Here is a 144,179-nt window from a genome sequence, read left to right as displayed (position 1 = left end):
TTTGACTTTGGACTGTAGGTGTTTGATGTGGGTGGAGAAAGAGAGGGACGAGTCCAACCAGAGGCCAAGGTATTTGTAGGTGGATACGAACTCTAGTTCAGAGCCGTCAGCGCAGAACAATTTAGGAACAGTGGTGGGAGTGTGTTTCCGGACAAAGACAATGCATTTTGTTTTTTTGGTGTTGAGGCGGAGCTGGAGACTGTGGAAGTGCTGTTCAACGGAAGTGAGGCTGTGTTGTAGTGTGGCTGCAGCGGACTGGAGGGACGGGCCCTCAGAGTAAAGGATGGTGTCATCGGCATATAGATGGATTCTTGAGTTGCCGGCAAACCTGGTTATGTCATTGATGTAGATGGAGAATAGTGTTGGGCCTAGAATGGAACCCTGAGGAACCCCTTTGGTGATGGTGAGAGGGGCTGATATGAAATTTTCGGATTTGACTTGCTGGACTCTGTGGTGTAGATAGCTGGAGAACCAGTTACAGGAGTGGGGTGAAAGACCAATGTTGGAGAGCCTCTGCAGGAGTATGGGGTGGGTGACGGAGTCAAAGGCCTTGGAGAGATCAATGAAGGCAGCGATGCAGGTCTGCTTGGAGTCCAGAGAGGAGACAATGTCATCCAGGACCTTCAGTGTAGCAGTGGTGCATCCATGACCTGGCCTAAATCCAGACTGTGAGGAGGACAAGATGTTGTTGGAGGTTAGGAAGTCGCTGAGTTGTTTGTGAACCAGTTTCTCGAAGACCTTGGCCAGGCACGGCAGAATGGAGATAGGCCTATAGCAGTTGGGGTCAGAGCTGGAGCCCCCTTTGAAGAGGGGGAAAACGAGAGCAGATTTCCAATCTATGGGAAAGGTGGACTGATCCAGAGACATGTTGAAGAGCCGTGTGATGGGAACCGTAATGGCAGGAGCAGCTGCTTTTAAGAATCTGAGGTCGAGCCCATCAGAACCAGCTGACTTATTGGAGTCTAGCTTGGAGAGATTCTCTAAGACTTCAGAAGTCAAGATGGGTCTGAAGGAGAAAGTGCCAGAGCTGGTGGATGTGGGTGAGGGTGGAGGAGGAGGAGAGTGAGCAGCAGTGGAGGGTTTAGTAGATAAAACATGAGCTGAATTAACAAAGTGCTGATTGAAGAGGGAAGCCATAAGAGACTTGTCAGTAACAACAGTGTTGTCAAAGGTCAAAGCATTAGGAAGGTGGGGAGAAGTGAGCTTATTTTCCATGGATTTAACCGTTTTCCAAAACTTCTTGGCATCAGAGCCACAGGATGCAAATTTATCTATAAAATGAGTGACTTTGGCTTTTCTGACGGCCTGAGTGCATTTATTTCTGCATTGCCGAAAGGCGAGCCAATCGGCTGGAGACTGGGAAGAGCGGGCATTTCGCCATAAAGTGTTCTTCTGGCGGATTAAGGCAGCAAGATCACGGGAAAACCAGGGGCTGAAACGATTCTTAATCCGTAATTTTATAAGAGGGGCGTGTTTATTAACAATCTGACTGAATGTTGATTTGAAAGAGGACCAGGCCATCTCAACAGTAGGGAGAGAATTCATTTTATCCCAGCTCACTGCAGCAGAGTCATGGAGAAAGGCTTCTGGGTCGAAGTTCTTCAGGGAACGTTTGGATACGATCACCGGTGGGCGTTTGACTGAGGAACTGGAGCGTGTGCAGGCAATAGCACAGTGGTCACTCAGGTCTTGACTGAAGACACCAGATTTATAATTAGAGGGGGTGTTCGTGAGGATAACATCAATCAGCGTAGCAGATGAGGGAGATTTTAGATTGAATCTGGTGGGCTCAGAAATAATTTGGTAGAGGTTTAGGGCGTCAAACTGCTGAACGACCAGATCTGGGGGGTTTGTCATGTCCCAGTTCAGGTCCCCTAGTAAAATGAACTCAGAAGAGATGTGAGGGGCCAAAAGTTCACTAAGAACAGTTAGAGAACAAAGTGGGGCAGAGGGTGGTCTGTAGCAGACAGCAACTGAGAGAGAGACGTTATTGCACAATTTGATCTTCAATACTAACAGTTCAAGTAGCTTAGGAACAGATTTTGACAGAGAAACAGTGCATTGCAGATGATCTTTAACATAGAGAGCGACCCCACCTCCTTTAGTAGCTCGGTCCTGGCGAAAAATAATATAACCTGGTATTAAAATGTCAGAATTAGCTATGTTTTTCTTAAGCCAAGACTCAGAGATAGCAAGAACATCAGGTGTAACCGTGTGAACCCAGGTTTTCAACAGATCGAGTTTGGGTAGCAGGCTGCGAATGTTAATATGCATGAAGCCCATACATGTGCGATCACAGAAATCATTAAAGGTCAGGATAGGGACAGCATGCATAGTACTAACTGGGCCCGGGTTGGGGTGTATATTCCCTGAGATAAATAACATGAGAATGATTATGATGCGCCTAAGAACAGAGCGAGAGCATGTTTTTCGCAGAGTGATGTTTTGTTCCAAAGAGGAATTGACATGTTGTGGGAGGCAGGAGGCAGAGAGAGTAAATTGATGCAGTAGTATGAAAGAGTACAGTGGAGAGCATGACACAGTCAGACTAGGAAGTCCAGTATTTAAAGAGATCCAGAATGTATAAGCGTCTCTAGGCAACGGCCTGAAGTCCAGCGTGCCACCACCATAGATGGTTGTTGCTGGCCTGTCCGAAAGTGTACTTGCAGCTCCAGAGGACTGGGCCACAGCAAGAAGACAAATGATGGACAGTACGAGCCAGGGGGTCGTAAGGGATCTAGTGTAAAGGTGCATGTTGTTACGAACCAGAAGGACGGAGACGCTGAGGAAAAGGTGACCACCTTTTTGGGCCGGCGCCGCGGCCACCTCGGAGTCCTGACCGTTGTTGTGGGTCCTCGATCAGCTGGGCTGTCGCCGAGCGTACCCGGCGTGAGAGAGTCCGGCTGATGGTGAGCTGAGGGACGCCGCCAGAGACCAGGCCAGGTCACGGCGAAGTCCCGGTTACGAAGAGATCCGTGTCTAGGCAGATGGAGTGGAACAGTCCAGGTGGAGGAGAAACGGGGCGAGAGGAGGTCCAACCGAAGCTAGCCAAGTAGCTGGAATGCTACCAAGCGAGCTGGCTGGCGTAGCCTGCCTGCAAGCCAGCGCCGGCAGTTACAACTTACCCAAATCTGGATAATGTGGTGAGTGAACTCACGGTGGCGGAGAAAGCTGGGGAAAGAAACAAATATGGCCAGTAAAAGTGTAAAGGTAAAATTATGCGGGCTCTTAAGAGCCGGTGTAGGTGGATAGCGGTGCTGTATGTAAACGTACCGGCGAGGGCTACACTAGGTAGCCCGCCGCGTTAAGAAGACTTGAAGCAGTTAAAGGAGGGATCACAGTGATAAAAGGTCCTGGTTTAGGACGACACTTACAGGCACGGGCCCAGCGAATTGGGCCCACTGCGTTTAATCGGCGCTGGTTTGTAGTCTGTTGCCCAGAGATCCTGGAGGTGAGTAGAATTAGCCTCCTGGCTAACAGCTGTCAAACTGACAAACAGTGTTGGTGGTTTCCTGCTGCAGCTGACAGCAGAGCAGTGGCGTGAACAGCTGACAGCAGAGCAGTGGCGTGAACAGCTGACCATTCTGTCATTTCAGGCCCATCTCCAAGTTGCCCTTTATCTCTAAAATCTTAGAGAAAATTGTTTCTGCTCAACACCCGGGATGGTGCTGCTCTTGGCTCTAGTAATTTGGCCTGTTTCATTAGACCCTCTCCCTGACATCGCAGGGTCCAGGCCAGGATGCAGAGCTGTAGTTTAACACACTTCTCTGCTGCTTCTCGAGGACCAACGCCTGCCAACAAAACTATAAGATTACATGATGTAACTGGTAACTCTAACCAGGTGCCTAGCAAAATAGAAGTAGTTGCAGTTCCCCGCCCTCCACTAGTTCACCAGGTGCGGCGTTATAGAGGCGTTAACCAAAATAATCTTGTAAAAATTAAAACCAATGCACATTTGGTACCAATAAGAGACCGAAAAATTAGATGCGGACTACTAAATATACGATCATTAAGCTCCAAGTCTCTGTTAGTAAATGGTATAATTACAGAGAGTAGGAGTGATATTTTCTGCTTAACAGAAACAAGGTTACAGGATGAAGAGTATGTTAGTTTGAATGAATCAACTCCGCCCGGCTACTTTAATCATCACATTCCTAGAAACACGGGCCGGGGCGGAGGAGTCGCAGCAATTTATAACTCCAGTCTCCAAACAAAAATTGAACCTAAGTGCAATCATAATACGTTTGAAAGCCTCACGCTTAGTCTGAAATTTCCGAGCTGGAAATCAGAGAAGCCAGTTGTGTTAGTGGTAGTGTATCGGCCCCCTGCTGGCGCTTATCTAGAGTTTTGGTCTGAATTTTCAGATTTCCTTTCTGGATTATTGATCAGTACAGATAAATTCATCATAGTGGGTGATTTTAATATTCATATGGATGTTGAAAGCGATAATCTTAAATTAGCTTTCAATTCTCTTCTAGAATCAATGGGTATCTCACAAAAAGTGGACGGGCCGACGCATTGTTTTGGTCATACTCTCGATCTCGTTCTCACCTACGGTGTTGAAACTGATGGTCTGTTGGTGTCACCTGTTAACTCCCTTTTATCCGACCGTTATTTAATAACGTTGGAATTGAATGTTGTTGATGTTGAAGTGCAGGGCAGGAGGTACTATTTTAGCAGATGTTTGTCTGATGAAGCTATTGCTAAATTTAAGGAGACCATTGCTCGTCTTGCGACAGTGGAAAATAGTGAAGCCTCTACTGAAGCAATAGAGGCCAGTGACCTGGGTTCTACCTCTGATGTTGATGTTGATTTTCTTGTTAGTAACACTGCTGATCTGTTGCACTCAGCTTTAGATGAAGTTGCTCCTTTGAAAAGGAGGGTTTCTAGCCACAGGAGCTTAACTCCCTGGTACAATTCAGATATTCGCATGTTGAAACAAAGAGTGCGTAAAATAGAAAGGAAGTGGCACTCTTGTAAGTCTGTAGACTCTTATCGTGAATGGAAAGATATTCTAATAGTATCTAAAAAAGCCATTCGCAAAGCAAGAACAGCTTATTATTCAACGTTGATAGAGGATAACAAAAGTAACCCACGTTTTCTGTTCAGCACTGTAGCCAGGCTGACAAAGAGTCACAGCTCTGTGGAGCCGTGTATTCCTGCAGCTCTCAGTAGTGAGGACTTTATGAGCTTCTTTAACAGTAAAATCACGAGAATTAGAGAAGAAATCAACCAGCCGGTTGTGGGCGTTTCTTCAGCTTTAGCGACTTCCCTAGGCTCTGACTTGACTCTAGACTGTTTTGATCCTATAGACCTCCCTGAGCTGACTTCACTCGTTAATAGAGCTAAGTCAACCACATGTATGTTAGACCCCATCCCGACTCCACTATTCAAAAATGTTTTTTCTCTTATTGGTACGACAATACTGGACCAAATCAACCTATCCCTAAGCTTAGGATATGTACCACAGGTTTTCAAAGTGGCAGTAATTAAACCTTTACTTAAAAAACCTTCCCTTGACCCAGACACCTTAGCTAATTATAGGCCAATTTCTAACCTTCCATTTGTATCTAAAATTCTGGAAAAGGCAGTTTCAAGCCAGTTATGTGACTATTTGTATAGAAATGATCTGTTTGAAGTCTTTCAGTCAGGGTTCAGAATGCATCATAGCACAGAGACAGCACTGGTTCGAGTTACGAATGACCTTCTTATGGCCTCAGATAAGGGACTAGTGTCCATACTGGTTTTACTGGACCTCAGATAAGGGATTAGTGTCCATACTGGTTCTACTGGACCTCAGTGCTGCTTTTGACACTGTAGATCAGCATTTTACTGCACAGGTTAGAGCATGTTGTTGGGATTAAAGGGACAGCTCTACGTTGGTTTAAATCATACCTATCTGACAGGTTCCAGTTTGTTCATGTACATGAGGTTTCTTCAGAACAGTCAAGGGTCTGTTATGGTGTTCCGCAGGGTTCAGTGCTAGGGCCAATCTTGTTTAGTTTATACATGCAGCCCTTGGGAAGTATAATCCAGAATCACGGCATACACTTTCATTGTTATGCTGATGATACGCAGCTCTACTTGTCTATGAAGCCGGATGAAACAGAACCGTTAGTTAAACTTCAGGCATGTCTTAGGGACATCAAGGACTGGATGTCCAGAAATTTCTTGCTTCTAAATTCAGATAAAACAGAGGTTATCATTCTTGGTCCAGAGCATCTTAGGAAGGGATTAGATGGTGTTGCGATGGCTTCCAGTGCAACTGTGAGAAACCTTGGTGTTGTTTTCGATCAGGATTTGTCGTTTAAACCATATGTTAATCAGGTTTGTAAAATAGCGTTTTTCCATCTCCGTAATATTGCAAAGATGAGGAAAATCCTCTCGCAGAGTGATGCAGAAAAACTAGTTCATGCGTTTGTATCTTCTAGACTGGATTACTGTAATGTGTTGTTAGCAGGATGTCCAAGTAATTTGCTGAATAGGCTCCAGCTGATCCAGAATGCAGCAGCACGAGTACTGACAGGAATTAGCAGGAGAGACCACATCTCTCCAGTGTTAGCGTCGCTCCATTGGCTACCTGTAAAATTCAGAATTCAATTTAAAATTTTATTACTTGCATATAAAGCCCAAAACGGCTTAGCTCCGCAGTATTTACAAGATTTGATAATGCCTTATGTTCCTGGCCGAGCTCTCCGCTCCCAGGGTGCAGGTTTACTCGTAGTTCCTAGAGTATCTAAATGTAGATTTGGAGGGCGGGCGTTCTGCTATCAGGCACCATTACTTTGGAACCAACTTCCAATCTGGGTTAAGGAGGCTGACACCACCTCCACCTTTAAAACTAAACTTAAAACCTTTCTGTTTAGTAAAGCTTATAGTTAGTGTTTAGTAAACCTCTAGCTGGTGTTGGTAAATCTCTAGGTAGTGTAAACTCTAGTGTGTTAGAGTCAGTAGTCATAGTTGCAGCTATAGAACAAGACTATAATAGTTAGTCTCAAATATAGCTTGGTGGTAGATATGCTGCTATAGGCTTATGCTGCAGGGGGCACCGACATGATCCGCTGGGCGGTGCCTCTCACCCTTCTTCTCCTCTCCTTTTCCCTGCCTCTCTTCTCCATTACCATTTTTATTTATTATAAATATCTCATAGCTATCATATTTGTCCATCGTTCCTGTAGTTTCTTGTGCCGGCCCCCCTTTTTTCTCTTTTGTGTATGTTTGCAGGCCGGAGCCTCAGGAGCTGCGTTCTGGCCTGTGTTCCCGGCCCTCCCCCCCTTTGGTCATCCCATTGCTTCTTCCACCTGCCTACGTGGATGTCTGCTGTTGCTGCTTCCGCCTGCCTGCAACCCCCCCCCTCTGGTCATCCCGCTACTCCTTCCACATGACTGTTGTGTGCTGCTGACGCCCCCCCCCCCCCTCTGGTCATCCCGCTGCTGCTTCCACATGACTGTTGTGTGCTGCTGACGCCCCCCCCCCCCACCTCTGGTCATCCCGCTGCTGCTTCCACCTGCCTGCTGTGCTGTCGACGTCCCTGACTCCCCCAGTCTGGCCTTCGGCAGGAGGGTCCCCCCTTATGATCCAGGTCCTGGTCCAGGTTTCTTCCTCCTAAAGGGGAGTTTTTCCTTGCCACTGTTTGGCTTAAGGCTTTTCTCCCACTAAGGGAGTTTTTACCTGCCATTGTTTATATAATAATTGCTCGGGGGTTTATGTTTATGTTTATGTTCATGTTCTGGATCTCTGGAAAGCGTCTAGAGACAACATCTGTTGTATTAGACGCTATATAAATAAAATTGAATTGAATTGAATTGAATTAAAAACTTTCCTTGAAGAACACAGTGTTATGGAGGTTTTTCAGACTGGTTTTAAAACGTTGCACAGCACGGAAACTGCCCTTTTAAAAGTTTTTAATGACATTTTAATGGTAAATGACAGTGGCAACTACGCAGTACTTGTTCTGCTTGACTTGACCGCTGCCTTCGACACTGTAGACCACAAGATTCTGCTGAATCGTCTACAGCAGCTAGTGGGTGTTGATGGCAGCGCCTTGGACTGGTTTAGGTCTTATCTAACTGAAAGGTCTATGTGTGTCAGTCTTGGGGTCTTTGAATCCGCCCCTGCTCCGCTCTTATACGGGGTCCCACAGGGCTCAATTTTAGGACCCCTGCTTTTTTCTTTATACATGCTTCCTCTAGGATCTATTTTCAGAAAGCATGGTATTGACTTTCACTGCTATGCCGATGACTGCCAGATATATGTCCCCCTTAGGAAGAGTGATGCCTTCTCCCTCAAACCCCTGCTGGCATGTCTTGATGACATCACAGCCTGGATGGCCCTAAACTTTTTAAATTTTAATGAAAGGAAAACAGAGGTGATTGTGTTTAGCCCTAGCAGCTTCTGCTCTTCCTCCTCTGTCGACCCGGGTCCTTTGGCAGTTCATGCAAAGTCTTCTGTGACTAACTTAAAATTGACAGTGATTTTAAACTGGAGAGCCAAGTTAGCGCGGTAGTTAGGTCAGGTTTCTTCCACCTTAGGCGGCTGGCTAAGGTGAAGCCTTTTTTATCACAAAAGCACTTTGAAACAGTAATCCATGCCTTCATCACGTCTCGGCTGGATTACTGTAACTCTCTGGATTACTGTAACTCTCTGGATTACTGTAACTCTGGATTACTGTAACTCTGGATTACTGTAACTCTCTGGATTACTGTAACTCTCTGGATTACTGTAACTCTCTGTATCTAGGAGTCAGCCAGTCATCTCTTGCGCGTCTCCAGTTAGTTCAGAACGCTGCCGCTCGTCTGCTAACTGGAACGCGTAAGAGAGAACACATTACGCCCATACTGGCCTCCCTCCACTGGCTGCCTTTGCGTTTTAGAATCCATTTTAAGATTCTTTTATTTGTTTTTAAATGTTTAAATGGTCTTGCTCCTCCCTACCTCTCGGAGCTTCTTCACCCCCACGCCCCCGCCCGGTGCCTCAGGTCAGCTGACCAGCTGCTCCTCGGGGTACCGAGGTCCAAACGAATGCTCAGAGGGGATCGAGCCTTCTCTGTTGCTGCCCCCTAGTGGTGGAACATTTTACCTCTCCACATCAGACAGGTCTGCTTTTAAAACTAACCTCAAAACCCATTTTTACTCATTGGCTTTTAACCCCGTATGAGACCTCGCTCTGTTTTTAGTGGTTTTATGTAATTTTATTTGTTTATTTAATTGTTTTTATTGCCTTTTATCGTTGATTGTGTGTCCTCTCATGTACAGCACTTTGTTTCAGCTGTGGTTGTTTTAAAGCGCTTTATAAATAAAGTTGAGTTGAGATGAGCACCGTCCATCACAAGGCACTTTTTACTCTCTTGTTCACCATCAGCACAAATCTGACTTTTATTTCATAAGAGAGATCATTTCACACTGTCTTTATTTTATTTATTGTAATACTGACATAGATTACACTCTCATTTTACCACAAACTGCACAGAATACTTGAATATGCATCAGATATGAAGAAAGAACCCAAAAAGTTTAAGCCAACATAGAAGAACTGAATTGAATTAAAACACATCAACACAAATGTTCAACACTTGTTGATCAATAGTTGAAATGGACTCTGATCTTTTATTTTAGCATTTAAAATTTGAGGATTTCTATGTTTTTCAGGGTTCTTGTTGACGGAGGAATGGGGCGGGGGCTGTTTGAATGGATTGTCAATTTGAATGAGGAGCCGTTTCCTGAGTGGTCTGTGGCGGTTACGACATCCGAAACGCCTGTCAGCATTGTCTGGTTCCCTCTGCGGAGCCACGAAGACGGTTCTGATGTATTTGAACCCAGGTAACCCCGCCTGAGCTGTTGCATCAAGAATGGTCTCTGGAACCTGTGAGACAGCGTAGATAGTGGGGGTACATTTCCAAGTGCGATATATCTGAGATGTGTCTGTACCAAGTGGAAAGAGATCAAAAGATGGTGGTGGGACTTAGTCTGGGAGGCTGAGCTGCGACGACTGGGATGTGTTGGAACTGGTCATCCCACGTTCCTCTGCAGAGGTCCAGCCTTCGGCTGTGGAAGAAGAGGAAAAGGTAGATCTGGATGCCAACGGTCCTCCACCCGTTAAACGCACAACCAGGGATTCGGAGGTTCAGAGACGCCCTCTGAATCCACGGGAAATAGATGTAGTGAAGACAAAATAAATGTAACCCGTAAAGAGAATCTAACAACCCGTGCTGCTCCATGAAGTTGAAAAGACTAAATTAAATGACACGACTGGATTCCAGCCACCATCTCTCCGTCCTTTGGTCCTGCTCTGACCTGCCAGGAATAATGCTGTGTCTTTTTCAACATCAAACCAGCAGCAGCAGGGATTTCAGAACATGATCACATCTGACCCTGGAGGGAAGTCCAGACACTGCTACTGCTCCTCTGTGAGCCTGACATCTGCCCACTTCCTCATGTGGATCTACAATCTCGCTGTGAGCATTTTGCTCTTCTGGACTGTCCTGTCCTCCCTGATAAATCCAGCATCAACCTTGATCCAATACATGTCTGCGGAGATCCACCAACTCCGTCTCCCACCGGGACTGCACCTCTTCCCGGACTTTGCTCGCCTTCTATAGAGCAGATAGAGAAGTCTGTCACTAGGTGGTGGTGTAGAGCAGATAGAGAAGTCTGTCACTAGGTGGTATAGAGCAGATAGAGAAGTCTGCCACTAGGTGGTGGTATAGAGCAGATAGAGGAGTCGCCACTAGGTGGTGTAGAGCAGATAGAGAAGTCTGCCACTAGGTGGTGGTATAGAGCAGATAGAGAAGTCTGCCACTAGGTGGTGTAGAGCAGATAGAGAAGTCTGCCACTAGGTGGTGGTATAGAGCAGATAGAGAAGTCTGCCACTAGGTGGTATAGAGCAGATAGAGAAGTCTGCCACTAGGTGGTATAGAGCAGATAGAGGAGTCTGCCACTAGGTGGTGGTGTAGAGCAGATAGAGAAGTCTGCCACTAGGTGGTATAGAGCAGATAGAGAAGTCTGCCACTAGGTGGTATAGAGCAGATAAAGAAGTCTGCCACTAGGTGGTGGTATAGAGCAGATAGAGAAGTCTGCCACTAGGTGGTGTAGAGCAGATAGAGAAGTCTGCCACTAGGTGGTGGTATAGAGCAGATAGAGAAGTCTGCCACTAGGTGGTGTAGAGCAGATAGAGAAGTCTGCCACTAGGTGGTGGTATAGAGCAGATAGAGAAGTCTGCCACTAGGTGGTGGTGTAGAGCAGATAGAGAAGTCTGCCACTAGGTGGTGGTATAGAGCAGATAGAGAAGTCTGCCACTAGGTGGTGTAGAGCAGATAGAGGAGTCTGCCACTAGGTGGTGGTATAGAGCAGATAGAGAAGTCTGCCACTAGGTGGTGGTATAGAGCAGATAGAGAAGTCTGCCACTAGGTGGTGGTATAGAGCAGATAGAGGAGTCTGCCACTAGGTGGTGGTATAGAGCAGATAGAGAAGTCTGCCACTAGGTGGTGGTGTAGAGCAGATAGAGAAGTCTGCCAATAGGTGGTATAGAGCAGATAGAGGAGTCTGCCACTAGGTGGTGTAGAGCAGATAGAGGAGTCTGCCACTAGGTGGTGGTGTAGAGCAGATAGAGAAGTCTGTCACTAGGTGGTGGTATAGAGCAGATAGAGAAGTCTGCCACTAGGTGGTGGTATAGAGCAGATAGAGAAGTCTGCCACTAGGTGGTATAGAGCAGATAGAGAAGTCTGCCACTAGGTGGTGGTGTAGAGCAGATAGAGAAGTCTGCCACTAGGTGGTGGTATAGAGCAGATAGAGAAGTCTGCCACTAGGTGGTGGTATAGAGCAGATAGAGGAGTCTGCCACTAGGTGGTGTAGAGCAGATAGAGAAGTCTGCCACTAGGTGGTGTAGAGCAGATAGAGAAGTCTGCCACTAGGTGGTGGTATAGAGCAGATAGAGATGTCTGCCACTAGGTGGTGGTATAGAGCAGATAGAGAAGTCTGCCACTAGGTGGTGGTATAGAGCAGATAGAGAAGTCTGCCACTAGGTGGTGTAGAGCAGATAGAGAAGTCTGCCACTAGGTGGTGGTGTAGAGCAGATAGAGAAGTCTGCCACTAGGTGGTGGTATAGAGCAGATAGAGAAGTCTGCCACTAGGTGGTGGTGTAGAGCAGATAGAGGAGTCTGCCACTAGGTGGTGGTATAGAGCAGATAGAGAAGTCTGCCACTAGGTGGTGGTATAGAGCAGATAGAGGAGTCTGCCACTAGGTGGTGTAGAGCAGATAGAGAAGTCTGCCACTAGGTGGTGTAGAGCAGATAGAGAAGTCTGCCACTAGGTGGTGGTATAGAGCAGATAGAGAAGTCTGCCACTAGGTGGTGGTATAGAGCAGATAGATAAGTCTGCCACTAGGTGGTGTAGAGCAGATAGAGAAGTCTGCCACTAGGTGGTGTAGAGCAGATAGAGAAGTCTGCCACTAGGTGGTGGTATAGAGCAGATAGAGAAGTCTGCCACTAGGTGGTGTAGAGCAGATAGAGAAGTCTGCCACTAGGTGGTATAGAGCAGATAGAGAAGTCTGCCACTAGGTGGTGGTGTAGAGCAGATAGAGAAGTCTGCCACTAGGTGGTATAGAGCAGATAGAGAAGTCTGCCACTAGGTGGTATAGAGCAGATAGAGAAGTCTGCCACTAGGTGGTGGTATAGAGCAGATAGAGAAGTCTGCCACTAGGTGGTGGTATAGAGCAGATAGATAAGTCTGCCACTAGGTGGTGTAGAGCAGATAGAGAAGTCTGCCACTAGGTGGTGTAGAGCAGATAGAGAAGTCTGCCACTAGGTGGTGGTGTAGAGCAGATAGAGAAGTCTGCCACTAGGTGGTATAGAGCAGATAGAGAAGTCTGCCACTAGGTGGTATAGAGCAGATAGAGGAGTCTGCCACTAGGTGGTGTAGAGCAGATAGAGATGTCTGCCACTAGGTGGTGTAGAGCAGATAGAGAAGTCTGCCACTAGGTGGTATAGAGCAGATAGAGAAGTCTGCCACTAGGTGGTGGTGTAGAGCAGATAGAGAAGTCTGCCACTAGGTGGTATAGAGCAGATAGAGAAGTCTGCCACTAGGTGGTATAGAGCAGATAGAGGAGTCTGCCACTAGGTGGTGGTGTAGAGCAGATAGAGAAGTCTGCCACTAGGTGGTATAGAGCAGATAGAGGAGTCTGCCACTAGGTGGTATAGAGCAGATAGAGAAGTCTGCCACTAGGTGGTGTAGAGCAGATAGAGAAGTCTGCCACTAGGTGGTATAGAGCAGATAGAGAAGTCTGCCACTAGGTGGTATAGAGCAGATAGAGAAGTCTGCCACTAGGTGGTGTAGAGCAGATAGAGAAGTCTGCCACTAGGTGGTGGTGTAGAGCAGATAGAGAAGTCTGCCACTAGGTGGTGGTGTAGAGCAGATAGAGAAGTCTGCCACTAGGTGGTGTAGAGCAGATAGAGATGTCTGCCACTAGGTGGTGGTATAGAGCAGATAGAGGAGTCTGCCACTAGGTGGTGGTGTAGAGCAGATAGAGATGTCTGCCACTAGGTGGTGTAGAGCAGATAGAGAAGTCTGCCACTAGGTGGTATAGAGCAGATAGAGAAGTCTGCCACTAGGTGGTGGTGTAGAGCAGATAGAGAAGTCTGCCACTAGGTGGTATAGAGCAGATAGAGAAGTCTGCCACTAGGTGGTGGTATAGAGCAGATAGAGAAGTCTGCCACTAGGTGGTGGTGTAGAGCAGATAGAGAAGTCTGCCACTAGGTGGTGTAGAGCAGATAGAGAAGTCTGCCACTAGGTGGTGGTGTATAGCAGATAGAGAAGTCTGCCACTAGGTGGTGGTATAGAGCAGATAGAGAAGTCTGCCACTAGGTGGTGGTATAGAGCAGATAGAGAAGTCTGCCACTAGGTGGTGTAGAGCAGATAGAGGAGTCTGCCACTAGGTGGTGGTGTAGAGCAGATAGAGAAGTCTGCCACTAGGTGGTGGTATAGAGCAGATAGAGAAGTCTGCCACTAGGTGGTGGTATAGAGCAGATAGAGAAGTCTGCCACTAGGTGGTGTAGAGCAGATAGAGAAGTCTGCCACTAGGTGGTGGTATAGAGCAGATAGAGAAGTCTGCCACTAGGTGGTGTAGAGCAGATAGAGAAGTCTGCCACTAGGTGGTGGTATAGAGCAGATAGAGAAGTCTGCCACTAGGTGGTGGTATAGAGCAGATAGAGAAGTCTGCCACTAGGTGGTGTAGAGCAGATAGAGGAGTCTGCCACTAGGTGGTGGTATAGAGCAGATAGAGAAGTCTGCCACTAGGTGGTGTAGAGCAGATAGAGAAGTCTGCCACTAGGTGGTGTAGAGCAGATAGAGAAGTCTGCAACTAGGTGGTGGTGTAGAGCAGATAGAGAAGTCTGCCACTAGGTGGTGTAGAGCAGATAGAGAAGTCTGCCACTAGGTGGTGGTATAGAGCAGATAGAGAAGTCTGCCACTAGGTGGTGTAGAGCAGATAGAGGAGTCTGCCACTAGGTGGTGGTATAGAGCAGATAGAGAAGTCTGCCACTAGGTGGTGGTATAGAGCAGATAGAGAAGTCTGCCACTAGGTGGTATAGAGCAGATAGAGAAGTCTGCCACTAGGTGGTGGTATAGAGCAGATAGAGAAGTCTGCCACTAGGTGGTGGTATAGAGCAGATAGAGAAGTCTGCCACTAGGTGGTATAGAGCAGATAGAGAAGTCTGCCACTAGGTGGTGGTATAGAGCAGATAGAGAAGTCTGCCACTAGGTGGTGGTATAGAGCAGATAGAGAAGTCTGCCACTAGGTGGTGGTATAGAGCAGATAGAGAAGTCTGCCACTAGGTGGTATAGAGCAGATAGAGAAGTCTGCCACTAGGTGGTATAGAGCAGATAGAGAAGTCTGCCACTAGGTGGTGGTATAGAGCAGATAGAGAAGTCTGCCACTAGGTGGTATAGAGCAGATAGAGGAGTCTGCCACTAGGTGGTGGTGTAGAGCAGATAGAGAAGTCTGCCACTAGGTGGTGGTATAGAGCAGATAGAGGAGTCTGCCACTAGGTGGTGGTGTAGAAAAGATAGAGAAGTCTGCCACTAGGTGGTATAGAGCAGATAGAGAAGTCTGCCACTAGGTGGTGGTGTAGAGCAGATAGAGAAGTCTGCCACTAGGTGGTGTAGAGCAGATAGAGAAGTCTGCCACTAGGTGGTGGTATAGAGCAGATAGAGAAGTCTGCCACTAGGTGGTATAGAGCAGATAGAGGAGTCTGCCACTAGGTGGTGGTATAGAGCAGATAGAGGAATCTGCCACTAGGTGGTGGTGTAGAGCAGATAGAGGAATTTGCCACTAGGTGGTGTAGAGCAGATAGAGAAGTCTGCCACTAGGTGGTGTAGAGCAGATAGAGGAGTCTGCCACTAGGTGGTGTAGAGCAGATAGAGGAGTCTGCCACTAGGTGGTATAGAGCAGATAGAGAAGTCTGCCACTAGGTGGTGTAGAGCAGATAGAGAAGTCTGCCACTAGGTGGTGGTATAGAGCAGATAGAGAAGTCTGCCACTAGGTGGTATAGAGCAGATAGAGGAGTCTGCCACTAGGTGGTGGTGTAGAGCAGATAGAGAAGTCTGCCACTAGGTGGTGGTATAGAGCAGATAGAGGAGTCTGCCACTAGGTGGTGTAGAGCAGATAGAGAAGTCTGCCACTAGGTGGTGGTATAGAGCAGATAGAAAAGTCTGCCACTAGGTGGTGGTGTAGAGCAGATAGAGGAGTCTGCCACTAGGTGGTGGTATAGAGCAGATAGAGAAGTCTGCCACTAGGTGGTGGTGTAGAACAGATAGAGAAGTCTGCCACTAGGTGGTGGTGTAGAGCAGATAGAGAAGTCTGCCACTAGGTGGTGGTATAGAGCAGATAGAGAAGTCTGCCACTAGGTGGTGTAGAGCAGATAGAGAAGTCTGCCACTAGGTGGTATAGAGCAGATAGAGAAGTCTGCCACTAGGTGGTATAGAGCAGATAGAGAAGTCTGCCACTAGGTGGTATAGAGCAGATAGAGAAGTCTGCCACTAGGTGGTGGTATAGAGCAGATAGAGAAGTCTGCCACTAGGTGGTGTAGAGCAGATAGAGAAGTCTGCCACTAGGTGGTGGTATAGAGCAGATAGAGAAGTCTGCCACTAGGTGGTATAGAGCAGATAGAGAAGTCTGCCACTAGGTGGTGGTATAGAGCAGATAGAGAAGTCTGCCACTAGGTGGTGGTATAGAGCAGATAGAGAAGTCTGCCACTATTCAATTCAATTCAATTTTATTTATATAGCGTCTAATACAACAGAGTTGTCTCTAGACGCTTTACAGAGACCCATACCCAGAACATGACCCCCGAGCAGTTATTACATAAACAATGGCAGGTAAAAACTCCCCTAGTGGGAGAAAAACCTTAAGCCAAACAGTGGCAAGGAAAAACTCCCCTTTAGGAGGGAAGAAACCTTGAGCAGGACCAGGCTCATCAGGGGGGACCCTCCTGCCGAGGGCCAGACTGGTGGGTCAGGGACGGCAACAGCACAGCAGGCAGGTGGAAGCAGCAACGGGATGACCGGGGGTGGGGACCGCAGGCCAGCACACAGCTCCCGAAGCTCCGGCCCAATCAGCAAGTCCCAGGTTGGGGTGCAGGGTCAGGAAAAGACTTGTGCTCCGTAATGCAAGCTACAAGCCACCCACGGCCACCTGCAGGACAAAAGAGAGAAAAGGGAGGAGAAGGGGGGGCCAGCAACGGGATGACCAGGGGTGGGGACCGCAGGCCAGCACGCAGCTCCCGAAGCTCCGGCCCAATCATCAAGTCCCAGGTTGGGGTGCAGGGTCGGGGAAAGGTTGAGAAGGGGCAGGGCCAGGGAGAGGAGTCTTGAGGGACGAACATTCTCCCCCGCCCAAAAGGGGCCGTTACCCTGCCCCCCTCACTCCCACACTGCAGGTTCCGGTGTCCGGCAAAGGATGCTGCAACATGGACAAAAGAGAGAAAAGGGAGGAGAAGGGGGGGCCAGCACAAGAAACCACAGGAGCGACTCTGACACACTAAAGTTTACACTACCTAGAGATTTACCAACACCAGCTAGAGGTTTACTAAACACTAACTATAGGCTTTACTAAACAGAAATGTTTTAAGTTTAGTTTTAAAGGTGGAGGTGGTGTCAGCCCCCTTAACCCAGATTGGAAGTTGGTTCCATAGTAGTGGCGCCTGATAGCAGAACGCCCGCCCTCCAAATCTACATTTAGATACTCTAGGAACTACGAGTAAACCTGCACTCTGAGAACGGAGAGCTCTGACAGGAACATAAGGCACTATCAGGTCTTGCAAATAATGCGGAGCTAAGCCGTTTTGGGCTTTATACGCAAGTAATAAAATTTTAAATTGGATTCTGAATTTTACGGGTAACCAATGGAGCGACGCTAACACTGGAGAGACGTGGTCTCTCCTGCTAATTCCTGTCAGTACTCGTGCTGCTGCATTTTGGATCAGCTGGAGCCTATTCAGCAAATTACTTGGACATCCTGCTAACAACACATTACAGTAATCTAGTCTAGAAGATACAAACGCATGAACTAGTTTTTCTGCATCACTCTGTGAGAGGATTTTCCTAATCTTTGCAATATTACGGAGATGGAAAAAGGCTATTTTACAAACCTGATTGACATATGGTTTAAACGACAAATCCTGATCGAAAATAACACCAAGATTTCTCACAGTTGCACTGGAAGCCATCGCAACACCATCTAATCCCTTCCTAAGATGCTCTGGACCAAGAATGATAACCTCTGTTTTATCTGAATTTAGAAGCAGGAAATTTCTGGACATCCAGTCCTTGATGTCCCTAAGACATGCCTGAAGTTTAACTAACGGTTCTGTTTCATCCGGCTTCATAGACAAATAGAGCTGCGTATCATCAGCATAACAATGAAATTGTATGCCGTGATTCTGGATTATACTTCCCAACGGCTGCATGTATAAACTGAACAAGATTGGCCCTAGCACTGAACCCTGCGGAACACCATAACAGACCCTTGACTGTTCTGAAGAAACCTCATGTACATGAACAAACTGGAACCTGTCAGATAGGTATGATTTAAACCAACATAGAGCTGTCCCTTTAATCCCAACAACATGCTCTAACCTGTGCAGTAAAATGCCATGATCTATAGTGTCAAAAGCAGCACTGAGGTCCAGTAGAACCAGTATGGAAACTAATCCCTTATCTGAGGCCATAAGGAGGTCATTCGTGACTCGAACAAGTGCTGTCTCTGTGCTATGATGCATTCTGAACCCTGACTGAAAGACTTCAAACAGATCATTTCTATACAAATAGTCACATAACTGGCTTGAAACTGCCTTTTCCAGAATTTTAGACACAAATGGAAGGTTGGAAATTGGTCTATAATTAGCTAAGGTGTCTGGGTCAAGAGAAGGTTTTTTAAGTAAAGGTTTAATTACTGCCACTTTGAAAACCTGTGGTACATATCCTAAACTTAGGGATAAGTTAATTTGGTCCAGTATTGTCGTACCAATAAGAGAAAAAATATGTTTGAATAGTCGAGTCGGGATGGGGTCTAACATACATGTGGTTGACTTAGCTCTATTAACGAGTGAAGTCAGCTCAGGGAGGTCTATAGGATCAAAACAGTCTAGAGACAAGTCAGAGCCTAGGGAAGTCGCTAAAGCTGAAGAAACACCTACAACCGGCTGGTTGATTTCTTCTCTAATTCTCGCGATTTTACTGTTGAAGAAGCCCATAAAGTCCTCACTACTGAGAGCTGCAGGAATGCACGGCTCAACAGAGTTGTGACTCTTTGTCAGCCTGGCTACAGTGCTGAACAGAAAACGTGGGTTACTTTTGTTATCCTCTATCAACGTTGAATAATAAGCTGTTCTGGCTTTGCGAATGGCTTTTTTATATACTATTAGAATATCTTTCCATTCACGATGAGAGTCTACAGACCTACAAGAGTACCACTTCCTTTCCATTTTACGCACGTTTTGTTTCAACATGCGGATATCTGAATTATACCAGGGAGTTAAGCTCCTGTGGCTAGAAACCCTCCTTTTCAAAGGAGCAACTTCATCTAAAGCTGAATGCAACAAATCAGCAGTGTTACTAGCAAGGAAATCAACATCTGCAGAGGTAGAACCCAGGTCACTGGCCTCGACTACATCACTATTTCGCACTGTCGTAAGATAAGCAATGGCCTCCCTAAATTTAACAATAACTTCATCAGACAAACATCTGCTAAAATAATACCTCCTATTTTGCACTTCAACATCAACAAAATTAAATTCAAACGTTATTAAGTAATGGTCGGATAAAAGGGAGTTTACAGGTGACACCAACAGACCATCAGTTTCAACACCGTAGGTGAGAACGAGATCGAGAGTATGATTAAAACAGTGCGTCGGTTTATCCACTTTTTGTGAGATACCCATTGATTCTAGAAGAGAATCGAAGGCTAATTTAAGATTATCGCTTTCAACATCCATATGAATGTTAAAATCACCCACTATGATGAATTTATCTGTGCTGATCAATAATCCAGAAAGGAAATCTGAAAATTCAGACAAAAACTCCAGATACGCACCAGCAGGGGGCCGGTACACTACCACTAACACAACTGGCTTCTCTGATTTCCGGCTCGGAAATTTCAGACCAAGCATGAGGCTTTCAAATGTATTATAGTTGCACTTAGGTTCAATTTTTGTTTGGAGACTGGAGTTATAAATTGCTGCGACTCCTCCGCCTCGGCCCGTGCTTCTAGGAATGTGATGATTAAAGTAGCCGGGCGGAGTTGATTCATTCAAACTAACATACTCTTCCTCCTGTAACCATGTTTCTGTTAAGCAGAAAATATCACTCCTGCTCTCTGTAATTATATCATTTACTAACAGAGACTTAGAGCTTAATGATCGTATATTTAGTAGTCCGCATCTAATTTTTCGGTCTGTAATTGGTACCAAATGTGCATTGGTTTTAATTTTTACAAGGTTATCTTGGTTAACGCCTCTATAACGCTGCACCTGGTGAACTTTTGGAGGGCGGGGAACTGCAACCACTTCTATTTTGCTAGGCACCTGGCCAGAGTCGCCAATATCATGTAATCCTACAGTTTTAGAGTCGCTAATTACATAATGCAATCCTACAGTTTTGTTGGCAGGCGTTGGTCCTTGAGAAGCAACAGATGTGTCGCTGAGTGGGGAAAAACGGTTAGACACATGAAGCGGGTGGTGGTGTTCTGTGAGCCCTTTAAGACTACCCTTCCTCCGAACCGTCACCCAGCTGCCCTGCCTGGCTGGCTGCCGGGGAGCTGCAGGGGAGCGGTTACGCTCAGCTGCTACGGGCCGGTCCGCAGAGGATTCTATCGGACTATGGTCTAGTTGGCCAAACCGGACCTCTAACTGACTAAGCCTCGCCTCCAGCCCTGTTAAACTACAGCTCTGCATCCTGGCCTGGACCCTGCATTGTCAGGGGGAGTGTCTAACAACATTGGCCAGATTTCTAGACATAAGAGCTGCACCATCCCGGGTGGGATGAATGCCGTCCCTTCTAATCAGACCGGGCTTTCCCCAGAATGTCTCCCAGTTGTCAATAAAGTCCACGTCGTTTTCTGAACACCACTGAGACAACCAGCGGCGGAGCGAGAGCATGCGACTAAACATGTCATCGCTGGTCAGATTGGGGAGGGGGCCAGAAAAACCTACAGAGTCCGACATGGTCTTGGCGAAGTTACACACCGAGACAATATTCATTCTGGTTACTTCCGATTGGCGAAGACGGGAGTCATTAGCTCCGACATTGATGATAACTTTACCATATTTACGATTACCCTTTGCCAGTAGCTTCAAATTTGCTTCTATGTCGCCCGCTCTGGCCCCCGGGATACACCTAACTAAGGTCTCTGGAGTCGGCTTCACATGTCTCACAATAGAGTCTCCAATCACCAGGGTCTGTTTCTCAACAGATGTGTCGCTGAGTGGGGAAAAACGGTTAGACAAATGAAGCGGGTGGTGGTGTTCTGTGAGCCCTTTAAGACTAGTCTTCCTCCGAACCGTCACCCAGCTGCCCTGCCTGGCCGGCTGCTCGGGAGCTGCAGGGGAGCGGTTACGCTCAGCTGCTACGGGCCGGTCCGCCGCTAGCTTAGCCTGGTTAGCTGAGGAGGCTCTCGGACTATGGTTTAGTTGGCCGAACCGGACCTCTAACTGACTGAGCCTCGCCTCCAGCCCTGCAAATAAGCTACACTTTAAGCACTTACCGTCTTCACTAAAGGAGGCAGAGGAATAACTAAACATTTCACACACTGAGCAGGAAAGAGGTGAAGCGGTGGGAGCCGGAGCGGCCATGCTAAGATGCTAACGGAGGCTAACGGACAGAAAATGTATCGGTGATTGGTGACAGTGAAGGTTACGGAAGAGAAAATGAGCGAGTGTTGAAATAAAGACAGTAATGTACCAGATATAGTGCTATTTTACCAGAAAACAGTCTAAGTTTTAGATAAAAAGTCGGGAGAGATCTGAGCCTGCAAACGCCGTAAGACGGCAGCAGCACAGACCGCAACACCAGGAAGTGACGCGATGCGTGACGCAATACGTTACCCAATCAGCAAGCCATTGGTCACTAGGTGGTGTAGAGCAGATAGAGGAGTCTGCCACTAGGTGGTGATATAGAGCAGATAGATAAGTCTGCCACTAGGTGGTGTAGAGCAGATAGAGAAGTCTGCCACTAGGTGGTGGTATAGAGCAGATAGAGAAGTCTGCCACTAGGTGGTGGTATAGAGCAGATAGAGGAGTCTGCCACTAGGTGGTGGTATAGAGCAGATAGAGGAGTCTGCCACTAGGTGGTGGTGTAGAGCAGATAGAGGAGTCTGCCACTAGGTGGTGGTATAGAGCAGATAGAGAAGTCTGCCACTAGGTGGTGTAGAGCAGATAGAGAAGTCTGCCACTAGGTGGTGGTATAGAGCAGATAGAGAAGTCTGCCACTAGGTGGTGGTATAGAGCAGATAGAGAAGTCTGCCACTAGGTGGTGGTATAGAGCAGATAGAGAAGTCTGCCACTAGGTGGTGTAGAGCAGATAGAGAAGTCTGCCACTAGGTGGTGGTATAGAGCAGATAGAGAAGTCTGCCACTAGGTGGTGGTGTAGAGCAGATAGAGAAGTCTGCCACTAGGTGGTATAGAGCAGATAGAGAAGTCTGCCACTAGGTGGTGGTATAGAGCAGATAGAGAAGTCTGCCACTAGGTGGTGGTATAGAGCAGATAGAGGAGTCTGCCACTAGGTGGTGGTATAGAGCAGATAGAGGAGTCTGCCACTAGGTGGTGGTGTAGAGCAGATAGAGGAGTCTGCCACTAGGTGGTGGTATAGAGCAGATAGAGAAGTCTGCCACTAGGTGGTGTAGAGCAGATAGAGAAGTCTGCCACTAGGTGGTGGTATAGAGCAGATAGAGAAGTCTGCCACTAGGTGGTGGTGTAGAGCAGATAGAGAAGTCTGCCACTAGGTGGTGTAGAGCAGATAGAGAAGTCTGCCACTAGGTGGTGGTATAGAGCAGATAGAGAAGTCTGCCACTAGGTGGTATAGAGCAGATAGAGAAGTCTGCCACTAGGTGGTGTAGAGCAGATAGAGAACTCTGCCACTAGGTGGTGGTATAGAGCAGATAGAGAAGTCTGCCACTAGGTGGTGGTATAGAGCAGATAGAGAAGTCTGCCACTAGGTGGTGGTATAGAGCAGATAGAGAAGTCTGTCACTAGGTGGTGTAGAGCAGATAGAGGAGTCTGCCACTAGGTGGTGGTATAGAGCAGATAGAGAAGTCTGCCACTAGGTGGTGTAGAGCAGATAGAGAAGTCTGCCACTAGGTGGTGGTGTAGAGCAGATAGAGAAGTCTGCCACTAGGTGGTGGTGTAGAGCAGATAGAGAAGTCTGCCACTAGGTGGTGTAGAGCAGATAGAGAAGTCTGCCACTAGGTGGGGGTATAGAGCAGATAGAGAAGTCTGCCACTAGGTGGTGGTATAGAGCAGATAGAGAAGTCTGCCACTTGGTGGTATAGAGCAGATAGAGAAGTCTGCCACTAGGTGGTGGTATAGAGCAGATAGAGGAGTCTGCCACTAGGTGGTGGTGTAGAGCAGATAGAGGAGTCTGCCACTAGGTGGTGGTATAGAGCAGATAGAGAAGTCTGCCACTAGGTGGTGTAGAGCAGATAGAGAAGTCTGCCACTAGGTGGTGGTATAGAGCAGATAGAGAAGTCTGCCACTAGGTGGTGTAGAGCAGATAGAGAAGTCTGCCACTAGGTGGTATAGAGCAGATAGAGAAGTCTGCCACTAGGTGGTGGTATAGAGCAGATAGAGGAGTCTGCCACTAGGTGGTGGTATAGAGCAGATAGAGAAGTCTGCCACTAGGTGGTGGTATAGAGCAGATAGAAAAGTCTGCCACTAGGTGGTGTAGAGCAGATAGAGGTGTCTGCCACTAGGTGGTGGTATAGAGCAGATAGAGAAGTCTGTCACTAGGTGGTGTATAGCAGATAGAGAAGTCTGCCACTAGGTGGTGGTATAGAGCAGATAGAGAAGTCTGCCACTAGGTGGTGGTATAGAGCAGATATAGAAGTCTGCCACTAGGTGGTGGTATAGAGCAGATAGAGAAGTCTGCCACTAGGTGGTGGTGTAGAGCAGATAGAGGAGTCTGCCACTAGGTGGTGGTGTAGAGCAGATAGAGAAGTCTGCCACTAGGTGGTGGTATAGACCAGATAGAGGAGTCTGCCACTAGGTGGTGGTATAGAGCAGATAGAGAAGTCTGCCACTAGGTGGTGGTATAGAGCAGATAGAGAAGTCTGCCACTAGGTGGTGTAGAGCAGATAGAAGAGTCTGCCACTAGGTGGTGGTGTAGAGCAGATAGAGAAGTCTGCCACTAGGTGGTGGTATAGAGCAGATAGAGAAGTCTGCCACTAGGTGGTGTAGAGCAGATAGAGAAGTCTGCCACTAGGTGGTGGTGTAGAGCAGATAGAGAAGTCTGCCACTAGGTGGTGGTATAGAGCAGATAGAGAAGTCTGCCACTAGGTGGTGGTGTAGAGCAGATAGAGAAGTCTGCCACTAGGTGGTGGTGTAGAGCAGATAGAGAAGTCTGCCACTAGGTGGTGTAGAGCAGATAGAGAAGTCTGCCACTAGGTGGTGGTATAGAGCAGATAGAGGAGTCTGCCACTAGGTGGTGGTATAGAGCAGATAGAGAAGTCTGCCACTAGGTGGTGGTGTAGAGCAGATAGAGAAGTCTGCCACTAGGTGGTGGTATAGAGCAGATAGAGGAGTCTGCCACTAGGTGGTGGTATAGAGCAGATAGAGAAGTCTGCCACTAGGTGGTGGTGTAGAGCAGATAGAGGAGTCTGCCACTAGGTGGTATAGAGCAGATAGAGGAGTCTGCCACTAGGTGGTGGTATAGAGCAGATAGAGAAGTCTGCCACTAGGTGGTATAGAGCAGATAGAGGAGTCTGCCACTAGGTGGTGGTATAGAGCAGATAAAGAAGTCTGCCACTAGGTGGTATAGAGCAGATAGAGGAGTCTGCCACTAGGTGGTGGTATAGAGCAGATAGAGGAGTCTGCCACTAGGTGGTGGTATAGAGCAGATAGAGAAGTCTGCCACTAGGTGGTATAGAGCAGATAGAGGAGTCTGCCACTAGGTGGTGGTATAGAGCAGATAGAGAAGTCTGCCACTAGGTGGTATAGAGCAGATAGAGAAGTCTGCCACTAGGTGGTATAGAGCAGATAGAGAAGTCTGCCACTAGGTGGTGGTATAGAGCAGATAGAGGAGTCTGCCACTAGGTGGTGGTATAGAGCAGATAGAGAAGTCTGCCACTAGGTGGTGGTGTAGAGCAGATAGAGAAGTCTGCCACTAGGTGGTGGTATAGAGCAGATAGAGGAGTCTGCCACTAGGTGGTGTAGAGCAGATAGAGGAGTCTGCCACTAGGTGGTGTAGAGCAGATAGAGAAGTCTGCCACTAGGTGGTGTAGAGCAGATAGAGAAGTCTGCCACTAGGTGGTGGTATAGAGCAGATAGAGAAGTCTGCCACTAGGTGGTGGTATAGAGCAGATAGAGAAGTCTGCCACTAGGTGGTATAGAGCAGATAGAGAAGTCTGCCACTAGGTGGTGGTATAGAGCAGATAGAGAAGTCTGCCACTAGGTGGTGGTGTAGAGCAGATAGAGAAGTCTGCCACTAGGTGGTATAGAGCAGATAGAGAAGTCTGCCACTAGGTGGTGGTGTAGAGCAGATAGAGAAGTCTGTCACTAGGTGGTGTAGAGCAGATAGAGAAGTATGCCACTAGGTGGTGGTGTAGAGCAGATAGAGGAGTCTGCCACTAGGTGGTGGTATAGAGCAGATAGAGGAGTCTGCCACTAGGTGGTGGTGTAGAGCAGATAGAGAAGTCTGCCACTAGGTGGTGGTGTAGAGCAGATAGAGGAGTCTGCCACTAGGTGGTGGTATAGAGCAGATAGAGAAGTCTGCCACTAGGTGGTATAGAGCAGATAGAGAAGTCTGCCACTAGGTGGTGGTATAGAGCAGATAGAGAAGTCTGCCACTAGGTGGTATAGAGCAGATAGAGAAGTCTGCCACTAGGTGGTGGTATAGAGCAGATAGAGAAGTCTGCCACTAGGTGGTGTAGAGCAGATAGAGAAGTCTGCCACTAGGTGGTGGTGTAGAGCAGATAGAGAAGTCTGCCACTAGGTGGTGTAGAGCAGATAGAGAAGTCTGCCACTAGGTGGTGGTATAGAGCAGATAGAGAAGTCTGCCACTAGGTGGTGGTATAGAGCAGATAGAGAAGTCTGCCACTAGGTGGTGTAGAGCAGATAGAGAAGTCTGCCACTAGGTGGTATAGAGCAGATAGAGAAGTCTGCCACTAGGTGGTGGTATAGAGCAGATAGAGAAGTCTGCCACTAGGTGGTGTTGAGCAGATAGAGGAGTCTGCCACTAGGTGGTATAGAGCAGATAGAGAAGTCTGCCACTAGGTGGTGGTATAGAGCAGATAGAGAAGTCTGCCACTAGGTGGTGTAGAGCAGATAGAGAAGTCTGCCACTAGGTGGTGTAGAGCAGATAGAGAAGTCTGCCACTAGGTGGTGGTATAGAGCAGATAGAGAAGTCTGCCACTAGGTGGTGGTATAGAGCAGATAGAGAAGTCTGCCACTAGGTGGTGTAGAGCAGATAGAGGAGTCTGCCACTAGGTGGTGTAGAGCAGATAGAGAAGTCTGCCACTAGGTGGTGGTGTAGAGCAGATAGAGAAGTCTGCCACTAGGTGGTGTAGAGCAGATAGAGGAGTCTGCCACTAGGTGGTGGTATAGAGCAGATAGAGAAGTCTGCCACTAGGTGGTGGTGTAGAGCAGATAGAGGAGTCTGCCACTAGGTGGTGGTGTAGAGCAGATAGAGAAGTCTGCCACTAGGTGGTGTAGAGCAGATAGAGAAGTCTGCCACTAGGTGGTGGTGTAGAGCAGATAGAGGAGTCTGCCACTAGGTGGTGGTATAGAGCAGATAGAGGAGTCTGCCACTAGGTGGTGTAGAGCAGATAGAGAAGTCTGCCACTAGGTGGTGGTATAGAGCAGATAGAGAAGTCTGCCACTAGGTGGTATAGAGCAGATAGAGAAGTCTGCCACTAGGTGGTGGTATAGAGCAGATATAGAAGTCTGCCACTAGGTGGTGTAGAGCAGATAGAGAAGTCTGCCACTAGGTGGTGGTATAGAGCAGATAGAGGAGTCTGCCACTAGGTGGTGTAGAGCAGATAGAGAAGTCTGCCACTAGGTGGTGGTATAGAGCAGATAGAGAAGTCTGCCACTAGGTGGTGGTATAGAGCAGATAGAGAAGTCTGCCACTAGGTGGTGGTATAGAGCAGATAGAGAAGTCTGCCACTAGGTGGTGGTGTAGAGCAGATAGAGAAGTCTGCCACTAGGTGGTATAGAGCAGATAGAGAAGTCTGCCACTAGGTGGTGTTGAGCAGATATAGAAGTCTGCCACTAGGTGGTGGTATAGAGCAGATAGAGGAGTCTGCCACTAGGTGGTGGTGTAGAGCAGATAGAGGAGTCTGCCACTAGGTGGTGGTATAGAGCAGATAGAGAAGTCTGCCACTAGGTGGTGGTGTAGAGCAGATAGAGAAGTCTGCCACTACGTGGTGGTGTAGAGCAGATAGAGAAGTCTGCCACTAGGTGGTGGTGTAGAGCAGATAGAGAAGTCTACCACTAGGTGGTGGTGTAGAGCAGATAGAGAAGTCTGCCACTAGGTGGTGGTATAGAGCAGATAGAGAAGTCTGCCACTAGGTGGTGGTATAGAGCAGATAGAGAAGTCTGCCACTAGGTGGTGGTGTAGAGCAGATAGAGAAGTCTGCCACTAGGTGGTGGTATAGAGCAGATAGAGAAGTCTGCCACTAGGTGGTGGTGTAGAGCAGATAGAGAAGTCTGCCACTAGGTGGTGGTATAGAGCAGATATAGAAGTCTGCCACTAGGTGGTGGTATAGAGCAGATATAGAAGTCTGCCACTAGGTGGTGTAGAGCAGATAGAGAAGTCTGCCACTAGGTGGTGGTGTAGAGCAGATAGAGGAGTCTGCCACTAGGTGGTGGTGTAGAGCAGATAGAGAAGTCTGCCACTAGGTGGTGTAGAGCAGATAGAGGAGTCTGCCACTAGGTGGTGGTATAGAGCAGATAGAGAAGTCTGCCACTAGGTGGTGGTGTAGAGCAGATAGAGAAGTCTGCCACTAGGTGGTGTAGAGCAGATAGAGAAGTCTGCCACTAGGTGGTGGTATAGAGCAGATAGAGAAGTCTGCCACTAGGTGGTGGTGTAGAGCAGATAGAGAAGTCTGCCACTAGGTGGTGGTATAGAGCAGATAGAGAAGTCTGCCACTAGGTGGTGGTGTAGAGCAGATAGAGAAGTCTGCCACTAGGTGGTGTAGAGCAGATAGAGAAGTCTGCCACTAGGTGGTATAGAGCAGATAGAGAAGTCTGCCACTAGGTGGTATAGAGCAGATAGAGAAGTCTGCCACTAGGTGGTGGTGTAGAGCAGATAGAGAAGTCTGCCACTAGGTGGTGGTGTAGAGCAGATAGAGAAGTCTGCCACTAGGTGGTGGTATAGAGCAGATAGAGAAGTCTGCCACTAGGTGGTATAGAGCAGATAGAGAAGTCTGCCACTAGGTGGTATAGAGCAGATAGAGAAGTCTGCCACTAGGTGGTGGTGTAGAGCAGATAGAGAAGTCTGCCACTAGGTGGTGGTGTAGAGCAGATAGAGAAGTCTGCCACTAGGTGGTGGTATAGAGCAGATAGAGAAGTCTGCCACTAGGTGGTAAAGAGCAGATAGAGGGAGGTCCTGGAACCTTTCATTCAGGCAGAGATTCCAACCTGATCTCACAAAAATCCGTGAAATGCCCACGACCTCTTACCACTATTTTCCGTGGTCCCAACACGGAAAGTGGTATAATTCCGTGTGTGCACCACGAATATTGTACCATGCAAAGTCAATGGGATCCCTGGTCGTGATATATACACGGATTATGACATTATTATTATTTATATATTATTCTTTGTTATAGTGGCTAAATTATGCATTTTTGTCGCGCAAGGTACTGTTTGTTACTGTCAGTTTGTAAAAACACGTTTTTAACGCTGTTTTAGCAGTGTTTTATTGAGGTTTTAATGGGAGCACCACGGATATAGTACTATGCAAAGTCAATGGGATGCGTGGTCGTGACATATACACGGATTATGACATTATTATTATTTATATATTATTCTTTGTTATAGTGGCTAAAGTATGCGTTTTTGTCGCGCAAGTTACTGTTTTTTACTGTCAGTTTGTAAAAGCACGTTTTTAAGCTGTTTTAAGAAGAAACAGGCGATATTTAAAGTTTCTCCCATTTGTCAACCACAGGGGATTCCCTGGGCGTCCCCTCTACGTCATAGAGTGACGAGGGGGGATCCTGATCACGTGACAGATGCCCCCAAATTCATTTTTATGGCTAATAATTCAGTCTGAATACTAGCGCTCCAACGTCATCTGTTTTGAATGGATATTTTTGGTTGCGCGAGCATAATAATTATACTACTACTACAACTAATAATAATAATAATGATAATAGTAATAATAATAATGATAATAATAATAATGATAATAGTAAGAAGAAAAAGAAGAAGAAGAAGAAGAAGAAGAAGAAGAAGAAGAAGAAGAAGAAGAAGAAGAAGAAGAAGAAGAAGAAGAAGAAGAAGAAGAAGAAGAAGAAGAAGAAGAAGTCTGAAAGATCTGTTTTGAAACGTTGCTTAATACGTTACGCCACTGAACGCAACTCTTTCTGTCGGCGAAATAGAGCAGCAGGACAAAACGTTAATACTGCGGGTATACTGAACTAAATGCTCTTGTTTGGAAGTCACACCATATTAAAACAAATTATAAACCACATTAACACTTCATAGAAACAAAATAGATCGAGGGATGAGGTATGAAAGATCTGTTTTGAAACATTGCTTAATACGTTACGGCATTGAACACAACCCTTCCTGTCGGCGAGATAGGCAGCAGGACAAAACGTTAAAATAGCACTAATAAATGCATATATTGATCTTTTCCATCACATACATCTACTCACAATATAAATATACATTTTATGGTCACACTTTGTCTGTTGAAAAATGAGCGGATATATGATTTCTGAACCCTAATGTCAACATCTTAACCCAAAACCGGAAGGAGGTTACAGAACTACAATTTGTGCCAAGTTACAATACACAGCATTGTGCTACGTCATAGCTTTTGTAGTTCCAATGAATTAGCGCTTATAAAACTGATCACGAACTTTGCAAGCTTATTATATGTTTTTAAGGGTGGGGAGCACGCCTGTCTGGTCTGATTTTGACTTTTGTATTGGTAAGAGGGTGAAATCATGTTTTTTAAAGGTTTTGACCCTATTCAGTGGCGCCCCCTATTGGACTACTGTCGGGCATGATAGTAGAGGTGCAGAGCTTTCCAAAACTGTTCACCTCATGTCTCTAGCATATTTTTTTGTTGAACTACAGGCCTTCAAAAGTGTCACAGGTACAAGGTTCAAAGGGCACACCTGGGAGCAGGAATTGCCCACAAATCTCATATTGACATATGTTGCTCCTGAGGTCAAGACCTTTCCAACGATGTCTTCACTGTTGTCCTACGACAAAGTTTGATTTTCTTGTTGGTACACATCATGGATGTTTGACTTGTATATTCAGAGACCTCTTTAAGGGCCAAGCTGGAAACAATCAGTCAAAATCTTTTAACGAGTATTTTGTGGCCAGATTTCTTTAAGATATTGATGATAGTATTATACACAGTCATACTATTCAATTTGGACCAGTTCTGAGTTTATTTTCCCCTTTAAATACTGATTGTTTCACCTTTTTAAAATTTCCCATTAACTTAACATGGCTATTTATAGACCCTTTAACCGCTTCCCCAGTCTGAGAGGATGATCCTGGATGATCAAATTTATAATATATCATAGTGCTAATACATTTCTGTGTGTTTAAGTTATGCAAACATATCTTAAAAAATTTAAAAAAAAAAAAAAAAAAAAAAAGTTAAAAAAGTTCTGGTAACCTCCTTCCGGTTTAGGGTTAAGATGGCATCATCACCATCATCATCATCATCATCATCATCATCATCATCATCATCATCTTCTTCTTCTTCTTCTTCTTCTTCTTCTTCTTCTTTTTCTTTTTCTTTTTCTTCTTCTTCTTCTTCTTCTTCTTCTTCTTCTTCTTCTTCTTCTTCTTCTTCTTCTTCTTCTTCTTCTTCTTCTTCTTCTTCTTCTTCTTCTTCTTCTTCTTCTTCTTCTTCTTACTATTATCATTATTATTATTATTATTATTATTATTATTATTATTATTATTATTATTAGTTGTAGTAGTAGTAGTATAATTATTATGCTCGGGCAACCAAAAATATCCATTCAAAACAGATGACGTTGGAGCACTAGTATTCAGACTTGAATTATTAGCCATAAAAATTTTTAAAAAAAATGAATTCGGGGGCATCTGTCACGTGATCAGGATCCCCCCTCGTCACAAACTGACAGTAAAAAACAGTACCTTGCGCGACAAAAACGCATAATTTAGCCACTATAACAAAGAATAATATATAAATAATAATAATGTCATAATCCCTGTATATATCACGACCACGCATCCCATTGAATTTGCATAGTACTATATCCGTGGTGCTCCCATTAAAACCTCAATAAAACACTGCTAAAACAGCGTTAAAAACATGCTTTTACAAACTGACAGTAAAAAACAGTACCTTGCGCGACAAAAGCGCATACTTTAGCCACTATAACAAAGAATAATATATAAATAATAATAATGTCATAATCCGTGTATATATCACGACCACGGATCCCATTGAATTTGCATAGTACTATATCCGCGGTGCTCCCATTAAAACCTCAATAAAACACTGCTAAAACAGCGTTAAAAACATGTTTTTACAAACTGACAGTAACAAACAGTACCTTGCGCGACAAAACCGCATAATTTAGCCACTATAACAAAGAATAATATATAAATAATAATAATGTCATAATCCGTGTATATATCACGACCACGGATCCCATTGACTTGGCATGGTACAATATCCGTGGTGCACACACGGAATTATACCACTTTCCGTGTTGGGACCACGGAAAATAGTGGTAAGAGGTCGTGGGCATTTCACGGATTTTTGTGAGATCAGGTTGAGAGATTCACAGCAGGACTCAGAGATATTAGATAACAAATAGTACAGCAGATTAGTGAAACAATACTTCACTTTGGTAAAGAAGCATAACATTTGGCACAGATTCTCTCCAAGGTCTAACTCTTTAGGACAAAGCTGCTTGCCACTCAAAATTCCAAGATGGCGGCCCCTAAAATCTAAGATGTCCATCAGAAAACATGTTTTTTCCTTTATAACTCGAATTGCCTTGGTTTTAAGCCCCATAAATATATTAAGGTTTAATATAAAGTTGGGTATTGTGGACATATTGGTACCAAGTACATGTATGTATCCAATACAGTTCTTGATATACAGCATATAGAAACTTGTATATAACCGATTTTTAGGAATTAATATGAGAATCGATTTAGAATCGTAAAACGTCGACCTCCATTCAGCTTCATCAGCTCTTACATTAGTCATTTTAAAGTACACTGAAGAACGGATTTAACTCTTTTAATACTAAATACAAGAGACTCTTAACGAACACAAGCAAACTAAACATATTATTTAGATTTTATTATAAGTTTACAGATTAGTGTTTTGTCAGAAATTCTCCCGAGTACAAAGTTCAGTAAATATAAACTCTGAGTGTGACGGTAATAATCACATTGGTGAGAAAAAAGCAACAAAATACACATTTTAAATCTCGGAAAAAATTAAATTCACAAAAAAAACTTTATAAAATTTTTATTTTGGGACATTTCGGTGGATTAAAGACACATTTAAAGACAGAAAAAAGAACGAAAAAAGGAAACTGACCTAAAGCTATTGAAATATAATAAAACATTAAAATTAGACATAAATAACAACAAACCCTCTGTTACATCCAAGGTTCTACGTTGGAACGGGGGTTAAACTAATACCTGATACGAGCGTTTTAGCTTCAAAACAAACACAAACCCAAACAGGGTGAGGGTTACCATGGTAACAGGGTTAGGGCCCGATGAAGCTAACGCAGAAAAACTAGTACGAAAACATGAAAAAATACATTTGAATTATTGAAATGACTTTCTAAGAAAGACAAAACTATTTCAATAACATGAAAACAAAACCGGAAACAAACTGAGCCAATAAAACTGTTAGCATGTGGCTAACTGTTAGCATGTGGCTAATTGACTGTTACCATGTGATCAACTGACTGTTAGCATGTGATTAACTGACTATTAACATGTTGCTAGCCAACTTTTAGCATGTGAATAACTGACTATTCTTAGCAACTGCTAGCTTGGGGCTAATGATTAATCAACCATTAGCCCCAAGCTAACAACGGCCGTGTCTTAGCTTGTATGCTAGTGGCTTTATTAGATTAAGCTAACTGTTGATGAGCAGCAGACGGCCGGGTTAGCTTTGGGGTTTTAGCATTAGCTTTGAGGTTTTAGCATTAGCTTTGGGGTTATAGCATTAGCTTTGGGGTTTTAGCATTAGCTTTGGGGTTTTAGCTGAAACGACTGTCTCAGATCATGTAGGAGCTAAAGTCCGTTAGCTGAAGCTAAGCTAGTGCCAGATACCAAGCTAAGCTAGTGGAAGTCTTGATGTGGATATTGATCAGCTTGTTCCTCAGATGGTTGTTGATATTGATTGATATTGAGCAGCTGAAGAGCCGATCAGCCGATCAGAGAGACATCAAGCAGCAGCTTTGGTCTCCCATTCCTGCCGAGACAGAAACACCGTTAACACAACCAGGAACTACGATACCCAGAATGCAACACACAACCAGGAACTACGATACCCAGAATGCAACACACAACCAGGAACTACGATACCCAGAATGACACAACCAGGAACTACAGTACCCAGAATGCAACACACAACCAGGAACTACGATACCCAGAATGCAACACACAACCAGGAACTACGATACCCAGAATGCAACACACAACCAGGAACTACGATGCCCAGAATGCAACACACGACCAGGAACTAGTATACCCAGAATGCAACACACAACCAGGAACTAGGATACCCAGAATGCAGCAGGGTGAAACGGGGAGGAGCTCGTACCTTCTTCCTCTGGAACACCTTTCCCTGCTCGATGAAAAGCGCTGACGGAGCTCGTCTCAGAGACGTCTTAGCGGACGCCGTTCTTCGTAGAAGAGGGTTCAGGAACCCCACCTGGAGGTCAGAGGTCACACAGAGGTCAGAGGTCAGAGGTCACACAGAGGTCTAGAGGTCAACTAGAGCCATTGTCATTGTTACCATGGTAACAGCAGCACTTCCTGCCGTTGGGAGGGGAGTTGTTACCACGGTAACAGCAGCACCTCCTGCCGTTGGGAGGGGGAGTTGTTACCATGGTAACAGCAGCACTTCCTGCCGTTGGGAGGGGGAGTTTTTACCATGGTAACAGCAGCACTTCCTGCCGTTGGGAGGGGGAGTTGTTACCATGGTAACAGCAGCACCTCCTGCCGTTGGGAGGGGAGTTGTTACCATGGTAACAGCAGTACTTCCTGCCGTTGGGAGGGGAGTTGTTACCATGGTAACAGCAGTACTTCCTGCCGTTGGGAGTGGGAGTTGTTACCATGGTAACAGCAGCACTTCCTGCCGTTGGGAGGGGGAGTTGTTACCATGGTAACAGCAGCACCTCCTGCCGTTGGGAGGGGGAGTTGTTACCATGGTAACAGCAGTACTTCCTGCCGTTGGGAGTGGGAGTTGTTACCATGGTAACAGCAGCACTTCCTGCCGTTGGGAGGGGAGTTGTTACCATGGTAACAGCAGCTCTTCCTGCCGTTGGGAGGGGGAGTCGTTACCACGGTAACAGCAGCAGTAGCAGCACCGCTCGGCTCTTTCCCGTTTATCCTGGCTGAAACAAGATGACATTTCTCCTGCGCAATAACATTAGCAATAACAATAAACAATAACAATAAATTAGCACGAGCTATCATTGGCTTCCTGTAGCTAGCTCACTCGTAAATTCACTAATACATCGACCCGCACAGCAATGTAATAAATGCTGAATCATCTGGTTAATACCTGATGGAAACCAAAGTGAAATCGCAGCTAATTCCTCTCACCTGAATTGTAGCGTGATGGTGGTGGTACTTGCTACCGCTAACGTTAGCCTCCAGTTTTGTTGGTTGCTAAGTATCAGCGCAGGACTTAGCAACCAAACACTGCTGCATTGCATTGTGGGAAGTTTCTGCTCGGCTAGTGTCCATCAATCCACACTAATACATTTCTCCAGTATGGATAGTACATACTATTGAGTACCTACTAATGTTTCAGACGCACTAAAACGGTTTTTGCTACTCGTTAGGTGGAAGGATGGAATTTTGGACGCCAGTAACACCGAGACCAGGCTGGTCCCCCAGGGGGCGGAGCCTCACCTGAGCGCGCTCAGTGCAGATGGCCAGCGACTGCCTGAAGGAGCTGCGTTTGTTTTGCCTCCCGGCCGACGCCAGGTTGGTCTCTGACCCCGTCCTCAGGTTGACCTCTGACCCCGTCCTGCGCTGCAGCGTCTGCTTCCCGGCCAGCTCCAGCTTCTGGACGCCGCGCTGCACCCCAGGGTGCTTCCTGTCTGGAACAGAGTCATGTGATCAGAACCAGAACCAGAACCAGGAACCAAAGAAACCAAAACCAGAACCAGAACCAGGACTACAGAACTACAGAACTACAGAAACTGGAACAATCACTACCGTCCCATAAGAACCTGGTAGTTTTTACCACCTGAGGGTCTGACTAATACCTGGAACAATCACTACCAATCACTGGCCAATGTTATTAGACACTCCCCCTGACAATACAGGGTCCAGGCCAGGATGCAGAGCTGTAGTTTAACAGGGCTGGAGGCGAGGCTTAGTCAGTTAGAGGTCCGGTTTGGCCAACTAGACCATAGTCCGATAGAATCCTCTGCGGACCGGCCCGTAGCAGCTGAGCGTAACCGCTCCCCTGCAGCTCCCCGGCAGCCGGCCAGGCAGGGCAGCTGGGTGACGGTTCGGAGGAAGGGTAGTCTTAAAGGGCTCAGCGACACATCTGTTGCTTCTCAAGGACCAACGCCTGCCAACAAAACTGTAGGATTGCATTATGTAATTAGCGACTCTAAAACTGTAGGATTACATGATATTGGCGACTCTGGCCAGGTGCCTAGCAAAATAGAAGTGGTTGCAGTTCCCCGCCCTCCAAAAGTTCACCAGGTGCAGCGTTATAGAGGCGTTAACCAAGATAACCTTGTAAAAATTAAAACCAATGCACATTTGGTACCAATTACAGACCGAAAAATTAGATGCGGACTACTAAATATACGATCATTAAGCTCTAAGTCTCTGTTAGTAAATGATATAATTACAGAGAGCAGGAGTGATATTTTCTGCTTAACAGAAACATGGTTACAGGAGGAAGAGTATGTTAGTTTGAATGAATCAACTCCGCCCGGCTACTTTAATCATCACATTCCTAGAAGCACGGGCCGAGGCGGAGGAGTCGCAGCAATTTATAACTCCGGTCTCCAAACAAAAATTGAACCCAAGTGCAACTATAATACATTTGAAAGCCTCATGCTTGGTCTGAAATTTCCGAGCCGGAAATCAGAGAAGCCAGTTGTGTTAGTGGTAGTGTACCGGCCCCCTGCTGGTGCGTATCTGGAGTTTTTGTCTGAATTTTCAGATTTCCTTTCTGGATTATTGATCAGCACAGATAAATTCATCATAGTGGGTGATTTTAACATTCATATGGATGTTGAAAGCGATAATCTTAAATTAGCCTTCGATTCTCTTCTAGAATCAATGGGTATCTCACAAAAAGTGGATAAACCGACGCACTGTTTTAATCATACTCTCGATCTCGTTCTCACCTACGGTGTTGAAACTGATGGTCTGTTGGTGTCACCTGTAAACTCCCTTTTATCCGACCATTACTTAATAACGTTTGAATTTAATTTTGTTGATGTTGAAGTGCAAAATAGGAGGTATTATTTTAGCAGATGTTTGTCTGATGAAGTTATTGTTAAATTTAGGGAGGCCATTGCTTATCTTACGACAGTGCGAAATAGTGATGTAGTCGAGGCCAGTGACCTGGGTTCTACCTCTGCAGATGTTGATTTCCTTGCTAGTAACACTGCTGATTTGTTGCATTCAGCTTTAGATGAAGTTGCTCCTTTGAAAAGGAGGGTTTCTAGCCACAGGAGCTTAACTCCCTGGTACAATTCAGATATCCGCATGTTGAAACAAAACGTGCGTAAAATGGAAAGGAAGTGGTACTCTTGTAGGTCTGTAGACTCTCATCGTGAATGGAAAGATATTCTAATAGTATATAAAAAAGCCATTCGCAAAGCCAGAACAGCTTATTATTCAACGCTGATAGAGGATAACAAAAGTAACCCACGTTTTCTGTTCAGCACTGTAGCCAGGCTGACAAAGAGTCACAACTCTGTTGAGCCGTGCATTCCTGCAGCTCTCAGTAGTGAGGACTTTATGGGCTTCTTCAACAGTAAAATCGCGAGAATTAGAGAAGAAATCAACCAGCCGGTTGTAGGTGTTTCTTCAGCTTTAGCGACTTCCCTAGGCTCTGACTTGTCTCTAGACTGTTTTGATCCTATAGACCTCCCTGAGCTGACTTCACTCGTTAATAGAGCTAAGTCAACCACATGTATGTTAGACCCCATCCCGACTCGTCTATTCAAACATGTTTTTTCTCTTATTGGTACGACAATACTGGACCAAATTAACCTATCCCTAAGTTTAGGATATGTACCACAGGTTTTCAAAGTCGCAGTAATTAAACCTTTACTTAAAAAACCTTCTCTTGACCCAGACACCTTAGCTAATTATAGACCAATTTCCAACCTTCCATTTGTGTCTAAAATTCTGGAAAAGGCAGTTTCAAGCCAGTTATGTGACTATTTGTATAGAAATGATCTGTTTGAAGTCTTTCAGTCAGGGTTCAGAATGCATCATAGCACAGAGACAGCACTTGTTCGAGTCACGAATGACCTCCTTATGGCCTCAGATAAGGGATTAGTGTCCATACTGGTTCTACTGGACCTCAGTGCTGCTTTTGACACTATAGATCATGGCATTTTACTGCACAGGTTAGAGCATGTTGTTGGGATTAAAGGGACAGCTCTATGTTGGTTTAAATCATATCTATCTGACAGGTTCCAGTTTGTTCATGTACATGAGGTTTCTTCAGAACAGTCAAGGGTCTGTTATGGTGTTCCGCAGGGTTCAGTGCTAGGGCCAATCTTGTTCAGTTTATACATGCAGCCGTTGGGAAGTATAATCCAGAATCACGGCATACACTTTCATTGTTATGCTGATGATACGCAGCTCTATTTGTCTATGAAGCCGGATGAAACAGAACCGTTAGTTAAACTTCAGGCATGTCTTAGGGACATCAAGGACTGGATGTCCAGAAATTTCCTGCTTCTAAATTCAGATAAAACAGAGGTTATCATTCTTGGTCCAGAGCATCTTAGGAAGGGATTAGATGGTGTTGCGATGGCTTCCAGTGCAACTGTGAGAAATCTTGGTGTTATTTTCGATCAGGATTTGTCGTTTAAACCATATGTCAATCAGGTTTGTAAAATAGCCTTTTTCCATCTCCGTAATATTGCAAAGATTAGGAAAATCCTCTCACAGAGTGATGCAGAAAAACTAGTTCATGCGTTTGTATCTTCTAGACTAGATTACTGTAATGTGTTGTTAGCAGGATGTCCAAGTAATTTGCTGAATAGGCTCCAGCTGATCCAAAATGCAGCAGCACGAGTACTGACAGGAATTAGCAGGAGAGACCACGTCTCTCCAGTGTTAGCGTCGCTCCATTGGTTACCCGTAAAATTCAGAATCCAATTTAAAATTTTATTACTTGCGTATAAAGCCCAAAACGGCTTAGCTCCGCATTATTTGCAAGACCTGATAGTGCCTTATGTTCCTGTCAGAGCTCTCCGTTCTCAGAGTGCAGGTTTACTCGTAGTTCCTAGAGTATCTAAATGTAGATTTGGAGGGCGGGCGTTCTGCTATCAGGCACCATTACTTTGGAACCAACTTCCAATCTGGGTTAAGGAGGCTGACTCCACCTCCACCTTTAAAACTAAACTTAAAACCTTTCTGTTTAGTAAAGCCTATAGTTAGTGTTTAGTAAACCTCTAGCTGGTGTTGGTAAATCTCTAGGTAGTGTAAACTTTAGTGTGTCAGAGTCGCTCCTGTAGTTTCTTGTGCTGGCCCCCCCTTCTCCTCCCTTTTCTCTCTTTTGTCCATGTTGCAGCATCCTTTGCCGGACACCGGAACCTGCAGGTGGTCGTGGGTGGCTTGTAGCTTGCATTACGGAGCACAAGTCTTTCCCTGACCCTGCACCCCAACCTGGGACTTGCTGATTGGGCCGGAGCTTCGGGAGCTGTGTGCTGGCCTGCGGTCCCCACCCCTGGTCATCCCGTTGCTGCCCCCCCCCTTCTCCTCCCTTTTCTCTCTTTTGTCCTGCAGGTGGCCATGGGTGGCTTGTAGCTTGCATTACGGAGCACAAGTCTTTTCCTGACCCTGCACCCCAACCTGGGACTTGCTGATTGGGCCGGAGCTTCGGGAGCTGTGTGCTGGCCTGCGGTCCCCACCCCCGGTCATCCCGTTGCTGCTTCCACCTGCCTGCTGTGCTGTTGCCGTCCCTGACCCACCAGTCTGGCCCTCGGCAGGAGGGTCCCCCCTGATGAGCCTGGTCCTGCTCAAGGTTTCTTCCCTCCTAAAGGGGAGTTTTTCCTTGCCACTGTTTGGCTTAAGGTTTTTCTCCCACTAGGGGAGTTTTTTACCTGCCATTGTTTATGTAATATCTGCTCGGGGGTCATGTTCTGGGTATGGGTCTCTGTAAAGCGTCTAGAGACAACTCTGTTGTATTAGACGCTATATAAATAAAATTGAATTGAATTGAAAACTACCGTCCCATAAGAACCTGGTAGTTTTTAACACCTGAGGGTCTGACTAATACCTGGAACAATCACTACCGTCCCATAAGAACCTGGTAGTTTTTACCACCTGAGGGTCTGACTAATACCTGGAACAATCACTACCGTCCCATAAGAACCTGGTAGTTTTTACCACCTGAGGGTCTGACTAATACCTGGAACAATCACTACCTGAGGGTCTGACTAATACCTGGAACAATCACTACCGTCCCATAAGAACCTGGTAGTTTTTTAACACCTGAGGGTCTGACTAATACCTGGAACAATCACTACCTGAGGGTCTGACTAATACCTGGAACAATCACTACCTGAGGGTCTGACTAATACCTGGAACAATCACTACCGTCCCATAAGAACCTGGTAGTTTTTACCACCTGAGGGTCTGACTAATACCTGGAACAATCACTACCTGAGGGTCTGACTAATACCTGGAACAATCACTACCGTCCCATAAGCTCCTTAATGGACACAGTGTTGATTCTCCAGTAACTAGGACGGACCTGAGATACGACTTAGCAACGGAGGATATTCTAGTCCGCTCAGCTCCGCTCGGCTATGCTACAGTAACAAACAGGAAATATATTTGTTTCAAAGAATCAAAGTCCACAGATAGTTTCCTAAACCGTTTTATTAAGCTACATATATATATATATATATATATATATATATATATATATATATATATATATATATATATATATATATATATATATATATATATATATATATATCCTCCCTGCAGCTGTGAGACTACACAACCAGCACTGCTCACAGTAGACCACAAGCATAACAACCTGACAATAAATATACATACTGGAAAATAATGTGCAATATCATTCTCTGCCACGTGCAATTATGTAAATAACATCTGTAAATATCCATCTGTTATTTTTATATACTAGTATTTCTTATTATTTATTTTTTCTTCTCCTTCTTATTATTATTATTGTATATACTGTTTATAGTGTTTTATCATTACTGTGTGATAACTATTTTTATTGATGCCTCTTGTTTTTGCACTATCCCCTTTGCTGCTGTAATCTGCAAATTTCCCCTCTGTGGGACTATTAAAGGATTTCTTTTCTTATCTTATCTTTTATATATATATATATATATATATATATATATATATATATATATATATATATATATATATATATATATATATATATATATATATATACAATATCAATATTGTGGCAGGGTGGAGGAGCAGCCACTCAGCTGATTGGGCACAGGTGAGCCCAATCAGCTGAGTGGCTGCTCCTCCACCCTGCCTGCCTTCATAAAGAGCGGCTGCACTAGCAAGGTCTGCTGGGATGAAGCTGCTGAAGGTGCTGGCACGTGTGTCTGGGTGAAAGAGGAGTAAATAAACCGTTTCCTGCACGAAACCCTGTGTCCTCTGTCCTGCCGGGTGACCCCTGTAGCACTAGCCTTGCTGCAAATATATACATACATGCACACACACACACATTTGGAACCTATAGAACCATCTACCATCCATCCAACCGTTAGGTTAGGGTTAGGGTTGGGGTTAGGGTGTTGAGGGTTAGGGTTAGGGTTAGAGTTAGGATAGGGTTAGGGTTAGGGTTAGGGTGTTGAGGGTTAGGGTTAGGGTTAGGGTAGGGTTAGGGCTAGGGTTAGGGTTAGGGTTAGGGTGTTGAGGGTTAGGGTTAGGGTTAGGGTTAGAGTTAGGATAGGGTTAGGGTTAGGGTTAGGGTGTTGAGGGTTAGGGTTAGGGTTAGGGTTAGGATAGGGTTAGGGTTAGGGTGTTGAGGACTCACTGTGGTTGCTGAACACCGTGTTGCTGTAAGTCACCGAGTCTCTGGACGACAGGGAACCGCGGTGAACCGAGTCCTGGGAACCGTGAAGCTGAAACGAGACATTATTTGTTATTATAGAAGTTGAAACATTATGGCTTTACAGTTACTGCACTGAAATCGATGGAGAGCTACCTAATAAACTGGAAATAAATATTTTAATGGCAGTGCATCTAAAATGAGAGATATCACATGTGGAGTTCCACAGGGGAGCTGTTTAGGACCATTATTATTCTCTATATTTATTAATGAATTGCCCTTTATTTTAAAGAAATCTAACATTGTTAGATACGCGGATGACACTAGTTTGGATCAGCAACGCTGTTCTGTACATTTACATAACATTATAAGAGTTCATGTATGTCATAAATGTATAAGCTAGGTTTTAGGAAACACGTCAGTAAACCTTGAATATTAACTATGTAAAACTTTGTTAAAATTTACTAGATATCCATCAAAATTTTGTAGGTAAATATCAGATGAATCTTCATCTAACTAGTATGGTAAGACGCACTAAGTGCCTATTTGTGAGTGAGGAGCCTCGACCAATGGCGTGCGTCGCTGGCCTATTTAAGGGGAGGTGATGGTGAACCCGGAAACAAAGTGCGACTCTTCGCCCCCGCCCACTGCGGGTCCCGGTCGGTTTCCTGTCTCGTTCCTCTCATCCACCTGTGGCTTTGGCCGGCTCATGTCAGAAGCGGATCTTGCAGCAAGATTCCATGCTTAATTGCAACTGGTACGTAGTCTGTTTGTTTCAGCATGCTGTGCTGGCACTTTGTTTTCTACTTTTAATTCACTGCCGACCTGCACCTGATCGCTTTTCCAGCACGTTCCGGCGTCTAGTTTCCTTCCAGTCTGCATTCTGTGAGTTTTTGGGGCTCGCTCCGAGCGTCTGTTAATCAGGCGACTTGTGGAATTCGGCGAGCTTCACTAGGATTAATTAAGACGCCTGGCATCACCTGGTATGTGCTTTTCTAACGAATCTTACTTTCAGCATCACATCACATGCGTGATGTCACTGGTTGTGGTTGTTGTTGCTGATGTGGTCGTGGATGTTGCCCGTTTTGTGTATTGTGTGTTGCTGCTATGGACAGGCCGACTGTATAAATGAATTGCCCTTTGGGATTAATAAAGTACTCTGATTCTGATTCTGATTCTGATTCTATTTGTAGCATCAATTAAGTGTTTGTATGTATTTTAGGGGTTGCCGGATTTGGTCCCGCTGCTATTCTTGTCAACCTGAAATTACCGAGCAGTGTCCTGGTTGGACTGACGCTGTTGCCCGTGTGAGGAGTCTGCAAAGACCACCAAGCATCAAAGCATTTTAATAGGCTTACCTTTTAGTAACTGTGCGCGTGTGAGAGAGAGTGTGTGTGCGAGCAAGTGTTTGTTAGACTAGTTAGTGTGTGTGTGTGTGTGTGTGTGTGTGTGTGTGTGTGTGTGTGTGTGTGTGTGTGTGTGTGTGTGTGTGTGTGTGTGTGTGTGTGTGTGTGGTGTGGGGGATGCTCCTCTTTTGGGTTAACTTGGGTCTGGCTACTCTTGTTACCTTGTTGATATATTGTGCGTGGTCAGCAACCACATTGGTCAATCTCTGTTTTTGTCCCCTCCCATTACTTTTGAGCTGTTTATATTTGGTTTTGTATGTTTGTGTAGGCTACTTGTTTTGTTTGCCTCCTTAAACCCCATTTTGTTTGTTGGTGGCTTGCCCCCCCTGCTGGTGGGCCTCAGCCCTGTCAAGTGCGAAAATCCCTTCATCCCTGCTGCCCTTTATTGAAACCAAACTAATAAAATTATGTTTTCATAACAGTCAGTCCCTGGTGTATTAGTCAATCGAAATTTCACGTGCACCCTTAACAAAAAGTGTTGATCGGGCCGCACTAGGGACTATTTGGCAGATGGAACCCAATGTGTTTATACAGATGGTCATAAGTCACAAGGTTCTATTCTAGCCCCGTCTTATTTTCTATTTTATAAATAACATTGGGAAGGACGTGCTCACAACTAAAGTGCATCTTTATGCAGATGATACAATAATCTTCTCTGAGTCGGGCTGTTGATGAGCTCCAGACTAAATGTTTTATTGTTAAAAACTAAATGAAATCCTGAGCTCCGGTTTTCCACGTCTGTCTGCTGAGGTGTAGTGTAGTTGCTGCTCGCTGCCTTCGGGGGCAGCATTGAGCTGGAGGTAAATACCAGACTGTTCATGCAAATAAAAGAGAGTTTTCCAGAACACAGATGTTCAGTTTCAACAGTCTGATTCTGATTAGTGGTGGGGAAAAAAATCGATATTGCAATATATTGTTGCGCTATAATAAATAAATAATCGATAAACTGATGGCAAATATGGATATTCTATTACAACACACATAATGGATTTACGCGGTTTTCACTGCACTATTGTCCATGCACTTTAATGTGTCCAGCTGTCCAGAGTTTACATTTACAAGCCTAGCAGGCAGTGAGGAAATATACAAATGCACTTTCTTTGTACATTGTAGGACGTTTTGGCATTGAATAAATGCATAACAACAGACGTTTCCCTTTTTATGGGTATTTTTTCTTTTTCAGTCACATATATCGTGATATATATCGTTGATGAAATTTCTTACAATATATTGAATATCATAGATATCTTGTGTTGTGATATTATCGTTATCGTGGGCCGCATATCGCCACAGTATTGAGTCCTGAGTTACCGTATCGTCTCACAGCTAATTCTGATGTTACGAACATTTCCAGTCTACGACATCGTTGTGCCCGGGTACATGGAAAGGCATGGGGGTGTGTGTTCATGGTGGCATGGGGGGGTGTGTTCATGGTGGCATGGGGGTGTGTGTTCATGGGGGTGTGTGTTCATGGTGGCATGGGGGGGTGTGTTCATGGTGGCATGGGGGTGTGTGTTCATGGTGGGGGCGGCGGTTCCTACCATGGTCTCCAGGACGGAGGTGTTGGAGTAGACGGGCTGGTCGGTTCCCGTCAGGCTGAACGGGTCGTCCAGGTAGGTGTTGGAGGTGGGAAACCTGCGGACCTGCAGCCCGCTGAGAAACACAACCGTCACAAACACAACCATCACAAACACAACCATCACAACCATCACAAACACAACCATCACAAACACAAACATCACAAACACAACCATCACAAACACAACCATCACAAACACAACCATCACAACCATCACAAACACAACCATCACAAACACAACCATCACAAACACAACCATCACAACCACAACCATCACAAACACAACCATCACAAACACAAACATCACAAACACAACCATCACAACCATCACAAACACAACCATCACAAACACAACCATCACAACCACAACCATCACAAACACAACCGTCACAACCATCACAAACATAACCATCACAAACACAACCATCACAAACACAACCATCACAAACACAACCATCACAAACACAAACATCACAAACACAACCATCACAACCATCACAAACACAACGATCACAAACACAAACATCACAAACACAACCATCACAAACACAACCATCACAAACATCACAAACACAACCGTCACAACCATCACAAACATAACCATCACAAACACAACCATCACAAACACAAACATCACAAACACAAACATCACAAACACAAACATCACAAACACAAACATCACAAACACAACCGTCACAACCATCACAAACACAACTATCACAACCATCACAAACACAACCGTCACAACCATCACAAACATAACCATCACAAACACAACCATCACAAACACAAACATCACAAACACAAACATCACAAACATCACAAACACAACCATCACAACCATCACAAACACAACCGTCACAACCATCACAAACACAACCATCACAACCATCACAAACACAACCGTCACAACCATCACAAACACAACCATCACAAACACAACCATCACAAACACAACCATCACAAACACAACCATCACAAACACAACCATCACAAACACAAACATCACAAACACAACCATCACAAACACAACCATCACAAACACAACCATCACAAACACAAACATCACAAACACAACCGTCACAACCATCACAAACACAACCATCACAAACACAACCATCACAAACACAACCATCACAAACACAACCATCACAAACACAACCATCACAAACACAAACATCACAAACACAACCGTCACAACCATCACAAACACAACCATCACAAACACAACCATCACAAACACAACCATCACAAACACAACCATCACAAACACAACCATCACAACCATCACAACCATCACAAACACAACCATCACAACCATCACAACCATCACAAACACAACCATCACAACCACAACCATCACAAACACAACCATCACAAACACAACCATCACAACCATCACAAACACAACCATCACAAACACACCTCCACCTGGTGGTGGACCAGCGTCCAGGTTTTCTCAGTTAACCCATTAGCTCATTTTTTTACAGTTTTTGCCCGTTGCTTGAACACATTTTGCAAAGTTTCGCTCATTGTGCCCAAACTCTACACACAAGTAAGCATGACACAACACTGGGAAATATACCATTCGCATCTGTGTCAAATTGAAACTCCACTATCACTGCCTAAACTCTGCTATCAAAACCTAAAAATACTTGGTCAAAATGTAACTCTGATGACAAAATGACACACACTTGTATCATATGCATACACTTTCAGATCAGGGAGAACACACTAGTCTACTTTATATAAAACACTGCAGTCTTTGATTTTGTTTTTTTATTCTTGTTTATTCAGCAGGCACATTTTCAAGCAACCAAAAAAACCAAACCAAATAGGCCTACTCAATGCTGTACATAGTAACGTGAACTAAAAAAAAAAAAAATAGAAAAAACACTATACTGTAAACACATAATTGTGCATACTGCACGTTGGCTCATGTTGTGTGCTGTTGTGTGAACAGGCGTTGGCATCCTCCCCCAGAAGGTTTTCTAGTCATTCTAGAGAAATACAAACACAAATTGTCATCAGTTTGATTCTTTTTCTTACAGTACATCACTGTATATACTGTATCATCCACTGTACTGAACCCTGCAATACCCTGTACATGTGATGTGGTAATGTGATATACTGTAGAGTGCTGTAAATACCATCTGAGTAGAAGGTAGAGAGGGGAAGACATACCTGTTTTCCAGTCTGAATGTTCTTACTGTATTATAGATGCCACTGTGAAGCGGGTGAGGTGCGGGTGGACTCTCTGCCCAGCTTCCCTCATTGTCAGGCCATGATCTATAACATGATCCACCAGAGTTGCCCTTATATCGTCAGATATGGAGGTCCGTGCATTGCCTCTTCGACCTTGTCCTTGCCCTCCTTGTCGTCCTCTTCCTCGTCCTCTTGCTCTCCCTCCATCCATGCTTGCAAAGTTCTTGAAATGGCTAAACTGAGGCCTTTTTGTAGCTGGCTGATTGGTGTTACGTTTAGCAAGCTAGTGCCTTCAGGTGTGTATTTGAGTGGTTGCAATTAACCGATGCGTTTTGTATTTTGGAAACATGTGTTTTCCAAATGGCACCCTAAGATTTCATTTGTGAACGAAGTGTCTTATGTATGAAATAGAGTCTAGTATGCAGGACCAAGTGTGTTGCATAAAGGACTATGTGTGTTGCAGAATTGCAACTAGAGTGCAAAGCAGCGCTTTGGTTTAAGGTATGGGTACATGTGTTTGAGGTATGGTAACAAAAGTTTCAAGTTGTGTTACTTTAGTTTAAGCATGGGTCTATAGTGTTCAAGCAACGGGCAAAAACTGTAATTAACCAGGGTTCAATTCCTACCAACATGGCACCATGATGTCACAGGGGGCGTGGCTAGGTCTAGGTTATCTGCTCTGTTCCCTCAGGAGGAAACATCTCCTCCAGGAGCTCCTCCCGTCAGCTCAGAGAGCCCGTTGCCGTGGTAACTGTGATTGACATCTCACCTGAGAGCTCCTCCCGTCAGCTCAGAGAGCCCGTTGCCGTGGTAACTGTGATTGACATCTCACCTGAGAGCTCCTCCCGTGAGCTCAGAGAGCCCGTTGCCGTGGTAACTGTGATTGACATCTCACCTGAGAGCTCCTCCCGTGAGCTCAGAGAGCCCGTTGCCGTGGCGACTGTGATTGACATCTCACCTGAGAGCTCCTCCCGTCAGCTCAGAGAGCCCGTTGCCGTGGCGACTGTGATGGTTAGCTCCGTCCTGCAGCAGCTTCAGCCAGCTCTTCTTCTCCTCTGAAGACGTGACCTGCAGGAACACGGCGAGGCCGAGCAGACGTGTTTACGGGGAAGGATCTGGAACTAACTCCACCCGACGGCTAGCTCACCTCCAGCACGGCCAGCGGGTCACCGAGCATGCTCAGTGTGATCCTGCAGGAGTGGTCGGTGTCGGGCCCGGGTTTGACCTCGACGCCTCGGAGCTGGATGGTGAACTGGGGGGAGGACGGTTCCCTCTGCACCTCTTCCTCCTCATCCTCCTCTTCCTCCACCTCGTCTTCTCCAAACATGTTCAAGACTCCGCCCTCCACCTGACACCGCAGGCTCTGCCACTGGCAGTTCATCAGCACGCTCAGGAACCCTGAGAAAGCAGATAAAACCAGATAAAACCAGTTCATCAGCACGCTCAGGAACCCTGGACCAGATAGAACCAGATAAAACCAGATAAAACCAGTTCATCAGCACACTCAGGAATCCTGGACCAGATAGAACCAGATAAAACCAGATAAAACCAGTTCATCAGCACACTCAGGAACCCTGGACCAGATAGAACCAGTTCATCAGCACGCTCAGGAACCCTGTTAGAACCAGATAGAACCAGTTCATCAGCACGCTCAGGAACCCTGAGAAAACCAGATAAAACCAGATAAAACCAGTTCATCAGGACGCTCAGGAACCCTGATAAGACCAGATAAAACCAGATAAATCCAGTTTATCAGGACACTCAGTGTGTGTGTGTGTGTGTGTGTGTGTGCGTGCATGCGTGCGTGCGTGCGTGTGTGTGTGTGTGTGTTTACCTGTTGCTTTCTAAATATTGTATCTATGACATGTCTTTGTTTTTACTGTAATTTGTTGTTTTTATTATATTTTGTATTTTATTATACTACGCCTTGTGTTCCTTCTGCCAGCGGGATTAGCCAATAGAAATTAGCCCTTTGGCTACAATCGGGTGCATTTACATTTTTAAAATGTTCATTAATGCACATTGTCCCTCTATAACAAATACATGATAAATGAAAATTACATTAAATAACAGTACTATCAGTATTAGCAGTACTATCAGTACTAGCAGTACTAGCAGTGTTAGCAGTACTATCAGTACTAGCAGTACTAGCAGTATTAGCAGTACTATCAGTACTATCAGTACTAGCAGTATTAGCAGTACTAGCAGTACTAGCAGTACTAGCAGTGTTAGCAGTATTAGCAGTATTAGCAGTATTAGTACTATCAGTACTAGCAGTACTAGCAGTACTATCAGTACTAGCAGTACTAGCAGTACTATCAGTACTAGCAGTACTAGCAGTACTATCAGTACTAGCAGTACTAGCAGTATTATCAGTACTAGCAGTACTATCAGTACTAGCAGTATTAGCAGTACTAGCAGTACTAGCAGTGTTAGCAGTATTAGCAGTACTATCAGTACTAGCAGTATTAGCAGTACTATCAGTACTAGCAGTATTAGCAGTATTAGCAGTATTAGCAGTACTATCAGTACTAGCAGTATTAGCAGTACTAGCAGTACTAGCAGTATTAGCAGTGTTAGCAGTACTATCAGTATTAGCAGTATTAGCAGTATTAGCAGTACTATCAGTACTATCAGTACTATCAGTACTAGCAGTATTAGCAGTGTTAGCAGTACTATCAGTACTAGCAGTACTAGCAGTATTAGCAGTACTATCAGTACTAGCAGTATTAGCAGTATTAGCAGTATTAGCAGTACTATCAGTACTAGCAGTATTAGTAGTGTTAGCAGTATTAGCAGTACTATCAGTACTAGCAGTATTAGCAGTACTATCAGTACTATCAGTACTAGCAGTACTAGCAGTATTAGCAGTACTATCAGTACTAGCAGTACTAGCAGTATTAGCAGCGTTAGCAGTATTAGCAGTACTATCAGTACTAGCAGTATTAGCAGCATTAGCAGTATTAGCAGTACTATCAGTACTAGCAGTATTAGCAGCTAGCTGTGGAGCTAGCAGAATTAGCAGCTAGCAGTGCTAGCAGTGCTAGAGTTCCAGTTTCCGGGGTTTCACCTCTTTCCCTGCCGGAGCTGCAGTCGTCTGCAGGATTCTCCTCGTCAGACTCCGTCTGGACCGTACTGGACTGAAAACACAAAACATTTCACTCATTTATCTTTTCCGTTTTAGTCGAACAAACCTGAAGTCTTATTTGTATTTTCTGTGTGTGTGTGTGTGTGTGTGTGTGTGTGTGTGTGTGTGTGTGTGTGTGTGTGTGTGTGTGTGTGTGTGTGTGTGTGTGTGTGTGTGTGTGTGTGTGTGTGTGTGTGTGTGTGTGTGTTTTACCCTGCAGGACAGCTGGAGTTCTGATTTATTCAGAGATGAGAAGCTCTGAGTCTCGACTTCCGCTCCGAAACTCAGCTCCTCGATCACCTGCTCACAGTTTAAACACAGTTACAACACGGTTACAACACAGTTACAACACAGTTACGACACGGTTAGAACATGGTTAAATACAGTTACAATACGGTTACAACATGGTTACAACACGGTTACGACACGGTTACAACATGGTTACAACACGGTTATTACTTATTTCTGTGTATTTCTGGGTGTGTTAAATATAAAACTGAAGGAACGTGGAGGTTGTGGTGTACTGCCCGTCAGGTGGGTGTCAGGTGGGCGTGGTTTAGTTGTGAGGTGGACGTGGTTTGGTGTGATGTGGGCGTGGTTTCGGTGGGTGTGAGGTGGTTAGTGCCAGGTGGGCGTGGTTTCGGGGTGAGGTGGGCGTGGTTTCGGGGTGAGGTGGGCGTGGTTTCAGTGTCAGGTGGGCGTGGTTTCAGTGCCAGGTGGGCGTGGTTTCGGTGTGAGGTGGGCGTGGTTTCGGTGGGTGTGAGGTGGTTAGTGCCAGGTGGGCGTGGTTTCGGGGTGAGGTGGACGTGGTTTTGGTGTGAGGTGGGCGTGGTTTCGGTGTGAGGTGGGCGTGGTTTCAGTGCCAGGTGGGCGTGGTTTCGGTGTGAGGTGGGCGTGGTTTGGATGTGATGTGGGCGTGGTTAGTGCCCGGTGGGCGTGTTTTGGGTGGGCGTGTTCGTACCTGTCTCCACTCGTCGGCCTGCTGGAAGCTGCTGTATCCCAGAACCAGAACATCAGACCCGACTGGAACCAGTTTGAGCTGGTGCTGGATCTTAGCGTTAGCCTTGCACTTGTAGACGACCTGACAGCCGCGCAGGTTCAACTCCAGGTGAGGCAGCAGGTCCCGGGCGCATTTGTAGCACTGAGGAACACAAACCAGGAAGTAAACACACTGAGAAACACAAACCAGGAAGTAAACAAACTGAGAAACACAAACCAGGAAGTGAACAAACCTGCAGTTCAACTGTATCTGTCATTAATGTCCATCTCTATGTTGATGATACTCAGCTGTATCTGTCATTAATGTCTCTATGCTGATGATACTCAGCTGTATCTGTCATTAATGTCCATCTCTATGTTGATGATACTCAGCTGTATCTGTCATTAATGTCTACATGATGATACTCAGCTGTATCCGTCATTAATGTCTCTATGCTGATGATACTCAGCTGTATCTGTCATTAATGTCTCTATGTTGATGATACTCAGCTGTATCTGTCATTAATGTCTCTATGTTGATGATACTCAGCTGTATCTGTCATTAATGTCAATCTCTATGCTGATGATACTCAGCTGTATCTGTCATTAATGTCTCTATGCTGATGATACTCAGCTGTATCTGTCATTAATGTCTCTATGCTGATGATACTCAGCTGTATCTGTCATTAATGTCTCTATGCTGATGATACTCAGCTGTATCTGTCATTAATGTCTCTATGCTGATGATACTCAGCTGTATCTGTCATTAATGTCTCTATGCTGATGATACTCAGCTGTATCTGTCATTAATGTCTCTATGCTGATGATACTCAGCTGTATCTGTCATTAATGTCTCTATGTTGATGATACTCAGCTGTATCTGTCATTAATGTCTATGTTGATGATACTCAGCTGTATCTGTCATTAATGTCTCTATGCTGATGATACTCAGCTGTATCTGTCGTTAATGTCTCTATGCTGATGATACTCAGCTGTATCTGTCATTAATGTCTATGTTGATGATACTCAGCTGTATCTGTCGTTAATGTCTCTATGCTGATGATACTCAGCTGTATCTGTCATTAATGTCTCTATGTTGATGATACTCAGCTGTATCTGTCATTAATGTCTATGTTGATGATACTCAGCTGTATCTGTCATTAATGTCTCTATGTTGATGATACTCAGCTGTATCTGTCATTAATGTCTCTATGCTGATGATACTCAGCTGTATCTGTCATTAATGTCTCTATGCTGATGATACTCAGCTGTATCTGTCATTAATGTCTCTATGTTGATGATACTCAGCTGTATCTGTCATTAATGTCTCTATGCTGATGATACTCAGCTGTATCTGTCATTAATGTCCATCTCTATGTTGATGATACTCAGCTGTATCTGTCATTAATGTCTCTATGCTGATGATACTCAGCTGTATATGTCATTAATGTCTATGCTGATGATACTCAGCTGTATCTGTCATTAATGTCTCTATGTTGATGATACTCAGCTGTATCTGTCATTAATGTCTCTATGCTGATGATACTCAGCTGTATCTGTCATTAATGTCCATCTCTATGCTGATGATACTCAGCTGTATCTGTCATTAATGTCTCTATGCTGATGATACTCAGTTGAATCTGTCATTAATGTCTCTATGTTGATGATACTCAGCTGTATCTGTCATTAATGTCTCTATGCTGATGATACTCAGCTGTATCTGTCATTAATGTCTCTATGTTGATGATACTCAGCTGTATCTGTCATTAATGTCTCTATGCTGATGATACTCAGCTGTATCTGTCATTAATGTCCATCTCTATGCTGATGATACTCAGCTGTATCTGTCATTAATGTCTCTATGTTGATGATACTCAGCTGTATCTGTCATTAATGTCTCTATGTTGATGATACTCAGCTGTATCTGTCATTGATGTCTCTATGTTGATGATACTCAGCTGTATCTGTCATTAATGTCCATCTCTATGCTGATGATACTCAGCTGTATCTGTCATTAATGTCTCTATGCTGATGATACTCAGCTGTATCTGTCATTAATGTCCATCCCTATGTTGATGATACTCAGCTGTATCTGTCATTAATGTCTATACTGATGATACTCAGCTGTATCTGTCATTAATGTCTATACTGATGATACTCAGCTGTATCTGTCATTAATGTCTCTATGCTGATGATACTCAGCTGTATCTGTCATTAATGTCTCTATGCTGATGATACTCAGCTGTATCTGTCATTAATGTCTCTATGCTGATGATACTCAGCTGTATCTGTCATTAATGTCTATGCTGATGATACTCAGCTGTATCTGTCATTAATGTCTATGCTGATGATACTCAGCTGTATCTGTCATTAATGTCTCTATGCTGATGATACTCAGCTGTATCTGTCATTAATGTCTATGCTGATGATACTCAGCTGTATCTGTCATTAATATCTCTATGCTGATGATACTCAGCTGTATCTGTCATTAATGTCTCTATGCTGATGATACTCAGCTGTATCTGTCATTAATGTCTCTATGCTGATGATACTCAGCTGTATCTGTCATTAATGTCCCTCTCTATGTTGATGATACTCAGCTGTATCTGTCATTAATGTCTCTGCTGATGATACTCAGCTGTATCCGTCATTAATGTCTCTATGTTGATGATATTCAGCTGTATCTGTCATTAATGTCTCTATGCTGATGATACTCAGCTGTATCTGTCATTAATGTCTCTGCTGATGATACTCAGCTGTATCTGTCATTAATGTCTCTATGTTGATGATATTCAGCTGTATCCGTCATTAATGTCTCTATGCTGATGATACTCAGCTGTATCTGTCATTAATGTCCATCTCTATGCTGATGATACTCAGCTGTATCTGTCATTAATGTCTCTATGCTGATGATACTCAGCTGTATCCGTCATTAATGTCTCTATGCTGATGATACTCAGCTGTATCTGTCATTAATGTCTCTATGCTGATGATACTCAGCTGTATCCGTCATTAATGTCTCTATGCTGATGATACTCAGCTGTATCTGTCATTAATGTATCTATGCTGATGATACTCGGCTGTATCTGTCATTAATGTCTCTATGTTGATGATACTCAGCTGTATCTGTCATTAATGTATCTATGCTGATGATACTCAGCTGTATCTGTCATTAATGTCTCTATGTTGATGATACTCAGCTGTATCTGTCATTAATGTCTCTATGTTGATGATACTCAGCTGTATCTGTCATTGATGTCTCTATGTTGATGATACTCAGCTGTATCTGTCATTAATGTCCATCTCTATGCTGATGATACTCAGCTGTATCTGTCATTAATGTCTCTATGCTGATGATACTCAGCTGTATCTGTCATTAATGTCCATCCCTATGTTGATGATACTCAGCTGTATCTGTCATTAATGTCTATACTGATGATACTCAGCTGTATCTGTCATTAATGTCTATACTGATGATACTCAGCTGTATCTGTCATTAATGTCTCTATGCTGATGATACTCAGCTGTATCTGTCATTAATGTCTCTATGCTGATGATACTCAGCTGTATCTGTCATTAATGTCTATGCTGATGATACTCAGCTGTATCTGTCATTAATGTCTATGCTGATGATACTCAGCTGTATCTGTCATTAATGTCTCTATGCTGATGATACTCAGCTGTATCTGTCATTAATGTCTATGCTGATGATACTCAGCTGTATCTGTCATTAATATCTCTATGCTGATGATACTCAGCTGTATCTGTCATTAATGTCTCTATGCTGATGATACTCAGCTGTATCTGTCATTAATGTCTCTATGCTGATGATACTCAGCTGTATCTGTCATTAATGTCCCTCTCTATGTTGATGATACTCAGCTGTATCTGTCATTAATGTCTATGTTGATGATACTCAGCTGTATCTGTCGTTAATGTCTCTATGCTGATGATACTCAGCTGTATCTGTCATTAATGTCTCTATGTTGATGATACTCAGCTGTATCTGTCATTAATGTCTATGTTGATGATACTCAGCTGTATCTGTCATTAATGTCTCTATGTTGATGATACTCAGCTGTATCTGTCATTAATGTCTCTATGCTGATGATACTCAGCTGTATCTGTCATTAATGTCTCTATGCTGATGATACTCAGCTGTATCTGTCATTAATGTCTCTATGTTGATGATACTCAGCTGTATCTGTCATTAATGTCTCTATGCTGATGATACTCAGCTGTATCTGTCATTAATGTCCATCTCTATGTTGATGATACTCAGCTGTATCTGTCATTAATGTCTCTATGCTGATGATACTCAGCTGTATATGTCATTAATGTCTATGCTGATGATACTCAGCTGTATCTGTCATTAATGTCTCTATGTTGATGATACTCAGCTGTATCTGTCATTAATGTCTCTATGCTGATGATACTCAGCTGTATCTGTCATTAATGTCCATCTCTATGCTGATGATACTCAGCTGTATCTGTCATTAATGTCTCTATGCTGATGATACTCAGTTGAATCTGTCATTAATGTCTCTATGTTGATGATACTCAGCTGTATCTGTCATTAATGTCTCTATGCTGATGATACTCAGCTGTATCTGTCATTAATGTCTCTATGTTGATGATACTCAGCTGTATCTGTCATTAATGTCTCTATGCTGATGATACTCAGCTGTATCTGTCATTAATGTCCATCTCTATGCTGATGATACTCAGCTGTATCTGTCATTAATGTCTCTATGTTGATGATACTCAGCTGTATCTGTCATTAATGTCTCTATGTTGATGATACTCAGCTGTATCTGTCATTGATGTCTCTATGTTGATGATACTCAGCTGTATCTGTCATTAATGTCCATCTCTATGCTGATGATACTCAGCTGTATCTGTCATTAATGTCTCTATGCTGATGATACTCAGCTGTATCTGTCATTAATGTCCATCCCTATGTTGATGATACTCAGCTGTATCTGTCATTAATGTCTATACTGATGATACTCAGCTGTATCTGTCATTAATGTCTATACTGATGATACTCAGCTGTATCTGTCATTAATGTCTCTATGCTGATGATACTCAGCTGTATCTGTCATTAATGTCTCTATGCTGATGATACTCAGCTGTATCTGTCATTAATGTCTATGCTGATGATACTCAGCTGTATCTGTCATTAATGTCTATGCTGATGATACTCAGCTGTATCTGTCATTAATGTCTCTATGCTGATGATACTCAGCTGTATCTGTCATTAATGTCTATGCTGATGATACTCAGCTGTATCTGTCATTAATATCTCTATGCTGATGATACTCAGCTGTATCTGTCATTAATGTCTCTATGCTGATGATACTCAGCTGTATCTGTCATTAATGTCTCTATGCTGATGATACTCAGCTGTATCTGTCATTAATGTCCCTCTCTATGTTGATGATACTCAGCTGTATCTGTCATTAATGTCTCTGCTGATGATACTCAGCTGTATCCGTCATTAATGTCTCTATGTTGATGATATTCAGCTGTATCTGTCATTAATGTCTCTATGCTGATGATACTCAGCTGTATCTGTCATTAATGTCTCTGCTGATGATACTCAGCTGTATCTGTCATTAATGTCTCTATGTTGATGATATTCAGCTGTATCCGTCATTAATGTCTCTATGCTGATGATACTCAGCTGTATCTGTCATTAATGTCCATCTCTATGCTGATGATACTCAGCTGTATCTGTCATTAATGTCTCTATGCTGATGATACTCAGCTGTATCCGTCATTAATGTCTCTATGCTGATGATACTCAGCTGTATCTGTCATTAATGTCTCTATGCTGATGATACTCAGCTGTATCCGTCATTAATGTCTCTATGCTGATGATACTCAGCTGTATCTGTCATTAATGTATCTATGCTGATGATACTCGGCTGTATCTGTCATTAATGTCTCTATGTTGATGATACTCAGCTGTATCTGTCATTAATGTATCTATGCTGATGATACTCAGCTGTATCTGTCATTAATGTCTCTATGTTGATGATACTCAGCTGTATCTGTCATTAATGTCTCTATGTTGATGATACTCAGCTGTATCTGTCATTGATGTCTCTATGTTGATGATACTCAGCTGTATCTGTCATTAATGTCCATCTCTATGCTGATGATACTCAGCTGTATCTGTCATTAATGTCTCTATGCTGATGATACTCAGCTGTATCTGTCATTAATGTCCATCCCTATGTTGATGATACTCAGCTGTATCTGTCATTAATGTCTATACTGATGATACTCAGCTGTATCTGTCATTAATGTCTATACTGATGATACTCAGCTGTATCTGTCATTAATGTCTCTATGCTGATGATACTCAGCTGTATCTGTCATTAATGTCTCTATGCTGATGATACTCAGCTGTATCTGTCATTAATGTCTATGCTGATGATACTCAGCTGTATCTGTCATTAATGTCTATGCTGATGATACTCAGCTGTATCTGTCATTAATGTCTCTATGCTGATGATACTCAGCTGTATCTGTCATTAATGTCTATGCTGATGATACTCAGCTGTATCTGTCATTAATATCTCTATGCTGATGATACTCAGCTGTATCTGTCATTAATGTCTCTATGCTGATGATACTCAGCTGTATCTGTCATTAATGTCTCTATGCTGATGATACTCAGCTGTATCTGTCATTAATGTCCCTCTCTATGTTGATGATACTCAGCTGTATCTGTCATTAATGTCTCTGCTGATGATACTCAGCTGTATCCGTCATTAATGTCTCTATGTTGATGATATTCAGCTGTATCTGTCATTAATGTCTCTATGCTGATGATACTCAGCTGTATCTGTCATTAATGTCTCTGCTGATGATACTCAGCTGTATCTGTCATTAATGTCTCTATGTTGATGATATTCAGCTGTATCCGTCATTAATGTCTCTATGCTGATGATACTCAGCTGTATCTGTCATTAATGTCCATCTCTATGCTGATGATACTCAGCTGTATCTGTCATTAATGTCTCTATGCTGATGATACTCAGCTGTATCCGTCATTAATGTCTCTATGCTGATGATACTCAGCTGTATCTGTCATTAATGTCTCTATGCTGATGATACTCAGCTGTATCCGTCATTAATGTCTCTATGCTGATGATACTCAGCTGTATCTGTCATTAATGTCTCTATGCTGATGATACTCAGCTGTATCTGTCATTAATGTCTATGCTGATGATACTCAGCTGTATCTGTCATTAATGTCTCTATGTTGATGATACTCAGCTGTATCTGTCATTAATGTCTCTATGCTGATGATACTCAGCTGTATCTGTCATTAATGTCTCTATGCTGATGATACTCAGCTGTATCTGTCATTAATGTCTCTATGTTGATGATACTCAGCTGTATCTGTCATTAATGTCTCTATGCTGATGATACTCAGCTGTATCTGTCATTAATGTCTCTATGCTGATGATACTCAGCTGTATGTGTCATTAATGTCTCTATGTTGATGATACTCAGCTGTATCTGTCATTAATGTCTCTATGTTGATGATATTCAGCTGTATCCGTCATTAATGTCTCTATGCTGATGATACTCAGCTGTATCTGTGTCCTCCTGACACAGCAGCAGAACCTCTGGTCCTCCTGACACCGCAGCAGAACCTCTGGTCCTCCTGACACCGCAGAAGAACCGTGGTCTGTCTATCCCTGGCACCCGCTTACGTCAAACTTACCGAAGCATTTCCAACGCAGCAGGCCCAGTATTTGGGCCTCTGCCGGTAAGTTTTGATACTACTTTTACTTCTCCCGTGTACACCGCAACTGTCTTCTCTCCGCTGCGGGCTCCTCTTGGAGCCCTCGCGAGTAAGTTTTGCTCTGAACCACCGGCTAAAGCAACTAGCTAGCTGCTCGCTACTCTGCCATTACTCGTTACTGGTCACCGCTGTTTTCCGTCCTCAGCCACCACCATCTCCACCTCAACAAGCTTACCTGCTGGATGTAGCATGCTGTGGCTAATCCTGTGGATATTCCTGGGGTTCTCGTCGCTCCTCTACACCCGGACCCTCGGCTCCTCGACGCTAGCTCTCGTTAGCTTCCAGCTACCGCTCTCGACCGGGACCATGCCGCCGCTCCACTCCGCCGCGGCCCACCACCCGCGCCCGACACCTGGTCCACTCTGGCAAAACCATCCTCCACACAGCCGCTCAGGACGCATGTTTTCCTACAACTTCACGTCGCCAAACTCCATTCCTTCATTCTGGTCCTCCTGCCGTCCTGCAACTTCGTTACGTCATCACAACAAACAGAATCTGTCCAATCTCCGTCCACTTCCTCAGTCCTCTCAGCCAATCACCAAGCAACACCACCTGAAACTGGCTCTGTTCAACACCCGCTCACTCAACAACAAAAGCCTGCTGCTGAATGAATTTATAACGGACAATAATCTGGATTTCCTCTGTCTAACAGAAACCTGGCACAAACCCCTGGACTATTTCTCACTAAATCAGGCCACTCCCCCCAACTTCACCTACATGGAACAAGCTCGTGCTGAGGGGCGGGGGGGCGGTGTTGCAGCAATATACAGAAAGGACATTAAAGCAACCTCCATCCCCATTCCTGTCATTCCTTCATTCGAACACACTGCCTTCAAACTACCTGGCCCCACTCCTCTTGTCACCGCCGTCATTTATCGCCCCCCCAAACCAAACCCCTCCTTTCTCTCGGATCTCTCGGATTTTCTGACCCAGCTCTGCTCCATCTCTCCCTCTGTTCTCCTCCTGGGTGATTTCAACTTCCACATCAACGATCCTAACTGTAAACCTGCTGCTGAATTCCTGGACCTGCTACACTGCCTCAACTTCACTCAACACGTCGACTTCCCCACTCACGCCCGCGGCCACACCCTCGATCTCGTCTGCTCCACTGGCCTCACAATAAATCAGCTCTCCAGCCTCAACCTCCACGTGTCTGATCACCTGGCAATCATCATGGACATCAACATCCCCATCCCCACTCCCAAAGAAGCACGCAAAATATCCTTCCGCAACATCAGATCCATCTCCCCCTCTGCCCTCTCAGCCTCTCTCGCCACTCAGATGTCCGCCTCCCCTCCCCCGTCACCCGACAACCCCTCGGACCTCGTGGATTACTACAATCATACACTCTCCTCCTGTCTTGATCAACTGGCTCCCATCAAAACCAAAACAGTCTCTTTCGCACGCTCAGCACCCTGGTACACCCCTGAACTCCGCAAACTGAAATCCCGTAAACGTCAACTCGAGCGACTCTGCAAGAAATCTGGATTAACTGTTCACCAACTCGCCTACACTGATCATCTCCACCAATACAAGGATGCCCTCAACTCAGCTCGCTCCACCTACTTCTCCAACATCATCCATTCCGACTCCTCCAACCCAAAGGCTCTCTTCTCCACAATCAACAAACTTCTCAAACCCAGTGACAACATCTCCAACTCCTTCACAGTCTCTAAGTGCAACGACTTCCTCTCATTTTTTCAATCCAAAATCCAGACCATCTACAGTAACCTGACCACCTCCTCCACCCCCTCCACCTCCCCACCTGTTTACCCCCCCTCCACCACTCAGCCCCTGTCTCACTTCTCTCCCATGTCTTCAGCGTCTCTTTCCACTGTCATGATGGGCATGAAAACCTCTTCCTGTGCTCTGGACCCCATCCCATCCACATTTATAAAAAACTGTCTCCCAGCCATTTCCCCACTCATCATCAACATCGTCAACTCCTCCTTCAGCTCTGGATCAGTCCCGGACACCCTCAAACTGGCAGCTGTCACCCCCATCCTCAAAAAACCTGGACTCAACCCTGACACCATGAACAACTTCCGGCCCATTTCCAACCTCCCTTTCCTGTCAAAAATTCTGGAACGCGCCGTCGCCACTCAGCTCAAGACCCACCTCACCTCCAATGATCTGTTTGAAACATTTCAATCTGGTTTCCGCTCACGTCACAGCACAGAAACAGCCCTCATCAAAGTCACCAATGACCTCCTTCTCTCCTCCGACTCCGGCAACCTCAGCATTCTCCTTCTCCTGGACCTCACAGCAGCCTTCGACACCATCAGCCACACCATCCTCCTCTCCCGCCTGGAATCATCTCTCTACATCACCGGATCCGCCCTCTCCTGGTTAAAATCCTATCTCACCAACAGACATCAATTCATCAGCATCAACAACTGCTCCTCCTCCACTGCCCCTCTGTCACAAGGCGTCCCCCAGGGTTCGGTGCTTGGTCCTCTACTCTTCATCCTCTACATGCTCCCCCTTGGCAACATCATCCGCCGCCACCGCCTCCACTTCCACTGCTACGCCGACGACGTCCAACTGTACATCTCCACCAAATCCCTCACCTCTGCAACCCACTCTACCCTGACCAACTGCCTCGCCGAAATCAAGTCATGGATGCACTCGAACTTCCTCCAACTCAACTACAACAAATCGGACATGCTCATCATCGGCCCAAAATCCCTCACCAAAACCGCTCACAACTTCACCCTCACCATGGACAACTCCATTCTGTCTCCCTCCACTCACATCCGCAACCTCGGAGTTATCCTGGACAGTAACCTCTCCTTCCAACACCATGTCAACCACATCACAAGGACTGCTTTCTTCCACCTGAAAAATATTGCCCGTCTCCGTCCATCACTCTCCTTCTCTACCGCTGAAACCTTGATCCACGCCTTCATCACCTCAAGACTCGACTACTGCAATAGCATCCTCTACGGTTCAACTTCCAAGGTCCTCAATAAACTCCAATATATTCAAAACTCTGCCGCCCGCCTGCTCACCCACACCCGCTCCAGAGACCACATCACCCCAGTCCTCCAGAAGCTCCACTGGCTCCCCATCCCTCAACGGATCCACTTCAAAATCCTTCTCCTCACCCACAAAGCCCTCCACAACCAGGCCCCCTGCTACCTCACCGATCTGCTCCACCGCTACACTCCCTCCCGCAGCCTCCGCTCCTCTGACGCCAACCTCCTGTCCCTTCCTGTCAGAACCAAGCACCGGACCTGGGGCGACAGGGCCTTCTCCATCGCTGCACCCACCCTCTGGAACTCCCTCCCCAAAAACATCCGTGACTGTACAGACCTCCCAGCATTCAAATCCCATCTCAAAACTCACCTTTACAGAACTGCTTTTAATGTGTGATTAACGTCCTGTCTCATGTTGTGTCCTTTTGTACTGTCCTGTGTAATTGTAATCTGTATTATGTGTTTTGTTTTAATGTAAAGCGTCTTTGAGTGCCCAGAAAAGCGCTATATAAATAAAATGTATTATTATTATTATTATTATTATTAATGTCCATCTCTATGCTGATGATACTCAGCTGTATCTGTCATTAATGTCTCTATGCTGATGATACTCAGCTGTATCTGTCATTAATGTCTCTATGCTGATGATACTCAGCTGTATCTGTCATTAATGTCTCTGCTGATGATACTCAGCTGTATCTGTCATTAATGTCTCTATGCTGATGATACTCAGCTGTATCTGTCATTAATGTCTCTATGCTGATGATACTCAGCTGTATCTGTCATTAATGTCTCTATGTTGATGATACTCACTACGTTACGCTACATTAATATCGACATTTCTACTTTTTTCTCAAAATTTGGACTTTATTCACAAAATTTCGACTTTATTCACGATATTTCGACTTTATTCAGTAAATTTGGCCTTTATTCTCTAAATTTGTCCGTTATTGGTACGAGCGGTTCCTCACCAGCAGGACGTGGTTCCGGATCAGGAACAGCTGTTTGCTCCACTGGCCGAGCCACTTCCTCCTCCACAGGTATCCGCAGAGCCGGGACTCGGGGACGGGCCTGAGGCAGGGCTGGGACAGGTAGTGGGCCCGGTCCTGGACCAGGGGGACCCGGCCCTGGACCCGGTCCTGGACCAGGGGGACCCGGTCCTGGACCCGGTCCCGGTCCTGGACCCGGTCCTGGTCCTGGTCCTCGTCCTCGTCCCCGTACGACTCGTAGTGGCTGCTGTCGGACTCTGCTCTCTCTGTGGAGACGGAGATCTGGTTTGAATTGAATTGAAATCTTTATTTCGAGCATAAAATAATATAAAAAACAATTAAAGCTGCAAGCAGCAATGAACGGATGAACGGGCCCTCACGCGTGCAATTTTCACCAGTAAAAGTCAAGGACTCCGATGACACAACCATGACTCTTTATGTCAAACCATTCAAAACTTATGGCAGAAAAAAGGGACTTTCAAATATCGACCAATCAGAAGAAGGGGCGGGGCTAATTTGCACCGATTATGGTGAAGGACTCAAACCCGAGTCCGATGACACCACCCACGAGTCTTTATGTCAAACCATTCAAACGTTATAGCAGAAAATAGGAACTATCAAATATGGACCAATCAGATGAAGGGGGGGGGGGGGGGGGGCGCTTGTTGGTGTCTAGCGTCGCCACGGTAACGCTTTTGAAAGAGAAAAGTAATGCGCGTAGTCGCAGGATGGAGATGCACATTTTGATGTATAACACACCTGGGTGCACGTTACGGTTCAGGCTGAATTAACTGCTGAAGGAATGGCATAAATTGCGCCAAAATTACGCGATTAATTCAAAATGTTCAAAATTACCGACTTCCTGTTCAGTTTCGGCCATGGCGCCAAGAGGCTTTTCTTTAAGTTGCGACATGATACAGGTGTGTACCGATTTTCGTGCATGTACTTTTGGGGCACGTTTAGGGGGAAAAAAGGCCCTCCTTTCGTCAGAAAAATATTCCTGGGGTTCTGGGGGTTTACCTGCCGGGGAGGTTGGTGTTACCTGTCGTTGCCGTGGAGACGTAAGGCTCCGCCTCCTCGTAGGTGTCCTCGTCCTCCTCCTCCTCCTCCTCAGCTCCCAGACCTCCGGGAGGGTGGGGGGGAACCCTGGGGCCCTGCAGGTGGGGGGAGGAACTTGGTTCAGGTCTGGTCCAGTCCAGTCCGGTTTGAGGGTTCAGTCCAGGTCAATGTGGTCCAGTTATTCAGTCTGGTCTGGTCTGATCTGGACTGGTGTGACGACTCGAAAAATGTCGAGTTTAACGTTGAAGTACAATTTCGAGAAAAAAATCGAAATGTTGAGAAAAAAGTCAAATTTTCGTGAATAAAGTTGAAATGTTGAGAAAAAAGGCGAAATTTCGACTTTATTCTTGAAATTGTATTTCAACATTAATCTAGACATTTGGACTTTTTTCTCCACATTTGGACTTTTTTCTCCACATTTCGACTTTATTCCCCAAATTTCGACTTTTTTATTGAAATTGCACTTCAATTGTACTTCAACATTAATCTCTGGTCAACAGTGCTGATTCAAGTCAAATAAGGTTTAGGAAACGTCTGCTTCTAGTTTAACAATTATCTTCATCATCACAGGAGAAACTGGTTTCATGTGTGTGTGTGTGTGTGTGTGTGTGTGTGTGTGTGTGTGTGTGTGTGTGTGTGTGTGTGTGTGTGTGTGTGTGTGTGTGTGTGTGTGTGTGTGTGTGTGTGTGTGTGTGTGTCTCAGAGACAGGAAGTCCAGTGTTTACATGGAGGCCGTCTCCTCTGCTTCCTATTGGCCAACGGAGGCAGGAAGTCGTCATGATGTCATGATGGAGGCTGATTAGCATCTGATTAGCATCTGGTTTACGTGACGGATGGATGGAAGGAACACACACACACACACACACACACACACACACACACACACACACACACTGGTCTCCTCCCAACATCCCGTCATTACTGACCCACATCACATAGCTTTCAGACTAAAGGGAGACGTGACACACGTACGTTTAATTATTAGCCTTAATTAGGTTTAATTCTACTACGGCCTCGTGTTGCTGCTGCTGAGAAGAAGCTCCGCTGTCAGAGAGAGTCGTATACAAACCTGCCAATAAACCGTCCTCCAACTGTCCATCAACCGTCAATAAACCGTACATCAACCGTCAATAAATCGTCCATCAACCGTCCATCAACCGTCAATAAACCATCAATAAACCGTCAATAAACCGTCAATAAACCGTCAATAAACCGTCAATAAACCGTCCATCAACCGTCCATCAACCGTCAATCAACCGTCAATAAACCGTGAGTAAACCGTCAATAAACCGTCCATAAACCGTCCATCAACCGTGCATCAACCGTCAATAAACCATCAATAAACCGTCAATAAACCGTCAATAAACCGTCAATAAACCGTCCATCAACCATCCATAAACCGTCCATCAACCGTCAATAAACCGTCCTCCAACTGTCCATTAACCGTCAATAAACCGTCCTCCAACTGTCCATCAACCGTCCATCAACCGTCCATCAACCGTCCATCAACCGTCCATCAACCGTCCATCAACCGTCCATCAACCGTCAATAAACCGTGAGTAAACCGTCAGTAAACCGTCCATCAACCGTCCATCAACCGTCCATCAACCGTCAATACACCATCAATAAACCGTCAATAAACCGTCAATAAACCGTGAGTAAACCATCAATAAACCGTCCATAAACCGTCCATCAACCGTCCATCAACCGTCAATAAACCGTCAGTAAACCGTCAATAAACCATCCATAAACCGTCAATAAACCGTCAATAAACCGTCCTCCAACTGTCCATCAACCGTCAATACACCGTCAATAAACCGTCAATGAACCGTCAATAAACCGCCAATAAACCGTCAATAAACCGTCCATCAACCGTCAATAAACCGTACATCAACCGTCAATAAACCGTCCATAAACCGTCCATCAACCGTCAATAAACCGTCCTCCAACTGTCCATCAACCGTCAATAAACCGTCCATCAACCGTCAATAAACCATCAATAAACTGTCAATAAACCGTCAATAAACCGTCCTCCAACTGTCCATCAACCGTCAATAAACCGTCCATCAACCGTCCATCAACCGTCAATAAACCGTTAATAAACCGTCCATCAACCGTCAATAAACCGTCAATAAACCGTCCATCAACCGTCCATCAACCGTCCATCAACCGTCAATAAACCATCAATAAACTGTCAATAAACCGTCAATAAACCGTCCTCCAACTGTCCATCAACCGTCAATAAACCATCAATAAACTGTCAATAAACCGTCAATAAACCGTCCTCCAACTGTCCATCAACCGTCAATAAACCGTCCATCAACCGTCCATCAACCGTCAATAAACCGTTAATAAACCGTCCATCAACCGTCAATAAACCGTCAATAAACCGTCCATCAACCGTCCATCAACCGTCAATAAACCGTCCATCAACCGTCCATCAACCGTCAATAAACCGTCAGTAAACCGTCAATAAACCATCCATAAACCGTCAATAAACCGTCAATAAACCGTCCTCCAACTGTCCATCAACCGTCAATACACCGTCAATAAACCGTCAATGAACCGTCAATAAACCGCCAATAAACCGTCAATCAACCGTCAATAAACCGTCAATAAACCGTACATCAACCGTCAATAAATCGTACATCAACCGTCAATAAACCGTCCATAAACCGTCCATCAACCGTCAATAAACCGTCCTCCAACTGTCCATCAACCGTCAATAAACCGTCCATCAACCGTCAATAAACCGTCCTCCAACTGTCCATCAACCGTCAATAAACCGTCCATAAACCGTCCATCAACCGTCAATAAACCGTCCTCCAACTGTCCATCAACCGTCAATAAACCGTCCATCAACCGTCAATACACCGTCCATCAACCGTCAATAAACCATCAATAAACTGTCAATAAACCGTCAATAAACCGTCCTCCAACTGTCCATCAACCGTCAATAAACCGTCCATCAACCGTCCATCAACCGTCAATAAACCGTTAATAAACCGTCCATCAACCGTCAATAAACCGTCAATAAACCGTCCATCAACCGTCCATCAACCGTCCATCAACCGTCAATAAACCATCAATAAACTGTCAATAAACCGTCAATAAACCGTCCTCCAACTGTCCATCAACCGTCAATAAACCATCAATAAACTGTCAATAAACCGTCAATAAACCGTCCTCCAACTGTCCATCAACCGTCAATAAACCGTCCATCAACCGTCCATCAACCGTCAATAAACCGTCAATAAACCGTCCATCAACCGTCAATAAACCGTCAATAAACCGTCCATCAACCGTCCATCAACCGTCCATCAACCGTCAATAAACCGTCAATAAACCGTCCATCAACCGTCAATAAACCGTCAATAAACCGTCCATCAACCGTCAATAAACCGTCCATCAATCTTCAATAAACCGTCCATTAACCGTCAATAAACCGTCCATCAACCGTCCATCAACCGTCAATAAACCGTCAATAAACCGTCCATCAACCGTCCATCAACCGTCCATCAACCGTCCATCAACCGTCCATCAACCGTCCATCAACCGTCCATAAACCGTCCATCAACCATCAATAAACCGTCCATCAACCGTCAATAAACCGTCAATAAACCGTCAATAAACCGTCAATAAACCGTCAATAAACCGTCCATCAACCGTCCATAAACCGTCAATAAACTGTCAATAAACCGTCAATAAACCGTCCATCAACCGTCAATAAACCGTCAATAAACCGTCAATAAACCGTCAATAAACCGTCAATAAACCGTCCTCCAACTGTCCATCAACCGTCAATAAACCGTCAATAAACCGTCCTCCAACTGTCCATCAACCGTCCATCAACCGTCCATCAACCGTCCATCAACCGTCCATCAACCGTCCATAAACCGTCCATCAACCATCAATAAACCGTCCATCAACCGTCAATAAACCGTCAATAAACCGTCAATAAACCGTCAATAAACCGTCCATCAACCGTCCATAAACCGTCAATAAACCGTCAATAAACCGTCCATCAACCGTCCATAAACCGTCCATCAACCGTCAATAAACCGTCCATCAACCGTCAATAAACCGTCAATAAACCGTCAATAAACCGTCCATCAACCGTCAATAAACCGTCAATAAACCGTCAATAAACCGTCCATCAACCGTCAATAAACCGTCCATCAACCGTCAATCAACCGTCCATCAACCGTCCATCAACCGTCAATCAACCGTCCATCAACCGTCCATCAACCGTTAATAAACCGTTAATAAACCGTCAATAAACCGTCCATCTCATTCAACTCACTATCAATGTTTAAATGGGTCACTTGTAGTAAAACTCTTTTGTTTGAACAAGTTGGACCAGTGATGAGACTCACCGTCTCCCTCTGGTGGACAGGTGGACGTTCAGGTGAGAAGACGCCTGGAGGGACAGAGAGACAACAGTCGTCATGGTAACTAAATCTAAACACTAATAAAGCTAAACACTAATAAACCTAAACACTAATAAACCTGAACACTAATAAAACCATAGTATTGTTACCTGGTCCAGGTGTTTCCAGTAAAGTAGTAAAGTAATTATACTTTGAGGTTGTAGTATTGTTACCTGGTCCAGGTGTTTCCAGTAAAGTATTTATACTTTGAGGTTGTAGTATTGTTACCTGGTCCAGGTGTTTCCAGTAAAGTAATTATACTTTGAGGTTGTAGTATTGTTACCTGGTCCAGGTGTTTCCAGTAAAGTAGTAAAGTAATTATACTTTGAGGTTGTAGTATTGTTACCTGGTCCAGTAAAGTAATTATACTTTGAGGTTGTAGTATTGTTACCTGGTCCAGATGTTTCCAGTAAAGTAATTATACTTTGAGGTTGTAGTATTGTTACCTGGTCCAGTAAAGTAATTATACTTTGAGGTTGTAGTATTGTTACCTGGTCCCGGTGTTTCCAGTAAAGTAGTAAAGTAATTATACTTTGAGGTTGTAGTATTGTTACCTGGTCCAGGTGTTTCCAGTAAAGTAATTATACTGTGAGGTTGTAGTATTGTTACCTGGTCCAGGTAGTAAAGTACTTATACTTTGAGGTTGTAGTATTGTTACCTGGGGTTTCCAGCTCGTTGCTAGGAGACGATGATGACGGACAGCTCATGATCATGTACTCGGCATCTTCAGCTGGAAACAGAGAAGTACTCCGTTAGTACCCAGTACTGCCGTAGTACTCTGGTACTACATCCGTGGTACAGCTGTAGTACTCTAGTACAACAGCTGGAAACAGAAGTATTCAGTTAGTACCCAGTACTGCCGTAGTACTCTAGTCCTACTAGCCGTAGTACTCTAGTACTTCCGGCCGTAGTACTCTAGTACTCAAGCCATAGTACTCTAGTACTCCAGCCGTAGTACTGTAGTACAGCAGTACTGTAGTACTGGTATAGTAGTTCTGTAGTACTAGTACTTTTACCCGGGGCCTGCAGCTGGGACTCTAGTATAGTAGTACTAGTTAGTACTAGTTAGTACTAGTACTAACTAGTACTAACTAGTACTAACTAGTACTAACTAGTACTAACTAGTACTAGTTAGTACTAGTACTAGTTAGTACTAGTACTATAGTACTTTTACCCGGGGCCTGCAGCTGGGACTCTAGTATAGTAGTACAAGTTAGTACTAGTTAGTACTAGTACTAACTAGTACTAACTAATACTAGTTAGTACTAGTACTAGTTAGTACTAGTACTATAGTACTTTTACCCGAGGCCTGCAGCTGGTACTCTAGTATAGTAGTACTAGTTAGTACTAGTTAGTACTAGTTAGTACTAGTACTATAGTACTTTTACCCGGGGCCTGCAGCTGGTACTCTAGTATAGTAGTACTAGTTAGTACTAGTTAGTACTAGTTAGTACTAGTTAGTACTAGTTAGTACTAGTACTATAGTACTTTTACCCGGGGCCTGCAGCTGGTACTCTAGTATAGTAGTACTAGTTAGTACTAGTACTAACTAGTTAGTACTAGTTAGTACTAGTACTAACTAGTACTAGTACTATAGTACTTTTACCCGAGGCCTGCAGGTGGTACTCTAGTATAGTAGTACTAGTTAGTACTAGTTACTACTAGTTAGTACTAGTACTATAGTACTTTTACCTGGGGCCTGCAGCTGGTACTCTAGTATAGTAGTACTAGTTAGTACTAGTTAGTACTAGTTAGTACTAGTACTAACTAGTACTAGTTAGTACTAGTACTAACTAGTACTAGTTAGTACTAGTACTATAGTACTTTTACCCGGGGCCTGCAGCTGGGACTCTAGTATAGTAGTACTAGTTAGTACTAGTTAGTACTAGTACTATAGTACTTTTACCCAGTGCCTTCAGCTGGTACTCTAGTATAGTAGTACTAGTTAGTACTAGTTAGTACTATTACTAAAGTACTTTTACCCTGGGCTTGCAGCTGGGACTCTAGTATAGTAGTACTAGTTAGTATAGTTAGTACTAGTTAGTACTAGTACTATAGTACTTTTACCCGGGGCCTGCAGCTGGTGCTCTAGTATAGTAGTACTAGTTAGTACTAGTACTTTTACCCGGGGCCTGCTGCTGGTACTCTAGTATAGTAGTACTAGTTAGTACTAGTACTATAGTACTTTTACCCGGGGCCTGCAGCTGGTACTCTAGTATAGTAGTACTAGTTAGTACTAGTTAGTACTAGTTGGTACTAGTTAGTACTAGTACTATAGTACTTTTACCCGGGGCCTGCAGCTGGTACTCTAGTATCGTAGTACTAGTTAGTACTAGTACTATAGTACTTTTACCCGGGGCCTGCAGCTGGTACTCTAGTATCGTAGTACTAGTTAGTACTAGTTAGTACTAGTACTATAGTACTTTTACCCGGGGCCTGCAGCTGGTACTCTAGTATCATAGTACTAGTTAGTACTAGTACTATAGTACTTTTACCCGGGGCCTGCAGCTGGTACTCTAGTATCGTAGTACTAGTTAGTACTAGTTAGTACTAGTACTATAGTACTTTTACCCGGGGCCTGCAGCTGGTACTCTAGTATAGTAGTACTAGTTAGTACTAGTTAGTACTAGTTGGTACTAGTTAGTACTAGTACTATAGTACTTTTACCCAGGGCCTTCAGCTGGTACTCTAGTATAGTAGTACTAGTTAGTACTAGTACTATAGTACTTTTACCCAGGGCCTTCAGCTGGTACTCTACTATCGTAGTACTAGTTAGTACTAGTACTATAGTACTTTTACCCGGGGCCTGCAGCTGGTACTCTAGTATCGTAGTACTAGTTAGTACTAGTTAGTACTAGTACTATAGTACTTTTACCTGGGGCCTGCAGCTGGGACTCTAGTATAGTAGTACTAGTTAGTACTAGTTAGTACTAGTACTATAGTACTTTTACCCGGGGCCTGCAGCTGGTACTCTAGTATCGTAGTACTAGTTAGTACTAGTTAGTACTAGTACTATAGTACTTTTACCCGGGGCCTGCAGCTGGTACTCTAGTATCATAGTACTAGTTAGTACTAGTTAGTACTAGTACTATAGTACTTTTACCCGGGGCCTGCAGCTGGTACTCTAGTATCCTAGTACTAGTTAGTACTAGTTAGTACTAGTACTATAGTACTTTTACCCGGGGCCTGCAGCTGGTACTCTAGTATCATAGTACTAGTTAGTACTAGTACTATAGTACTTTTACCCGGGGCCTGCAGCTGGTACTCTAGTATCATAGTACTAGTTACTACTAGTTAGTACTAGTACTATAGTACTTTTACCCGGGGCCTGCAGCTGGTACTCTAGTATCGTAGTACTAGTTAATTCAATTCAATTCAATTCAATTTTATTTATATAGCGTCTAATACAACAGATGTTGTCTCTAGACGCTTTCCAGAGATCCAGAACATGAACATAAACATAAACATAAACATAAACCCCCGAGCAATTATTATATAAACAATGGCAGGTAAAAACTCCCCTAGTGGGAGAAAAACCTTAAGCCAAACAGTGGCAAGAAAAACTCCCCTTTAGGAGGAAGAAACCTGGACCAGGACCAGGCTCATAAGGGGGGACCCTCCTGCCGAAGGCCAGACTGGGGGAGTCAGGGACGTCGACAGCACACAGCAGGCAGGTGGAAGCAGCAACGGGATGACCAGAGGTGGGGGGGGGGGGGGGGGGGCGTCAGCAGCACACAACAGTCATGTGGAAGCAGCAGCGGGATGACCAGAGGGGGGGGGGGGCGTCAGCAGCACACAACAGTCATGTGGAAGCAGCAGCGGGATGACCAGAGGGGGGGGGGGGGTGCAGGCAGGCGGAAGCAGCAACAGCAGACATCCACGTAGGCAGGTGGAAGAAGCAATGGGATGACCAGAGGGGGGGGAGGGCCGGGAACACAGGCCAGAACGCAGCTCCTGAGGCTCCGGCCTGCAAACATACACAAAAGAGAAAAAAAGGGGGGCCGGCACAAGAAACTACAGGAACAATGGACAAAAATGATAGCTATGAGATTATAATAAATAAAAATGGTAATGGAGAAGAGAGGCAGGGAAAAGGAGAGGAGAAGAAGGGTGAGAGGCACCGCCCAGCGGATCATGTCGGTGCCCCCCTGCAGCATAGGCCTATAGCAGCATATCTACCACCAAGCTATATTTGAGACTAACTATTATAGTCTTGTTCTATAGCTGCAACTATGACTACTGACTCTAACACACTAAAGTTTACACTACCTAGAGATTTACCAACACCAGCTAGAGGTTTACTTAACACTAACTATAAGCTTTACTAAACAGAAAGGTTTTAAGTTTAGTTTTAAAGGTGGAGGTGGTGTCAGCCTCCTTAACCCAGATTGGAAGTTGGTTCCAAAGTAATGGTGCCTGATAGCAGAACGCCCGCCCTCCAAATCTACATTTAGATACTCTAGGAACTACGAGTAAACCTGCACCCTGGGAGCGGAGAGCTCGGCCAGGAACATAAGGCACTATCAAATCTTGTAAATACTGCGGAGCTAAGCCGTTTTGGGCTTTATATGCAAGTAATAAAATTTTAAATTGAATTCTGAATTTTACAGGTAGCCAATGGAGCGACGCTAACACTGGAGAGACGTGGTCTCTCCTGCTAATTCCTGTCAGTACTCGTGCTGCTGCATTTTGGATCAGCTGGAGCCTATTCAGCAAATTACTTGGACATCCTGCTAACAACACATTACAGTAATCCAGTCTAGAAGATACAAACGCATGAACTAGTTTCTCTGCATCCCTCTGCGAGAGGATTTTCCTAATTTTTGCAATATTACGGAGATGGAAAAACGCTATTTTACAAACCTGATTAACATATGGTTTAAACGACAAATCCTGATCGAAAACAACACCAAGGTTTCTCACAGTTGCACTGGAAGCCATCGCAACACCATCTAATCCCTTCCTAAGATGCTCTGGACCAAGAATGATAACCTCTGTTTTATCTGAATTTAGAAGCAAGAAATTTCTGGACATCCAGTCCTTGATGTCCCTAAGACATGCCTGAAGTTTAACTAACGGTTCTGTTTCATCCGGCTTCATAGACAAGTAGAGCTGCGTATCATCAGCATAACAATGAAAGTGTATGCCGTGATTCTGGATTATACTTCCCAACGGCTGCATGTATAAACTGAACAAGATTGGCCCTAGCACTGAACCCTGCGGAACACCATAACAGACCCTCGACTGTTCTGAAGAAACCTCATGTACATGAACAAACTGGAACCTGTCAGATAGATATGATTTAAACCAACGTAGAGCTGTCCCTTTAATCCCAACAACATGCTCTAACCTGTGCAGTAAAATGCCATGATCAACAGTGTCAAAAGCAGCACTGAGGTCCAGTAAAACCAATATGGACACTAATCCCTTATCTGAGGCCATAAGGAGGTCATTCGTGACTCGAACAAGTGCTGTCTCTGTGCTATGATGCATTCTGAACCCTGACTGAAAGACTTCAAACAGATCATTTCTATACAAATAGTCACATAACTGGCTTGAAACTGCCTTTTCCAGAATTTTAGATACAAATGGAAGGTTAGAAATTGGCCTATAATTAGCTAAGGTGTCTGGGTCAAGGGAAGGTTTTTTAAGTAAAGGTTTAATTACTGCCACTTTGAAAACCTGTGGTACATATCCTAAGCTTAGGGATAGGTTGATTTGGTCTAGTATTGTCACACCAATAAGAGAAAAAACATTTTTGAATAGTCGAGTCGGGATGGGGTCTAACATACATGTGGTTGACTTAGCTCTATTAACGAGTGAGGTCAGCTCAGGGAGGTCTATAGGATCAAAACAGTCTAGAGACAAGTCAGAGCCTAGGGAAGTCGCTAAAGCTGAAGAAACGCCCACAACCGGCTGGTTGATTTCTTCTCTAATTCTCGTGATTTTACTGTTAAAGAAGCTCATAAAGTCCTCACTACTGAGAGCTGCAGGAATGCACGGCTCAACAGAGTTGTGACTCTTTGTCAGCCTGGCTACAGTGCTGAACAGAAAACGTGGGTTACTTTTGTTATCCTCTATCAACGTTGAATAATAAGCTGTTCTGGCTTTGCGAATGGCTTTTTTATATACTATTAGAATATCTTTCCATTCACGATAAGAGTCTACAGACCTACAAGAGTACCACTTCCTTTCCATTTTACGCACGCTTTGTTTCAACATGCGAATATCTGAATTGTACCAGGGAGTTAAGCTCCTGTGGCTAGAAACCCTCCTTTTCAAAGGAGCAACTTCATCTAAAGCTGAGTGCAACAGATCAGCAGTGTTACTAACAAGAGAATCAACATCAGAGGTAGAACCCAGGTCACTGGCCTCTATTGCTTCAGTAGAGGCTTCACTATTTTCCACTGTCGCAAGACGAGCAACGGTCTCCTTAAATTTAGCAATAGCTTCATCAGACAAACATCTGCTAAAATAATACCTCCTGCCCTGCACTTCAACATCAACAACATTCAATTCCAACGTTATTAAATAATGGTCGGATAAAAGGGAGTTAACAGGTGACACCAACAGACCATCAGTTTCAACACCGTAGGTGAGAACGAGATCGAGAGTATGACCAAAACAATGCGTCGGCCCGTCCACTTTTTGTGAGATACCCATTGATTCTAGAAGAGAATTGAAAGCTAATTTAAGATTATCGCTTTCAACATCCATATGAATATTAAAATCACCCACTATGATGAATTTATCTGTACTGATCAATAATCCAGAAAGGAAATCTGAAAATTCAGACAAAAACTCTAGATAAGCACCAGCAGGGGGCCGGTACACTACCACTAACACAACTGGCTTCTCTGATTTCCAGCTCGGAAATTTCAGACTAAGCGTGAGGCTTTCAAACGTATTATGATTGCACTTAGGTTCAATTTTTGTTTGGAGACTGGAGTTATAAATTGCTGCGACTCCTCCGCCCCGGCCCGTGTTTCTAGGAATGTGATGATTAAAGTAGCCGGGCGGAGTTGATTCATTCAAACTAACATACTCTTCATCCTGTAACCATGTTTCTGTTAAGCAGAAAACATCACTCCTGCTCTCTGTGATTATATCGTTTACTAACAGAGACTTGGAGCTTAATGATCGTATATTTAGTAGTCCGCATCTAATTTTTCGGTCTCTTATTGGTACCAAATGTGCATTGGTTTTAATTTTTACAAGATTATTTTGGTTAACGCCTCTATAACGCCGCACCTGGTGAACTAGTGGAGGGCGGGGAACTGCAACTACTTCTATTTTGCTACGCACCTGGTTAGAGTTACCAGTTACATCATGTAATCTTATAGTTTTGTTGGCAGGCGTTGGTCCTCGAGAAGCAGCAGAGAAGTGTGTTAAACTACAGCTCTGCATCCTGGCCTGGACCCTGCGATGTCAGGGAGAGGGTCTAATGAAACAGGCCAAATTACTAGAGACAAGAGCAGCACCATCCCGGGTGGGATGAATGCCGTCTCTTCTAATCAGACCGGGCTTTCCCCAGAACGTTTCCCAATTGTCAATAAAGGCCACGTCGTTTTCTGAACACCACCGATACAACCAGCGACGGAGCGAGAGCATGCGACTAAACATGTCATCACTGGTCAAATTGGGGAGGGGGCCAGAGAAACCTACGGAGTCCGACATGGATTTAGCGAAGTTACACACCGAGACAATATTCATTCTGGTTACTTCCGACTGGCGAAGACGGGAGTCGTTAGCTCCGACATGGATGATAACTTTACCATATTTACGATTACCCTTTGCCAGTAGCTTCAAATTTGCTTCTATGTCGCCCGCTCTGGCCCCCGGGATACACCTAACTATGGTCTCTGGAGTCGGCTTCACATGTCTGACTATGGAGTCGCCAATCACCAGGGTCGGCTTCTCAACGGGTGTGTCGCTGAGTGGGGAAAATCGGTTAGACACGTGAAGCGGGTGGTGGTGTTCCGTGAGCCCTTTACTACGCTTCCCCCGAACCGTCACCCACCGGTCCTGACTGGCCGGCTGCTCGGGAGCTGCAGGGGAGCGGCTAGCCTCAGCTGCTATGGGCCGGTCCGCCGCTAGCTTAGCCTGGTTAGCTGAGGAGGCTATCGGACTATGGTCAAATTGGCAGAACCGGACCTCTAACTGACTGAGCCTCGCCTCCAGCCCTGCAAATAAACTACACTTTAAGCACTTACCGTCTTCACTAAAGGAGGCAGAGGAATAACTAAACATTTCACACACTGAGCAGCAAAGAGGTGAAACGGTGGGAGACGGAGAGCCCATGCTAAGATGCTAACGGAGGCTAACGGACAGAAAATGTATTGGTGATTGGTGACAGTGAAAGTTACGGAAGAGAAAATGAGCGAGTGTTGAAATAAAGACAGTAATGTACCAGATATAGTGCTATTTTACCAGAAAACAGTCTAAGTTTAAGACAAAAAAGTCGGGAGAGATCTGTGCCCGCACGCCGTGCAGCAGCAACGGACCGCAACACCAGGAAGTGACGCGATGCGTGACGCAGTACGTTACCCAATCAGCAAGCACGCAAGAGATCAGCAAGCAAGCCTCCAGCAACCTAGTTAGTACTAGTTAGTACTAGTACTATAGTATTTTTACCTGGAGCCTGCAGCTGGGACTCTAGTATAGTAGTACTAGTTAGTACTAGTTAGTACTAGTACTATAGTACTTTTACCCGGGGCCTGCAGCTGGTACTCTAGTATAGTAGTACTAGTTAGTACTAGTTAGTACTAGTTGGTACTAGTTAGTACTAGTACTATAGTACTTTTACCCAGGGCCTTCAGCTGGTACTCTAGTATAGTAGTACTAGTTAGTACTAGTACTATAGTACTTTTACCCAGGGCCTTCAGCTGGTACTCTAGTATCGTAGTACTAGTTAGTACTAGTACTATAGTACTTTTACCCGGGGCCTGCAGCTGGTACTCTAGTATCGTAGTACTAGTTAGTACTAGTTAGTACTAGTACTATAGTACTTTTACCTGGGGCCTGCAGCTGGGACTCTAGTATAGTAGTACTAGTTAGTACTAGTTAGTACTAGTACTATAGTACTTTTACCCGGGGCCTGCAGCTGGTACTCTAGTATCGTAGTACTAGTTAGTACTAGTTAGTACTAGTACTATAGTACTTTTACCCGGGGCCTGCAGCTGGTACTCTAGTATCATAGTACTAGTTAGTACTAGTTAGTACTAGTACTATAGTACTTTTACCCGGGGCCTGCAGCTGGTACTCTAGTATCCTAGTACTAGTTAGTACTAGTTAGTACTAGTACTATAGTACTTTTACCCGGGGCCTGCAGCTGGTACTCTAGTATCGTAGTACTAGTTAGTACTAGTACTATAGTACTTTTACCCGGGGCCTGCAGCTGGTACTCTAGTATAGTAGTACTAGTTAGTACTAGTACTATAGTACTTTTACCCGGGGCCTGCAGCTGGTACTCTAGTATCATAGTACTAGTTAGTACTAGTTAGTACTAGTACTATAGTACTTTTAGCCGGGGCCTGCAGCTGGTACTCTAGTATCGTAGTACTAGTTAGTACTAGTTAGTACTAGTACTATAGTACTTTTACCCGGGGCCTGCAGCTGGTATTCTAGTATTGTAGTACTAGTTAGTACTAGTTAGTACTAGTACTATAGTACTTTTAGCCGGGGCCTGCAGCTGGTACTCTAGTATCGTAGTACTAGTTAGTACTAGTACTATAGTACTTTTACCCGGGGCCTGCAGCTGGTACTCTAGTATCATAGTACTAGTTAGTACTAGTTAGTACTAGTACTATAGTACTTTTACCCGGGGCCTGCAGCTGGTACTCTAGTATCGTAGTACTAGTTAGTACTAGTTAGTACTAGTACTATAGTACTTTTACCCGGGGCCTGCAGCTGGTACTCTAGTATCATAGTACTAGTTAGTACTAGTTAGTACTAGTACTATAGTACTTTTACCCGGGGCCTGCAGCTGGTATTCTAGTATCGTAGTACTAGTTAGTACTAGTTAGTACTAGTACTATAGTACTTTTACCCGGGGCCTGCAGCTGGTACTCTAGTATCATAGTACTAGTTAGTACTAGTTAGTACTAGTACTATAGTACTTTTACCCGGGGCCTGCAGCTGGTATTCTAGTATCGTAGTACTAGTTGGGGTCCTTCAGGCCCGGGTAGCTGGGGGGGGGCTCCACCTTCTGTGTGGGGTCTGCCCCGGTCTGTCCGGGTTGGGGGTTCTCTGTGGCGATACTCCTTGTGGTCTTGGCCGGTGGAGCCTCTCAGTGTGGACGGCCACCCATAGGTAGTGTTTTCCTCACCCGGATCGTTAGTGCTAAGCCATGTCACCAGTCCAGTGTGTGTGTGTGTGTGTGTGTGGTGTGTGTGTGTGTGTGTGTGTGTGTGTGTGTGTGTGTGTGTGTGTGTGTGTGTGTGTGTGTGTGTGTGTGTGTGTGTGTGTGTGTGTGTGTGTGTGTGTGTGTGTGTGTGTGTGTGTGTGTGTGGGCGTGTGAGTGTATGCACATGTGTATGAGTGTGAGTGAGGGTGTGTGTATGCGTGGGGGTGGGGTCGTATGGGATGTTTTAAATTGTACTTTTGATTGTTATTTTATTTTGTATGTAAAGCACCATGAGTTGCACTTACACTGCATGAGTTGGTGCTATACAAATAAATCAAGTTTAAGTTTAAGTTTAGTTAGTACTAGTACTATAGTACTTTTACCCGGGGCCTGCAGCTGGGACTCTAGTATAGTAGTACTAGTTAGTACTAGTACTATAGTACTTTTACCTGGGGCCTGCAGCATGTATTCTAGTATAGTAGTACTAGTTAGTACTAGTACTATAGTACTTTTACCTGGGGCCTGCAGGTGGTACTCTAGTATAGTAGTACTAGTTAGTACTAGTTAGTACTAGTACTATAGTACTTTTACCTGGGGCCTGCAGCTGGGACTCTAGTATAGTAGTACTAGTTAGTACTAGTACTATAGTACTTTTACCCGGGGCCTGCAGCTGGGACTCTAGTATAGTAGTACTAGTTAGTACTAGTTAGTACTAGTTAGTACTAGTACTATAGTACTTTTACCTGGGGCCCTCAGCTGGGACTCTAGTATAGTAGTACTAGTTAGTACTAGTTAGTACTAGTTAGTACTAGTTAGTACTAGTTAGTACTAGTACTATAGTACTTTTACCCGGGGCCTGCAGCTGGTACTCTAGTATCGTAGTACTAGTTAGTACTAGTTAGTACTAGTACTATAGTACCTTTACCTGTGGCCTGCAGCTGGTACTGTAGTATAGTAGTACTAGTTAGTACTAGTTAGTACTAGTACTATAGTACTTTTACCTGGGGCCTGCAGCAGGACACTAGTATAGTAGTACTAGTTAGTACTAGTTAGTACTAGTACTATAGTACTTTTACCTGGGGCCTGCAGCAGGACACTAGTATAGTAGTACTAGTTAGTACTAGTTAGTACTAGTACTATAGTACTTTTACCTGGGGCCTGCAGCTGGGACTCTAGTATAGTAGTACTAGTTAGTACTAGTTAGTACTAGTACTATAGTACTTTTACCTGGGGCCTGCAGCTGGGACTCTAGTATAGTAGTACTAGTTAGTACTAGTTAGTACTAGTACTATAGTACTTTTACCTGGGGCCTGCAGCAGGACACTAGTATAGTAGTACTAGTTAGTACTAGTTAGTACTAGTACTATAGTACTTTTACCTGGGGCTTGCAGCTGGGACTCTAGTATAGTAGTACTAGTTAGTACTAGTTAGTACTAGTACTATAGTACTTTTACCTGGGGCCTGCAGCTGGTACTCTGGTATAGTAGTACTAGTTAGTACTAGTACTATAGTACCTTTACCTGTGGCCTGCAGCTGGTACTCTAGTATAGTAGTACTAGTTAGTACTAGTTAGTACTAGTACTATAGTACTTTTACCTGGGGCCTGCAGCTGGGACTCTAGTATAGTAGTACTAGTTAGTACTAGTTAGTACTAGTACTATAGTACTTTTACCTGGAGCCTGCAGCTGGGACTCTAGTATAGTAGTACTAGTTAGTACTAGTTAGTACTAGTTTGTACTAGTTAGTACTAGTACTATAGTACTTTTACCTGTGGCCTGCAGCTGGGACTCTAGTATAGTAGTACTAGTTAGTACTAGTTAGTACTAGTTAGTACTAGTTAGTACTAGTACTATAGTACTTTTACATGGGGCCTGCAGCTGGGACTCTAGTATAGTAGTACTAGTTAGTACTAGTTAGTACTAGTTAGTACTAGTTAGTACTAGTTAGTACTAGTACTATAGTACTTTTACCTGGAGCCTGCAGCTGGGACTCTAGTATAGTAGTACTAGTTAGTACTAGTTAGTACTAGTTAGTACTAGTTAGTACTAGTACTATAGTACTTTTACATGGGGCCTGCAGCTGGGACTCTAGTATAGTAGTACTAGTTAGTACTAGTTAGTACTAGTTAGTACTAGTTAGTACTAGTTAGTACTAGTACTATAGTACTTTTACCTGGGGCCTGCAGCTGGGACTCTAGTATAGTAGTACTAGTTAGTACTAGTTAGTACTAGTACTATAGTACTTTTACCTGTGGCCTGCAGCAGGACTCTAGTATAGTAGTACTAGTTAGTACTAGTTAGTACTAGTACTATAGTACTTTTACCTGTGGCCTGCAGCAGGACTCTAGTATAGTAGTACTAGTTAGTACTAGTTAGTACTAGTACTATAGTACCTTTACCTGTGGCCTGCAGCAGGACTCTAGTATAGTAGTACTAGTTAGTACTAGTTAGTACTAGTTAGTACTAGTTAGTACTAGTACTATAGTACCTTTACCTGTAGCCTGCAGCAGGACTCTAGTATAGTAGTACTAGTTAGTACTAGTTAGTACTAGTTAGTACTAGTTAGTACTAGTACTATAGTACTTTTACCCGGGGCCTGCAGCTGGGACTCTAGTATAGTAGTACTAGTTAGTACTAGTTAGTACTAGTACTATAGTACTTTTACCTGGGGCCTCTATCTGGGACTCTAGTATAGAGTACTAGTTAGTACTAGTTAGTACTAGTTAGTACTAGTACTATAGTACTTTTACCCGGGGCCTGCAGCTGGGACTCTAGTATAGTAGTACTAGTTAGTACTAGTTATTACTAGTTATTACTAGTTAGTACTAGTTAGTACTAGTTAGTACTAGTACTATAGTACTTTTACCTGGGGCCTGCAGCTGGGACTCTAGTATAGTAGTACTAGTTAGTACTAGTTAGTACTAGTACTATAGTACTTTTACATGGGGCCTGCAGCTGGGACTCTAGTATAGTAGTACTAGTTAGTACTAGTTAGTACTAGTACTATAGTACTTTTACCTGGGGCCTGCAGCAGGACTCTAGTATAGTAGTACTAGTTAGTACTAGTTAGTACTAGTACTATAGTACTTTTACCTGGGGCCTGCAGCAGGACTCTAGTATAGTAGTACTAGTTAGTACTAGTTAGTACTAGTACTATAGTACTTTTACCTGGGGCCTGCAGCTGGGACTCTAGTATAGTAGTACTAGTTAGTACTAGTTAGTACTAGTACTATAGTACTTTTACCTGGGGCCTGCAGCTGGGACTCTAATATAGAGTACTAGTTAGTACTAGTTAGTACTAGTACCTGGGGCCTGCAGCATGTATTCTAGTATCGTAGTACTAGTTAGTACTAGTTAGTACTAGTACCTGGGGCCTGCAGCTGGGACTCTAATATAGAGTACTAGTTAGTACTAGTTAGTACTAGTTAGTACTAGTACCTGGGGCCTGCAGCATGTATTCTAGTATAGTAGTACTAGTTAGTACTAGTACTATAGTACTTTTACCAGGGGCCTGCAGCTGGGACTCTAATATAGAGTACTAGTTAGTACTAGTTAGTACTAGTTAGTACTAGTACTATAGTACTTTTACCTGGGGCCTGCAGCATGTATTCTAGTATCGTAGTACTAGTTAGTACTAGTTAGTACTAGTTAGTACTATAGTACCTGGGGCCTGCAGCTGGGACTCTAGTATAGAGTACTAGTTAGTAATAGTTAGTACTAGTTAGTACTAGTACCTGGAGCCTGTAACTGGGACAGCAGCTGCGACACCGACTTCTTCTGGGCTTGAGCGATGAACGACAGAGTTTCCTGATCCAGAACTCCGAGGAACGACTGCAGGTCCAGGATCAGTTTAGTCAGCACTGTAAACACATGAGTCATGTTAGGACTGATGAGTCATGTTAGGACTGCAGGTCCAGGATCAGTTTAGTCAGCACTGCAGAGACATGAGTCATGTTAGGACTGATCCAGGATCAGTTTAGTCAGCACTGTAGAGACATGAGTCATGTTACTGCAGGTCCAGGATCAGTTTAGTCAGCACTGTAGAGACATGAGTCATGTTACTGCAGGTCCAGGATCAGCTTAGTCAGCACTGTAGAGACATGAGTCATGTTAGGACTGCAGGTCCAGGATCAGTTTAGTCAGCACTGTAAACACATGAGTCATGTTACTGCAGGTCCAGGATCAGTTTAGTCAGCACTGTAGAGACATGAGTCATGTTAGGACTGATCCAGGATCAGTTTAGTCAGCACTGTAGAGACATGAGTCATGTTACTGCAGGTCCAGGATCAGTTTAGTCAGCACTGCAGAGACATGAGTCATGTTAGGACTGCAGGTCCAGGATCAGTTTAGTCAGCACTGTAGAGACATGAGTCATGTTAGGACTGATCCAGGATCAGTTTAGTCAGCACTGTAGAGACATGAGTCATGTTAGGACTGCAGATCCAGGATCAGTTTAGTCAGCACTGTAGAGACATGAGTCATGTTAGGACTGGTCCAGGATCAGTTTAGTCAGCACTGTAGAGACATGAGTCATGTTAGGACTGCAGGTCCAGGATCAGTTTAGTCAGCACTGTAGAGACATGAGTCATGTTACTGCAGGTCCAGGATCAGTTTAGTCAGCACTGTAGAGACATGAGTCATGTTAGGACTGCAGGTCCAGGATCAGTTTAGTCAGCACTGTAGAGACATGAGTCATGTTAGGACTGCAGGTCCAGGATCAGTTTAGTCAGCACTGTAAAGACATGAGTCATGTTACTGCAGGTCCAGGATCAGTTTAGTCAGCACTGTAGAGACATGAGTCATGTTAGGACTGATCCAGGATCAGTTTAGTCAGCACTGTAGAGACATGAGTCATGTTAGGACTGCAGGTCCAGGATCAGTTTAGTCAGCACTGCAGAGACATGAGTCATGTTACTGCAGGTCCAGGATCAGTTTAGTCAGCACTGTAGAGACATGAGTCATGTTAGGACTGATCCAGGATCAGTTTAGTCAGCACTGTAGAGACATGAGTCATGTTAGGACTGATCCAGGATCAGTTTAGTCAGCACTGTAGAGACATGAGTCATGTTAGGACTGCAGGTCCAGGATCAGTTTAGTCAGCACTGCAGAGACATGAGTCATGTTACTGCAGGTCCAGGATCAGTTTAGTCAGCACTGCAGAGACATGAGTCATGTTAGGACTGCAGGTCCAGGATCAGTTTAGTCAGCACTGTAGAGACATGAGTCATGTTAGGACTGCAGATCCAGGATCAGTTTAGTCAGCACTGCAGAGACATGAGTCATGTTAGGACTGATCCAGGATCAGTTTAGTCAGCACTGTAGAGACATGAGTCATGTTAGGACTGATCCAGGATCAGTTTAGTCAGCACTGTAGAGACATGAGTCATGTTAGGACTGATCCAGGATCAGTTTAGTCAGCACTGCAGAGACATGAGTCATGTTACTGCAGGTCCAGGATCAGTTTAGTCAGCACTGCAGAGACATGAGTCATGTTACTGCAGGTCCAGGATCAGTTTAGTCAGCACTGTAGAGACATGAGTCATGTTACTGCAGGTCCAGGATCAGTTTAGTCAGCACTGCAGAGACATGAGTCATGTTACTGCAGGTCCAGGATCAGTTTAGTCAGCACTGCAAACACATGAGTCATGTTAGGACTGATCCAGGATCAGTTTAGTCAGCACTGTAGAGACATGAGTCATGTTAGGACTGCAGGTCCAGGATCAGTTTAGTCAGCACTGTAGAGACATGAGTCATGTTAGGACTGCAGGTCCAGGATCAGTTTAGTCAGCACTGTAGAGACATGAGTCATGTTAGGACTGGTCCAGGATCAGTTTAGTCAGCACTGTAGAGACATGAGTCATGTTAGGACTGATCCAGGATCAGTTTAGTCAGCACTGTAGAGACATGAGTCATGTTAGGACTGCAGGTCCAGGATCAGTTTAGTCAGCACTGTAGAGACATGAGTCATGTTAGGACTGCAGGTCCAGGATCAGTTTAGTCAGCACTGTAGAGACATGAGTCATGTTACTGCAGGTCCAGGATCAGTTTAGTCAGCACTGTAGAGACATGAGTCATGTTACTGCAGGTCCAGGATCAGCTTAGTCAGCACTGTAGAGACATGAGTCATGTTACTGCAGGTCCAGGATCAGCTTAGTCAGCACTGCAGAGACATGAGTCATGTTACTGCAGATCCAGGATCAGTTTAGTCAGCACTGCAGAGACATGAGTCATGTTAGGACTGCAGGTCCAGGATCAGTTTAGTCAGCACTGCAGAGACATGAGTCATGTTACTGCAGGTCCAGGATCAGTTTAGTCAGCACTGCAGAGACATGAGTCATGTTACTGCAGGTCCAGGATCAGTTTAGTCAGCACTGTAGAGACATGAGTCATGTTACTGCAGGTCCAGGATCAGTTTAGTCAGCACTGCAGAGACATGAGTCATGTTACTGCAGGTCCAGGATCAGTTTAGTCAGCACTGCAGAGACATGAGTCATGTTAGGACTGCAGGTCCAGGATCAGTTTAGTCAGCACTGTAGAGACATGAGTCATGTTAGGACTGATCCAGGATCAGTTTAGTCAGCACTGTAGAGACATGAGTCATGTTACTGCAGGTCCAGGATCAGCTTAGTCAGCACTGCAGAGACATGAGTCATGTTAGGACTGCAGGTCCAGGATCAGTTTAGTCAGCACTGTAGAGACATGAGTCATGTTAGGACTGCAGGTCCAGGATCAGTTTAGTCAGCACTGTAGAGACATGAGTCATGTTACTGCAGGTCCAGGATCAGCTTAGTCAGCACTGTAGAGACATGAGTCATGTTACTGCAGGTCCAGGATCAGTTTAGTCAGCACTGTAGAGACATGAGTCATGTTAGGACTGCAGGTCCAGGATCAGTTTAGTCAGCACTGTAGAGACATGAGTCATGTTACTGCAGGTCCAGGATCAGCTTAGTCAGCACTGTAGAGACATGAGTCATGTTAGGACTGATCCAGGATCAGTTTAGTCAGCACTGTAGAGACATGAGTCATGTTACTGCAGGTCCAGGATCAGTTTAGTCAGCACTGCAGAGACATGAGTCATGTTAGGACTGATCCAGGATCAGTTTAGTCAGCACTGTAGAGACATGAGTCATGTTAGGACTGATCCAGGATCAGTTTAGTCAGCACTGTAGAGACATGAGTCATGTTAGGACTGGTCCAGGATCAGTTTAGTCAGCACTGTAGAGACATGAGTCATGTTACTGCAGGTCCAGGATCAGTTTAGTCAGCACTGCAGAGACATGAGTCATGTTACTGCAGGTCCAGGATCAGTTTAGTCAGCACTGCAGAGACATGAGTCATGTTAGGACTGCAGGTCCAGGATCAGTTTAGTCAGCACTGTAGAGACATGAGTCATGTTAGGACTGCAGGTCCAGGATCAGTTTAGTCAGCACTGCAGAGACATGAGTCATGTTAGGACTGATCCAGGATCAGTTTAGTCAGCACTGTAGAGACATGAGTCATGTTAGGACTGATCCAGGATCAGTTTAGTCAGCACTGCAGAGACATGAGTCATGTTACTGCAGGTCCAGGATCAGTTTAGTTAGCACTGTAGAGACATGAGTCATGTTAGGACTGCAGGTCCAGGATCAGTTTAGTCAGCACTGCAGAGACATGAGTCATGTTAGGACTGATCCAGGATCAGTTTAGTCAGCACTGTAGAGACATGAGTCATGTTAGGACTGCAGGTCCAGGATCAGTTTAGTCAGCACTGTAGAGACATGAGTCATGTTAGGACTGATCCAGGATCAGTTTAGTCAGCACTGTAGAGACATGAGTCATGTTAGGACTGCAGGTCCAGGATCAGTTTAGTCAGCACTGCAGAGACATGAGTCATGTTACTGCAGGTCCAGGATCAGTTTAGTCAGCACTGCAGAGACATGAGTCATGTTAGGACTGATCCAGGATCAGTTTAGTCAGCACTGTAGAGACATGAGTCATGTTAGGACTGCAGGTCCAGGATCAGTTTAGTCAGCACTGTAGAGACATGAGTCATGTTAGGACTGGTCCAGGATCAGTTTAGTCAGCACTGTAGAGACATGAGTCATGTTACTGCAGGTCCAGGATCAGTTTAGTCAGCACTGTAGAGACATGAGTCATGTTAGGACTGCAGGTCCAGGATCAGTTTAGTCAGCACTGTAGAGACATGAGTCATGTTACTGCAGGTCCAGGATCAGTTTAGTCAGCACTGTAGAGACATGAGTCATGTTACTGCAGGTCCAGGATCAGTTTAGTCAGCACTGTAGAGACATGAGTCATGTTAGGACTGGTCCAGGATCAGCTTAGTCAGCACTGTAAAGACATGAGTCATGTTACTGCAGGTCCAGGATCAGTTTAGTCAGCACTGTAGAGACATGAGTCATGTTAGGACTGATCCAGGATCAGTTTAGTCAGCACTGCAGAGACATGAGTCATGTTAGGACTGATCCAGGATCAGTTTAGTCAGCACTGTAGAGACATGAGTCATGTTAGGACTGCAGGTCCAGGATCAGTTTAGTCAGCACTGTAAAGACATGAGTCATGTTAGGACTGATCCAGGATCAGTTTAGTCAGCACTGTAGAGACATGAGTCATGTTACTGCAGGTCCAGGATCAGTTTAGTCAGCACTGTAGAGACATGAGTCATGTTAGGACTGCAGGTCCAGGATCAGTTTAGTCAGCACTGCAGAGACATGAGTCATGTTAGGACTGCAGGTCCAGGATCAGCTTAGTCAGCACTGTAGAGACATGAGTCATGTTACTGCAGGTCCAGGATCAGTTTAGTCAGCACTGTAGAGACATGAGTCATGTTACTGCAGGTCCAGGATCAGTTTAGTCAGCACTGCAGAGACATGAGTCATGTTAGGACTGATCCAGGATCAGTTTAGTCAGCACTGTAGAGACATGAGTCATGTTAGGACTGCAGGTCCAGGATCAGTTTAGTCAGCACTGTAGAGACATGAGTCATGTTACTGCAGGTCCAGGATCAGCTTAGTCAGCACTGTAGAGACATGAGTCATGTTAGGACTGATCCAGGATCAGTTTAGTCAGCACTGCAGAGACATGAGTCATGTTACTGCAGGTCCAGGATCAGTTTAGTCAGCACTGCAGAGACATGAGTCATGTTACTGCAGGTCCAGGATCAGTTTAGTCAGCACTGCAGAGACATGAGTCATGTTACTGCAGGTCCAGGATCAGTTTAGTCAGCACTGTAGAGACATGAGTCATGTTACTGCAGGTCCAGGATCAGTTTAGTCAGCACTGTAGAGACATGAGTCATGTTACTGCAGGTCCAGGATCAGTTTAGTCAGCACTGTAGAGACATGAGTCATGTTACTGCAGGTCCAGGATCAGTTTAGTCAGCACTGTAGAGACATGAGTCATGTTAGGACTGATCCAGGATCAGTTTAGTCAGCACTGTAGAGACATGAGTCATGTTAGGACTGCAGGTCCAGGATCAGTTTAGTCAGCACTGCAGAGACATGAGTCATGTTACTGCAGGTCCAGGATCAGTTTAGTCAGCACTGTAGAGACATGAGTCATGTTAGGACTGATCCAGGATCAGTTTAGTCAGCACTGTAGAGACATGAGTCATGTTACTGCAGGTCCAGGATCAGTTTAGTCAGCACTGTAGAGACATGAGTCATGTTAGGACTGCAGGTCCAGGATCAGTTTAGTCAGCACTGTAGAGACATGAGTCATGTTAGGACTGCAGGTCCAGGATCAGTTTAGTCAGCACTGTAAAGACATGAGTCATGTTAGGACTGATCCAGGATCAGTTTAGTCAGCACTGTAGAGACATGAGTCATGTTACTGCAGGTCCAGGATCAGTTTAGTCAGCACTGTAGAGACATGAGTCATGTTAGGACTGCAGGTCCAGGATCAGTTTAGTCAGCACTGTAGAGACATGAGTCATGTTAGGACTGCAGGTCCAGAATCAGTTTAGTCAGCACTGTAGAGACATGAGTCATGTTAGGACTGCAGGTCCAGGATCAGTTTAGTCAGCACTGTAGAGACATGAGTCATGTTAGGACTGATCCAGGATCAGTTTAGTCAGCACTGTAGAGACATGAGTCATGTTACTGCAGGTCCAGGATCAGTTTAGTCAGCACTGTAGAGACATGAGTCATGTTAGGACTGCAGGTCCAGGATCAGTTTAGTCAGCACTGTAGAGACATGAGTCATGTTAGGACTGATCCAGGATCAGTTTAGTCAGCACTGTAAAGACATGAGTCATGTTAGGACTGCAGGTCCAGGATCAGTTTAGTCAGCACTGTAGAGACATGAGTCATGTTAGGACTGCAGGTCCAGGATCAGTTTAGTCAGCACTGTAAAGACATGAGTCATGTTAGGACTGCAGGTCCAGGATCAGCTTAGTCAGCACTGTAGAGACATGAGTCATGTTAGGACTGATCCAGGATCAGTTTAGTCAGCACTGCAGAGACATGAGTCATGTTAGGACTGCAGGTCCAGGATCAGCTTAGTCAGCACTGTAGAGACATGAGTCATGTTAGGACTGCAGGTCCAGGATCAGTTTAGTCAGCACTGTAGAGACATGAGTCATGGTATGTCAATGTCAATGTCAATGTGAATTTTATTTATAAAGCATATTTAAAAACGACCGGGTCGACCAAAGTGCTGTACAGCATACAAGAAAATAAAACAATACCGAAATAAAAACACAGTACACAGTGTAGAAACAATAAAATCACTAACATACTAAAATGATCAATAAAATAGTAATAAAAATAGAGAATAGAGAATAGACGACAAAGAACAGACACATACAGTGCACAATCACTTCACACAGATGTAGGAACTCATTTGGCACAAACTAAAAGCCAAAGAAAATTAATACGTTTTCAAAGAAGACTTAAAAACCAAAAATGGTAGGACTGAGGAGTCATGGTTGAGCTGAGGAGACAGAGAAGAGTGCTGAGTCATGTTAGGGTTAGGGTTAGCAAAGCGGAGCAGAGTGCTGAGTCATGTTAGGACTGATGAGTCATGTTAGGACTGAGGAGTCATGTTAGGACTGAGGAGACAGAGTGCTGAGTCATGTTTAGGCGGAGGAGGCGGAGCAGAGTGCTGAGTCATGGTTCCCTCATGGTTCCTCTCAAACAGACGTCCTTTCTTCTACAATCAGTGGTTTTAGTCGGATCATGACTCATCGCTAATCAAACATTTACATTCCAGCAGCTTCACATGTTCTTATCATTTAACCACTCTGACGTTCCAGGTTAGGAATGCAGCTCCTAAAGCACCTGTTCAGGTGAGTTTCAGCTCTGAAACACCTGTTCAGGTGAGTTTCAGCTCTGAAGCACCTGTTCAGGTGAGTTTCAGCTCTGAAGCACCTGTTCAGGTGAGTTTCAGCTCTGAAACACCTGTTCAGGTGAGTTTCAGCTCTGAAGCACCTGTTCAGGTGAGTTTCAGCTGCTCTGAATCACCTGTTCAGGTGAGTTTCAGCTGCTCTGAAACACCTGTTCAGGTGAGTTTCAGCTGCTCTGAATCACCTGTTCAGGTGAGTTTCAGCTGCTCTGAAACACCTGTTCAGGTGAGTTTCAGCTCTGAAACACCTGTTCAGGTGAGTTTCAGCTCTGAAACACCTGTTCAGGTGAGTTTCAGCTCTGAATCACCTGTTCAGGTGAGTTTCAGCTCTGAAACACCTGTTCAGGTGAGTTTCAGCTCTGAATCACCTGTTCAGGTGAGTTTCAGCTCTGAAACACCTGTTCAGGTGAGTTTCAGCTGCTCTGAAACACCTGTTCAGGTGAGTTTCAGCTCTGAAACACCTGTTCAGGTGAGTTTCAGCTCTGAAGCACCTGTTCAGGTGAGTTTCAGCTGCTCTGAATCACCTGTTCAGGTGAGTTTCAGCTGCTCTGAAACACCTGTTCAGGTGAGTTTCAGCTCTGAAGCACCTGTTCAGGTGAGTTTCAGCTGCTCTGAATCACCTGTTCAGGTGAGTTTCAGCTGCTCTGAAACACCTGTTCAGGTGAGTTTCAGCTCTGAAACACCTGTTCAGGTGAGTTTCAGCTCTGAAACACCTGTTCAGGTGAGTTTCAGCTCTGAATCACCTGTTCAGGTGAGTTTCAGCTCTGAAACACCTGTTCAGGTGAGTTTCAGCTCTGAATCACCTGTTCAGGTGAGTTTCAGCTCTGAAACACCTGTTCAGGTGAGTTTCAGCTGCTCTGAAACACCTGTTCAGGTGAGTTTCAGCTCTGAAACACCTGTTCAGGTGAGTTTCAGCATTGAAACACCTGTTCAGGTGAGTTTCAGCTCTGAAACACCTGTTCAGGTGAGTTTCAGCTCTGAAACACCTGTTCAGGTGAGTTTCAGCTGCTCTGAAACACCTGTTCAGGTGAGTTTCAGCTGCTCTGAAACACCTGTTCAGGTGAGTTTCAGCTCTGAAACACCTGTTCAGGTGAGTTTCAGCATTGAAACACCTGTTCAGGTGAGTTTCAGCTCTGAAACACCTGTTCAGGTGAATTTCAGCTCTGAAACACCTGTTCAGGTGAGTTTCAGCATTGAAACACCTGTTCAGGTGAGTTTCAGCTCTGAAACACCTGTTCAGGTGAGTTTCAGCTCTGAAACACCTGTTCAGGTGAGTTTCAGCATTGAAACACCTGTTCAGGTGAGTTTCAGCTCTGAAACACCTGTTCAGGTGAGTTTCAGCTCTGAAACACCTGTTCAGGTGAGTTTCAGCTGCTCTGAAGCACCTGTTCAGGTGAGTTTCAGCATTGAAACACCTGTTCAGGTGAATTTCAGCTCTGAAACACCTGTTCAGGTGAGTTTCAGCATTGAAACACCTGTTCAGGTGAGTTTCAGCTCTGAAACACCTGTTCAGGTGAATTTCAGCTCTGAAACACCTGTTCAGGTGAGTTTCAGCATTGAAACACCTGTTCAGGTGAGTTTCAGCTCTGAAACACCTGTTCAGGTGAGTTTCAGCTCTGAAACACCTGTTCAGGTGAGTTTCAGCTGCTCTGAAGCACCTGTTCAGGTGAGTTTCAGCTCTGAAACACCTGTTCAGGTGAGTTTCAGCTCTGAAACACCTGTTCAGGTGAGTTTCAGCTCTGAAACACCTGTTCAGGTGAGTTTCAGCTGCTCTGAAGCACCTGTTCAGGTGAGTTTCAGCTCTGAAACACCTGTTCAGGTGAGTTTCAGCTCTGAAACACCTGTTCAGGTGAGTTTCAGCTCTGAAACACCTGTTCAGGTGAGTTTCAGCTGCTCTGAAGCACCTGTTCAGGTGAGTTTCAGCTCTGAAACACCTGTTCAGGTGAGTTTCAGCTCTGAAACACCTGTTCAGGTGAGTTTCAGCTCTGAAACACCTGTTCAGGTGAGTTTCAGCTGCTCTGAAACACCTGTTCAGGTGAGTTTCAGCTGCTCTGAAACACCTGTTCAGGTGAGTTTCAGCTCTGAATCACCTGTTCAGGTGAGTTTCAGCTCTGAATCACCTGTTCAGGTGAGTTTCAGCTCTGGAACACCTGTTCAGGTGAGTTTCAGCTGCTCTGAAACACCTGTTCAGGTGAGTTTCAGCTGCTCTGAAACACCTGTTCAGGTGAGTTTCAGCTGCTCTGAAACACCTGTTCAGGTGAGTTTCAGCTGCTCTGAAACACCTGTTCAGGTGAGTTTCAGCTGCTCTGAAACACCTGTTCAGGTGAGTTTCAGCTCTGAAACACCTGTTCAGGTGAGTTTCAGCTCTGAAACACCTGTTCAGGTGAGTTTCAGCTCTGAAGCACCTGTTCAGGTGAGTTTCAGCTGCTCTGAATCACCTGTTCAGGTGAGTTTCAGCTGCTCTGAAACACCTGTTCAGGTGAGTTTCAGCTCTGAAGCACCTGTTCAGGTGAGTTTCAGCTGCTCTGAATCACCTGTTCAGGTGAGTTTCAGCTGCTCTGAAACACCTGTTCAGGTGAGTTTCAGCTCTGAAACACCTGTTCAGGTGAGTTTCAGCTCTGAAACACCTGTTCAGGTGAGTTTCAGCTCTGAATCACCTGTTCAGGTGAGTTTCAGCTCTGAAACACCTGTTCAGGTGAGTTTCAGCTCTGAATCACCTGTTCAGGTGAGTTTCAGCTCTGAAACACCTGTTCAGGTGAGTTTCAGCTGCTCTGAAACACCTGTTCAGGTGAGTTTCAGCTCTGAAACACCTGTTCAGGTGAGTTTCAGCTCTGAAACACCTGTTCAGGTGAGTTTCAGCTCTGAAACACCTGTTCAGGTGAGTTTCAGCTGCTCTGAAACACCTGTTCAGGTGAGTTTCAGCTGCTCTGAAACACCTGTTCAGGTGAGTTTCAGCTCTGAAACACCTGTTCAGGTGAGTTTCAGCATTGAAACACCTGTTCAGGTGAGTTTCAGCTCTGAAACACCTGTTCAGGTGAATTTCAGCTCTGAAACACCTGTTCAGGTGAGTTTCAGCATTGAAACACCTGTTCAGGTGAGTTTCAGCTCTGAAACACCTGTTCAGGTGAGTTTCAGCTCTGAAACACCTGTTCAGGTGAGTTTCAGCATTGAAACACCTGTTCAGGTGAGTTTCAGCTCTGAAACACCTGTTCAGGTGAGTTTCAGCTCTGAAACACCTGTTCAGGTGAGTTTCAGCTGCTCTGAAGCACCTGTTCAGGTGAGTTTCAGCATTGAAACACCTGTTCAGGTGAATTTCAGCTCTGAAACACCTGTTCAGGTGAGTTTCAGCATTGAAACACCTGTTCAGGTGAGTTTCAGCTCTGAAACACCTGTTCAGGTGAATTTCAGCTCTGAAACACCTGTTCAGGTGAGTTTCAGCATTGAAACACCTGTTCAGGTGAGTTTCAGCTCTGAAACACCTGTTCAGGTGAGTTTCAGCTCTGAAACACCTGTTCAGGTGAGTTTCAGCTGCTCTGAAGCACCTGTTCAGGTGAGTTTCAGCTCTGAAACACCTGTTCAGGTGAGTTTCAGCTCTGAAACACCTGTTCAGGTGAGTTTCAGCTCTGAATCACCTGTTCAGGTGAGTTTCAGCTCTGGAACACCTGTTCAGGTGAGTTTCAGCTGCTCTGAAACACCTGTTCAGGTGAGTTTCAGCTGCTCTGAAACACCTGTTCAGGTGAGTTTCAGCTGCTCTGAAACACCTGTTCAGGTGAGTTTCAGCTGCTCTGAAACACCTGTTCAGGTGAGTTTCAGCTGCTCTGAAACACCTGTTCAGGTGAGTTTCAGCTCTGAAACACCTGTTCAGGTGAGTTTCAGCTCTGAAACACCTGTTCAGGTGAGTTTCAGCTCTGGAACACCTGTTCAGGTGAGTTTCAGCTGCTCTGAAGCACCTGTTCAGGTGAGTTTCAGCTGCTCTGAAACACCTGTTCAGGTGAGTTTCAGCTGCTCTGAAACACCTGTTCAGGTGAGTTTCAGCTCTGAAACACCTGTTGAGGTGAGTTTCAGCTGCTCTGAATCACCTGTTCAGGTGAGTTTCAGCTGCTCTGAAACACCTGTTCAGGTGAGTTTCAGCTCTGAAACACCTGTTCAGGTGAGTTTCAGCTCTGAAACACCTGTTCAGGTGAGTTTCAGCTCTGAAACACCTGTTCAGGTGAGTTTCAGCTCTGAAACACCTGTTCAGGTGAGTTTCAGCTCTGGAACACCTGTTCAGGTGAGTTTCAGCTCTGGAACACCTGTTCAGGTGAGTTTCAGCTGCTCTGAAACACCTGTTCAGGTGAGTTTCAGCTGCTCTGAAACACCTGTTCAGGTGAGTTTCAGCTGCTCTGAAACACCTGTTCAGGTGAGTTTCAGCTGCTCTGAAACACCTGTTCAGGTGAGTTTCAGCTCTGAAACACCTGTTCAGGTGAGTTTCAGCTCTGAAACACCTGTTCAGGTGAATTTCAGCTCTGAAACACCTGTTCAGGTGAGTTTCAGCATTGAAACACCTGTTCAGGTGAGTTTCAGCTCTGAAACACCTGTTCAGGTGAGTTTCAGCTCTGAAACACCTGTTCAGGTGAGTTTCAGCATTGAAACACCTGTTCAGGTGAGTTTCAGCTCTGAAACACCTGTTCAGGTGAGTTTCAGCTCTGAAACACCTGTTCAGGTGAGTTTCAGCTGCTCTGAAGCACCTGTTCAGGTGAGTTTCAGCATTGAAACACCTGTTCAGGTGAATTTCAGCTCTGAAACACCTGTTCAGGTGAGTTTCAGCATTGAAACACCTGTTCAGGTGAGTTTCAGCTCTGAAACACCTGTTCAGGTGAGTTTCAGCTCTGAAACACCTGTTCAGGTGAGTTTCAGCATTGAAACACCTGTTCAGGTGAGTTTCAGCTCTGAAACACCTGTTCAGGTGAGTTTCAGCTCTGAAACACCTGTTCAGGTGAGTTTCAGCTGCTCTGAAACACCTGTTCAGGTGAGTTTCAGCTCTGAAACACCTGTTCAGGTGAGTTTCAGCTGCTCTGAAGCACCTGTTCAGGTGAGTTTCAGCTCTGAAACACCTGTTCAGGTGAGTTTCAGCTCTGAAACACCTGTTCAGGTGAGTTTCAGCTCTGAATCACCTGTTCAGGTGAGTTTCAGCTCTGGAACACCTGTTCAGGTGAGTTTCAGCTGCTCTGAAACACCTGTTCAGGTGAGTTTCAGCTGCTCTGAAACACCTGTTCAGGTGAGTTTCAGCTGCTCTGAAACACCTGTTCAGGTGAGTTTCAGCTGCTCTGAAACACCTGTTCAGGTGAGTTTCAGCTCTGAAACACCTGTTCAGGTGAGTTTCAGCTCTGAAACACCTGTTCAGGTGAGTTTCAGCTCTGAAACACCTGTTCAGGTGAGTTTCAGCTCTGAAACACCTGTTCAGGTGAGTTTCAGCTGCTCTGAAGCACCTGTTCAGGTGAGTTTCAGCTGCTCTGAAACACCTGTTCAGGTGAGTTTCAGGTGAAACACCTGTTCAGGTGAGTTTCAGCTGCTCTGAAACACCTGTTCAGGTGAGTTTCAGCTCTGAAACACCTGTTCAGGTGAGTTTCAGCATTGAAACACCTGTTCAGGTGAGTTTCAGCTCTGAAACACCTGTTCAGGTGAATTTCAGCTCTGAAACACCTGTTCAGGTGAGTTTCAGCATTGAAACACCTGTTCAGGTGAGTTTCAGCTCTGAAACACCTGTTCAGGTGAGTTTCAGCTCTGAAACACCTGTTCAGGTGAGTTTCAGCATTGAAACACCTGTTCAGGTGAGTTTCAGCTCTGAAACACCTGTTCAGGTGAGTTTCAGCTCTGAAACACCTGTTCAGGTGAGTTTCAGCTGCTCTGAAGCACCTGTTCAGGTGAGTTTCAGCATTGAAACACCTGTTCAGGTGAATTTCAGCTCTGAAACACCTGTTCAGGTGAGTTTCAGCATTGAAACACCTGTTCAGGTGAGTTTCAGCTCTGAAACACCTGTTCAGGTGAATTTCAGCTCTGAAACACCTGTTCAGGTGAGTTTCAGCATTGAAACACCTGTTCAGGTGAGTTTCAGCTCTGAAACACCTGTTCAGGTGAGTTTCAGCTCTGAAACACCTGTTCAGGTGAGTTTCAGCTGCTCTGAAGCACCTGTTCAGGTGAGTTTCAGCTCTGAAACACCTGTTCAGGTGAGTTTCAGCTCTGAAACACCTGTTCAGGTGAGTTTCAGCTCTGAATCACCTGTTCAGGTGAGTTTCAGCTCTGGAACACCTGTTCAGGTGAGTTTCAGCTGCTCTGAAACACCTGTTCAGGTGAGTTTCAGCTGCTCTGAAACACCTGTTCAGGTGAGTTTCAGCTGCTCTGAAACACCTGTTCAGGTGAGTTTCAGCTGCTCTGAAACACCTGTTCAGGTGAGTTTCAGCTGCTCTGAAACACCTGTTCAGGTGAGTTTCAGCTCTGAAACACCTGTTCAGGTGAGTTTCAGCTCTGAAACACCTGTTCAGGTGAGTTTCAGCTCTGGAACACCTGTTCAGGTGAGTTTCAGCTGCTCTGAAGCACCTGTTCAGGTGAGTTTCAGCTGCTCTGAAACACCTGTTCAGGTGAGTTTCAGCTGCTCTGAAACACCTGTTCAGGTGAGTTTCAGCTCTGAAACACCTGTTGAGGTGAGTTTCAGCTGCTCTGAATCACCTGTTCAGGTGAGTTTCAGCTGCTCTGAAACACCTGTTCAGGTGAGTTTCAGCTCTGAAACACCTGTTCAGGTGAGTTTCAGCTCTGAAACACCTGTTCAGGTGAGTTTCAGCTCTGAAACACCTGTTCAGGTGAGTTTCAGCTCTGAAACACCTGTTCAGGTGAGTTTCAGCTCTGGAACACCTGTTCAGGTGAGTTTCAGCTCTGGAACACCTGTTCAGGTGAGTTTCAGCTGCTCTGAAACACCTGTTCAGGTGAGTTTCAGCTGCTCTGAAACACCTGTTCAGGTGAGTTTCAGCTGCTCTGAAACACCTGTTCAGGTGAGTTTCAGCTGCTCTGAAACACCTGTTCAGGTGAGTTTCAGCTCTGAAACACCTGTTCAGGTGAGTTTCAGCTCTGAAACACCTGTTCAGGTGAATTTCAGCTCTGAAACACCTGTTCAGGTGAGTTTCAGCATTGAAACACCTGTTCAGGTGAGTTTCAGCTCTGAAACACCTGTTCAGGTGAGTTTCAGCTCTGAAACACCTGTTCAGGTGAGTTTCAGCATTGAAACACCTGTTCAGGTGAGTTTCAGCTCTGAAACACCTGTTCAGGTGAGTTTCAGCTCTGAAACACCTGTTCAGGTGAGTTTCAGCTGCTCTGAAGCACCTGTTCAGGTGAGTTTCAGCATTGAAACACCTGTTCAGGTGAATTTCAGCTCTGAAACACCTGTTCAGGTGAGTTTCAGCATTGAAACACCTGTTCAGGTGAGTTTCAGCTCTGAAACACCTGTTCAGGTGAGTTTCAGCTCTGAAACACCTGTTCAGGTGAGTTTCAGCATTGAAACACCTGTTCAGGTGAGTTTCAGCTCTGAAACACCTGTTCAGGTGAGTTTCAGCTCTGAAACACCTGTTCAGGTGAGTTTCAGCTGCTCTGAAACACCTGTTCAGGTGAGTTTCAGCTCTGAAACACCTGTTCAGGTGAGTTTCAGCTGCTCTGAAGCACCTGTTCAGGTGAGTTTCAGCTCTGAAACACCTGTTCAGGTGAGTTTCAGCTCTGAAACACCTGTTCAGGTGAGTTTCAGCTCTGAATCACCTGTTCAGGTGAGTTTCAGCTCTGGAACACCTGTTCAGGTGAGTTTCAGCTGCTCTGAAACACCTGTTCAGGTGAGTTTCAGCTGCTCTGAAACACCTGTTCAGGTGAGTTTCAGCTGCTCTGAAACACCTGTTCAGGTGAGTTTCAGCTGCTCTGAAACACCTGTTCAGGTGAGTTTCAGCTCTGAAACACCTGTTCAGGTGAGTTTCAGCTCTGAAACACCTGTTCAGGTGAGTTTCAGCTCTGAAACACCTGTTGAGGTGAGTTTCAGCTGCTCTGAAGCACCTGTTCAGGTGAGTTTCAGCTCTGAAACACCTGTTCAGGTGAGTTTCAGCTCTGAAACACCTGTTCAGGTGAGTTTCAGCTCTGAAACACCTGTTCAGATGAGTTTCAGCTCTGAAACACCTGTTCAGGTGAGTTTCAGCTCTGAAACACCTGTTCAGGTGAGTTTCAGCTCTGAAACACCTGTTCAGGTGAGTTTCAGCTCTGGAACACCTGTTCAGGTGAGTTTCAGCTCTGAAACACCTGTTCAGGTGAGTTTCAGCTCTGGAACACCTGTTCAGGTGAGTTTCAGCTCTGAAACACCTGTTCAGGTGAGTTTCAGCTGCTCTGAAACACCTGTTCAGGTGAGTTTCAGCTGCTCTGAAACACCTGTTCAGGTGAGTTTCAGCTGCTCTGAAACACCTGTTCAGGTGAGTTTCAGCTGCTCTGAAACACCTGTTCAGGTGAGTTTCAGCTGCTCTGAAACACCTGTTCAGGTGAGTTTCAGCTCTGAAACACCTGTTCAGGTGAGTTTCAGCTGCTCTGAAACACCTGTTCAGGTGAGTTTCAGCTGCTCTGAAGCACCTGTTCAGGTGAGTTTCAGCTGCTCTGAAACACCTGTTCAGGTGAGTTTCAGGTGAAACACCTGTTCAGGTGAGTTTCAGCTGCTCTGAAACACCTGTTCAGGTGAGTTTCAGCTGCTCTGAAACACCTGTTCAGGTGAGTTTCAGCTGCTCTGAAACACCTGTTCAGGTGAGTTTCAGCTCTGAAACACCTGTTCAGGTGAGTTTCAGGTGAGTTTCAGCTCTGAAACACCTGTTCAGGTGAGTTTCAGCTGCTCTGAATCACCTGTTCAGGTGAGTTTCAGCTGCTCTGAAACACCTGTTCAGGTGAGTTTCAGCTCTGAATCACCTGTTCAGGTGAGTTTCAGCTCTGAAACACCTGTTCAGGTGAGTTTCAGCTCTGAAACACCTGTTCAGGTGAGTTTCAGCTCTGAATCACCTGTTCAGGTGAGTTTCAGCTGCTCTGAAACACCTGTTCAGGTGAGTTTCAGCTGCTCTGAAACACCTGTTCAGGTGAGTTTCAGCTTTGAAACACCTGTTCAGGTGAGTTTCAGCATTGAAACACCTGTTCAGGTGAGTTTCAGCTCTGAATCACCTGTTCAGGTGAGTTTCAGCTCTGAAACACCTGTTCAGGTGAGTTTCAGCTCTGAAACACCTGTTCAGGTGAGTTTCAGCTCTGAAACACCTGTTCAGGTGAGTTTCAGCTGCTCTGAAACACCTGTTCAGGTGAGTTTCAGCTCTGAAACACCTGTTCAGGTGAGTTTCAGCTCTGAATCACCTGTTCAGGTGAGTTTCAGCTGAAACACCTGTTCAGGTGAGTTTCAGCTCTGAAACACCTGTTCAGGTGAGTTTCAGCTCTGAATCACCTGTTCAGGTGAGTTTCAGCTCTGAAACACCTGTTCAGGTGAGTTTCAGCTCTGAATCACCTGTCCAGGTGAGTTTCAGCTCTGAAACACCTGTTCAGGTGAGTTTCAGCTCTGAAGCACCTGTTCAGGTGAGTTTCAGCTGCTCTGAAACACCTGTTCAGGTGAGTTTCAGGTGAGTTTCAGCTGCTCTGAAACACCTGTTCAGGTGAGTTTCAGCTCTGAAACACCTGTTCAGGTGAGTTTCAGCTCTGAAACACCTGTTCAGGTGAGTTTCAGGTGAGTTTCAGCTGCTCTGAAACACCTGTTCAGGTGAGTTTCAGCTGCTCTGAAACACCTGTTCAGGTGAGTTTCAGCTGCTCTGAATCACCTGTTCAGGTGAGTTTCAGCTGCTCTGAAACACCTGTTCAGGTGAGTTTCAGCTCTGAAACACCTGTTCAGGTGAGTTTCAGCTCTGAAACACCTGTTCAGGTGAGTTTCAGCTCTGAAGCACCTGTTCAGGTGAGTTTCAGCTGCTCTGAAACACCTGTTCAGGTGAGTTTCAGCTGCTCTGAAACACCTGTTCAGGTGAGTTTCAGCTGCTCTGAAACACCTGTTCAGGTGAGTTTCAGCTGCTCTGAAACACCTGTTCAGGTGAGTTTCAGCTGCTCTGAAACACCTGTTCAGGTGAGTTTCAGCTCTGAAACACCTGTTCAGGTGAGTTTCAGCTGCTCTGAAACACCTGTTCAGGTGAGTTTCAGGTGAGTTTCAGCTCTGGAACACCTGTTCAGGTGAGTTTCAGCTCTGAAACACCTGTTCAGGTGAGTTTCAGCTGCTCTGAATCACCTGTTCAGGTGAGTTTCAGCTGCTCTGAAACACCTGTTCAGGTGAGTTTCAGCTGCTCTGAAACACCTGTTCAGGTGAGTTTCTGCTCTGAAACACCTGTTCAGGTGAATTTCAGCTCTGAAACACCTGTTCAGGTGAGTTTCAGCTGCTCTGAATCACCTGTTCAGGTGAGTTTCGGCATTGAAACACCTGTTCAGGTGAGTTTCAGCTCTGAAACACCTGTTCAGGTGAGTTTCAGCTCTGAAACACCTGTCCAGGTGAGTTTCAGCTCTGAAACACCTGTTCAGGTGAGTTTCAGCTCTGAAACACCTGTTCAGGTGAGTTTCAGCTCTGAAACACCTGTTCAGGTGAGTTTCAGCTCTGAAACACCTGTTCAGGTGAGTTTCAGCTCTGAAACACCTGTCCAGGTGAGTTTCAGCTCTGAAACACCTGTTCAGGTGAGTTTCAGCTCTGAAACACCTGTTCAGGTGAGTTTCAGCTCTGAAACACCTGTTCAGGTGAGTTTCAGCTCTGAAACACCTGTTCAGGTGAGTTTCAGCTCTGAAACACCTGTTCAGGTGAGTTTCAGCTCTGAAACACCTGTTCAGGTGAGTTTCAGCTCTGAAACACCTGTTCAGGTGAGCTTCAGCTCTGAAACACCTGTTCAGGTGAGTTTCAGGTCTGAAACACCTGTTCAGGTGAGTTTCAGCTCTGAAACACCTGTTCAGGTGAGTTTCAGCTGCTCTGAAACACCTGTTCAGGTGAGTTTCAGCTGCTCTGAAACACCTGTTCAGGTGAGTTTCAGCTGCTCTGAATCACCTGTTCAGGTGAATTTCAGCTGCTCTGAAACACCTGTTCAGGTGAGTTTCAGATCTGAAACACCTGTTCAGGTGAGTTTCAGCTCTGAAACACCTGTTCAGGTGAGTTTCAGGTCTGAAACACCTGTTCAGGTGAGTTTCAGCTCTGAAACACCTGTTCAGGTGAGTTTCAGCTGCTCTGAAACACCTGTTCAGGTGAGTTTCAGCTGCTCTGAAACACCTGTCCAGGTGAGTTTCAGCTCTGAAACACCTGTTCAGGTGAGTTTCAGCTGCTCTGAAACACCTGTTCAGGTGAGTTTCAGCTGCTCTGAAACACCTGTTCAGGTGAGTTTCAGCATTGAAACACCTGTTCAGGTGAGTTTCAGCTCTGAATCACCTGTTCAGGTGAGTTTCAGCTCTGAAACACCTGTTCAGGTGAGTTTCAGCTGCTCTGAAACACCTGTTCAGGTGAGTTTCAGCTCTGAAACACCTGTTCAGGTGAGTTTCAGCTCTGAAACACCTGTTCAGGTGAGTTTCAGCTCTGAAACACCTGTTCAGGTGAGTTTCAGCTCTGAAACACCTGTTCAGGTGAGTTTCAGCTCTGAAACACCTGTCCAGGTGAGTTTCAGCTCTGAAACACCTGTTCAGGTGAGTTTCAGCTCTGCTCTGAAACACCTGTTCAGGTGAGTTTCAGCTCTGAAACACCTGTCCAGGTGAGTTTCAGCTCTGAAACACCTGTTCAGGTGAGTTTCAGCTCTGAAACACCTGTTCAGGTGAGTTTCAGCTCTGAAACACCTGTTCAGGTGAGTTTCAGCTCTGAAACACCTGTTCAGGTGAGTTTCAGCTCTGAAACACCTGTCCAGGTGAGTTTCAGCTCCTAAAGCACCTGTTCAGGTGAGTTTCAGCTCTGAAACACCTGTCCAGGTGAGTTTCAGCTCTGAAACACCTGTTCAGGTGAGTTTCAGCTCTGAAACACCTGTTCAGGTGAGTTTCAGCTCTGAAACACCTGTTCAGGTGAGTTTCAGCTCTGAAACACCTGTCCAGGTGAGATTCAGCTCTGAAACACCTGTTCAGGTGAGTTTCAGCTGCTCTGAAACACCTGTTCAGGTGAGAAGGAGCTAATAGTTAACATCCACCAAAAGGACCTGAAACTCCTCACAGACCAGGAAACCAGAGACCCCCCAGACCTGGTCCAGACCCCCAGATCCCCAGACCTGGTCCAGACCCCCCAGAACAGACCCGGTCCGGGGGATTATGATTATCATAAGGGGCTGGAGCTCAGACCCCCAGACCCCCAGACCTGGGGCCTCATTTATAAAGGAGTGTGTAGAATTCAAACTAAAAGTGCACGTAAACCCAAAAGCCTAAAATGGCGGGCGCAAAAAAAAATCCTGATTTATGAAACCGCGTGCACGCAATGTTCTCTTTATAAATCACAGTCCAGCTGGAAGGTTGTGCAGGTGAATTCTCCTCATATCCCGCCCTCTACACGCCCACTTTTTACCTTAAATGGGCAATGCAAAGTAGTTTATAACTGTATTTACATATGAATGATCCTACTGAGCATGTGCAGCGCCACCTGCAGCCTGTTTGGGCGTCAGGATGAATGAGACGTGTCGAGCCACCGGGACACTAAATTACACGGAGACTGAGATGGAGATGTTGTGGATGAGGTGGAGGCAGGAAAACCACATTATTTGGTGGTCACAGTAAAAGTATAAATAGTATATAAATAGTATTAAATAAAGCAAGTGAAAATAAAACGGCGTGAGGCGCAAGGGCGCAATTTCCACTGGAACAGGGGGGACATGCCCCCTCCACTTTTCAAACTCAAGCTTTTGTCTCTTCCCCCCTTTTTTTTACAGTTTAAGAACTAACGGTAGGCTCAGCCTGTAATTGCAAATCATCAAGACACTCTGTGCGAAGATGAGACGGGATCCCGCTCCCCCTCCTCTCCTCAGAGCTGCTCAAGGCTGATTTATGGTTCAGCGTTAAATCAACGCAGAGCCTACGGCGTAGGGTACGCAGCCCGCGCACCATACAGGGCGTGTCGCCGCGTAGGCTCTTCGTCGATTTAACGCGGAACCATTATTTAGGCATAATTAGGCTTAACTAGTGTGTGCGCGTGTGACAGACATGCATGGGACGATTGTGAAATACGGAATAAACTGTTTTTATATAAATTTTAATTCCCAATTACGTAACAATTCCGTATTTCAGGGCCCGGTGGTGAGCCCACTCACCGCGGCTGCAGCTCCAGCAGCAGCAGCAGTACCAGCAGCACCAGAGTCATGACTGACGCTGAGCTTCACAGGGACACGATCAGCTCTATTTTATTATAAGTCTGATATATGTTGTGATATGTGATGACATTATTAAGGCCCCGTTTACACGGAGCAAAAAACAGAGGAGTTTTCATGCGTTTTGGCCGTTCGTTTACACGAAAACGAAGCTCAAAGCCCCCAAAAACGATCATTTCTAAAAACTCTGGCCAAAGTGGAGATTTTCAAAAACTCCGTTTTCACGTTTGCTTGTAAACGGAGGAAAACGGAGGAAAACAGAGATTTAGGCTTCAGAACGTCACATTATGCAACAGAAATGTCACCAGCGTCATGAGTGACACCTGTGTTTACAATTAGTTTGTAACCTTCAATATTTTATTTTATTTTACCTTATTTACCTTAATATTCTAAAGTCACACTTAAAAGTAACTCCACTTCTCTGTCACTCCAAACCAAAGACTCTCGTTCCGTCTTGGAAGTAACTGCAGTCCAGGCTGATTTATGGTTCCGCGTTACACCAACGCAGAGCTACGGCGTAGGCTACGCGGCGACGCCACCGTACGCAGGCTACGCTGTCGATTTAACGCGGAACCATATTATTCAGGCTTCACACGTGTTGATGTGTTGATGTTTTTTTCCAGGATTCTGATTGGCTAGCATGACTTTATCTTCTCGTTACACTGCCCCCTGTAGGTTTGGCTGCTCATAGCACCTTAATAGCGTTTTCATGCGGGCTCGTGTAAACGAGGATATTTTTGAAAACGTAGAGGGGAAAATATCCGTTTTTGTAAATACCCGGCTACGTGTAAACGTGGCCTAAGAGTATGACATGAATCTGGCTTCATTTCACCACCTCACAGCCTGCGTCGCCAGTTCCCCGTGTCTTAAGTTCCTACGGGAGGGTCCGGGTTGCTGTAGGGAAACGCAGATGTTTCGGTTCGTTTTTTCTCTTTAAATCCAAACCTTCGCGTAGAAGGTGGTGCAACTTTCAAGCTCTGTTTTGTGCGCAAGCGAGCTTTATAAATGAGGCCCCTGGTCCAGAGCCCCAGACCTGGTCCAGACCCCCAGACCTGGTCCAGAATCCCCCAGACCTGGTCCAGGCCCGGTCTGGGGGATTCTGGATTATCATAAAGGGGCCGTCTCAGACAGACAGCGAATTGTCCTGCAGCTTCAGCTTCATCTGCAGCTTCAGCTTCATCTGCAGCTTCTTTCATCAACGGTTCATTCACAGACGGAGGTCAAAGGTCAAAGGTCATCACCCCACCCCCCCCATGTAAACATGTCCAGTCATGCTAATGCTCATGCTAATCAGCTGCTGCTGCTTTAAACACTAGCGCTAGCATCGCTAACCTCCCACCACCAACAGAGAGACCTCAGAACCAGAACCAGAACCAGAAGAATGAACCGTCTGAGTCTGATGAATTTAAGATTTACATAAATGTTTATTACAACTGTAGTCGCTGTAGTCTCCAGGACGTTTCCAGAGACCAGAACCAGGACCAGGACCAGGACCAGGACCAGGACCAGGACCAGGACCAGAACCAGAACCAGAAGAATGACCCGTCTGAGTCTGATGAATTTAAGATTTACATAAATGTTTATTACAACTGTAGTCGCCTCCAGGACGTTTCCAGAGACCAGGGGCCTCATCTATAAAGCTTGCTTGCGCAGAAAAAGCGCCTGAAAGTTGCGGAAGCACCTTCTACGCAAATCCTCGGATCTAAAAAGAAAAAACTAACCGAAAAATCTGCGTATCTTTACGGCAACTCGGACCCTCCCGTAAGAATTTACTTAAGACACGGGGAACTGGCGACGCAGGCTGTGAGGTGGTGAAATGAAGCCAGATTCATGTCATACTCTTAATAATGTCATCACATATCACAACATATATCAGACTTATAATAAAATAGTGCTGATAACGGAGCAGGCGGCGGGGGGGGCGGGGGGGGATGACTGCCGCTCCGAGCCCACTACTCCACGCCGAAGAGGAAAAAAGAAAGTGTTCTGATTAAAATAAGGAAAGTTGGACTATATAACAATTACGTTCATAAGGATAAAGTTTAAAAAAAATAAAAATTAAAGAAATAGTTCCTTCTCGCCGTGTGTGTCTGCCTGTCATGCACGGGTACGTGCGCGCATGTGGTGTTTACTGGTTCTGCGTTACACCAACGCAGAGCCTACCCCGTAGGGTCCAGTGCAGGCTCTGCGTTGGTATAACGCAGAACCATAAATCAGCCTTAAGCAGCTCTGAGGGGAGACGGGAGGGAGGAGGGGGAGTGGGTCCCGTCCCGTCTTTGCATCGCCCTCACTCGCTTTATTTTATTGTATACTATTTATATACTTATTCTAACTTTTACTGTGACCACCAAATAATGTCGTTTTCCTTTCCTCCACATCATCCACAACATCTCCATCTCAGTCTCCGTGAAAGTCAGTGTCACGGTGACTCGACACGTCTCATTCATTCTGACGCCAAAACAGACTGCAGGTGGCGCTGCACATGCTCAGTAGATCATTCATATGCAACAACATACCATTTATGGTGTAATGTGGGCGTGTAGAGGGCGGGATATGAGGAGAATTCACCTGCCAACCTTCCAGCTGGACTGTGATTTATAAAGAGAACATTGCGTGCAAGTGTGCTGCACAGGGTTTTATAAATCCGGATTTTTTTTTGCACCCGCCATTTTCGGCTTTTGGGTGTACGTGCACTTTTGTTTGAATCCTATGCACTCTTTTATAAATGAGGCCCCTGGAGATGACTCAGCAATTATTACATCAACAACGGCAGGAATAACTCCCCTTAAAGAGGAAACCTGGACCTGGTCCTGGACCTGGTCCTGGTCCTGGTCCTGGACCTGGACCAGGACCAGGACCAGGTCCTGGTCCTGGTCCTGGTCCTGGTCCTGGTCCTGGTCCTGGTCCTGGTCCTGGACCTGGTCCTGGTCCTGGACCAGGACCTGGACCTGGACCAGGACCTGGACCTGAACTTGGACTCTCCTGCTGGAGAGCAGCCGGTAGAGCAGGAGGAAAATGTTCATCGATCAACATCAATGAACTTTAATGAACGTTAATGAAAGTTAATCAACGTTGGTGAACGTTAATCAATGTTAATGAACATTGGTGAACGCTGATAAACGTTGACGAATATTGATAAAAATGAATCAACGTTGGTGAACATCGATGAGCGTTAATGAATGTTGATTGACGTCGGTGAACGCTGTGCTGAACGTTAGTGAACGCTGTGCTGAACGTTAGTGAACGCTGTGCTGAACGTTGGTGAACGCTGTGCTGAACGTTGGTGAACGTTGGTGAACATTGGTGAACGTTGGTGAACGCTGTGCTGAACGTTGGTGAACGCTGTGCTGAACGTTGGTGAACGCTGTGCTGAACGTTGGTGAACGTTGGTGAACGCTGTGCTGAACGTTGGTGAACGTTGGTGAACGCTGTGCTGAACGTTGGTGAACGTTGGTGAACGCTGTGCTGAACGTTGGTGAACGTTGGTGAACGCTGTGCTGAACGTTGGTGAACGCTGTGCTGAACGTTGGTGAACGCTGTGCTGAACGTTGGTGAACGCTGTGCTGAACGTTGGTAAACGCTGATAAACATTGACGAATATTGATAAAAATGAATCAACGTTGGTGAACATCGATGAGCGTTAACGAATGTTGATTGACGTCGGTGAACGCTGTGCTGAACGTTAGTGAACGCTGTGCTGAACGTTGGTGAACGTTGGTGAACATTGGTGAACGCTGGTGAACGTTGCTGAACAGTGTTGGGCAAGTTACATCCAAAATATAATACATTATATATTACTAGTTACTGTCATTTGAAAGTAATTAGTTACATTACAATATTACTATATCTGAATTGTAATGCGTTACACTACTTGTGTATTACTTTTGAGTTACTTTCAACAAAATAGCAAAAAAAGATAAATCTTGTCCCACTGGCAGATTTTTCTACTTATTTCAAGTGAAAATTTACTTGAAACAGGTGAAAATTGTCAAATAAGTTGTTTTTCTGGTGTTATTTTTCTGGTGATGACTCTAAATGTTGAAATAGCAGTAAAACCACATTCATTGATGAAATGACATAAGGGATGGAAAGGAGGGATGGCAGTTTTACAGGGGGGATGATTTGGACCGTTTTTATTTCAGGGGGGATGATTTGGACTGTTTTTATTTCAGGGGGGGATGATTTGGACCGTTTTTATTTCAGGGGGGGATGATTTGGACCGTTTTTATTTCAGGGGGGATGATTTGGACCGTTTTTATTTCAGGGGGGGGTGATTTGGACCGTTTTTATTTCAGGGGGGATGATTTGGACCGTTTTAATTTCAGGGGGGATGATTTGGACCGTTTTAATTTCAGGGGGGATGATTTGGACCGTTTTTATTTCAGGGGGGGATGATTTGGACTGTTTTTATTTCAGGGGGGATGATTTGGACCGTTTTTATTTCAGGGGGGATGATTTGGACTGTTTTTATTTCGGGGGGGGGATGATTTGGACCGTTTTAATTTCAGGGGGGGTGCCATCACATCACCCCTCATCCCCCCTCAACTCGAATACTGCTCACACGGAAACTCAGAACTTCTTCATAAATAACTCCCAGAGAGAAAAAAAACACCAGCAAGCTAACAAACAAACCAATAAAGCTCTCAGAGTTAACAAAACGAACCAGCAATCAACTACTCGCAGCTGTTTTAACCTCTCCTCCTGATGGGCTGCAGGTGTGGTTTAAGGCTGATTTATGGTTCCGCGTTACACCAACGCAGGCCATACGCCGTGGGTTACGCGAACTACTGCGTACCCTACGGCGAAAGCTCTGCGTCGATTTAACGCGGAACCATAAATCCGCTCTCACAGCGCGACTGACTGTGAGCCCGGCTCGTGCAGCTCCTCGCCGCGCGCAGCTCCTCGCCGACTCCGCGCTCATATTTAATAAATGTATAAAGCCCATATATTAATACAGCCTCACTTGGCCGAGCCCTAACGCTGAGACCATGGTAGATTTAAGTTACACGCGGACACGCCGCACTGTTGACTTTTCCCTGCCGGCTCTGCTCACTAACAGTCCCCACACAAACAGTGTCCAGCGGCGCTACGTTCCGCCGCGCCGCGTTCCCAACGCTTTTTTCTGTTGTCGGGATGTCTCGCGGACGCGGTGTTGGTGAATTCTTTAAAAAACAACAGCTAAACGGGTTAAAATGCGTTGTAACGCGCGTTACTTAGATTGTAACGAGTAAAATATTACCGAAAATTTATTAGTAATGCGTTATATTACTGCGTTACAGCAAATAGTAATACATTACTGTAATTGCGTTACTTTTGTAACGCGTTACCCCCAACACTGTTGCTGAACGTTAATGAACGTTAGTGAACGCTGTGCTGAACGTTGGTGAACGCTGTGCTGAACGTTAGTGAACGTTGGTGAACGCTGGTGAACGCTGTGCTGAACGTTGGTGAACGCTGTGCTGAACGTTAGTGAACGCTGTGCTGAACGTTAGTGAACGTTGGTGAACGCTGTGCTGAACGTTGGTGAACGCTGTGCTGAACGTTGGTGAACGCTGTGCTGAACGTTGGTGAACGCTGTGCTGAACGTTGGTGAACGCTGTGCTGAACGTTGGTGAACGTTGGTGAACGCTGTGCTGAACGTTGGTGAACGCTGTGCTGAACGTTGGGGAACGCTGTTGAACGTTAGTGAACGTTAATGAGCGTTGGTGAATGATGAATGCAGGTGAACGTTGGTGAACGTTTATGAACATTGATCAAAGTTAATCAACGTTAGTGAACGTTAGTGAACGGGTTGAACGCTGGTGAACGTTGCTGAACGTTAGTGAACGTTGGTGAACGTTAGTGAACGTTGGTGAACGCTGTGCTGAACGTTAGTGAACGTTAGTGAACGTTAACGTTAGTGAACGTTAGTGAACGTTGGTGAACGTTAGTGAACGTTAGTGAACGTTAACGTTAGTGAACGTTAGTGAACGTTAGTGAACGTTGGTGAACGTTGGTGAACGTTAGTGAACGCTGGTGAACGTTAGTGAACGTTAGTGAACGTTAATGAATGTTACTGAACGTTAGTGAACGTTAATGAGCGTTGGTGAATGATGAATGCAGGTGAACGTTGGTGAACGTTTATGAACATTGATCAAAGTTAATGAACGTTAGTGAACGTTGGTGAACGTTAGTGAACGTTGGTGAACGCTAATGAACGTTAGTGAACGTTGTGCTGCCTGACGCTGCTTATCTTAGCATCAGCTTCACTTCCTGTCTCCAGCTTTGAAGCTGCAGGACACACAGGACTGTTTACATCCACTTCCTGTCCATTTCCTGTCCGGACTCATCCTAGCTGGGACGTAGCGACGCTTAGCTGCTCTGAACACCAGTGGAAACACAACAACCGCTAAAACTCCTTTCTGACTCTTTTAATGAACATAATCTTTGAAATCTCTTTCTCTTCATGTCCCACATCTTCAACTCCGTCAAGATTCAACACAAACCCAGCAGCAGATTAACATCTCTGGCCATTTATAAGATCTAAGTGTATTTTGTTGATCATGTAGAGATGAACCCAGCTGACCTTTAGCAGGAAATAGTGATGATGATTAAACTACAGACCTCCGTCAGCTGCTAGTGACGCGCTAGCAGCATCTTTATGGGCGCTGGCCATCGTTAGCCATCGTTAGCCATGGTTAGCCATCGTTAGCCATGGTTAGCCATCGTTAGCCATGGTTAGCCATAGTTAGCCATGGTTAGCCATGGTTAGCCATCGTTAGCCATCATTAGCCATCATTAGCCATCGTTAGCCATCGTTAGCCATCGTTAGCCATCGTTAGCCATCATTAGCCATCATTAGCCATCGTTTGCCATGGTTAGCCATCGTTAGCCATCGTTAGCCATCGTTAGCCATCGTTAGCTATCGTTAGCCATCATTAGCCATTGTTAGCTATCATTAGCTATCATTAGCAATACCATTTAATGACGAGTCTGTACACACATCGCACCAATACCACGGTACAATTCAACACTACTAGATTTATGTCTGAGTAAATGTAAATAAAGTCAACTAGAACTGTTATAGATAATAAAACGGTGCTTCCTCCATGCTGGAGGTTCAGGGAGGTTCCTGTTGATACTTGGAGCTAACAAGCTTAACTTTTGAGTAAAAGTGGGGTGTTTGCAGCAGAAAACCATTAGCTGTTTTATCCTTGAGTTGTTCACACATGATGACCTGACAGGCGGCGGGTTGCTCCTCTGATCTGGTACCAAACACTCCGTAGATGTTTAAGTCGTCATAGTTTAATAATATCTCATTACTATTTTAGGGGGTTAATTGTTGATGTGTACTGGAAACATCGCCACCCCACCCAACCCCCCCCCCCCCAAACATACCCATCCACAGTGAAACAGAAAAAAATAACAAAGTACAACACAATCTTAGGATAGGAGGACAACAAAGGTCAAGAGGTTTATAATAAACATCAGAATTCAGGTCATTCGGCTTCAACATCACAAGGTTTGCTGCTCCACCCTGGACAGACCCTGACCTTTCACACACGAAGACAAAACCAAATCCAAAGCCTTTCTGGACTTGAACATACAGCACACTCATAACATACAAATAAAAGTACACAGGAAACCTTCAATCAACGACCAACATCTTCTCTGGAAATCGGAACATCCCACGATGCACCAACGGTCCGTCGTCAGAACATGAATGCTCAGCAATAATCACAGAGCACCGGAGGAACAACACATGCAACCCTGAGAAGATGCCAGGATCCAACAACACAACCCTGAGAAGATGCCAGGATCCAACAACACAACCCTGAGAAGATGCCAGGATCCAACAACACAACCCTGAGAAGATGCCAGGATCCAACAACACATCCAACCCTGAGAAGATGCCAGGATCCAACAACACATCCAACCCTGAGAAGATGCCAGGATCCAACAACACAACCCTGAGAAGATGCCAGGATCCAACAACACATGCAACCCTGAGAAGATGCCAGGATCCAACAACACATCCAACCCTGAGAAGATGCCAGGATCCAACAACACAACCCTGAGAAGATGCCAGGATCCACACTGGTCGATAACCAAAGGAGCAGCACAGGTGAGAACAGATCTCCTCCAGCAGAGATCAGAACTTCCTCCAGCAGAGATCAGAACTTCCTCCAGCAGAGATCAGAACAGAGATCAGAACTTCAGATCAGATCTTCCTCAGCTCTCGGGGGAGTGAAACTCCGTCACGCTGCAGGAATGCTGAGCTTGTTTTGGACACATGAAAGGGAGAGAAAGATCTACCGCATCTAAACAGACCATTACCGGGTCTAAACGGGTCTAAACGGGTCTAAACGGGTCTCTGGGGAACTCAGAGGAAATGAGGAGGAGGAGGAAGGATGATAGAGGGACACAGACACACGGTGTTGTTCCAGTCCTGGAACCCGTTGGTGGTCCTGGTTCAGGTCCTGGTGGTCCTGGTGGTTCAGGTCCAGGTGGTTCTGGTGGTCCTGGAACCTGGTCTCTCTTAGAAACCAGTCCTGGAACCAGAAACCTGCCGTCCTCAGGTTCCAGGTTTCCTGCTTCAACACCTGAAGCAGGTGAGCAGCTCTACACAGAAACTGATCAGATCTGCACAGAAACTGATCAGATCTGCACAGAAACTGATCAGATCTGCACAGAAACTGATCAGATCTGCACAGAAACTGATCAGATCTGCACAGAAACTGATCAGATCTGCACAGAAACTGATCAGGGGTCTCATCTATAAAGCTTGCTTGCGCACAAAAAGCGCCTGAAAGATGTGCAAGCACCTTCTACGCAAAGCCTCGGATCTAAAAAGAAAAAACTAACCGAAAAATCTGTGTATCCCTACGGCAACCCTGACCCTCCCGTAGGAACTTAAGATACGGGGAACTGGCGACGCAGACGGTGAGGTGGTGAAATGAAGCCAGATTCATGTCATACTCTTAATAATGTCATCACATATCAGACTATAATAAAATAGCGCTGATCGTGTCCCTCTGTGTGTGAAGCTCAGTCAGTCAGGACTCTGGTGCTGCTGCTGCCGCCGCGGTGCTAGGACACGCCGGGAACCTCCTTCACCCACCGCGAAAACCGTAGAGTGACTGAGGACAGAACAAATGAGGGGCTTCGTAGAGCGTTTAGGGGCTCTACGGAGCCCCTAAAGGGACACAGATTTTTTTTAATATATATAATGAGTTTTACGCACACGTGAAACCTTTACGTGCGGGTGTAAGCCTAAATTATGGTTCCGCGTTAAAACGACGCAGAGCCTACGCCGTAGGGTCTGCGTTGGTGTAACGCGGAACCATAAATCAGCCTGAGCAGCTCTGAGGGGAGGATGGAGTGTCTTGAGGATTTGCAATTACAGGCTGAGCCTACCGTTAGTTTTTAAACTGTAAAAAGTGGGGGGGACAAAAACATGATTTTGAAAAGTGGTGGGGACATGTCCCCCCTGTCCCCACTGTTGCGCCGGGGCACTCACGGGGTTTAGCGCAGCAACGGCGTGCTGCCACTCACTCGCTTTATTTAATACTATTTATATACTTTTTCTACTTTTACTGTGACCACCAAATAATGTGGTTTTCCTGGTGGTTTTCCCTGGTGGTTTTCCTGGTGGTTTTCCTGGTGGTTTTCCTGTCCTCCACCTCATCCACAACATCTCCATCTCAGTCTCCGTGAAATTCAGTGTCACGGTGGCTCGACACGTCTCATTCATCCTGAAGCCAAACAGACTGCAGGTGGCGCTGCACATGCTCAGCAGCTCATTCATATGCAAATGCTACTTTGCATTGTCCATTTATGGTAAAAAGTGGGCGTGTAGAGGGCGGGATATGAGGAGAATTCACCTGCGCAACCTTCCAGCTGGACTGTGATTTATAAAGAGAACATTGCGTGCAAGTGTGCGTGCACACGGTTTCATAAATCAGGATTTTTTTTTGCGCCCGCCATTTTAGGCTTTTGGCTTTACGTGCACTTTTAGTTTGAATTCTACGCACTCTTTTATAAATGAGTCCCAAGGTCTTTACAGAAACTGATGAGGATCATTCATGAATACGAGGCTGATAAACACAGAGTCCTGGACTCTTTTTCAAAACCAGTCAGAAGCAGATTCAGAATAAAATCCTTTTGAAAGCAGTTAATCGTTTCCTTGTGTTGGTTCCTGTAGAGACGTTAGTTCCTGTAGAGACGTTAGTTCCTGTAGAGATGTTAGTTCCTGTAGAGATGTTAGTTCCTGTAGAGACGTTAGTTCCTGTAGAGACATTAGTTCCTGTAGAGACATTAGTTCCTGTAGAGACGTTAGTTCCTGTAGAGACATTAGTTCCTGTAGAGACATTAGTTCCTGTAGAGACATTAGTTCCTGTAGAGACGTTAGTTCCTGTAGAGACATTAGTTCCTGTAGAGACATTAGTTCCTGTAGAGACGTTAGTTCCTGTAGAGACGTTAGTTCTAGGAACTCTAAACAGTTCCAGGATCCTAGTTCTGGAAACTACAACAGTTCCAGCATCTCAACCTCTGAGGTTCATCATGTTTACGGTGATGAAGAGGAACCTTTAAGAGGAACCTTTACGGTGATGAAGAGGAACTTTACGGTGATGAAGAGGAACTTTACGGTGATGAAGAGGAACTTTACGGTGATGAAGAGGAACTTTACGGTGATGAAGAGTTTCCTACCTTTCTGTTTGTCCATGTCTGCAGTTTCAGCTCCAGGATCATCTGAGGAAGAAGAAGACAAGTCTTCCTCTCTGGACCGGTCTGGACCAGTCTGGACCAGTCTGGACCAGTCTGGACCGGTCTGGACCAGTCTGGACCGGTGGTCTGGACTGAACCGGTCTACGGTCCAGCAGGTCTGAGGTCTGAGCCGGTCTACGGTCCAGCAGGTCTCTGCAGCAGTGGGAGGTCTGGTCCTGCCCTGCAGGTCTCTGTCTGAACTGGTCTCTGCAGCAGTGGGAGGTCTGGTCCTGCAGGTCTGAGGTCCAGCAGGTCTCTGCAGCAGTGGGAGGTCTGGTCCTGCAGGTCTGAGGTCTGAACTGGTCTCTGCAGCAGTGGGAGGTCTGGTCCTGCAGGTCTGAGGTCTGAACTGGTCTACGGTCCTGCAGGTCTGAGGTCCAGCAGGTCTCTGCAGCAGTGGGAGGTCTGGTCCTGCAGGTCTGAGGTCTGAACTGGTCTCTGCAGCAGTGGGAGGTCTGGTGGGAGGTCTGGTTCTGCCGGTATGAGGTCTCAGTCCCGCCCCCTGTGACCTCAGAGAGGAGGAGGATCAAAACTCCCTCATGATGATGATGATGATGAAGAGGGGGCGGAACAGAAACAACAGAAACAACAGAAACAACAGAAACAACAGAAACAACAGAAACAACAGAAACAACAGAAACAACAGAAACAACAGAAACAACAGAAACAACAGAAACAACAGAAACAACAGAAACAACAGAAACAACAGAAACAACAGAAACAACAGACCCTCACATCCCAGACCCAGACCCAGACCCTCAGATCCCAGACCCTCAGATCCCAGACCCAGATCCCAGACCCAGACCCAGACCCCCTCAGATCCCAGACCCAGATCCCAGACCCAGACCCAGACCCCCTCAGATCCCAGACCCAGACCCTCAGATCCCAGACCCAGACCCAGACCCAGACCCAGACCCAGACCCCCTCAGACCCTCAGACCCAGACCCCCTCAGACCCAGACCCAGACCCTCAGATCCCAGACCCAGACCCAGACCCCCTTCAGACCCAGACCCCCTTCAGACCCTCAGATCCCAGACCCAGACCCAGACCCCCTCAGACCCTCAGATCCCAGACCCAGACCCCCTTCAGACCTCCAGACCCCCTTCAGACCTCCAGACCCAGACCCCCCTCAGACCCAGACCCAGACCCAGACCCAGACCCCCTTCACATCCCAGACCCAGACCCCCTCAGACCTCCAGACCCCCTTCAGACCTCCAGACCCCCTTCAGACCTTTCTCTGAGACTGAGTGATGAGCTTCATCTCTATGTGGGGGTTTTTTGCTCTGCAGCGCCCCCCAGAGGAGAGGAGATGAACAACAACCCTCAATAAAAGGGAAATAGAGGATAATTATCAACAACAACCCTCAATAAAAGGGAAATAGAGGATAATTATCAACAACAACCCTCAATAAAAGGGAAAATAGAGGATAATTCTCATAAACTAAACTCGCTACGGAGGAACTTTAAAATGAGTAAATAATGTCGGGGCTGTGGGGGGTCATGGTGGGGGGGTTATTAGTCTGATCAATAACTTTACTGGGGATTATATCTGATCAATAACTTTACTGGGGATTATATCTGATCAATAACTTTACTGGGGATTATATCTAATCAATAACTTTACTGGGGATTATATCTGATGATCACCTGACAGAAAGAAAGAAAGAAAGAAAGAAAGAAAGAAAGAAAGAAAGAAAGAAAGAAAGAAAGAAAGAAAGAAAGAAAGAAAGAAAGAAAGAAAGAAAGAAAGAAAGAAAGAAAATCAATAAGGAAATAAATCAAATAAATGAATAAACCAACCGTCCTGTTACTGTTTCCTACTCCAGTGCATTAACCTGTTTCTCTGAAAGTGCATTAACCTGTTTCTCTGAAAGTGCATTAACCTTCTCCCTCTAAACACCACTGGTATTTTTGCACATGTATATATTACCCGTTTTTTGGGTTTAGTATTTCCTTTGTACATTGCTCATTTTTTAATATTTTATATTGCTCTTTTTTAATGATTTAGCTATTTATTGTTTTTTTTCTTTTTCTTTTTTAGGATATACTTTTTTTTTATACCTTTTCACACTTTCGTGTGTATTTTGTAAAATTGTTGAGCGTGTGTGTGTTTTGCTGCTGCACAATTGAATTTCTCTGAGGGATCAATAAAGTTTATTCTCTTCTTACTGTTGCTGTTTTTTTTGTTTTTTGTATAGTTTATTTAAAAGAATTATCACAAAACAGTATACAAATAAAATACAGAACATGTGCAAGGGGTGATGTTTGTTATTCAAGAAGATTAAACATATAACACAAGTCTACGGTTTTAATAGCCTTTTCATTTGTTGATTTTAGGATTAATTTCAAGTAAAGTTCCATTTCTTTCTGGAAAACAAAAAAGCAAGGGGTTTTCTTTGAAAATGTACTCTTATGAATATAAAATTTGGCTACTCCTGCTGTTGTTGCTGCTGCTGCTGCTCGTGTCGTCGCCAGAGGGCGGTGGTGCAGCCAAGTCTCGCGATGTTTCCAGTTCCTGCCGCCAGGGGGCGGTGGCGCAGCCAAGTCTCGCGATGTTTCAATGTTCTCGCGATGCTTTTTTTAAACATGTAAATATCTTTTTATTAGAAAATATTTTAAATGTTTATATGAGGAAACATTTTCTAAAATTAAAATACCCTTAATATCTGTATAATCCGGTTATATTTTGGCAAATTATTTAGAATAATACACTTTATCATGATTAAATGATGTAAAATAATATTTTCTTCGTGTTTTTTGTTTTTTTTTTTAAACAAGAAAAACACAATTTATACAAACTGCTAGTAGAGGAAATATAATATAATAAAAAAGAACATTTGGGAGGTTTCATGAACCGCGATGTTTCCAGTCGCCGCCGTTTTATAATACATCCCTGGTCGCCGCTAGGGAGCGGCGACTGGAAACATCGCGAGACTTTGCTGCTCCACCGCCGCCAGGGGGCGGAGGAGCAGGGAAGTCTCGCGATGTGTCCGGTCCCGCTATGGGGCTGTGTTGCCGGTCCTGAAGTCTCGCGATGTTTCCAGTTCCTAACACCAGGGGGCGGAGGAGCAGTGAAGTCTCGCGATGTGTCCGGTCCCGCTATGGGGCTGTGTTGCCGGTCCTGAAGTCTCGCGATGTTTCCAGTTCCTAACACCAGGGGGCGGAGGAGCAGTGAAGTCTCGCGATGTGTCCGGTCCCGCTATGGGGCTGTGTTGCCGGTCCTGAAGTCTCGCGATGTTTCCGGTCCAGAGGAAGACGCAGCTCTAACACCAGGACGGAACCAGCACCAGCAGCCCGACCAGAACCAGAACCAGGACCAGAACCAGAACCTGACCCGGTACCAGCTGGACCTCCGCCCCGCTAGCAGCAGAACCACAGGTACCGGTACCGGCCCGGGTTAGGGTTCTGGAGGGGGAGATGCAGCTAACGCTAAAGCTAATGAGCTAAAGCTAACGAGGAAGTCACTGATCAGCTGGTCCTGGTACCGCCCCGGTGGGTCAGCTGATCAGCTGGTTCTGGTACCGCCCCGGTGGGTCAGCTGATCAGCTGGTTCTGGTACCGCCCCGGTGGGTCAGCTGATCAGCTGGTTCTGGTACCGCCCCGGTGGGTCAGCTGATCAGCTGGTCCTGGTACCGCCCCGGTGGGTCAGCTGATCAGCTGGTTCTGGTACCGCCCCGGTGGGTCAGCTGATCAGCTGGTCCTGGTACCGCCCCGGTGGGTCAGCTGACACACTGGTACCAGAACTATAGGACCGGTACCTGGACCTGGTACCAGAACCAGCTGATCAGCTGACACACCACTGTCACTTTACACTCATATTTTATTTAAACCACAGTCACTCTATTGTACATTTTTTCTGACATTTTTATATTTATATACTTTTTTGTACATTTTTTCTGACATTTTTATATTTATATACTTTTTTGTACATTTTTCTGACATTCTTATATTTATATACTTTTTTGTACATTTTTTCTTTGCACATTTCTTGTACATATGAGACATGCCCAACTTATGGAGGAAGTCAGTGATCAGCTGACCAGAGATCCAGCTGACACACCAGGACCGGTACCAGGACTATAGGACCAGAACCAGCTGATCAGCTGACACACCAGGACCGGTACCAGGACTATAGGACCAGAACCAGCTGATCAGCTGACACACCAGGACCGGTACCAGGACTATAGGACCAGAACCAGCTGATCAGCTGACACCGGTACCGGTCCTGGTCCTGGTCCTGGTTCTACTGCACTGGTACCGGTGTTGTGCCGTATTCAGCACCCCTGTTGTAATAGGTTAGTGTAAGTAACTCTTCTTTTGGGATATGCGTATACAAACTCATTAATTGAGAGCATTTACAGATTTATAGTCATAAAACCAACATGTTGAAAACACTATGCAGGTATCAAAACCAGAAGGGTTTTGAAACCTGCATATCTATCACAAAATGAAAAAAAAAATAGTTTTTTAAAAAAATGACAGAGTGCACCCTTTGAACAGACAAACAAATCAACAGATGTCGTGAAAACACAATCTCCTTGGCAGAGGTAACAGGACGAGGGGGTGCTTTCCACGGCAGGGGTGCTGAATACGGCACAACACCGGTACCAGAACTACTGGACCGGTACCGGTCCTCTAACCCTGGTACCAGAACCAGTGCTCCTGGACTGGTACCAGAACTACTGGACCGGTACCGGTCCTCTAACCCTGGTACCAGAACCAGTGCTCCTGGACTGGTACCAGAACTACTGGACCACCAGAACCAGCTGATCAGCTGACACTCCGGTACCAGAACTATAGGACTGGTACCAGAACTATAGGACCGGTACCAGAACTATAGGACCGGTACCAGAACCCCCTCACCAGCGCAAACAGAGACAGTTCCATCAGTAACTGAGTTATTAAACATAAACATGTTGCTGCTTCTCTGGACCAGAACTATAGGACTGGTACTGGTACCAGCTGATCAGCTGACACACCGGTACCAGAACTATAGGACCAGTACCAGAACTACTGGACTGGTACCAGGACCGCTGGACCAGAACCAGAACTACTGTACTGGTACCAGGACCACTGGACCAGAACCAGAACCCCCTAACAAACAGAGACGGTTCCATCAGTAACTGATTTATTAAACATAAACTTGTTGAGAAGCAGCTGCTTCTCTGGGTTTTAGGATAATAAGTTGAATATTCTACTCCTGAGGATAAAGTTAATTTCTCTGGGTTTTAGGATAATAAGTTGAATATTCTACTCCTGAGGATAAAGTTAATTTCTCTGGGTTTTAGGATAATAAGTAGAATATTCTACTCCTGAGGATAAAGTTAATTTCTCTGGGTTCTAGGATAATAAGTTGAATATTCTACTCCTGAAGATAAAGTTAATTTCTCTGGGTTTTAGGATAATAAGTAGAATATTCTACTCCTGAAGATAAAGTTAATTTTATGAATTTTATATTTTCCTCAATTATTAATGAAATATTTATTTTTAAAGGATTTTTTCATGGATGCTACTTTTTAAATATATGTATATTTTAAAATCTCACGTACATTTGAGAACCATGAACTGTTATGTGTGCTATATTGTTATTCTTTTTTTGTGATTATTATTATAGTTGTTGTTCTGATTTCTGCTGATTACATCTGGCAGGGTTACTACCGTTACTACCGTTACTACCGTTACTACCGTTACTACCGTTACTACCGTTACTACCGATGTAAATCAGCCTGTATTATTATTATAGTTGTTGTTCTGATTTCTGCTGGTTACATCTGGCAGGGTTACTACCGATACTACCGTTACTACCGTTACTACCGTTACTACCGTTACTACCGTTACTACCGATGTAAATCAGCCTGTATTATTATTATAGTTGTTGTTCTGATTTCTGCTGATTACATCTGGCAGGGTTACTACCGTTACTACCGTTACTACCGTTACTACCGTTACTACCGTTACTACCGTTACTACCGTTACTACCGATGTAAATCAGCCTGTATTATTATTATAGTTGTTGTTCTGATTTCTGCTGATTACATCTGGCAGGGTTACTACCGTTACTACCGTTACTACCGTTACTACCGTTACTACCGTTACTACCGTTACTACCGTTACTACCGATGTAAATCAGCCTGTGGCTGCAATCTTTATTATTATTGTTGTTGTTCTGATTTCTGCTGATTACATCTGGCAGGGTTACTACCGTTACTACTGTTACTACCGATGTAAATCGCTGCAATCGATTATAAATGATGATAATAATAATTTATTATCATAATAATAATGATAATAAATGGCTGCAATCTGGGGCATCTACATTTTATTTTTTTATTAAAAGAAAATCTTGATTGATGTACACTGTCCCTACCAAAATAAATACATTGAAATTGAAATTGAAACTATAGAACTATAGGACCGGTGCTGGTACCGTTATTTATTTATTTATTTATTTATTTATTGTCTTTCTTTTTTTCTTCTTCGGTGTGACCTGGTATTTTTATTTATTTATTTATTTCCTTTCTTTCTTTTCTTATTTTCTTATCTTTATTTTCTTTTTTATTTCTTTATTTCCTTTCTTTCTTTTCTTATTTTCTTATCTTTATTTTCTTTTTTATTTCTTTATTTTCTTTCTTTCTTTTCTTCTTTATTTATTTATTTCTTTTCTTCTTTATTTATTTATTTATTTATTTATTTATTTATGTATTTATTTATGTATTTATTTATTTATTTATTTATTTATTTATTTATTTATTTACTTTCTTCTTTATTTATTTATTTATGTATTTATTTATTTATGTATTTATTTATTTATTTATTTATTTATTTATTTATTTATTTATTTATTTAATTCTTTCTTTCTTTATTTTCTTCTCCTCCATCTCCAGCAGGATGACGGTACTGGTACTGGTCCAGTGGTACTGGTACTGGTCCAGTGGTACTGGTACTGGTACTGGTACTGGTCCAGTGGTACTGGTACTGGTACTGGTCCAGTGGTACTGGTACTGGTCCAGTGGTACTGGTGTTTAAGTACTACTGTATTTGTCTCCAGCAGGATGACGGTACTGGTCCAGTGGTACTGGTTCTGGTGTTTATGTATTTGTGTATTTGTGTATTCCAGCAGGATGACGGCTGCTCCCTACAACTACTCCTACATCTTCAAGTACATCATCATCGGTGAGTTCTGACCCGGTACTGACCCGGTACTGACCCGGTACTGACCCGGTACTGACCCGGTACTGACCCGGTACTGACCCGGTACTGGTACTGACCCGGTTCTGGTACTGACCCGGTACTGACCCGGTACTGACCCGGTACTGGTACTGACCCGGTTCTGGTACTGACCCGGTACTGACCCGGTACTGACTCGGTTCTGGTACTGACCCGGTACTGACCCGGTACTGGTACTGACCCGGTTCTGACCCGGTACTGGTACTGACCCGGTTCTGACCCGGTACTGGTACTGACCCGGTTCTGACCCGGTACTGGTACTGACCCGGTTCTGACCCGGTACTGGTACTGACCCGGTACTGACCCGGTTCTGGTACTGACCCGGTTCTGGTACTGACCCAGTACTGACTCGGTACTGACCCGGTACCGACCCGGTACTGACCCGGTTCTGGTACTGACCCAGTACTGACTCGGTACTGACCCGGTACCGACCCGGTACTGGTACTGACTCGGTACTGACCCGGTACCGACCCGGTACTGGTACTGACCCAGTACTGACCCGGTACTGACCCGGTACTGACTCGGTACTGACCCGGTACTGGTACTGACTCGGTACTGACCCGGTACCGACCCGGTACTGGTACTGACCCAGTACTGACCCGGTACTGACCCGGTACTGACTCGGTACTGACCCGGTACTGGTACTGACCCAGTACTGACCCGGTACTGACCCGGTACTGACTCGGTACTGACCCGGTACTGGTACTGACCCGGTACTGACCCGGTACTGGTACCGACCCGGTACTGACCCGGTACTGACCCGGTACTGGTACTGACCCGGTACTGACCCGGTACTGACCCGGTTCTGGTACTGACCCGGTACTGACCCGGTACTGACCCGGTTCTGGTACTGACCCGGTACTGACCCGGTACTGACTCGGTTCTGGTACTGACCCGGTACTGACCCGGTACTGGTACTGACCCGGTTCTGACCCGGTACTGGTACTGACCCGGTTCTGACCCGGTACTGGTACTGACCCGGTTCTGACCCGGTACTGGTACTGACCCGGTTCTGACCCGGTACTGGTTCTGACCCGGTACTGGTACTGACCCGGTTCTGACCCGGTACTGGTACTGACCCGGTTCTGACCCGGTACTGGTACTGACCCGGTACTGGTACTGACCCGGTACTGACCCGGTTCTGGTACTGACCCAGTACTGACTCGGTACTGACCCGGTACCGACCCGGTACTGACCCGGTTCTGGTACTGACCCAGTACTGACTCGGTACTGACCCGGTTCTGACCCGGTACTGGTACTGACCCGGTACTGACCCGGTTCTGGTACTGACCCGGTTCTGGTACTGACCCAGTACTGACTCGGTACTGACTCGGTACTGACCCGGTACCGACCCGGTTCTGGTACTGACCCGGTACTGACTCGGTACTGACCCGGTACTGGTACTGACTCGGTACTGACCCGGTACCGACCCGGTACTGGTACTGACCCAGTACTGACCCGGTACTGACCCGGTACTGACTCGGTACTGACCCGGTACTGGTACTGACCCGGTAACGACTCGGTACTGACCCGGTTCTGGTACTGACCCAGTACTGACCCAGTACTGACCCAGTACTGACCCAGTACTGACCCGGTACTGACCCGGTACTGGTACTGACCCGGTTCTGGTACTGACCCGGTACTGACCCGGTACTGGTACTGACCCGGTACTGACCCGGTACTGACCCGGTACTGACCCGGTACTGACCCGGTACTGGTACTGACCCGGTACTGACCCGGTTCTGGTACTGACCCGGTACTGACCCGGTACTGGTACTGACCCGGTACTGACCCGGTACTGGTACTGACCCGGTACTGACCCGGTACTGACCCGGTACTGACCCGGTTCTGGTACTGACCCGGTACTGGTACCGGCCCGGTTCTGGTACTGACCCGGTACTGACCCGGTTCTGGTACTGACCCGGTACTGACCCGGTAACGACCCGGTACTGGTACTGACCCGGTACTGGTACCGGCCCGGTACTGGTACTGACCCGGTAACGACCCGGTTCTGGTACTGACCCGGTACTGGTACTGACCCGGTACTGACCCGGTTCTGGTACTGACCCGGTAACGACTCGGTACTGACCCGGTACTGACCCGGTACTGACCCGGTACTGGTACTGACCCGGTACTGACCCGGTACTGACCCGGTTCTGACCTTTGACCCTGAAAAGGAAAACTCAGTCTTTAGTTCAGAAACTTCTCCAGTTGTTAAATTTTATTGTTTTTCTGAAATTAACATCTTCATTTTTCCATCTCTCAATAATTCAGTATTGTTTTTCTTTTTCATGTTAAATTATCTTTTTCATGTTTTATATTATATTATATTGTTTTATATTATATTATATCTATTTCTATATTGTGTTGTGGCTTTTGCTGTAGTTATTGTTGTTTATGTTTGTTTTATAAAGTTTCCACCTCTCCTGCACAAATACTTCACTGGACCTTTGTTTTTACTGGCGTGGTACTGACCCGGTACCAGCACCTACTGGTTCCGGTCCGGTCTCTAACAGTGTGTTTGTTCTGCAGGAGACATGGGCGTGGTACTGACCCGGTACTGACCCGGTACCAGCTGGTACTGGTTCTGGTCCGGTCTCTAACATGTGTTTGTTCTGCAGGAGACATGGGCGTGGTACTGACCCGGTACCAGCTGGTACTGGTTCTGGTCCGGTCTCTAACGTGTGTTTGTTCTGCAGGAGACATGGGCGTGGTACTGACCCGGTACCAGCTGGTACTGGTTCTGGTCCGGTCTCTAACATGTGTTTGTTCTGCAGGAGACATGGGCGTGGTACTGACCCGGTACCAGCTGGTACTGGTTCTGGTCCGGTCTCTAACATGTGTTTGTTCTGCAGGAGACATGGGCGTGGTACTGACCCGGTAATGGTTCTGGTCCGGTCTCTAACGTGTGTTTGTTCTGCAGGAGACATGGGCGTGGTACTGACCCGGTAATGGTTCTGGTCCAGTCTCTAACATGTGTTTGTTCTGCAGGAGACATGGGCGTGGTACTGACCCGGTACTGGTTCTGGTCCGGTCTCTAACATGTGTTTGTTCTGCAGGAGACATGGGCGTGGTACTGACCCGGTACTGGTTCTGGTCCGGTCTCTAACATGTGTTTGTTCTGCAGGAGACATGGGCGTGGGGAAGTCCTGTCTGCTGCACCAGTTCACTGAGAAGAAATGTGAGTCCTCGCAAAAATCTGGAGCGCTGTTCGGGTTCAGAACCGGCTTCAGAACCGGCTTCAGAACCGGCTTCAGAACCGGGTTCAGAACCGGCTTCAGACCCGGGTTCAGAACCGGCTTCAGAACCGGGTTCAGAACCGGCTTCAGAACCGGCTTCAGACCCGGGTTCAGAACCGGGTTCAGAACCGGGTTCAGAACCGGCTTCAGAACCGGGTTCAGAACCGGGTTCAGAACCGGGTTCAGAACCGGGTTCAGAACCGGCTTCAGAACCGGCTTTCTGTGTTTCTGTCTTTGTTTCCATGGAAACCTGAATTCAGAATTACTATTTCCATGTAAACTCCAAGGAAAACAGTTTAATTCTGAATAATTAATTCAGAATTAAAACCATCCTGTAACCGTGGCCGGTGTTTGTGTAACACCGTGTAACCGTGTCTGTGTAACACTGTGTAAGTGTAACATCTGTAACCGTGTCTGTGTAACACCGTGTAACAGTGTTTGTGTAACACCGTGTAACAGTGTCTGTGTAACACCGTGTAACAGTGTTTGTGTAACACCGTGTAACCGTGTCTGTGTAACACCGTGTAACTGTCTGTGTAACACCTGTAACCGTGTCTGTGTAACACCGTGTAACCGTGTCTGTAACACCGTGTAACTGTCTGTGTAACACCGTGTAACCGTGTCTGTAACACCGTGTAACCGTGTCTGTGTAACACCGTGTAACTGTCTGTGTAACACCGTGTAACCGTGTCTGTAACACTGTGTATCCGTGTCTGTGTAACACCGTGTAACCGTGTCTGTGTAACCGTGTCTGTGTAACACCGTGTAACCGTGTCTGTGTAACACCGTGTAACCGTGTCTGTGTAACACCTGTAACCGTGTCTGTGTAACACCGTGTAACCGTGTCTGTGTAACACCTGTAACCGTGTCTGTGTAACACCCGTGTCTGTGTAACACCGTGTCTGTGTAACACCGTGTAACCGTGTCTGTGTAACACCGTGTAACCGTGTCTGTGTAACACCTGTAACCGTGTCTGTGTAACACCTGTAACCGTGTCTGTGTAACACCGTGTAACCGTGTCTGTGTAACACCTGTAACCGTGTCTGTGTAACACCTGTAACCGTGGCCGGTGTCTGTGTAACACCGTGTAACCGTGTCTGTGTAACACCTGTAACCGTGTCTGTGTAACACCTGTAACCGTGTCTGTGTAACACCCGTGTCTGTGTAACACCGTGTCTGTGTAACACCTGTAACCGTGTCTGTGTAACACCGTGTAACCGTGTCTGTGTAACACCTGTAACCGTGTCTGTGTAACACCTGTAACCGTGGCCGGTGTCTGTGTAACACCGTGTAACCGTGTCTGTGTAACACCGTGTAACCGTGTCTGTGTAACACCGTGTAACCGTGGCCGGTGTCTGTGTAACACCGTGTAACCGTGTCTGTGTAACACCGTGTAACCGTGGCCGGTGTCTGTGTAACACCGTGTAACCGTGTCTGTGTAACACAGTGTAACCGTGTCTGTGTAACACCCGTGTCTGTGTAACATCCGTGTCTGTCTAACACCGTGTAACCGTGTCTGTGTAACATCCATGTCTGTGTAACACCTGTAACCGTGTCTGTCTAACACCGTGTAACCGTGTCTGTGTAACATCCATGTCTGTGTAACACCCGTGTCTGTAACACCCTGTAACATCCGTGTCTGTGTCCAGTCATGGCCGACTGCCCTCACACCATCGGGGTGGAGTTCGGGACCCGGATCATGGAGGTTCACGGCCAGAAGGTGAAGCTGCAGATCTGGGACACGGCCGGACAGGAGCGGTTCAGGGCCGTCACCAGGTCCTACTACCGGGGGGCCGCGGGGGCCCTGATGGTCTACGACATCACCAGGTACTGTCACCTACGACATCACCAGGTACTGTCACCTACGACATCACCAGGTCCTACTACCGGGGGGCCCGGGGCCCTCATGGTGTACGACATCACCAGGTACTGTCACCAGGTCCTACTACCGGGGGGCCCCGGGGCCCTCATGGTCTACAAACAAAAAGTTTTTTAGTGCGTTTTTTCATGCGTTTTTTCCGTGCGTTTTTTCCGTGCGTTTTTTTCGTGCGTTTCTTTCGTGCGTTTCTTTCGTGCGTTCGTGCGTTTTTTCGTGCGTTCGTGCGGTTTTTTCGTGCGTTCGTGCGTTTTTTCGTCAAGCGTACAGTTTGTGTGCGAGCGTGCTTTTTTCATTGTGCCTGCGTTTTTTCGTGCGTGCGTGCGGGCATGCGTTTTTGCGGGCGAGCGTGCGTTTTTTCGTGCGAGCATGTGTTTTTTCATGCGAGCTGTGTTTTTTCGTGCGTTTTTTCCTGCGAGCATGCGTTTTTTCGTGCAAGCGTGCGTTTTTTCGTGCATGTGTGCGTGCGTGCGTGCGTGCGTGCGTTCATTTTTGCGACATTTAGTTTTCGACATTTTGACTTTTTTCTCAAAATTTCCACTTTTTTCTTGATTTCTTTCTCGACATTTCGACTTTTTTCTCAAAATGTCAACTTTTTCATCAAAATTTCAACTTTTTTTTCCGACTTTTTTCATCAAAATTTCAACCTTTTTCTCAAAATGTCAACTTTTTTCTCTAAATTTCAACTTTTTCTCGACTTGTTTCTCAAAACTTTGACTTTTTCATCCAAATTTTGACTTTTTTCTCTAAATTTCAACTTTTTCTCGACTTGTTTCTCAAAACTTTGACTTTTTCATCCAAATTTTTACTTTTTTCTCTAAATTTCAACTTTTTTCTCAACTTTTTTCTCAAAATTTCACCTTTTTCCACCAAAAGCAAGTGCTCAAGATCGACTCCTTTTGAATTCCCCATTTACAGAAATAGAAATTCTGGATACAATCAATTCAATGCCTATAAATAAAAGTCCAGGACCGGACGGTTTCTCAGTTGAATTTTATAAGGAATTCTGGTCAGAGATTAAACCTATATTTTTGACAATGTTGAACAATTTCTGTTATAAAAAATTACTTCCTCAATCAATGAATTTAGCACATATTAGTGTTTTACATAAAAGTGGTAAAGATCCTCTACAGTACTCGTCATATAGACCTATAAGTCTCTTGGATCATGATTATAAGATCATCACTAAGCTATTAGCAAGAAGACTGGACTCTGTTTTGCCTAAGTTGGTCAATCCAGACCAGTCAGGCTTTATAAAGGGGAGATATGCTTCTGACAATATAAGGAGAGTTTTGAATATAATTAATTCTCTCAACAACCGCCAGGAGCCTTCTCTTCTTCTTTCTTTAGATGCAGAGAAGGCTTTTGACAGAGTTGAGTGGAAATTTCTTTTTTCTGTTTTATATAAATTTGATTTAGGTGTTAATTTCATTGAATGGATTAAAATGATTTATAATTGTCCAAAAGCTGCAGTAATAACCAATGGCAGGTGCTCTGACTTTTTTTCTTTATCTAGAGCAGGGGTTCCCAACCTTTTTTGTGCCAAGGACCAGCACAAGTATAAACAAAAAGCTCATGGACCGGTTGATAATTTATGTCAATTTTAATAAACATTTTAGAAAAAAACAATGCATTTTAAATAGGACGGCAACTAACGACTATTTTAATAGTCAACTAGTCACCGATTATTGAAACGATTAGTTGACTAATCGGATAATTAGTAATGTTTTCTTAAATTTAGTATGAGGTTGCTTTAATTATGTGGCAAATGATAATAAACACGAGAAAGATGGGTACTTCAATGAAAAATAGATATTTTATTCAACTTTGCTGCTGTTCATACAAAAAGTAAATAAAAAAAAACAAGGACAGGCACAGTGATCAGTCAGTATAGACATATATCCATAAATAAATAAACCTCTGTCCATTATTTTTCATGTTTTAAGGACAGGCAATTGTGTTATATAAAAAATAAATCATAAAATAAAATAAAACGTCTCGTATTTTTTCCCCAACAAGTGGGTTAAATGGGTTCTGGATGGCAGGACGTTCTCTGGGTTGAACTGGTATGTTCAAACCCGTCACCATCAACCGTGGAGAGCCTCATATCACAGATCAGCATCTGCAGTATTGATCAGTGAGCGCAGTCGTCTGGTGCGGGGAACACGTCTGCTTCTTTTGCAGAAAGGGGTCCATGGTGGCTCTTCATCGGTCTGCATGCATTTAATTTAAAATACTTTTGTCAGGCATAACGTTAAAGCTCTCTTTTAAAGCCAAAATACGTTTAATATCTTACCAAGGCGAGTCCGTTTCGTTCAACTGTCCGAGGTGCTTTTTCTATTCAAATGCTCGTGCATTACAAACGTGCTCCGGTGATAAGCAAGGTCTGCTTTGCAAACCTTGCAAGTCTTCTTTTTATTCGCTGTATCCAGGCTAAAATGCTCCCGAACTTTTGAAGTTTTGTTACCCGCAGCTGCGCTGAGACGCAAAAAAAAAAAAAAGCTGAGACCCTGTCATGGGGACCCTGTCGTGCAGCGCGGCTCTCGGCAGAGATTGTATGAGTTAAAGTGAAGTGAGATGCCTCACTCCATTGGGAAAAAAACGTCTGGTGAGAATTGCCGACAATTTTGATTATCGCTTTTTGTCGACAAATCGTTGCAGCCCTAATTATGATCGGAACACAAGCCATTTCACGGCCCAGTAGTAATGGCTCTACGGACCGGGGGTTGGGAATCACGGATCTAGAGGGACAAGGTAGGGCTGTCCTTTGTCACCTTTGCTTTTTGCAATGGTGATCGAACCTTTGGCGGCAAGTGTAAGAGACAACATAAGTATTCAAGGTTTAAAGGTCGATAATAACGAACATAAAATTTCCTTATATGCAGACGATATTCTTTTATACATCACGGACCCAGAGAAATCAATATCACACTTGCAAAACACAATTAAACAGTTTGGAAGTTACTCAGGTTATAAGATCAATTTCAGTAAATCTAATGCTGTTCTCTTACACATGACACCAACAGAAGAAATGCTTACATCTTGTCCCTTTCATTGGACACCAGGGGGCTTTAAATATTTGGGTAAACATATTACTCCCAATTTAGATAATCTGTTTGAAGAAAATTACACCACAATTGTACACAAGATAAAATCAGACCTGTTAACATGGTCTTCTCTTCCACTGTCACTATTAGGGCGCATAAACACTATTAAAATGAATGTTCTACCAAGATTTATTTTTCTTTTCCAGATGTTACCATGCTTTTTATCTGTGGAGTTCTTTAAACCATTAAATAGCGGCATCTCAAAATTCATTTGGGGCAATAAAAAACCTAGGATCAGTTTAATGACCCTAATGAAACCAGAATCCATGGGAGGTCTTGGCCTCCCCAATCTCCAATATTATTTTTGGGCAGCCCAGTTAAGGAATCTGGTATCTTGGGCATTGGGGAGACACGAGTCTCGGTGGGTCCAAATGGAGGCAAAGTTTTTCGAACCCCTGCCACTGGTCTCTTATTTTTATGAATAAGTTTGAAAAAATAAAAAACATAGACAAATGTTTCTCTGTTTTTAATACCCTGTTAGCATGGAGAGATTGTAGGAAAAAAAACAGTATTACCACCTGTACTTCAATTCATTCCACTATTTATCAAAATCCAGATCTGAATATCAGACATATCAACATAGGTGAATGGGAAAACTCTGGTTTAAAACAGTGTAAGGATTTATTTAATTTGAACATGCAATTAAAATCATTCATTGACTTAAAATCAGAATACAACATCCCTGACAAACACTTTTTTAAATATTTACAAATACGTAGCATTGTTCAATCACTTATCAAAGCAAATAAAATTCGACTTGGACTATCTGAAATAGAGGACATATTTATAACTTCAGACACAATTAAAGGAAAGATCAGTGAATTTTATAATATTTTATCACAAGGAGGTTTGTCATCTTTCCAAACTTTAGTGAAGATATGGGAGAAGGAGTTGGGGATGGTCTTTGAAGAAAACACTTGGTTAAATATATGTGAAAATATAAATTTTCCTTTTACTAGTAATAAAATTAAAGAGGCTAATTTTAAATTTATTCACAAATTTTATTTAACTCCAATTAAAATGCACAAAATTTCAAACGATATCTCTTCAAAATGTCCAAGATGCAAAAAAATCGATGGAACATTTGTACATATGTTTTGGGAATGTGATCTTTTATTAAGTTTCTGGAAATTCATTCATTCCTTCACACAATCAGTATTAGAAATTAATTTTGATTTAAGCTCCAATTTGTATTTATTAAACGACACACTGGATCTTCAGTTAGACCGGAAAAAAAGCAGGATATTAATTATGATCACATACTTCGCTAAGAAATGCATACTTTTACTTTGGAAAGATGATTCCCCTCCAACTTTCAAGTTTTTTTTGGATCAAATTTCAGTTTTTTTACCATTGGAAAAATTAACTTTAGAAAAATACAACCGTGCTCATATTTTTCAAGAATTTTGGTTCCCATTACTCTCAAAACTGGATAATTTTTCCAAAGGGGACCAATGAGTATCTTTATTTTGTTTTCGAACTTGTGCCTTATAGGTATGTATGTTTGTATGTATATATGGATATATATATATATAGTTTGATATCGCTGTTGCTGCCATTATATATTTTTTTATTTTTATTTTTATTTTTTTTTAAATATTTATTTAATTTTGTTCTCCCTTAATGTTTTTTTTTTTTTTTTTTTCCCTAGGGTAATTATGGGGAGGGTAGGAATGTGGGTATAATAGAAATCATGCATGTGAAAATGTGAATTGTGAAAATTATTGTGAAATAAAAAGATATTTAAAAAAAAAAAAAAAAATCACCTTTTTTAATAAAAATTTCAACTTTTTCATAAAAATTTAAACTTTTTTTCCGACTTTTTTCATAAAAATTTCAACCTTTTTCTCAAAATGTCAACTTTTTTCTCTAAATTTCAACTTTTCTCTCAACTTTTTTCTCAAAATTTCACCTTTTTCTCAAAATTTCAACTTTTTTCTCTAAATTTAAACTTTTCTCTCAACTTTTTCTCTCAAAATTTCAACTTTTTCATCAAAATATCAACTTTTTTCTCGACTTTTTTCTCAAAATTTTAACTTTTTCTCAACATTTCCACTTTTAATTTTTACTGGTCCAGTGGTGCTGGTACCAGATGATCATTGGCTGAGTCAGCTGTCAATCAAAGGTCTATAACCAGATGATCATTGTATTGGTTTATATTTATTATTAATTAACTCCTGGTGTTTCTGCAGGAGAAGCACCTACAACCACCTGAGCAGCTGGTTGACGGACGCCAGGAACCTGACCAACCCCAACACGGTGAGTTATTGATCCGTTATTGATCCGTTATTGATCCAGGAACCTGACCAACCCCAACACGGTGAGTTATTGATCCAGGAACCTGACCAACCCCAACACGGTAATAATAATAATACATTTTTTTTTCCTGGAACTCAAGGTCGCCGTACACAACACGTTCAAAAATAAAACCAGCAGAACACTTTTAAAAAACAGATCAATAACACCAATCAATCAATCGGTGAGTGTTATTGATCCGGGAGAGAGCACCTCCAGAACTGAGTAAATCTAAGTAGATCACAGTAGATTACAGAGTAGATCACAGTAGATTACAAAGTAGATTACAGTAGATTACAGAGTAGATCACAGTAGATTACAGAGTAGCTCCAAGTAGATTACAGAGTAGATTACAGTAGATCAGAGTAAATTACAGAGTAGATCACAGTAGATTACAGAGTAGATCACAGTAGATTACAGAGTAGATCCAAGTAGATTAGTGTAACTCTATAATAACAATTATACACAAGGAAGGTAAGGACCCATCACAATGTGAAGGATACAGACCCATAACTTTATTAAATGTGGACCAAAAGTTGCTAAGCAGTATCATAGCCGACAGATTAGCTAAAATTGTAACTGATATTATAAATTTAGACCAGACAGGGTTTATTATAAATAGACAATTATCAGATGGAAGAAGAAGAAGAAGAAGAAGAAGAAGAAGAAGAAGAAGAAGAAGAAGAAGAAGAAGAAGAAGAAGAAGAAGAAGAAGAAGAAGAAGAAGAAGAAGAAGAAGAAGAAGAAGAAGAAGAAGAAGAAGAAGGCTTCCCTTAGTACTCCCACAATGGGGAAATTCTTTCTCTGCATTTAACCCATTTTTTAGTTGAACTAGTAGCAGTGGTCGCCATGCAATGGCACGGCGCCCGGGGAGCAGTAAGGGTTAAGGGACTTGCTCAGGGGCCCAAGGTGGTTGACTTTTGGTTGCAATCCAGGGGCTTGAACCTGGTCCTCCAGACTCCACCCCTCCTCTGTAACCACTAGGCTGCCCCCCTAGACGTACACAGAATATAATAGAACAAGCACATAAACATGAAAAGCAGGCACTCATACTCACCTTAGATGCAGAAAAAGCATTTGATAGAGTGGCGTGGCCTTTTATTTTTGAGACCTGTCAAAGCTTTGGTTTTAGTACAGACTACAGAGTAGATTAAAGAATATATCACTTGGCATGAATCTATAAAAGATTCTGTCCCCCTATGGAGGCTGATTGATCAGGTATTGATCAGGTATTGATCTTTCCCCAGGTGATCATCCTGATCAGGAACAAGGCTGATATTGATCATGTTTCCACAGGTGATTGATCAGGTGATTGATCAGGTATTGATCTTTCCCCAGGTGATCATCCTGATCGGGAACAAGGCTGATATTGATCATGTTTCCACAGGTATTGATCAGGTATTGATCAGGTGATTGATCAGGTATTGATCTCTCCCCAGGTGATCATCCTGATCGGGAACAAGGCTGATATTGATCAGGTATTGATCTCTCCCCAGGTGATCATCCTGATCGGGAACAAGGCCGACCTGGAGGCTCAGAGAGACGTGACGTACGAAGAGGCCAAGCAGTTTGCAGAGGAGAACGGTGAGTCAGCAGTTCTGGTTAGGTTAAGAGGTTAGGTTAGGTTAGTGGTTAGTTCTGGTTCTGGTTGAGCTGATCAGACCTGCGGCTGGGACTGACTGTGTGTTATTGATCTGTTATTGATCTGGGACTGACTGTGTGTTATTGAACTGTTATTGATCTGGGACTGACTGTGTGTTATTGATCTGTTATTGATCTGGGACTGACTGTGTGTTATTGATCTGTTATTGATCAGGTCTGCTGTTCCTGGAGGCCAGCGCTAAGACGTGAGTAGCTTCTCCGGACCAATCAGAGCCGACGTTTATTCATAACCACTGATTTTATGTTTATTGTGATTCTATTAGCTTATTGACTTTAAAATGAAATATTTAGTGAATGTATTGTTATTAGCGTGTTTTGAAATATTTATATTTTTATATAATTCTGTGATTTTGATATGATATTGTTATTGTTTATATTGTCATTTGTATTGGAGAACGTGGAGGAACATTATTTTTATTATATTTTATTATATTTTTATAGGGAGGAGAACGTGGAGGAACATTATTTTTATTATATTTTATTATATTTTTATAGGGAGGAGAACGTGGAGGAACATTATATTTTATTATATTTTTATAGGGGGAGAACGTAGAGGAAGTGTTATATTTTATTATATTTTATATTTTATTATATTTATTATAGGGGGGAGAACGGGGAGGAGGTGTTATATTTTATTATATTTTATATTTTATTATATTTATTATAGGGGGGAGAACGTGGAGGAATCGTTATATTTTAATTATATTTTTATATTTAGGGGGGAGAACGTGGAGGAGGTGTTATATTTTATTATATTGTATTATATTATATTTAGGGGGAGAACGTGGAGGAAGTGTTATATTTTATTATATTTTTATATTTTATTATAGGGGGGAGAACGTAGAGGAAGCGTTATATTTTATTATATTATATTTATTATATTTTATTATATTTATATTTTTATAGAGGGGAGAACGTGGAGGAAGCGTTATATTTTATTATATTTTTATATTTTATTATATTATATTTAGGGGGGAGAACGTGGAGGAAGCGTTATATTTTATTATATTTTTATATTTTATTATATTTATTATATTTTATTATATTTTTATATTTTATTATATTTATTATATTTTTATATATAGGGGGGAGAACGTGGAGGAAGCGTTATATTTTATATTTTATTTAATATTTTTATATTTAGGGGGGAGAATGTAGAGGAAGCGTTATATTTTATTATATTTATTATATTTATTATATTTTATATTATTTAGGGGGGAGAACGTAGAGGAAGCGTTATATTTTATTATATTTTTATATTTTATTATATTATATTTTATTATATTTAGATTTATATTATATATTATAGGGGGAAGAATGTAGAGGAAGCGTTATAATTTATATTTTATTATATTTTTATATTTCTCTCCAGGGGGGAGAACGTAGAAGAAGCGTTATATTTTATTATATTTTATTATAGGGGGGAGAACGTGGAGGAAGCGTTATATTTTATTATATTATATTTTTATATTTTATATTTTATTATATTTTATTACAGAGGGGAGAATGTAGAAGAAGCGTTATAATTTATATTATATTTTATATTTTTATATCCAGAGGGGAGAACGTAGAGGAAGCGTTATAATTTATATTTTATTTTATATTTTTATATTTAGAGGTGAAAACGTAGAAGAAGCGTTATATTTTAATATATTTTATTATATTTTTATGTTTTTATATTTATTACAGGGGTGAGAATGTAGAAGAAGCGTTATATTTTATTATATTATATTTTTATATTTTATATTTTATTATATTTTATTACAGAGGGGAGAACGTAGAAGAAGCGTTATAATTTATATTTTATTGTATTTTATTATATTATATTTATTATATTTTTATAGGGGGGAGAATGTAGAGGAAGCGTTATATTTTATTATATTTATTTTATGATATTTATATTTTTATATTTCTCTCCAGAGGGGAGAATGTAGAAGAAGCGTTATATTTTATTATATTTATTTTATGATATTTATATTTTTATATTTCTCTCCAGAGGGGAGAACGTAGAAGAAGCGTTATATTTTATTATATTTATTTTATGATATTTATATTTTTATATTTCTCTCCAGGGGGGAGAACGTAGAAGAAGCGCTATATTTTATTATATTTTTATATTTCTCTCCAGAGGGGAGAACGTAGAGGAAGCGTTATATTTTATTATATTTATTTTATGATATTTATATTTTTATATTTCTCTCCAGAGGGGAGAACGTAGAAGAAGCGTTATATTTTATTATATTTATTTTATGATATTTATATTTTTATATTTCTCTCCAGAGGGGAGAACGTAGAAGAAGCGTTATATTTTATTATATTTATTTTATGATATTTATATTTTTATATTTCTCTCCAGAGGGGAGAACGTAGAAGAAGCGTTATATTTTATTATATTTATTTTATGATATTTATATTTTTATATTTCTCTCCAGAGGGGAGAACGTAGAAGAAGCGTTATATTTTATTATATTTATTTTATGATATTTATATTTTTATATTTCTCTCCAGAGGGGAGAACGTAGAAGAAGCGTTATATTTTATTATATTTATTTTATGATATTTATATTTTTATATTTCTCTCCAGAGGGGAGAATGTAGAAGAAGCGTTATAATTTATATTATATTTTATATTTTTATATCCAGAGGGGAGAACGTAGAAGAAGCGTTATATTTTATTATATTTTATTATATTTATTATATTTTATTATATTTTTATATTTAGGGGGGAGAACGTAGAGGAAGCGTTATATTTTATATTTTATTTTATATTTTTATATTTAGGGGGGAGAACGTAGAGGAAGTGTTATATTTTATATTTTATTTTATATTTCTCTCCAGAGGGGAGAACGTAGAGGAAGTGTTATATTTTATATTTTATTTTATATTTCTCTCCAGAGGGGAGAACGTAGAGGAAGCGTTATATTTTATTATATTTTTATATTTCTCTCCAGAGGGGAGAACGTAGAGGAAGCGTTATATTTTATTATATTTTATTGTATTTTATTATATTATATTTATTATATTTTTATAGGGGGGAGAATGTAGAAGAAGCGTTATATTTTATTATATTTATTATATTTTTTTATATTATTTAGGGGGGAGAACGTAGAAGAAGCGTTCCTGGAAGCGTTATATTTTATTTTATTTATATCTATTATAGGGGTGAAAACGTAGAGGAAGCGTTATATTTTAATATATTTTATTATTTTATATTTTATAGGGGGGAGAACGTAGAGGAAGCGTTATATTTTATATTTTATTTTATATTTCTTACAGAGGGGAAAACGTAGAAGAAGCGTTATATTTTATTATTTTATATTTTATATTTTATTATATTTTATAGGGGGGAAAACGTAGAAGAAGCGTTCCTGGAAGGGTTATATTTTATTATATTTTTATATTTTATATTTCTTACAGAGGGGAAAACGTAGAAGAAGCGTTCCTGGAAGGGTTATATTTTATTATATTTTATTATAATTTATAGGGGGGAAAACGTAGAAGAAGCGTTCCTGGAAGGGTTATATTTTATTATATTTTATTATATTTTATAGGGGTGAAAACGTAGAAGAAGCGTTATATTTTAATATATTTTATTGTATCTTATTATATTATATTTATTATATTTTTATAGAGGGGAGAATGTAGAGGAAGCGTTATATTTTATTATATTTATTTTATGATATTTATATTTTTATATTTCTCTCCAGAGGGGAGAACGTAGAAGAAGCGTTATATTTTATTATATTTATTATATTTTATTATATTTATTATATTTTATTATATTTTATAGGGGTGAAAACGTAGAAGAAGCGTTATATTTTAATATATTTTATTGTATTTTATTATATTATATTTATTATATTTTTATAGGGGGGAGAATGTAGAGGAAGCGTTATATTTTATTATATTTTATTGTATTTTATTATATTATATTTATTATATTTTTATAGGGGGGAGAATGTAGAGGAAGCGTTATATTTTATTATATTTTATTGTATTTTATTATATTATATTTATTATATTTTTATAGGGGGGAGAACGTAGAGGAAGCGTTATATTTTATTATATTTATTTTATGATATTTATATTTTTATATTTCTCTCCAGAGGGGAGAATGTAGAAGAAGCGTTATATTTTATTATATTTATTTTATGATATTTATATTTTTATATTTCTCTCCAGAGGGGAGAATGTAGAGGAAGCGTTATATTTTATTATATTTTATTGTATTTTATTATATTATATTTATTATATTTTTATAGGGGGGAGAACGTAGAGGAAGCGTTATATTTTATTATATTTATTTTATGATATTTATATTTTTATATTTCTCTCCAGAGGGGAGAATGTAGAAGAAGCGTTCCTGGAAGCCGCTAAGAGAATCTACCAGAACATCCAGGACGGGAGTTTGGACCTGAACGCTGCCGAGTCCGGAGTCCAGCACAAACCCACCCTGACCCCCCAGGGGGGCCGGGTCCAGGACCAGGGCCAGGGGGGGCCCCGGGAGGGCTGCAGCTGCTGACCTGGACCTGGACCAGGACCAGGACCCTAGACCAGGTACTGACCCAGAACTAAACCCAGAACTAGACCCAGAACTAAACCCTGACCCCCCAGGGGGGCCGGGTCCAGGACCAGGGCCAGGGGGGGCAGGGAGGGCTGCAGCTGCTGACCAGGACCAGGACCTGGACCTGGACCCTAGACCAGGTACTGACCCAGAACTAGACCCAGAACTAGACCCTAGACCCCCCAGGGGGGCCGGGTCCAGGACCAGGGCCAGGGGGGGCCCCGGGAGGGCTGCAGCTGCTGACCAGGACCTGGACCAGGACCTGGACCCTAAACCAGGTACTGACCCCCTACTGTAGACCTGCAGGACCCTAGACCAGGTACTGACCCAGAACTAAACCCAGAACTAGACCCTAGACCCCATGCGTTTTTGCGTTTTTTCGTGCGTTTTTGAGTTTTTTCATGCGTTTTTTCGTGCGTACGTGCGTTTTTGCATTTTTTCGTGCGTTTTTGCGTTTTTTCGTGCGTTTTTGCGTTTTTTCGTGCGTTTTTTTGGAGGTTTTTTCGTGCGTACGTGCGTTTTTTCGTGCGTTTTTTCGTGCGTTTTTTCGTGCGATCGTGCTTTTTTTCGTGCGTTCGTGCGTTTTTGCATTTTTTCGTGCGTTTTCTTGTGCGTACGTGCGTTTTTGCATTTTTTCGTGCGTTTTTGCGTTTTTTCGTGCGTTTTTGCGTTTTTTCGTGCGTTTTTTTGGAGGTTTTTTCGTGCGTACGTGCGTTTTTTCGTGCGTTTTTTCGTGCGTTTTTTCGTGCGATCGTGCTTTTTTTCGTGCGTTCGTGCGTTTTTGCATTTTTTCGTGCGTTTTCTTGTGCGTACGTGCGTTTTTGCATTTTTTGCGTGGGTTTTTCGTGCGTTCGTGCGTTTTTTCGTGCGTTTTTTCATGCGTTAGTGCATTTTTTCGTGCGTTTTTGCGTGCGTTCGTGCGTTTTTTCGTGCGTTTTTGTGTTTTTTTGTGCGTTCGTGCGTTTTTTCGTGCATTTTTGTGGTTTTTGTGTTTTTTTTCGTGTTTCTTCGTGCGTTCATGCGTTTTTGCATTTTTTCGTGCGTTTTTTCGTGCGTTTTTTCGTGCGTTTTTTGTTTTTTCGTGCGTTTTTGTGTTTTTTCGTGCGTTTCTTTGTGCGTTTTTTTTTAGGTTTTTTCGTGCGTACGTGCGTTTTTTCGTGCGTTTTTACGTGCGTTTTTTCGTGCGTTTTTGTGTTTTTTTTCGTGCGTTTGTGCGTCTGGTTCTGATGGTTACTCTGGTTCTGATGGTTACTCTGGTTCTGATGGTTACTCTCTGGTTCTGATGGTTACTCTGGTTCTGATGGTTACTCTCTGGTTCTGATGGTTACTCTGGTTCTGATGGTTACTCTCTGGTTCTGATGGTTACTCTCTGGTTCTGATGGTTACTCTCTGGTTCTGATGGTTACTCTCTGGTTCTGATGGTTACTCTGGTTCTGATGGTTACTCTCTGGTTCTGATGGTTACTCTCTGGTTCTGATGGTTACTCTCTGGTTCTGATGGTTACTCTCTGGTTCTGATGGTTACTCTGGTTCTGATGGTTACTCTCTGGTTCTGATGGTTACTCTGGTTCTGATGGTTACTCTGGTTCTGATGGTTACTCTCTGGTTCTGATGGTTACTCTGGTTCTGATGGTTACTCTGGTTCTGATGGTTACTCTGGTTCTGATGGTTACTCTCTGGTTCTGATGGTTACTCTCTGGTTCTGATGGTTACTCTGGTTCTGATGGTTACTCTCTGGTTCTGATGGTTACTCTGGTTCTGATGGTTACTCTGGTTCTGATGGTTACTCTGGTTCTGATGGTTACTCTCTGGTTCTGATGGTTACTCTCTGGTTCTGATGGTTACTCTCTGGTTCTGATGGTTACTCTCTGGTTCTGATGGTTACTCTGGTTCTGATGGTTACTCTCTGGTTCTGATGGTTACTCTGGTTCTGATGGTTACTCTGGTTCTGATGGTTACTCTCTGGTTCTGATGGTTACTCTCTGGTTCTGATGGTTACTCTGGTTCTGATGGTTACTCTCTGGTTCTGATGGTTACTCTGGTTCTGATGGTTACTCTGGTTCTGATGGTTACTCTCTGGTTCTGATGGTTACTCTCTGGTTCTGATGGTTACTCTCTGGTTCTGATGGTTACTCTCTGGTTCTGATGGTTACTCTCTGGTTCTGATGGTTACTCTGGTTCTGATGGTTACTCTGGTTCTGATGGTTACTCTGGTTCTGATGGTTACTCTCTGGTTCTGATGGTTACTCTCTGGTTCTGATGGTTACTCTGGTTCTGATGGTTACTCTCTGGTTCTGATGGTTACTCTCTGGTTCTGATGGTTACTCTCTGGTTCTGATGGTTACTCTGGTTCTGATGGTTACTCTGGTTCTGATGGTTACTCTGGTTCTGATGGTTACTCTGGTTCTGATGGTTACTCTGGTTCTGATGGTTACTCTCTGGTTCTGATGGTTACTCTGGTTCTGATGGTTACTCTCTGGTTCTGATGGTTACTCTCTGGTTCTGATGGTTACTCTCTGGTTCTGATGGTTACTCTGGTTCTGATGGTTACTCTGGTTCTGATGGTTACTCTGGTTCTGATGGTTACTCTGGTTCTGATGGTTACTCTGGTTCTGATGGTTACTCTCTGGTTCTGATGGTTACTCTGGTTCTGATGGTTACTCTCTGGTTCTGATGGTTACTCTCTGGTTCTGATGGTTACTCTGGTTCTGATGGTTACTCTCTGGTTCTGATGGTTACTCTGGTTCTGATGGTTACTCTGGTTCTGATGGTTACTCTGGTTCTGATGGTTACTCTGGTTCTGATGGTTACTCTGGTTCTGATGGTTACTCTGGTTCTGATGGTTACTCTGGTTCTGATGGTTACTCTGGTTCTGATGGTTACTCTCTGGTTCTGATGGTTACTCTCTGGTTCTGATGGTTACTCTGGTTCTGATGGTTACTCTCTGGTTCTGATGGTTACTCTCTGGTTCTGATGGTTACTCTCTGGTTCTGATGGTTACTCTCTGGTTCTGATGGTTACTCTCTGGTTCTGATGGTTACTCTGGTTCTGATGGTTACTCTCTGGTTCTGATGGTTACTCTGGTTCTGATGGTTACTCTGGTTCTGATGGTTACTCTGGTTCTGATGGTTACTCTGGTTCTGATGGTTACTCTGGTTCTGATGGTTACTCTCTGGTTCTGATGGTTACTCTGGTTCTGATGGTTACTCTCTGGTTCTGATGGTTACTCTGGTTCTGATGGTTACTCTCTGGTTCTGATGGTTACTCTCTGGTTCTGATGGTTACTCTCTGGTTCTGATGGTTACTCTGGTTCTGATGGTTACTCTGGTTCTGATGGTTACTCTGGTTCTGATGGTTACTCTCTGGTTCTGATGGTTACTCTCTGGTTCTGATGGTTACTCTCTGGTTCTGATGGTTACTCTGGTTCTGATGGTTACTCTGGTTCTGATGGTTACTCTGGTTCTGATGGTTACTCTGGTTCTGATGGTTACTCTGGTTCTGATGGTTACTCTGGTTCTGATGGTTACTCTGGTTCTGATGGTTACTCTCTGGTTCTGATGGTTACTCTCTGGTTCTGATGGTTACTCTGGTTCTGATGGTTACTCTCTGGTTCTGATGGTTACTCTCTGGTTCTGATGGTTACTCTGGTTCTGATGGTTACTCTGGTTCTGATGGTTACTCTGGTTCTGATGGTTACTCTGGTTCTGATGGTTACTCTGGTTCTGATGGTTACTCTCTGGTTCTGATGGTTACTCTGGTTCTGATGGTTACTCTGGTTCTGATGGTTACTCTCTGGTTCTGATGGTTACTCTGGTTCTGATGGTTACTCTCTGGTTCTGATGGTTACTCTGGTTCTGATGGTTACTCTCTGGTTCTGATGGTTACTCTGGTTCTGATGGTTACTCTGGTTCTGATGGTTACTCTGGTTCTGATGGTTACTCTCTGGTTCTGATGGTTACTCTGGTTCTGATGGTTACTCTGGTTCTGATGGTTACTCTGGTTCTGATGGTTACTCTCTGGTTCTGATGGTTACTCTGGTTCTGATGGTTACTCTCTGGTTCTGATGGTTACTCTGGTTCTGATGGTTACTCTCTGGTTCTGATGGTTACTCTGGTTCTGATGATATTAATGAATCACATTTACATTTATTTATCCTTTATAAACTGGGTCAGTACCGGTACCGGTCCAGGTCCAGGAATGATTTTAAACAATAAACATAAATGTGACGAGTATTTGATGAGATTTTCCAGATGTAACAACTTTCTTATTATTTCTTATATCAACTTTAACTTTATTTATTTCAATAAAATATGGCAGGGATGATAGTTGGATTTCTGGTCCAGTACCTTAATGTTTTTATATAAAGAAAGTAGTGGTTTAAGTGCAGAGTTACTAGCAGTATGTTATATATTATTATTATTATTATTATTATTATTATTATTATTATTATTATTATTATTATTATTATTTATTTGTAATATGTTATATATTATTATTATTATTACTATTATTATTATTATTATTATTATTATTATTATTATTATTATTATTTATTTGTAATATGTTATATATTATTATTATTATTATTATTATTATTTGTAATATGTAATATAATATTTGTAATATGTTATATATTATTATTATCATTATAATTATCATTATCATTATCATTATTATTATCATTATTATTATTATTATTCTATATTATTATTGTTATTATTATTATTATATATTTGTAATATGTTATATATTATTATTATTATTATTATTATTATTATTATTATTATATATTTGTAATATGTTATATATTATTATTATTATCATTATTATTATTATTATTATTATTATTATTATTATTATTATTATTATTATTATCATTATTATCATTATTATCATTATTATATATTATTATTGTTATTATTATTATATATTTGTAATATGTTATATATTATTATTATCATTATTATTATTATTATCATTATTATTATATATTTGTAATATGTTATATATTATTATCATTATTATTATCATTATTATTATTATTATTATTATTATTATCATTATTATTATTATTATCATTATTATTATTATTATTATTATATATTATTATTGTTATTATTATTATATATTTGTAATATTTTATATATTATTATTATTATCATTATTATTATCATTATTATTATATATTTGTAATATGTTATATATTATTATTATTATCATTATTATTATCATTATCATTATAATTATTATTATTATATATTTGTAATATGTTATATATTATTATTATCATTATTATTATTATTATTATTATTATCATTATTATTATATATTTGTTATATGTTATAAGATCATAAAGTGCATCATCAGTGCAGCTTTGGTTGATGTAACTGCATCATGTCTAAACTTTACCAGATTAAATTTGATTCTCTTAGAAACTTTGATACGTTCTTTAAATTTAAGATTCTTCTAATTTAAGAGGTTCTGGTTCTGAATCTCTGGTTCTGGTTCTGTTTGTTCAGGTTCTGAAGGACCAAAGAGGTGGAGAATCCTGGACCTGGACCCGGGTCCCCGAGGAAAAACCGGTTCCACCGAGAACCAGCGCCTTAAACTCCGGAGTCCGGACCTGGAACCACATCAGCACCTGGAACCAGAACCAGAACCAGGAACCGGAACCAGAACCCCCTGGACCTGGAACCAGAACTGGAACCAGACCTGGACCCCGCCCCCCCCGGACGATGGAGGACAGGTTTCCATGGCGACCTCTCCTCCATCGAGTCTTTACCGTCTGTCTCTTTTCTCTCCGTGTTTTCACTTCTGAGTCTTTTATTATTTATGATAAACTTGTGATGATTTTCTTCAGCAGGAAGTTCTGCTGAACCAAAAACCTGGAAATATAAACCTGGAACTACATCAACTACACACATGTAAATAAAGTTAATGTCATGTAAATACTGGGACCAGATCAGTGTCTTCTTTACTGCTCCGACGTCTGGAGACGGTTCTCCTTTACTGCACCTACAGATGCAGGTGTGACTTGTTTTATTTCTCCTTGTAAAAACTATAGTCTGATCCCAGTTTGGTGAAAGACACATATAGTTATGAGTTATAATTTCAAACACTTTTCAGGCCTTAAACATTGAAATTCAAGCACTTTCCAGGATTTCCAGCCCCCGTAGGAACCTGATTAGTTCTCTAAACCCTGAAGGACCAGAACGTCTCGGCTCTAAATCACCGTTCTGATCCACACTGAAAAAACTCTTATTTCTAGTTAAAATGTCTCATTTTTAGTCAAGAAAAATCTTATTACAATTAAAACAAGACTCTTCACTGGAAAAAACAACAATTTTCACCTGTTTCAAGTAGATTTTCACTTGAAATAAGTAGAAAAATCTGCCAGTGGAACAAGATTTTTCTTCTTATTACAAGCAAAAAAATCTTGTT

At 44.0% G+C, this 144,179-nt stretch overlaps 2 protein-coding genes across 3 annotated transcripts; one reads left to right on the top strand and one right to left on the bottom strand.

The window, feature by feature from the left end:
• Positions 1-32,416: 32,416 nt before the first annotated feature.
• si:dkey-220o5.5 (actin filament-associated protein 1-like 2) lies at positions 32,417-115,030 on the bottom strand. Its single transcript, XM_061729738.1, has 17 exons — positions 115,001-115,030; positions 113,713-114,271; positions 82,051-82,176; positions 68,631-68,702; positions 67,919-67,962; positions 63,526-63,637; positions 62,466-62,749; positions 50,675-50,854; positions 49,927-50,013; positions 49,657-49,726; positions 47,734-47,984; positions 47,545-47,654; positions 44,344-44,455; positions 41,382-41,469; positions 35,039-35,229; positions 33,720-33,830; positions 32,417-33,368 (listed from the first exon to the last, which is right to left on the bottom strand). The coding sequence occupies exons 1-17, from the start codon at positions 115,028-115,030 to the stop codon at positions 33,342-33,344; spliced, it is 2,454 nt and encodes an 817-aa protein (XP_061585722.1). The 3' UTR covers positions 32,417-33,341.
• A 1,966-nt stretch (positions 115,031-116,996) lies between these two features.
• Positions 116,997-143,695, top strand: LOC133451354 (ras-related protein Rab-14-like). 2 transcript variants are annotated; one of them, XM_061730329.1, is made up of 9 exons: positions 116,997-117,147; positions 120,887-120,942; positions 124,124-124,177; positions 125,885-126,062; positions 131,411-131,477; positions 133,010-133,097; positions 133,330-133,360; positions 137,514-137,732; positions 143,258-143,695. In XM_061730329.1, exons 2-8 carry the CDS (start codon positions 120,891-120,893, stop codon positions 137,695-137,697), a joined length of 654 nt encoding a protein of 217 aa, XP_061586313.1. In that variant the 5' UTR covers positions 116,997-117,147; positions 120,887-120,890; the 3' UTR covers positions 137,698-137,732; positions 143,258-143,695. The 2 variants fall into 2 exon arrangements, with proteins under 2 accessions (XP_061586313.1, XP_061586314.1); XM_061730330.1 differs by lacking the exons at positions 137,514-137,732; positions 143,258-143,695 and adding an exon at positions 136,519-136,621.
• Positions 143,696-144,179: the final 484 nt, after the last annotated feature.

This window comes from Cololabis saira, chromosome 9, assembly GCF_033807715.1.
Source record: "Cololabis saira isolate AMF1-May2022 chromosome 9, fColSai1.1, whole genome shotgun sequence".
In the NCBI taxonomy this organism is placed as follows: domain Eukaryota; kingdom Metazoa; phylum Chordata; class Actinopteri; order Beloniformes; family Belonidae; genus Cololabis; species Cololabis saira.
The sequence above is the reverse complement of the archived record's forward strand: the minus strand, read 5'-3'. Positions and strand labels throughout refer to the sequence as shown.

What these genes read in the sequence shown, in the direction of transcription:
- si:dkey-220o5.5 (XM_061729738.1), bottom strand. Translation starts at nt 115,030, where the DNA reads ATGAAGCTCATCACTCAGTCTCAGAGAAAG. An exon ending in TCACTCAGTCTCAGAGAAAG is followed by an intron (nt 114,272 to 115,000) that starts GTCTGAAGGGGG and finishes CTGAGGTCACAG; the next exon opens with GGGGCGGGACTGAGACCTCA. An exon ending in TCCGGAACCACGTCCTGCTG is followed by an intron (nt 50,855 to 62,465) that starts GTGAGGAACCGC and finishes TGTGTTCCTCAG; the next exon opens with TGCTACAAATGCGCCCGGGA.
- LOC133451354 (XM_061730329.1), top strand. Translation starts at nt 120,891, where the DNA reads ATGACGGCTGCTCCCTACAACTACTCCTACATCTTCAAGTACATCATC. An exon ending in CTTCAAGTACATCATCATCG is followed by an intron (nt 120,943 to 124,123) that starts GTGAGTTCTGAC and finishes TTTGTTCTGCAG; the next exon opens with GAGACATGGGCGTGGGGAAG. An exon ending in ATGGTCTACGACATCACCAG is followed by an intron (nt 126,063 to 131,410) that starts GTACTGTCACCT and finishes GTGTTTCTGCAG; the next exon opens with GAGAAGCACCTACAACCACC.